Source organism: Juglans regia, chromosome 7, assembly GCF_001411555.2.
Source record: "Juglans regia cultivar Chandler chromosome 7, Walnut 2.0, whole genome shotgun sequence".
Classification (NCBI taxonomy): domain Eukaryota; kingdom Viridiplantae; phylum Streptophyta; class Magnoliopsida; order Fagales; family Juglandaceae; genus Juglans; species Juglans regia.
The window spans coordinates 17,529,163-17,647,155 of record NC_049907.1 but is presented as its reverse complement, the minus strand read 5'-3'; the positions used below and the strand labels follow the sequence as shown (position 1 = coordinate 17,647,155).

At 36.8% G+C, this 117,993-nt stretch overlaps 6 protein-coding genes across 14 annotated transcripts; 4 read left to right on the top strand and 2 right to left on the bottom strand.

Moving 5' to 3' along the window:
- Positions 1-33,857: 33,857 nt before the first annotated feature.
- On the bottom strand, positions 33,858-36,315 carry LOC109001162 (S-adenosylmethionine synthase 2). Its single transcript, XM_018978323.2, has 2 exons — positions 36,049-36,315; positions 33,858-35,261 (listed from the first exon to the last, which is right to left on the bottom strand). Exon 2 carries the CDS (start codon positions 35,249-35,251, stop codon positions 34,070-34,072), a length of 1,182 nt encoding a protein of 393 aa, XP_018833868.1. The 5' UTR covers positions 35,252-35,261; positions 36,049-36,315; the 3' UTR covers positions 33,858-34,069.
- A 3,831-nt stretch (positions 36,316-40,146) lies between these two features.
- On the top strand, positions 40,147-42,789 carry LOC109001163 (autophagy-related protein 8i-like). Its single transcript, XM_018978324.2, has 5 exons — positions 40,147-40,416; positions 40,514-40,569; positions 41,703-41,755; positions 42,343-42,461; positions 42,563-42,789. Exons 1-5 carry the CDS (start codon positions 40,377-40,379, stop codon positions 42,649-42,651), a joined length of 357 nt encoding a protein of 118 aa, XP_018833869.1. The 5' UTR covers positions 40,147-40,376; the 3' UTR covers positions 42,652-42,789.
- A 3,151-nt stretch (positions 42,790-45,940) lies between these two features.
- LOC109018317 (signal recognition particle 19 kDa protein) lies at positions 45,941-54,832 on the top strand. Of its 3 annotated transcripts, XM_035692252.1 has the most exons (5): positions 49,832-49,935; positions 50,125-50,272; positions 51,312-51,511; positions 51,614-51,713; positions 54,374-54,832. In XM_035692252.1, exons 2-5 carry the CDS (start codon positions 50,254-50,256, stop codon positions 54,502-54,504), a joined length of 450 nt encoding a protein of 149 aa, XP_035548145.1. In that variant the 5' UTR covers positions 49,832-49,935; positions 50,125-50,253; the 3' UTR covers positions 54,505-54,832. The 3 variants fall into 3 exon arrangements, with proteins under 3 accessions (XP_035548146.1, XP_018856019.1, XP_035548145.1); XM_035692253.1 differs by lacking the exons at positions 49,832-49,935; positions 50,125-50,272 and adding an exon at positions 45,941-46,072; XM_019000474.2 differs by lacking the exon at positions 50,125-50,272 and having other exon boundaries at positions 49,829-49,935.
- A 920-nt stretch (positions 54,833-55,752) lies between these two features.
- On the top strand, positions 55,753-58,516 carry LOC109018316 (EEF1A lysine methyltransferase 4-like). Its single transcript, XM_019000471.2, has 9 exons — positions 55,753-55,980; positions 56,066-56,179; positions 56,593-56,661; positions 56,813-56,832; positions 56,910-56,962; positions 57,058-57,088; positions 57,236-57,314; positions 57,842-57,981; positions 58,209-58,516. The coding sequence occupies exons 1-9, from the start codon at positions 55,800-55,802 to the stop codon at positions 58,263-58,265; spliced, it is 744 nt and encodes a 247-aa protein (XP_018856016.1). The 5' UTR covers positions 55,753-55,799; the 3' UTR covers positions 58,266-58,516.
- A 3,520-nt stretch (positions 58,517-62,036) lies between these two features.
- LOC109001161 (calmodulin-binding transcription activator 3-like) lies at positions 62,037-93,319 on the top strand. Of its 6 annotated transcripts, XM_018978319.2 has the most exons (14): positions 62,038-62,225; positions 62,326-62,477; positions 63,676-63,795; positions 67,917-68,032; positions 83,814-83,902; positions 84,310-84,355; positions 84,734-85,016; positions 85,437-85,550; positions 85,620-85,726; positions 89,705-90,115; positions 90,238-90,938; positions 91,191-91,767; positions 92,187-92,495; positions 92,970-93,319. In XM_018978319.2, exons 2-14 carry the CDS (start codon positions 62,438-62,440, stop codon positions 93,084-93,086), a joined length of 3,030 nt encoding a protein of 1,009 aa, XP_018833864.2. In that variant the 5' UTR covers positions 62,038-62,225; positions 62,326-62,437; the 3' UTR covers positions 93,087-93,319. The 6 variants fall into 6 exon arrangements, with proteins under 6 accessions (XP_018833863.2, XP_018833864.2, XP_035547952.1 ...); XM_018978318.2 differs by having other exon boundaries at positions 62,037-62,225; positions 85,437-85,726; XM_035692059.1 differs by lacking the exon at positions 62,326-62,477 and having other exon boundaries at positions 85,437-85,726.
- Positions 93,320-94,250: 931 nt separating this feature from the next.
- LOC109001160 (kinesin-like protein KIN-12C) lies at positions 94,251-108,926 on the bottom strand. 2 transcript variants are annotated; one of them, XM_018978315.2, is made up of 35 exons: positions 108,209-108,926; positions 107,761-107,916; positions 107,358-107,441; positions 107,162-107,281; positions 106,928-107,041; positions 106,744-106,836; positions 106,495-106,655; positions 106,340-106,414; positions 105,945-106,032; positions 105,775-105,833; positions 105,624-105,687; positions 105,435-105,500; positions 105,185-105,352; positions 104,985-105,089; positions 104,592-104,827; positions 104,430-104,499; positions 104,280-104,333; positions 104,133-104,191; positions 103,507-103,573; positions 103,357-103,416; positions 100,514-102,509; positions 100,350-100,423; positions 98,875-100,173; positions 98,672-98,779; positions 98,347-98,501; positions 98,179-98,266; positions 97,996-98,070; positions 97,195-97,434; positions 96,790-96,888; positions 96,632-96,706; positions 96,494-96,552; positions 95,604-95,715; positions 95,420-95,521; positions 95,116-95,342; positions 94,251-94,501 (listed from the first exon to the last, which is right to left on the bottom strand). In XM_018978315.2, the coding sequence occupies exons 1-34, from the start codon at positions 108,767-108,769 to the stop codon at positions 95,166-95,168; spliced, it is 7,119 nt and encodes a 2,372-aa protein (XP_018833860.1). In that variant the 5' UTR covers positions 108,770-108,926; the 3' UTR covers positions 94,251-94,501; positions 95,116-95,165. The 2 variants fall into 2 exon arrangements, with proteins under 2 accessions (XP_018833860.1, XP_018833861.1); XM_018978316.2 differs by having other exon boundaries at positions 104,997-105,089.
- Positions 108,927-117,993: the final 9,067 nt, after the last annotated feature.

Below are 117,993 nucleotides of genomic sequence, written 5' to 3'. Positions count from 1 at the left end.
CAACCCGCAAGGAAGTCCTCCATAAGGTTATTACAATCATCCAACTGAATAAAATAAAATAAGAGACCAATCAACTATGACGGGGATAAACCCCAGGTTATCACTCAAGTGGGGTCGGTCCTCCATGCTCATATCGGTTCTCTGCATCAAAGTCTACGGTTCCATGAAACGGAACCGCATGTGAGAACACCACAATGAGATTTTGCAATCTCAGCAAGTAAAAATATCCACAGATCAACAATTAGGAATTTCAAACATGGAAGCATACAAACAAACGCGCACAACAATCATAAGAGATTTTCCAAAAAAATACATTGTTTGTATCTTTTACCAAAAAGTGCTTCAATTATAGCCACTCATGCCAGAAAAATCACATTTATACATAAATTGTCAAAGGAAAACTAGGGTTTTCTTTAAGATACGACAGCTAGGCAGCTAAAGGAAAACTAGGGTTTTCTTTAAGATATGGCAGCTAGGCAGCTAATCTCCTATTTTACTGGGTTGCGGCTAGGGTTACATGGCAGCTAATCTCCTATTTTACTGGGATACAACAGAACTGAATTTCAACTAGATTAGGATTTATTTACTAATCTTATCTTATATTTAAATTAAACTTGTACATATTTAGATAGGATAAAGTCAGGTTAGTTTAGATAAGATAAAGATGTAGTTTGTTGAGATTCAAATTGAATTCTCAATCTTATCTTTGTAATTATTTCGAGAACTATTTTTTATATAATGAGAAGGAAGCACCTCAAAGATGCATTCGACCAAAATCTGACACATATAACATTCATTTATTACGGTGTGCACCATGGTCTCCCTTAGGGACCATCAGCACACTCTGGCTCCCTTCGTCACACCACGGGTAATGACCGTGTGTGTAACTTTGTAACGAACAATGGCCAACTCTACACCCGGTGCATACGTAACCAGACATCCTCTAACCCCTGCTAGTAGAGGGGCCACGGAGTCGTACCAAGAGCGTTACTGTCTTGGCTGAGCCTGCTATCACCCGACAACAACCTAGAGAATGTCACTCAGTTTTGCACACTCCCGAGTGACCAGAGGAGCTCCACCGAGATAATACCCTATCTCAGCTTTGGGGTCATGATATGCATGCACTTACAAAACTCCCATTTTAGTTATAACACTAAAAATCACAGTTTTCCAGTTTCACAGCACAAACAAAAAATAGAGCACAAATAATAATGGTAAGAAATATGCAGTTATTGGATGGCATGGAATAGTACAAATTAAACAACACACAATTCATCACGCAAAGATCACAGTTGTCACAGTTCCAACAATTTCACAATTTTCCAAACTACACGCGATTCTCAATGCTCCACCCGGCCTTAGGTCGACATTCATCACCAACTACAATATTATAACCCAACGCACCATAGGGCCCCCGACCAATTTTCATTCACAACCAGATTGCAACCAAAATCAGATAATAAATTATTCCACGTTAGTATTTCAAGGGTCAATTCGGGATTACTTACCGCGCGTAGGCAAACTTCTAGATGATCGAATGTGTCCCGTACTCAATAGTTGGACATAAGCTTTGCCCTCAATAGTGATGAGGTGGTCCTTCGAGGGGTCTTGTGGGTGGCGGCCAAGATATGAGAGGAACAGAGGGAGGGAAAAGGTGTTGGGGTGTCTAGCTAGGTCTATTAGCGAATAGGGAAATTGATGGTTGAGCTAGGCTTCCCTTGTAGTGCACGGTGGGGAGAGAGAGAGAGAGAGAGAGAGAGAGAGAGAGAGAGAGAGAGAGAGAGAGATCTATAGAGGGAGATTCTGTGGATGCCGCCACGCTGTTATGTACCTTCTTCCTCCAAGCACCCAGTGAAAGTGTAGAAAGTATAAAACGCCAATGAAACAAGACAAAAGAAGAAAGAACAGAAAGAACCAAGAATCTACTTCAATTCCTGGAAGAGATTTTCAAGCAATCTCCAAGCTTCTTACAATTCAGACTCAGTAAGTTCTTCGATGCCTTTCTACATACCCAAACCTTCCTTTTATAGAACAAGTTCATGATCTAACGAACTAACAAATTCTAACTGACTAACTAACTTCTGTTACAACAAAGAAAGAAAACGACATCGCCTTATTAACTAGAACGCACCGTTTAACTAAAGGCGTGTTCTTTAACATGAATTCAAAATGAATCGTTTCATTAATTCCTAAAAACGCTCCGTTTGATTTGGTAGTTAATTCTGTTGCTCGCACACTTTGATCCTCATAAATCTGTTTCTCATTTCTTCCACAATTATTTCTTCACCCAGAACACACTTCACATTCTCCCCCTCTTAAAGGACTTGACCATAAGGCCTTCAACCAGAACACACTTCACAGCACAGTTCCCACAAGGTGTGGGTAAAGTTGTCTCAACTTCCACAAGCTTTCCCAAGAAGAATCCTCCATTGCAGCCCCCACCCAACTTACAAGCACTTCTGTCATAGCATGATTACCCTTCTTTGAAACTCGTCTGTCCAAAATCTTTTGAGGCTCAGGTTGTAACTGACCACTCGAATAAGTGGGAGGTAATGTTGGCAAGGGTACAATAGTCTAGCCAATTTTCCTTTTTAAACAAGAAATATGGAAAACTTAGTGTATTTTAGATGAGCTAGGCAAGTTTAGTTTATAAGCAACAGATCCCAACTTCTTCACAATCTGTAAGGGCCATAAAATTTTGGGGCTAGCTCCATGTTATGCCTCATTGCCACTGACTTTTTCCTATAAGATTGGAGTCTTAAGAAGACCCAATCACCCTCTTCAAAAGATCTTTCACTTCTGTTTTTGTTAGCATAGAATTTCATCCTATGTTGTGCCTTCTTCATATTATCTCTCAATAAGCTCCACAATTCTTCCCTTGATTTAAGCTGCCTATCAACAGCATCATTAGAACAAGTACCTGATTCATAAGCCATCAGTTTAGGGGGTGCATACCCATAAAGAGCTTCAAATGGGGACATTTTGATGGAAGAATGCATAGTAGTGTTGTAACACCATTCAGCAAATGGTAACCATGAAGTCCATTCCTTTGGCTTTTGACTGCAATAACACCTTAAGTACCATTCCAAGCATTTATTCAAGGCTTCTGTTTGACCATCTAACTGAGAATGGTAAGAAGAACTAAAATCCAAAGAAACCCCTTGCATCTGAAATAACTGTTTCCAAAATGAACTAGTGAAAACTGCATCTCGATCAGAGACAATTGATCTTGGTAACCCATGCAATTTGAAGACCCCAGAAAAGAAAACTTGAGCAACCTTAACAGCTATATAAGGATGTGAAAGGGGAAAGAAATGGGCAGATTTGGTTAATCTGTCCACTACAGAAAAAACCACAAAGAAGCCATTAGAATTGGGCAAGCCGTCAATGAAGTCCATGGAAATATCCAACCATGGAGATTGAGGTATAGAAAGTGGTTGTAAAAGACCAGGGTACTGCACAGTTTCATACTTGCTGACTTGACAAACCTCACATTTTTTCACCAATCGTCTTACATCTTTCCTCATGCCTTCCCACCAAAAATCTCTCCTTGCCCATTCTAGAGTCTTATGATACCCCACATGACCTGCCTGTGGGTTATTATGGATCAACTGCAGAACCTTGGATTGGAATGAAGAAGAAGGAATGACAACCAACTTCCATTTCCTCAGCAACAAACCTTGCTGAATAGAAAAATGTTTAGGTGCCTCCTCACCTTGTTGCAACTTAGTCACAATTGCAGAAAATTTAGAACATGAGGAATAACTTCCTTTCAACTCTTCAATCCACAAGGGAGTTGGGAAAGAAATCATTGCAAACACTGCTTGTTCTTCCTCATTTCTTCTCGAAAGAGCATTAGCCACCAAGTTCTCTTTGCCTTTCTTGTAATCAACTGAAAAGTCATAACCAATCAGTTTAGACACCCACTTGTGCTGTGATTCAGTGCCAATCTTCTACTCCACCAAAAACTTCAATGCCTCTTGATCGGTTTTGATTTTAAAGGAATGGCCCAATAAGTAAGGTCTCCATCTCTGGACAGCAAACACTAGAGCTAAAAGCTCTTTCTCATATGTAGACAAAAGTAGTGCTTTTCCCTTCAAAGCTTTGCTATAAAAGGCAATGGGCTGAGAATCTTGCATCAAAATTGCCCAAAAGCCCACACCAGAAGCATCACACTCAATGGTGAACACTTTGGTGAAATATGGTAACCTCAACACAGGAGGATTGCTCACAGCTAGTTTCAACAACTCAAAGGCAGCAGCAGCTTTATTATTCCAACAAAAGGAATTTTTCTTCAATCAATCTGTTAAAGGTGCTGCTATGGATCCATAACTTCGTATGAATTTTCTATAATAACCTGTTAATCCTAAAAACCCTCATAAAGACTTCAAGGTTTTAGGAACAGGCCATTGAACCATGGCTGTTGTCTTGGCAGCATCAGTTTGTACCCCTTTCCCAGAAATAACGTGGCCCAAGTACTCTATTTCATGCACACCAAACTTTTTTTTTTTTTTTTTTAAAAAAGAGCCGGTAGCCATATGGAAGTGGCCCTTTCCCAAGTTTATTAATAAGCCCTCACTTATGGCGGAGGAATACCATGGTTACAAGCCAAGTATGAGGGAGTTTACAGAAAAGAAAACAAAAACCTCCCAAATACAAACCAACCTAAGAACCAAAAACGGCAAGACGGAAAAACAACAAAACAGAAACTAACAGGCCTAAAAAAATACGAAAATAAAACTAAAGAGGCCTATAACAAAACAAAAAAGCATCTAAACAAGCCTAACAAATAAAAACTAAATAACCAGAAACAACAAAAACAAACCTGGACCTCAGACTAACAACGCAAGTACGGAATGCCAAGAAAATCCAGCCGCACAATACCTTTTAAATACCTGGGAAAATCTTGATTGCCGTTATACGTGACATTCAAATCCATTTCACCTTCTCTAGCAAGAAAATCCGCTGCACTGTTACCTTCCCGCAATTGATGAACCACAACAAAATTAAGCCCCTCGAGTTCCTTGCGCAAAGCCTCCCAAAAATCCCAAAGATACCACATAGAGCATTTACCCTTACAAAGCCAATCAACAACAATATGAGAATCACTTTCAATAATCACATTAATCAAATGGAGCCGTTTACACAATCTAATACCATCCAGAATAGCTTTCATTTCAGCGCCATTATTCGTTCCCACCCCATAATGGACAGAAAAAGCCCCTTTAACCAGACCATTCCAATCTCTAATAATGCCACCCCCTCCCGAATTACCCGGATTACCTCTACAACTCCCATCGCAATTAAGCTTCACCCAGCCCGAAGGGGGCCTGGACCATTTAACAATTTTACTAGGACGCATAGAAATGTGAGGCCTCTCTAAATTAAAATCTTCCAAAATCTTCAAGTCGTGCATGGATAAAGGACTAACAGAATTAATATTATTCGCCAAAGATTGAATCCACACCCGAACACTTCTCCAAACAATCACTGCCGAATCATATTAGACATCGTTGCACACCAAACTTACATTTAGACATCGTTGCATAAAGCGTGTGCTGCCTCAAAATGCCCAACACAGTTTCTACATGCAACAAATGATAAACAACATTTCTGCTATACACCAAAATGTCATCGAAAAAGACCAAAACAAACCTTCTCAAAAAATGTTTGAAAATGTGGTTCATCAATCCTTGAAAGGTGGCAAGAGCATTGGTAAGCCCAAATGGCATTACCAAGAACTCATAATGGCTTTCATGAGTTCTAAATGTTGTCTTCTGAATATCCCCCTCCCTTACTCGAATCTGATGATATCCAGCCCTTAAATCCAACTTGGAAAAAATATGAGCTCCAAATAGTTCATCAAGAAGTTCATCAATGACAGGTATTAGGAATTTATCTTTGATGGTTTCTTGGTTAAGGGCTCTATAGTCTATACACAGACGCCAAGTCCCATCAGCTTTCTTAACCAATAACACTGGTGAAGAAAATGGACTTTGGCTTGGTCTTACTACACCAGCTTGCAACAAATCATGGACAATTTTCTCTATCTCAGATTTCTGATAATGAGGATACCTGTAAGGTCGAACTGAAACAGGAGAAGCCCCATCCTTCAGGTTGATTGGGTGATCAAAATCTCTTCTTGGTGGCAATCCAACAGGTTAGCAAAAACATTCTTAAATTCTTTAAGCAACTCAGCCATTGGTCCTTCAGAACAAACTTCAGGCTTCTATTGCTCCACAGGCATTAACTGCAACAACCATGCTTGCTGGCTTATAAAATCTGATTTAATTGCCATAGTTCCTGACATCATATGAACACTGGCAGAATTCAACCCTTGCAACTTCACCATTTGACCACCCCACTCAAAACTCATTGACATATCAATAAAGTTCCAAGTAATGGAGCCTAAGGTTTTTAACCACTAAACTCCAAGAACTATATCACATCCCCCCAAGGTTAACATATGAAAAGGCACAGAAAATTTTTGAACCTTGAATCTTGATTAATTCTTCACCCCTTCCCTGGCTCAAAATTTTATCACCATTGGCCACCCTCACTTGCAAACTGTAGTCTTTTATGACATTCAACTTAGCTTCTTGGCCCACCAAAGGATCCAATAAGTTATGTGTGCTTCTAGAATCAATAAGAATTTCGACAGAACAAGGGCCAATATTACCATGCAGCCTCATAGCATTGCCATTACTACACCCAAAAATGGCATTAATAGAAACTTCTAAAGTCCCATCACCATCACCACAGACCTCCACCTCCTCAATGATCACAGATTCTTCAAGAACAGGTTGGGAACCTTCACCATCAGCTTGGATCAAATAAACTTTGGGATTCTTGCACACATGACTAGGATTCCATTTTTCTTCACAGTGATAACATAGGCCTTTCTTCCTCTTTTCATCCATTTGTGAAGAAAAAAACTCTCTTTGTTGGCATTCCATTCTTCTGAAACTTGGAACTATCCTCCACAGTTTCCCCATGACTCTTAACAGGCAATGCTATATTATTTCTCCAAGATCTCCTTGATGCCAAAATATATTCCTCCTGGATCTTAGCAAGACCAAAGGCAGCATTAAGATTTATTGGATTTAGCATTCTTACATGAAGTCTAACCTCATCTTTAAGACCACTCATAAAACAGCTTAGTTTATGCTTTTCTGACAACCCTTTTAGTCTATTGGACAAGGCTTCAAACTGTGCTTTGTAGACAGCCACAGAAGACACTTGTCTCAATCGTGTTAAGGCCTCCATAGGATCATCATAGGCTGTAGTACCAAACTTGACTAGCAAAGCTTTTACAAAAGAGTCCCATGTTTTAAATATACCCCCATCCACGACATCTTCGTACCATACGAAGGCCTCACCCTCCATATGATATGAAGCCATTAAAAGTCTCTGATTCATTGAAACTTGATGATATTCAAAATATTGTGTTACTTTAAAGATCCATGCTCCTAGATTAGAGCCATCAAAATGAGGAAATTCAAGTCTAATTCCCCTTGGAAACCTCTCCTCTTGATTCACACGTCTACCAAAAGAACTTTCTTCATGATTCTCCTCCCTACGAGAATTTACTTGCTGAAACTCAACCAGCGACTTCAACATATCAGACAGTTGATCAAGCCTTCCCTGAATGCTATTAATAGCATAATTGTGGTCCTCTAACTGCTTCAAAACTCCTTCCTGTTGAGCCTTCGAAGCAGCTGCGAGCGTGCTTTCAGCCATGGATCGCCAAACTGATACCAATTGTTATGTACCTTCTTCCTCCAAGCACCCAATGAAAGTGAAAAAAGTATAAAATGCCAATGAAACAAGACAAAAGAAGAAAGAACAGAAAAACCAAGAATCTACTTCAATTCCTGGAAGAGATTTTCGAGCAATCTCCAAGCTCCTTACAATTTAGAATCAGTAAGTTCTTCGATGCCTTTCTGCATACCCAAACCTTCATTTTATAGAACAAGTTCATGATCTAACGAACTAACAGATTCTAACTGACTGACTAACTTATGTTACAACAAAGAAAGAAAACAACATCACCTTATTAACTAGAACGCACCGTTTAACTAAAGTCGTATTCTTTAACATGAATTCAAAACGCATCGTTTCATTAATTCCTAAAAACGCCCCGTTTGATCTGGTAGTTAATTTCGTTGCTCGCACACTTTGATCCTCATACATCTGCTTCTCATTTATTCCACAATCATTTCTTCACCCAGAACACACTTCACACACGCTGAGGAACTGTGAGGACACAGTGGAACGACGGCGACGACGAAGCCCAAGGAAAGAGAAACAGAGCAAGAGGAGGAGAGAGGAAAGAGAGATCAGAGGGATGGGGGTTGAGATCGAGGAGCCCACCACGGCTAACATTGGAAGGCGGGGAGAGCGGCAATGGAGGAGCTAAGAGAGAGAGATGGAGGGATAGTCGCTAGAAAGAGAGAAGCGAAATCGAAGGAGGGACCAAGGAACATAGATATAGATGGAAGATGACTTACCAGCAGCAATGAGCTTGTAGGGAAAATACTCACCATGGCCGGCATCGAATGGGCGTGACACGACGGGGTGGCGGCATGCAACTAGGGTTTTCATACTCATGTGGGTTTTTGTGTTTAGAGAGAGATTGAGAGATATGAATGAGAAGTGAGGGAGAGGGGGTCGGTAGATGCTTACCGACGAGGTGTGGGGTCAAGGCATGGTGGACAACAGCCACAGATTGCTGGATCGACGACTAATAGAGAGAGAGAGAGAGAGAGAGAGAGAGAGAGAGAGAGAAATCGAAGGGGCGACGAGGCTGCGGAGCTTGCCGACGGTGGAAGGACTAAGTTGGCCGCTCACGGTGTGACTCGATGTCCAGTTTGATTAAAGTTTCAAATATTCATACATTTTTGCATGCAAATGTATCACTGCATTATACTATATAGTAAATTCTCAACCTAGTTTCATCATGTCATGCTGATGTGACATTACTCATCAACTATTAGACTAGTTATTTTTTTTTTAAAATAAACCAAAGTGTCGATGGATATACCAAATAGGATAAGAGTAGTATAAGAATATAGTACTTAGTATTTTCATTATATCACATAGGGTCTAAAAGGCCACTCACCTTATGATCTAATGACTATTTTTTCAAAGATATTTGCAGCTATAAACATTATTATATTGATTACTTGTTCTAACTATAACAAAAAAGTAACTTTTAGCTCCTTTCAACCTGTGTTGGAAATTTAGTTTCCCTATGCAAAAGGCAAATAGGTGGGAAGCATAAACAAGTGGATAGGCAATGAGAACAAAAGCAACAAGGCCTAATCCATCACGTTGAAAGTAATTTTTAATCCATCACATGTAGAGGGATTAATGTTGGACAAGTGTAACGTTGTTATGGGGTCATTTTAAGTGCTAATTAATGTAAGACATTGAATATGAAGGTTCTAGGTTGGTGATTGAGCTAAATTATTGTATATTTTATACATCTAGAATCCATATATTTGAATTATTTCATTACATTATTATTGATTTTAGATGAAAAAATAGTTAAGATGCATAAATCCGAGTTGTGATTTAAATTGATTTATAGCATAGTTAATGTTTAATTTTATAACTTATAATTTAATTGGACAATATTTATTCACATGCACAACACATTTCTTATATTCTATTCTTTCTTTTTATTTTATTTTATTTTATTTTTTCTCATTTCTATTTTTTTATTTATTTTTCTTTCCAAGTCAAAAAATGCAAAAGCACGAGAAAAGTAAAAAAGGCACCGGATATTTTTTGGGTTCTCTAAGCACACGGGGCCAACATTTTTTTCTCTTAGTGTTTGGACTTTTGACGGAAGCAAAAAAAGACAACTTTTAGATTTCTCTAAGAAACGCACGATGCACGTACAAAAGGAAGGCCCAGGACGCAAGACACACAAAACTGGAAAAGAGATTTCTTTTGTGGGTTAGGATGCTACATGGCTCCTTCATGCCAAAACTCACGCACACACACTGAAGAACAAGAATAGATGGACGGGTTGAAAAATGGGATTTTTTTTCTTTTTGGCTTCTGGAGAGACGCACACAACAGCGCCGTTGAAGAACCTTGAAAGGTCCAACTGCCGTTGCCCAGCCTCCTCCACTACCTACCACCTCCATTTCCATTTATTTGGCTTACTCTTTCCACTCTCTACTATTTATTTAATTTTAGTTTAAAATTTATTATGTAGGTTTGAGATATTTGGCTTAGACCTTTGGGCATTTTATTTGCTGTTTATTTATTTGATGTTAGTTATTTTTCTTGCTACTTTAAGCTTCCATTAAATAGACATTACAATTATTATAGATTGATTTTGAGAATTTATGATTTAAATACAAGGATGAACCTTAAAATTTTGATTTTGAGACTTTTCAATTTTCAGCTCTTATTGCATTAATTATTTTCTAATCTAGTTTAGTTCTTAGTTTAGATTGCATTTTAGGTTAATTAGGACTTAATTAATCTTGATTTTATTAATTAATCTTCTGATTAATTGAGATTGTTTAATTAGCTTATTTGGTTTCTTGATTGTTAATTTCAATTTTTTAGTCTCTTATATTTTATTTCGACACTAAAAAAATCTAAAAATATGAATCTAGTCCATGACTAGTACCTTTTTTTTTTTCCCTTTGCACTCTTCCATTCATTGCACATATCATAACTTTTATTTTCTTTTTGTGTATATTTTCACCATTTTAAACGAGTTTGATTTTAATAAACTTTTCTTGAGGAGACAATCTATAAATTTAATCCTAATTATTATGTGACATCCTCCTACACTTAGGACAGCCTTCGTGCTACTCATTTTTAAGTGAGTCAAGTTTTTGGGGTTAGAGTGCGTGCACCGAATAGCACAATTTTATATTAATGTGATGTGCATTGATACACAAAGATTGACACATTTTATTTATAGCATTTTGTGAAATTTGAGTACCTTGGTGGAGTGGTTGAGCAAAATTCTTTTTGTGAAGATTTATTTTCAAGCTTGAGCATAGAGCATGATTTTTTATGCATCATATTTTTTTGATGTGTGGCTTGAAACACCTGGATGCTATACTTGTTGATATGAGATTTGATCAGATTTAGATAGAACGAATGGTAAATTTTGAAGGACATTTTGCACATGCTTACACTTGTAGTGTTCCTCATTTACTGTTCATTGGTTTAACACAGGAGAAGTAAACTCCAGGACTACCGAGCCATGCTGGAAAAAAAAAGATTTGAAAAGAATAGAAAAAAAAAAGATAAAGGCGGCTTAGTGAGTTTTTCTAAGTAAAGGGCTAGAAACAGTTACCCAAAACTTTGGGGGTTGAGTGTTCAACTTTTAAACAGAGTTAGCGTGAAAACTGCTAGTCCCTTGAACTTTGAGGTAGTTAGAATCAACAATGATTAATCTTAAGGTTGAAAAATTTTAGGACAAATCATGGTTAGTAATGAGAAACACACAGCCGTTTAGCTACACACACACATTTGAGTTCTAAAACATTTTCCCCAATTCTATATGAATGATTGTTGAGATAGTCTTGATAAGTATAGCTCCTGGGGTTGAAAAGTCATGGGTCACCTTTTGCGAGAATTCATAATTGTGTTTGATTGCTTTTGTTTGGGTTTCGATCTTTATGCAATATTCACCTCAATTAATTTTTACTATTTTGCTCAAGGATTAGCAAAACGCTAGTTGAGTGGTGTGATTGAGTTGAATTATTACATATTTTATACATCTAGAACCCATATATTTGAATTATTTTATTACATTATTATTGGTTTTAGATGAAAAATGGTTAAGATGCATAAATCTGAGTTGTGATTTAAATTGATTTATAGCATAGTTAATGCTTAATTTTATAACTTGTGATTTAATTGGACAATATTTATTCACATGCACAACACATTTTTTATATTCTATTCTATTCTTTCTTTTTATTTTATTTATATTTATTTTATTTAATTTTCTTTCCAAGCCAAGAAATGCAAAAGCATGAGAAAAGGCACCAGATTTTTTTTGGGTTCTCTAAGCACACGGGACCAACATTTTTTTTCTCTTAGTGTTTGGACTTTGGACAGAAGCAACAAAAGACAGCTTTTGGATTTCTCTAAGAAACGCATGACGCACGCACAAAAGGAAGGCCTAGGACACAAGACACACTAAAATGAAAAAGAGATTTCTTTTGTGGGTTAGGAGGCAACACGGCTCCTTGAGGCCGAAACTCATGCATCCACGCTGAAGAAAGCTAGAGGTGAGACCTACGAAATTCTTCTTCTTACTCTCCAAGAGTCTATGTTTTGGAGGTTTTTCCTTATTCTTTGAATCAGAGTGCATCTTCCATGTGTTAGACATAAATCTCTCTATCTCAATTCATATGCCAACATAGTAGTGCCAAGAGCAAGATTTGAATAAAAAATTGGTTGGGCGTGAAGATTTGTAGCTGGAAAACAAGCGCCAAAGAAGACAACAACATTGGCAAGTACAAGCAATCAAAATATGGGATCCCAACAATCATCATTTCCTCTTTTCAATGGAGAAAATTATGAGTTTTGGTATGTGAAGATGAGAACAGTTTTTCTTTCATACGATCTTTAGGAATATGTAGAAGATGGGTATGAGAAACCGGCAGATGCTTCAACTTTTATGGATGCTCAAAAGCAACAATTGAAGGAGCATATGAAGAAAAATGCAAAAGCCTTAACCTTGATTCAACAAAGTGTCGCCGACACAATTTTCTCAAGGAATATCAATGCAATCAAAGCAAAGAAGGCTTGAAAAATTCTTAAAAATGAGTATAGAGACACATTGAAGATAAGAACTATAAAACTTCAATCATTGAGAATAAATTTTGAAAATATGAAGATGAAAGAAATGGAGTTGATGAAGGACTATTTTTCTAGACTTATGGAAGTTGTGAATCAAATGAAGGCATATGGAGAAACTATTTCGGATCAAAGAATTGTTGATAAAATATTAATTAGTTTGCCGAAGAAATTTGACTCCATTGTTGTTGTTATTGAATAAACTAAAGAAATTGACAAGTTGAGTGTTGGAGAGTTGATGTGTTCAATTAAAACATTTGAGCAAAGGTTGAGTAGGCGCTCCAAAAAATCAATTGAAAGTGTCTTTCAATCTAAGCTCAATGTTAATTCAAAATGTCAAAAAAGAGATTTATTTAAAAGCAAGCCCGCTAGTGGTGGAAGACATGAAAGAGGAAGAGGAAGAAATCGAAGAGGAAGAGGAACAAGTAATTTTTAAAGAAGTGGAAATGAGTCCACTCAAATAAAAAATGTAGAATTTGTAAAAGAAGTAATCATGTTGATAAAAATTGTTGTTCCAAGGAAAACCTCAATGCCACAATTGTAAAAATTTTGGGCATATTAAAAAATATTATCGTTTAAAAAATAATGAGCAAGCAAATTTCTCAGAAGAGTAAGAAAGTGAAGTAAACTTGTTTTATGGTTGTCAAGTAGCATCGGAGCAAAAGAATGATGTGTGGTTTCTTTATAGTAGGTGTAGCAATTACATGGCTGTAGATGAAAGTATTTTTGTGGATATTGATACTTCTTCAAATTCTCAAGTTAAGATGGGAAATGGTTCCTTAGTTCAAGCATAGGCAAAATGTACAATTGCTATAGACACAAAGAAGAGCACAAAGTACATTTGAGATGTATTGCTAGTTCTGAATGTGGTGCAAAACTTATTAAGTGTTGGGCAACTTGTAGAGCATGGGTACTCTCTTAACTTTGAAGCAGGTTTTTTCTAGATTTATAACAAAAGAGGGAGAAGACAATTTGTGGCAACAACCAAGATGGAGAATAATAGAAAATTTCATTTCACTTTCCCATATTCAAATAATATGGTTTTAAAGATGGATGTGATTGATGAGTCATGGCTTTGGCATAGAAGACTTGGGCACTTAGATTTTCAAAGTTTGAAGACTCTCAAACAAAAGAACATGGTATGGGTTGCCAACTATACAAGAAGTGCAAGAGGTTTGTGAAGTTTGTGCACTTTGCAAGCATCACAGAGAGTCATTTCTCAAGGAGAAAGCATATAGAGCCAAAGCACCATTGGAGCTCGTCCATGCTGATGTGTGTAGGCCTATGTCAACAACAACTCATGGAGGTAACAAATATTTTATAATTTTCATTGTTGATTTTACAAGAATGACGTTGGTGTATTTCTTGAAGCAAAAGTCTGGTGTTTTCTCCATTTTCAAAAAATTTCAAAAATTTGTTGAGAGACAAAGTTGACATTTTACAAAAGTGTTGAGAAGTGATAGAGGTGGAGAGTACAACTCCCATGAATTTGAGAAGTTTTGTGAAGATATTGGCATGGAAAGACAATAAATGGTTGAATAGACTCCGCAATAAAATGGACTGGAGAAAAAAAGAATAGAACTATTGTTGAAATGACGAAGTGCTTAATGTGAAGGGGTTACCTAAGTTCTTTTGGGGTGGAGTAGTATATACGGCAGTATATTTGATGAATAGATGTCCAACAAAAGCGGTAGAAAATAAAACATTTGAGACTTGGTGTGGAAGAAAACCATCTTTGAATCACTTGAAGGTATTTGGTTGTATTTGCTTTGCTCATGTTCCAAAAGAAGTAAGGCACAAACTTGATGAAACTAGTGAAACTAGTGAAAATGCAACTTTGTGGATTATAGCTCAAAATCGAAGGGTTATAATCTCTTTAGTTTCAAGAAAAATAAATTGATTACTTGTAAATATGTGCTTTTTAATGACAATGCCTATTGGGATTGGAAAGAAAATAAAGTTCAAGATTAAGTTACTACCTTCAATGGAGAACTTGAGAATCAAGAGGGTGAAGTTGAAGATGTTCTTGAAGCTCCACAAGAGATATCTCCTATTGCTAGTTCACAATCATCTCCAATTTCTCCATCCAGCTTAAACTCCTCATTTCCAAGTTCAAGAAGAGTTTGGGGGGTGAGATGAGAATTTTTGGTTTTAGATGAAAGTTTAAAATATTATTTTTTAATATTATCATTGTTGTGGGATTTGAAAAAATTGAATTGTTTATTATATTTTGTATGGATATTTGAAAAATGTATAATGATGATATGAGATGAGATGAGAATTTTGTGTTTCGTCTCACCCCCCAAACCAGCTGTTAAGTTGTAATTTTTGTATTGTTGAACCAGAATTTTTTGAAGATGCAATTAAAGAAGAAGCATGGAAGAAGAGATTTATGTGATTGAGAAGAACAAAACCTGAGAGTTGTTAAAGAGGCCAAAAGACAAAGAAGTGAATGGTGTGAAGTGGATTTTCAAAACAAAGTTCAACCAGGATGGTTCCATTCAAAATAACAAATCAAGACTTGTAGCAAAAGGGTATAGTTAACAACTTGGAATTGAATTTGAAGAAATTTTTGCACTGGTGGCTTGGCTTGATACTACTAGAGTTCTTGTTGCTTTAGCGACCCAAAAATGTTGGTTTTTGCATCAACTTGATGTAAAATCAACGTTCCTAAATGGAGTTTTAAAAGAGAGTTTATGTAGAGCAACCACAAGACTTTGTAGTAAAAGAAAAAGAAAAAAATGTGTACAATTTGAAGAAGGCTTTGTATGTCCTAAAACAAGCACCCCAAGCATGATATAGAGAGATTGATGATTACCTTAATGAAAAAGGTTTTAAAAGAAACGAAAGTGAGCCAACCTTGTATGTCAAGACACAAGGTATAACTAGTATTATTATTGTCTTTCTTTATGTTGATGATTTGGTTTTTACCCGTAATGATAAAAAAATGATTAATGATTTTATATTGGAGATGATGAAAAAATATGAAATGAGTGATTTGAGTTTATTGCATTACTTTTTGGACATTGAAAGTTATCAAAAATAATTTGTTTTTATATGCCAAAAGAAGTATGCAAAAACTCTTATTGAAAAATTTAAAATGATGAGTTGCAAATTGATTCCAACTCCTTTGGTTATGAATAATAAATTGATAAAAGAATATGCAAGTAAAGAAGTGGATGCATCTATTTAGAGAAGTTTGGTTGGAAGCTTATTATATTTGACGATTATAAGACCAGATATTATGTATGTTACAAGCTTATTGTCTTGACTCATGCACAAGCCAAGCCAAATACATCTTGGGGCAACCAAGAGGGTTTTGAGATATGTTCAAGGTACACTTGGTTTTGGTATTTTTTATGAAAAGAATGTTGATGCAAAATTAATTGAATTTTGTGATAGTGATTGGGATGGGTGAGTTGATGATATGAGAAACACTTTTGAAGATGCATTTTCATTTGGTTTCAGTATATTTCATGGGCATCCAAGAACTTGTAAACTAACCAGCAGTACCCTATTGTTGGATACATAATGACCACATACAAAAATGTTTGTAGGGGAACATATTGTATTTCAATGGTCACCTACAACACAATAAACAAAATATTTATATATAGATACACATATCAAGACAATAAGAATAATTTTGTATCAATCACCCTCGGTGCTTTGTCAGGTTTAGATTTGGCATTTGTATTTTTCTTATTTTTTTAAAAAAAATAACTCTTCGTATTATGAAAAACTTTTAATCAGCCTCCTCCATTACAATTATGTTCATCCTAATTAATAGAAATTCCCATCGATGGAGCATCTGGTTCTGGTAAACCAAAACCGACCATAACTTACATCCAGTGGCGTAAATTCAACAGACTGCTATGGGGGTGGATTATTTGCACTCTCTTGGAAGAGGCCCTTGGTCTTGTCGTGGGCTTAGTCTCAGCCCACCAAGTTTGGGTGGCACTTAAGGCAGTGTACACACATGATTCTCAGGAGCGAGAGTTCCATCTCACCCAACAATTGACTTACCTAAGGACAAAACTCACAACCCCTATTGCAAATCACCTACAAACATTTAAGGGATTGTGCGACAACTTTGCTTCAATTGGACGACCCGTGCAAGACAAAATGAAAGTGTTCTCCTTGCTAAACGGTGCCAAATATGAGCTAACTCTTCATTTGCTTTCTATGGACAATGGAACAATGCGTCGGCCTCCAAGGACCACCATAGTGGCAACCGCTCACAACAACGGTCCTTCTCATCTCATGGTCAAAGGTTTCATTCTGCAAGTCACTCAGCCAAAGAAAATCACACAGGGCCCTCCTCCACCTTTTGTGAGCCTACTGGCAAGTCCAATACAAATAAACCCCATGACCCCCCTCATGCAGATATATGTTAAATTTGTGGCAAAAAGGGCCATGTTGCCCTCAAGTGTTGGAACAAATTTAATCATTCTTATCAGCCTGATGATATTTCTTAAACACTTGCTGCTATGACATTGGAAAATTTATCTCCTAATAAAAAATGGATTGCAGATACTGGAGCGTTTGCCCATATAATAGGTAATCCAAGTATCTTCGAAAATCTACGTCGCTATTTTGGTACTGATGCTACAATTATAGGTGATGGTAGCTCTCATGTTATTACCCATGTTGGTGACACTTACATAAATAATGGTACTATTAGAATTAAATTGTGAGATTTGCTTTTCATACCAACCCTGGTAAAAATTCTTTTATATATTGGGCAACTTACTAATTATTATTCCTATAACTGTGAATTTTATGGTATTCGTTTTGTTGTTAAGGATCCAGAGACAAATTGCATCCTAATGGCCGGACGATGAAAGGGTAATCTTTACACCTTATCTGTCCCTTATGAAACTTACTTCTCCACTCATTTTTGGATTGTCTTTGAAGACGTGCTGTAACGCCCGCCCTTGTGGTGGGACTTTTTACAAAATATTTTTATTAAAGGAAGACGAGAATTACAGTCCGATTAAAAACTTTTCACTTGCATACCCAGGGTGAGAGATTCCACGTTTATAAATTAAAATGTGCTTTAACAATAAAAGAGGTTTACAGTGGAAAACATAAATCTTATAATAAAAAGGCCTTTCGTACGTTTAAAACTCGTGCCTAGACTTCCGTGCTCTTCCCCATAGGCCGTGTCCGTCCTGATCATGCAGTTCCTGTGGGGGGAGGAACATGCATAAAAATTAAAATGAGTCGAAGACTCGTAAGCATTACTTCATACAGTTAAAATATAATAATATAGGTTTTCATTCATGCATTCATCATTCGTACATACTATTACGTGCATACATACGTGTCATACGTGCGTTCATTTGAAAACATCACTGGAAGGGATTTTTCTCTTTTAAACATGGGCATCCTTTTCGTAAAACGTTTCTCCCGTCAGTGCCTTCATTTCTTCAAGAGTTCGTGCATACGTGCTTATGTGCGTTCTTTTGAAAACTTCATTGGACGTGGTTTTTCCTTTCAAAAGGCTTTCCTTTCTTTAAAACGTGTCCCTCGTCAGTGCCTTCATTTTTTAAAGATTCGTGCATTCGTGTGTTCATACATACATGCATACATCCATTCGTTCTTATCACTTTCATAGGCCAGTACACACTGTTACGCCACGTGTGTTGGAGTTAGCGGTCTTCCTTTGGACCAGGATTCCGCCCGTGGCCACAGGTTGGGAATCCCTTTCATAGGGGGCAGCACTGGGTGCACTTCCAGTACTACTTACCCGGCATTGCAATATGCCCATTCATTGGTACCCTTTTCATTCAATCATGTGGTCGTTACGTATCTTCATACATTCATGCTTTCATTTCTTTCTTTCTTGCTTTTCATTCGTTCGTTCATGTCAGCTCTAGAGAGCTGGAGCTTTCATTCAGTTCATTCTTTCATTTAACAATCCTTTCATGAGAAAACATTTCTTTTCATGGATAAACATCGTTTGGGGCGTAAGCCCGAAAATCGTCTTTTCATTTTTCAGTTCATTTCAATCTATCATTTCTTTAACAGTTCGTTTGAGCATACATCATTTAAGAACATACATGGGCTTAAACGTCAGCTTTCATGGCATCCCATAAGCGTCACCTTGAACGTTGTCAATCATGGCGTCCACAAGCATCACCTCGTGGTGCACATGAAAGCGTCGGTTCGTAAGATCCATAAAAGCATATGTTGTCATGCCTTTCATGCATTTTCATCAATTTATGGATTTTCTTAAAAAATACATACAATAGATACAGCATATAGTCATCCATTCACATGCGTACAATTAATACTTTAGTTGCGTAAAAAGGGGCTGCCGAGGAGGGGCCGTACATACTTATACATTTGAACACTTGGCATTTTCTTTCTTAAAGCGTCTTTCGTTTCTTTTCGTGAGCATCTTAAAGGAAAAGCGTTTCTTGTATCTTGGAAAACTCTAGAAGAGTATGAACGTAACACTTACCTGGACTCCATGCTATTTGCATGTCATGCAGTCCATTCATGTGCTTGTTAGATGGCAACCTACATGCATACACATACCTTAGCGTCATTCTCTATCTAATGCATAAGCAACTTGAACTATAAATAGAACTACGCTATACTTAGAACACTCTCCTTCTATTCTATGCACTTACGTGCCCTTTACTATATTAAACCCTTCGGGGACCACTTACGGTCACCACATCTTCCAACTCAAAATCTTGCCTCGAGTGCTCATCCACTAAAGTGAGCCCATGATTCACTTTAGGATTAAGACACTAAGACATCCGTCTTACTCTTCTTACAACCACATTCCGACGCATGATTCCGACCGTTGGACTCACGCATCATAATCCTGACAATACGCCCATCATTACCTTCATGCATCTTAGCCCACACTAAATCCTCATTCCCATCCATACAAGTCACACGGCTCTAAGCCAACTCTGAAGCTCAAGCACCGTGTAATTGTATTGAGGACAGATTACTCATTACATATGGTGAATCCGTCCGGCACATGTGTCTCACCATGTTACACATGTACCTTACCCCTTTATCACCTAAGATCAACATATAACATGTTGATCACCTGCTTGTATAAACAAGCACCATACTCCGATACCAATCTTCTCTTAACCCGGCTAGCATGACTCTTCATGCTACCCGTCCCTTTTAACAGTTCATCCCAACACTTGACATGACAGAACTCCATTCACAACTACGCCTTATGTCATGTCATATAGCTCGAGATTGCTCCCAAGCTACATCATGACCTTGTCACATCACCTGATATCCTGTTACATCATTTCTATGCCAACTCCTAACCCATCACGAGTACAGTTCCTCACGTACTCCTGTCACATCGTGACATCTCGTCACGTTTCCATTACGCCATTTCTACACTTTAACACTTCACCCATCATAAGCATGACTTCCAATAACCACGTCACTTTGTGACGTTGACCAGTCATGCTTCCGCTCGTACTCTTACACTTGTTCCACTACTTCGCCCATCATAAGCACGACTGTCAGTAATCATGTCACTTCGTGACATTTCTCAATCATGCTTTCGTTGCGCACTCTTATACTTGTTCTACCACTTCACCTTCACGTATACTCCTAGCCATAAGTCCATCATGATGACACTCATCACCTTAGACTACAGACTTCGCCATAACTTCTTCGGGACACTGTTCCACAGTTCCTGACACTACCCATCACGTTCCACGCCCATCAATCACATAACCATCCTTATCTCTACGACACACCACACGGAGTGTCGCTGCCACGTGGAGTACATTCCACGTATACTCCCTCCACGTACGCCACATCACCACTATGGCGTACCAGCCATATGGTGCATTACTCCAACACATGGAGTACACTCCACGTGTACTCCCTTTACATACGCTACATCACCATTATGGCATATCCGCCACATGGTGTATCACTCCATCAAATGGAGTACATTCCACATATACTCCATTCATACACATCACGCTACATCATCATTATGGCGTACCCGCCATATGGTGCATCATCATACCACATGGAGTACATTCCACATGTACTCCATTCACATGCATTACGTCACATCACTATTATGGCATACACGTCATATGGTGCATCAATCCACCACATGGAGTACACTCCACGTGTACTCCTTTTACACGTACTACGCCACTGGGTACACTCCACTCGTACTCATCACGTTCCACAATACGCCAGGAGGGTATATTTTACATATACTCTCATTATCTCACATTACGCCACACACAAAGTACACCCAGCGTGTACTATTCCCATTCCATCTGCCACGTCGCCAATACAACACATACTCCACAACCACACTACACGGCACAGCCCACAACGCTTCCCATCTACACCTAACACATCACAACGCACTACACGACACAATGCACCTTCATACAACACAGATATGCCCAACACTTCACTACACAGAATGCTCAACACTTCGTTACATAGCACCACATTACAATACCACAACTCCACAATACTAACAGCACAATCCACAATCTAGTCAACTAATCAATATTTAACATAAATACGAGGGATAGAGAGTTATACCATCGACGGGATAACCCGTGCGTTGCTCATTGACCGTCACGATCGAAGACGTCGGAAGGGTCATACGTGGTGGCTAAACCGCGTATGGTGACTGTTTAGGCGTTTGGATAGCTAGATGTGGTCTTGGAAAGGCTCGTGGTGGCCTTGTGATGATGGCAAGGAGCATAACACGGCGGATCTAACCATGTATAGTGGCTGTCCATCACGTGCAGTGACTAACCACCACTCAAAGTAGTGGTTTGAACCTAGGGTTGGGCTGAGGGGTTGCTGGTGGAGCTCCTGGTGGCGCCACGGCGGCTCACGGGGGAGGAAGGGGAAATGGCCGTGTAAGGAAGAGGGAGGAGCCGTGGGAGAGTGAGAGAGTGTGTGCTTGCGTGGGATGATGGCCGGCGGAAGGAGGAGTTGCTGAAGCAGTGGTGGCGCCGGAGGACAGCGCATGATGGCGCAATGGACAATAAGCTCGTTCGGGCTTTGCACTTTCGAAAGGGAGAAAGGGAGAGCAAGAGAGAGAGAGAGAGAGAGAGAGAGAGGGGCTGAGCTAGGGAGGCTCGCAGGAGTGAGAGCAAGCCGTTGGTGGTGGAGGTGATGTTCACCAGCGCACGGCGGCACCGGGCTGGGGCATGGAGCAGTTCGGGCATGGAGAGCAGCTGTGTACTGCGTACGCTATGGAGAGGGAGGAGAGAGAGAGTTACGGGAAAAGTGAGGGAGAAAGAGAGGGGGTCTGGGTATTTAACCTAGTCCCTTCGTGTGGGGATCCACGTAACGATCTAACGATGGATCTCAAATACTGATTTGAAAATGCATAAATATTAACTTAATTAAAAGCGCTTAGAGGAATTAAGGTAGAATATTATTTTAAACTAACTTTAGTTTATAAAATAATATTCTTCATCATTAATAAAATGATGAAGTCTCACTTGATATATTAAAGAGAATAAAACCATTTAGTTGATAAAAGCTCTCAACATAATTTAAATTTCATAATATCTTAAATAATTGAAATCATATTAATAATTTCCGACGATTATAATATTTTTGGAGCTCTTCAAGAATATTATGATTGTCGTATTTAAGATCAATCTTAATTCAATAATACTGAAAATATTCCTTATAAATATTTCCAGCATATTTAAAACATTGGGCGTGCCCTAGAAGTCACAAGATATCTTTCGAGACACGCCATCATGGTTCAACACGCATAACGTGGCTCGCAATCACTAGTGAGAAGGGTAGATGATCACATAATCTCTGCCTTCGGAATTTGCTTACGTCATAAAGACGAAACATACGTCAGAAAGAATAAGTATACATAAGAAGGAAGGAGCAGGGTATTACACGTGCGGCATCAGCATTTAGGATATCCTTAGGCCTCTGCTCTCTGAGTCCTCAAATCAAATAACTTATTTAAATTCCTGGTTCAAATAAAACTCATTCTATTTGTGAAATTTGCCAGTTAGGCAAACTGAGCAAACTTCCTTTTTTATCTTCTTCTAGTTTAACTCATGTTGTCTTTGATATGGTTTATTGTGACTTGAAGATTCCTGCCCTGTTATTCCAGTCGGAAAATTTCTTTACTAGGCATGTTTGGTTGATGCTTTTTCCAAATACATGTGGTTTATTTCGCTCCAAAAAAAATCTGATTTTTTTTTCTGCCTTTTACTTTTTGAGAAATATGTTGAACGTCAATTCAATAAAAAAAAATTAAACTGATGGGGGTGGTAAATTTGCCAACACTCACTTACTTCTCATTTACAACAAGGTATTATTCACCAATTTTCTTGTCCTCATACCCTGAATAGAATGGCACTGTCGAACGTCATCATCGAACTATCCGTGAGGTATGACAATACTTTTCCACAGTAGTGTTCCAAAACGTTTTTGGGTTGAAGCATTTGCTATTGCTACCTTATTGATTAATCGGCTTTCCACTACCACTCTTGATTTCCAATCACATTTTTCTATAATTTATGGAACTTATCCTAAGTATCGTTTCTTGCGTATGTCTGGCTCCAAATGTTATCCCTACTCTTGGGACACCAAACAAAACAAATTTGACCCCAAAACCTTACCATGTGTCTTTTTGGGATATAGTGATAAGCATCGTGGGTACAATTGTTATTACCCTCTAATTTGTCGTACTTACATTTCTTGTCATGTTGTCTTTGATGAAAATACATTTCCTTACAAAAAAAACCTGGGAACCTTCATCTACCTCCACCCACTAAGCCGACTCTTTCCACCTTTGATATCTGGATTACCCCCCTTCAGCTCAACCTCTACACGCTGTTGTCATCCCTCTAGTCGCTGATTTATCCATCCCGTTGGCTGTTCCCTCCTCTTCTCCCATTCATGTCCATGATCCTCCCCCCACTACCTTGACTCACCACGATATCTCAAAACCTCCTACCCCATAGTATGCTTTTCCTCCCACGCCTCCTTCTAGGCCCATCAAACGCACCATGATTACCCGCTTTAAAGCCGAAATACACAAACTCAATCCAAAATATGCCAACCTTCGTGAACGCACTACCATTCCCAAAGTGCCTACAATCGTCCACTCTGCTCTCAATCACCCTGGTTGGTCCCAAGCCATGCTCGATAAGTTATAAGCCTTGTATGACAACAGCACGTGGACACTTGGTCCTCATGATCCATCGATCTCTATTTGCAAATGGATTTTTAAAACCAAACTCAATGCAAATGGTAGCCTTGATCGGTTGAAAACTTGTTTATTTGCCAAAGGCTTTCACCAAATAGATGGTATTAATTACCATGAAACCTTTTCACCGGTTATCCGATCGAGCACCATCTGGATTGTTATCACTATTGCCCTGATCAACCGCTAGAACATTCGCTAGTTGGACATCAAGAATGTCTTCCTTCATGGTAATCTCCACAAATCTGTCTACATGGAACAAGCTCCAAGTTTTATCCAACCAATTCACTCTTCTCATTTTTGTACGTTAAATAAAGCACTCTAGGGTTTAAAACAAGCGTCATGTGCATGGTTTGGTAAATTCAGTAGTTTCCCTCTCACTTATGGCTTTATTTGTAGCACTATTGTTTCATCTCTATTTATTTATCATTCATTTCATGGTTGTCTTATATTACTACTATATGTTGATGATATTTTACTCACTAGGTCCTCTTTTGATTTTTAAATGAGTTTATTTCAATACTTCGCAGTCAATTTGCCAAGAAAGATCTTGGCCCCCTTACACTATTTTCTGGGAATTCAAATTACCCCGACCCCTGATGGCCTGATATTGTTTCAAACCAAATATACCCTCGATATTTTAGAACGTGCGCAAATGACTGACTATAAGACCATGGGTACTCCCATGATGCCCAAGACCAAACGCTTTACCTCTACATACCCTTTTCCAAACCAAGCTCATTATCACAGTATCATGGGTACCCTTCAATACCTTACTCTTACCCGCCCTGATCTTTCCTATAGTGTTAAATTTGTTTCTCAATTTATGAACTTTCATACGTAAGCTCATTTTAAAATGGTCAAATGCATTCTTAGATATTTAAAAGGTATTGTGAAACTTGGCCTTCATTTTAGCTCCAATTCTCCAATTGATCTTTATGTTTTATCTGATGCAGATTGGGCAAGGTGTCCTCTCACCCGGCATTCCACCACCAGATATTGTGTATTTCTCGGTAGCAACTACATTTCTTGGTCTGCCAAAAAGCAACCCATTGTCTCCTGCTTTAGCTCTGAAGCCAAATACAGAGCGATGACTCAAACTACTGATGAGCTCACCTAGATCTCATTCCTCCTTCGTGACCTGGGCATTTAACTATTGACTTCCCCATTGTTACTTTTCGATAATCTCAGTGCTCTTTACATGACAGTCAACCTCATTTTTCATGCTCGCAACAAACATATTGAAATTGATTACCACTACGTCCGTGAACGTGTAGATATTGGTCTGCTTCATACGCACCATGTTCTGGCATCTATACAACTTGTTGATCTTCTTACCAAACTACTGTGTTGCCCTGCACTTTCTTATCTTCGCACCAAACTTGGCCTCATCCCTTGGCACAGTTTGTGGGGCATGTTGACAGTATCCACACACCAATGGACAAATTATTAAATTTAGAACACTTACCAAATGAAGCTTCCTCTACTATGGAAACTTCACACCCAACAGCTGCAACTCCATCAATGCCAGGAGACCAACTCGAGCACTCAAATGGAAGCAACGGCTGGCACCTACCTTTGTAAGTTGATTGTGTATATCTTAGTCCTAACAATTTCCATGTATAGATTATTCTCTCTCTAACGGTAATATACATCTTGTGTAATTGTGCGCCATGATATAAATATGAATATAGACTCTCAGTACTCTCATGGTCACTGAGAACATTCATCAAACAGCTTACATTCACTGTCTTCAGGATTTGTTTAGGTGATGCCGAAAAGGGTGATTAATCTCTTAGCTTTTTGGAAAGGTTTTTAGTGTAATTCTCATATTGCAGCAATATGAAAGATGTTCCTAATATGTCTTTATAGTGGTGTATTTGGAATGAGAGAAACAAAAGAAGTTTCGAAAATTGAGAGCGGTCTATGGATGAGGTTAGACATTTCTTTTTCAATAAATTTCAAAAATTGAAAGCGAAGCTCTTGCATATGTCCCGTATACTTGGGCTCTTATCTATTCTCGTGATTAATAAAATTTGTTTACCAATAAAAAAAAAAAGTTTCACTTCATCACAAAACTCTCTCTCTCGATTATTATTTATGTTTTAGGAGTTTGTTGATGATATGTGTGGTTTTTATTGAAAGAACTAGATCTAAATTTATTTATATAAACTTCTCAAGTCTATCATAGCCAGTCCTCAATAATTTGTAAATGTCTCCTAGATTGTGAAGTAATTATTAAGTCATCTTGGAATACGGATACATGGTACTCTCATCTTATCAAAAGATGTTGCATCATTAAAAATAGTGTTTATGTAATAAATTTTGGAAGTACCTAAGAGTATACTCATTGGCTTGGCCAAATGAGAAGGTTATCTAAAATTTACATAATTGATGTAAAAAACATCTCACATTGAATTGGGAAAATCTAAAATAATTTAGACTTCTGCTACAATGGTTGGCCAAAGATGGAGAACTATAATTGATTTATCAAACATTAAAATACTAATTTCTCACTCCAACTACACACACGGGAACGACAACAAACACGCGGGAGTCATTTCATCACCCGTAACTCTCTCTCCACTCTTTGTCTCTCTCTCACTCCCACTCCCACTCCCGATTCGCAGTCCCTCCACGACCCACGGATGTGCCCCTCCACGACCTCTCTCTCTCTCTCTCTCTCACTCCACTTTCGTTCTGTAAGTATTTTTTTGTTGTTCTCGATTTTTTTCTTATAGAATTTCTTCTCGATTTTTCTTACTCCACTCTCTCTCTCTCGATTTGTAATTTCATTCTTGCATATTTCTTTTAAGCTCTCAGTTTTTCTTACAAATGTGGAAGTGGGATTGACAGTTAGGGTTTTGATTTTGCTGAAGTGATTTTGGGATTGAAATCCTAGTGTGTTTTTGTAATGAACCTTATTTTGTCTTGTAATGAATCCTTGTGATTCTCCCGTGTTGTAAGTGGGCTGGTGTAAAATGGAAGTGGTGATGCGTGGAATGAATAACAGAATTCACGGGTAGTGTTTGTAGAAATAAGAAAGTACGCTAGTTGGGTTCATAAAAGTTTTAAAGAAGATTGAGATTCATAACAAAATGCACGGGTAGTGTTACTAGCCCTGAAATAATTCCCTTATATAACTTGGTTGAAGATTGAGATTCATATTGTTTCTCTGTGGGTGGTAATAGATTCCAAGGTTCTTCTATCACAAAGCTGTATTGATCTGTCCATAAATCATTAAATAATTTTTTTTTATTAATTTATATATGATTAATGAATATTAAATAATTTTATTGTGTACATAGATTATTCATATTTGCTTGCAACTTAGGTATCAAATAATTTTATATATGGTTAATGATTTTTTATTTATTATTAATTGGTAGCATATATTATTTTATATTTTATATGATCAATGATAATAAATTAGATAAAATATATATCTTTACAGTGAATTTTCGTTAAATTTGACGCTGCTGATAGACAAAATGGGGGATTAGTAAGTTTTGAAAGTTCGAGGGTCCACTTTGATGCAATTATTAGTTTTGAATGCACATTATGAATTGAGTGAAAGTTCAAGAAGACAAAATGTAATTAACCCAAAACCTAATTGGCCTGAACGTTCTGTGGGGTCGTTGACTAATTGATGGTCAACCATCCAAAAAGCCACAAAAAAATTTTGTGGTTGCTTGGCCCAAGTCGAATCAATGCATCCGAGCGGTACCGATGAACAAGATAAGGTATGTTTCTAATTATCATAAATTTGGATTGTAATATGTATTAATATTTTTATGATTGTTGTTTAGATTGAGAAGGCAAACGTAATGTACCGATCGACACAAAAAGACAACTACAATTTGGACCATTGTTGGAACCTATTGAGGCACCAACCAAAGTGGCTAGTGCATATGGATAATTTGCCAACAAAGAGAAAGAAAGGCTGCTCTACCGTTCCAGTTGCCAATGCCACGGATGTAGAGGTTTGTGAGAGCATGTCTATCAATTTGGAGAGGTCACTAGGCAAAAAAGCTGAGAAAGAAAGGGAAAGAAAAAGGAAACGTAAAGAATCTTCACCTACTGAGTTTGATGAAAGCTTGTCTCTCATGGAAAGTGATGGGAAGATAATAATGATTGAGCGACGGGAGGTGGTAAGCCAAGCTGATAAGGACATGACTAAGATGATAGAACTTAAGAAGAAGAATATGGAGATGGAAATCATGAGTATGAATGTTGATAACATGAATGCGGTGCAGCAAGAGTACTTCAAGTCACTTCAATTGGAAATCCTAGAGAAACACAGAAATGAATTGAATCAAATGTAGTAGTTGGTGGAGGGAGAAGTGAATCAAAGAGTTACTATTTTGTGTTGTAATCTGGGGGTTTCTGTAACTGTTTTGTGGCTGTTTTTGTAGTAGTTGTTATGTGTTGTAACCAGCAGAGGTCAAAAGTGTATCAAATGTAGTAGCTGTTTTTGTAACTGCTATGTTGTGACTGCATGTTTATGTAGATGTTTTTTGTAATTAAGATGGCGTTGGAAGTGTAGATTTCTTGTAGGCAGGAACAGAACTAGCTATTAATATAATATTTCTTTATATAATTAAAATTCCCATGCTCAGACTTTCAAAAATTTTATTAAAATTGTCCCTCCAAATCCCAATACTCACATAACTTCACCCTAACTTTTCACTTCATTTTACCTAACAACTGACGCACAAATATTTGCTACTTACCAATAAAGTATAAATCTCGAGAAGTGAACTCAAATTTTACAGACAGATAACATATAACGGAGAGAGGAGAGAGGAGAAAATACCAATGAGCAACTCAAGTCTTGGCCGTGCATGCATGATCATATCTTGGAAATATGGGACTTTCTCATCGAGGCTCATTTCCTGCAAGTTTCATTTTTTTTTTATTTGACCATCGAATATTAGTGAGCTTCACCTTTCCTCATCTGCATCTGCAGTGAGATTGGAAAGTTTCTTAAATCTCAACCTTTCTGCATCTGAGCTTCGCCTTCACTCTTTAGTGCTTCACCTTTCAGCTATTGTAACTTGTGGTCTACCTTTTGGCTTCTACTCTTCTAGTTCTTGACCTTTCAGTGATGAAGTAAGTTCAGACTGTTTAGTTTTGTTTGGTTTTTTTTTTTTTTTTTTTTTTTTTAGAAAAATGGGTTCTTAAATCTTAAGGTACAAAGCCTTTAGCCGATGGGTTTCGTTTTTAAAATTTTAATAGTCAATGCGAGTACGAGTCTGCGACTCAATGCCTTGGCCCTTCATAGTTCGTCCTTCAAGTTCGACTTTCTGAGCATTATTATATTAAGAGGCTAAGATCGTAAGACGAAAGAAGGAAGACCCCTTGCCTTGATGAACTGATAAAGTAAAATGTTAGAAGTTCTGATTGAAACAGAACACAAAAATCCAAAGGTGTATATTAATATATTTATATATATATATATTATTTGTTGCAATTCTTGTGAGTTGTGAACAATAATTAAACTGGTACTAGTAACTAGAAGTCTGGAAGGTTATCTTTTCTTTCAAATTGGAGAAAAGAAAAAAGTTGGGATGTGCCCTTTTTTAATCAATAAAAACAATAATTTTTCTTGTGAACAATAGTAACTCATGAGTGTTCTATGAACCTTTCTTTTTTTAAATAAGAAAAAAAAATTAGTTGGGATTTTTATTTTGATTCCTATGAAATGTTGAAAATTGAAAAAAAATAAGTTTGTTATTTTGTGTAGGTTACTCATAAACTTTTAAGTAGTGTTATCTAATTTGTCTGCATCTTTTCTATGAGTTTATTTCAGGGATCAAATGCTCATAAAAGGTACCTTAAGATCTTTGAGAGAGGGTCACCCCGCCAAAAGCTTCTAAAAGGTACTTCATGAGTTTTCCAATTCTACCAGCTTGATGATTATTCTGTTGCTGATAGCCTGATAGAACATTTGCATCTAGTTTTTTTTTGTGTTCACTTTAATAAATACAAACTAACAAAAAAATCTAACAGCTTTATATCATTACTTATTAGGTACTTCTCAAGTTTATTCTTGATCTATAAATTTTTTTTAAAGTATAGAAAAATATGAGCAAGCCAAAAATAATTGATTCTTTCTTTAAAAAGAAAGACGTAGATAATTCGGAGAGTAATATACATTTAGAGAGCTCAGTAACAACAGAACGTGATGCTTCTATCATTGATGAGCGTCCATCTAAAACTTCAAGAATTCAACCTGAAGATATGGATGCTATCTCTTTGGAACGTGATCCAGGATTACGTCCACAAATATGAGAATTTCCTACTAACCTACAAGATGAGATCCGACGTGCCTATCTTAAAGCTGGTCCATATCAACCTAAACTTTCAGAATATCCATTTTCAGAAATAGGTAATCAACATCGTCGATTTCAATTTTCTTGGTTTCAAAGATATTCAAATTGGTTAGAGTACTCACTATGGAAGAATGCTATATTTTGTCTTTCGTGCTATATTTTTACTAAGAAATCAACAGGTCGTCCAGAATCATATGCATTTACCAATAAAGGTTTTGACAATTAGAAAAAAGTGAATGATAGAATGAATTGTCCTTTAATAGGACATGTGGGGAGAGATCCAAATTCACCACATAAAAATGCTGTAAAATGTTGTGAGGATCTAATGAATCAGTCAAGACATATTGACAATTTAGTTAAAAAACAAATATCTCAAGAGATGGAGAATAATCGAGTGCGGCTCAAAACTTCAATAGAAAGTGTTCAATGGCTTACGTTCCAAGCTTGTGCCTTTAGAGGTCATGATGAAAGCTCTGACTCAAAAATTCAAGATAACTTCATTGAACTCATAAAACTTTTGGCAAGTTATAATGGTCAAGTTAATGGAGTTGTCATGGAAAATGCTCCACAGAATGCCAAATATACATCACCCAAAATTCAAAAGGAAATTTTGCATATATTTACAAATAAAGTGCAAAATGTGATTCGTGAAGAAATCAGGAATGCCAAATTTTATATTATTGTTGACGAAACTCGGGAATGAGTCTAAAAGATAACAAATAGCTCATTTTGAGGTTTGTTGATAAAGATGGTTTTATTAGAGAGCAATTTTTTCATATTGTGCATGTCAAAGATACTATGGCACTAACTCTAAAAAATGATATATGTGCTCTTCTTTCTCGTTACGACCTTCAAATTGAGGATATTCAAGGTCAAGGATATGATGGAGGAAGTAATATACGCGGTCAATGGAATGGATTACAAGCTATATTTCTTAAAGATTGTTCATATGCATATTATGTGCATTGTTAGGCTCATAAACTACAATTAGCTTTAGTTGCAGCCTCTAGAGAAGCCAAACATGATCATCAGTTCTTTGTCCATTTGACATTCATTATCAAGATTGTTGTTAGTTCTTCTAAACGTCATGATGAATTACAATCTGCTCAAATTGTTGAAATTGAAAGTTTGATCGTTTCCAATGAGATTGAGACTGGATAAGGGGAAAATCAAATTGGTACTCTACAACGAGCTAGAGATACTAGATGGGGATCTCATTTTCAATCTATTTGTAGTTTGATGAGGATGTTCAGTGCTACTTGCTCAGTTATCAATACTATCTCAAATGAGGAATCAAATTATTCTCAACATGGTGATATTGAAGCGGCTTACATGGTATTAACATCTTTTGAATTTATTCTAATATTATATATGATGAAAAAAAATCATGGGAATCACTAATGCACTTTGCCAATCTTTGCAACAAAATTTTCAAGATATTGTGAATGCCATGAGCCTAGTTTCAATCACAAAAGTACTCACTCAAAATCTGAGAGATGATGGTTGGGAGTCTTTACTTACTGATGTTATATCATTTTGTGAAAACCACTAAATTGATATTCCTGATATGAATGACCAATATACAAGAGCTAGAGGCAAATCTCATCATCAAGTTGACAAGTTAATGGAGCATCATTTTAGGATTGATATATTTACTTTTACAATAGACTTCCAGTTACAAGAATTGAATAATAGATTTAACGACCATACAATAGAACTTCTCATTCTTAGTGTTGTTTTAAACCCTAAAGGTGCATACAAATTTTTTAAAATTGATGATATATGCAAATTGGTTGAGAAGTTTTATTCATGGGATTTTATTCAACAAGAAAAATTCCTTTTGAGAATTCAATTGTAGCATTATGAGCTTGATGTGCTGACGCATCTAGATTTTCAAGATATGTCTACATTATCTGAGTTATGCAGAGGACTAGCAATTTTAGAAAAATCAAAGATTTATTATTTGATTGACAGGTTAATTCGTCTAGTATTAACTCTTTCTGTTTCTACTACTACTACTAAGCGAGCATTTTCTGCTATGAAACTTATAAAAACTAGATTGCGTACTCGAATGAAAGATGAGTTTCTTGAAGATCATTTGCGAGTTTATATTGAGAAAGAAATTGTCAAGATTTTCACTTCAGAGATGATAATGGATGAATTTTATTCCATGAAAGATCGTCGTCGAGCTTAATTTGAAAGGAAAATCCTAAGTTGATATTTCATTTTCCTTTCTTTTTGTAATAGTCTCCAGCAAACTATGAAAATTCTAAGGAAAATTATCTTATAAGATTATTTATATACATATATTTTTTGTATGCAATTTTATGACGCATGATTATTATGTTTTATATAGTCGCATGTAAAAAATACATATTACTTATACTCACACATATCACACTTTGTCAATCGCCCCCCGAACATCAAATCCTAATTTCACCCCTGCTTGTAGGTGTTTTGTAATTGAGTTTTGCTATTCATAAGCCCATACACCACACACCAAATTTTTTTTATTTTATTATTCTTAAAATAATTAAATTATTCTACTCATAATTCATATACCACACATTTAATAAGAGAATAAAATTAAAGAAATCATAAAAAAGATTGTGTATGGTGTATGAGGCTTAAGAATATAATTTTTCTTTGTAATTAAGAAGGTGTTTTGTTGTAGGTGTAGATTTTTTATTGACATGAAATAAGTATGTTGCTAGATATTTGATTAGTAATTAAGAAATTTAAATAGAAATTTAGATGAATTTAATCTCAAATTTTGGTTATTAGCATTAAATGACCTTTGAAAATATGAATTTTTTAATATTAATTTAATTAGAATATAATTATTATTAATATTAAATTAGTAGAATTATAAAATATGATACAAATAAATTAAATAAAAATTTATTAAATTAATAATATTTTATTATTATATACAGAGTGAATGACTAATTTAATGTGAGGATTGAATTTAAATAGAATAGGCAAATGTAAAAAAGGGTGATATTGGTTAAATTTTAAAGATGCATTTGGTCAAGCTAACGAGGATGCTCTAACAAGGCATTTAGTTATATTTTTTCCTTGGTTTTTCCTGACCAATCAGTTGCCAAAATGGCCCGAAATTTTGGTGTATATTCAGTTGAAGACTCCCCCGTGTACAGAAAATCGAAGGACAAGGAGAGCCATTTATTCACTCGACTGTTTGCATTCAACAACCACCATCTCGAACAGAGCTTGGTAACATTCACATCCGGCATATTGGCGTTTTATCAAGATTTAACCAAAAAATTAAAAAAAAAAAAAAAAAGAAAATACAGCCAGGATTAGCCTCCTTAAATACTAAATAGGGGGAGATTTTGGATTTGCTACATCTACTCATATTGAGCAATTGCAGTAAAACTAAACACTTTTTTATGTGTTTTTATCTCTCCAGCAGCGTTAAAAGACAATTCCGATCATATCTTTCCATTTGTTTATGATATCCATTGATCCTCGTAGAACAAATTAACATTATCTTCCGAAAGAAGAGGTGAAATAGGATGACAAATAAAAAGAACACACACTGTAAAGAGCGAAAAGGCAAAGCTCCTGCTTTCAATAGCAGAAGCAAATACAATACAACACTTCAATTATATCATGGTAATTCATGAAGAAACCTTAATCAAGCTTGGACCTTGTCCCACTTAAGGGGCTTCACCACCTCCCATGTGAAGTCAGCGTCATCCCTGCCAAAATGCCCATATGCAGCTGTCTTCAAGAACCTGCCATTGCCTCCCCTCTTGAGATCAAGATTAATGGAGATCATACCGGGCCTGAAATCGAAGCTCTCCTTGACAATCTTGAGGATCTCTTTGTCGGGGATCTTTCCTGTTCCATAAGTGTCAACAAAAACCGACAAAGGCTCAGGAACTCCAATGGCATAAGAGACTTGCACGATGCACCTCCTCGCAAGTCCATTGGCCACAATGCTCTTTGCAGCCTGCCTAACAATGTATGCACCACTCCTGTCCACCTTAGTCGGATCCTTTCCAGAAAATGCACCGCCGCCATGAGCACCCCATCCGCCATAAGTGTCAATGATGATCTTTCTACCGGTGAGGCCAGCGTCACCATGAGGGCCGCCAATGACAAAACGGCCAGATGGGTTAAGGTGGAAGATGGTCTTTTCGTCAAGATACTTCTCAGGAATCACAGGCTTGATCACATGCTGTTTAAGATCTGCCGCAATCTCATCGTTGGTGACAGTCTCATCGTGCTGAGTAGAGATGAGCACGGTGTGTACCCGAATCGGAACCATGGCACCCTTGTCATTGTAATACTCAACAGTGACTTGGGTTTTCCCATCTGGCCTTAGCCACGGGCATGTGCCGTTCTTACGGACCTCGGTCAGGCGAGCACCAAGCTTGGTGGCAAGCACATGGCTCAATGGCATCAATTCAGGGGTCTCGTCGGTGGCATAGCCAAACATGTGGCCCTGGTCACCAGCACCAATCTCTTCAGGCCTCTTGGTTAGGTGGCCATGGACACCCTGAGCAATATCAGGACTCTGCTGCTCAATGTTGACAAGGACCTTGCAGTTGTCCGCGTCAAGACCCACATCGTCTGAGACAAACCCAATAGCTCGGCAAGTGTCACGCACGATTTTCTCGTAGTCCACATTGGCTTTGGTTGTGATCTCTCCGAAGACCATGACCATGTTGGTCTTGGTGCAAGTCTCACAGGCCACCTTACTATCGGGGTCCTGTTCTAGGCATGCGTCAAGGACTGCATCAGAGATCTGGTCACAGAGTTTGTCTGGGTGACCCTCGTTCACTGATTCGGAGGTGAACAGGAAGGACTCCATTTCTTTCTAGCTGCAAAAGTACACAAAAGTCCTGATTAAAACCATGATCATACCGCATAAATAGATCAAGAAATAGAATCTATTCTGGGATTTTCCGTAGATTCGTTCAGTACAATTGCTAGTAAGTTAAAAACATCTTAGAAGTACTTGTAAATATTGAGACAATCTTGGCACTAGCACAAAGCTGTTTGGAGATTCAGATATGGGGGATTAGTAATATCAAATTCTCCAACAACCCATAGCCTCCCAAAATGTAATATCAATGACTCTCTTCATAAATTTCCAAACATTCATCTTCCGACAAAGACCAATGCACAATGGATCTAGCAGAATGCAGTTCAAAGAGTCCAGAAATTTTGGTAGATGGGGACATGGGCCACTAAAACAACAAACGACAACCCTTGTATTTAAGTTAGCCATAGGCAATCTTAAAAAAACACCACAAATAACTACAGCTACAGATGTTAAGAAAAATCCCTCATACAAAATGGATGATCCATTCATAGTTTCCTCAAAACGACCAATGCCCACCATATCATAATCCTTGATATTAGTGCGCACACATGCAAAGATGCGACCAGATCTGCAGCCAGAATTAGTGCACATTTGGAAAAAAGGCGACGAAATGCTAAGATAAGAACACCCTCGCACTATCGACCTGCGAAACACTTCTCAAATAACCAAAAACTCCAAGCACTGAAACCACAAATTGTGCAAATCGAGGCAAAACAAAGCAACAAATCCGAAACAAAAGAAAGAAAGGTAGCTCACAGCCTCACGCAACACGATATCCTTACCTCGGAAGGGAGGGAGAGATTGTATCTGTGTTTGCTTTGAAAGTGAAACGGACCTAAGACCTCCCCTCAAGCTTTGCGAGTGCGAACTTGAATTCATGGGTGCAGATTTATAAAGGGAAAATGTGGAGTCCAACAACCCCCCAAGCGGTGTATTTTGGGTCAGATTCATTCAGTGTTACGTGGGATCTACATCCACGGCTGTTGTTCACCCCACCCACTTGTGTAGATTTCATGGAGCGGTGGAAACGTGTCGGTAGGTGAGAATGTAAGGATTGAAAGGACACGACGCGTTTACTACGAGTTGAGCTGTACAGGCTACAGCACAGGTTGTATGGCCACCGGCCCACCAACCCCTTTGGTTGGCCCCTCGCTCTTGACCTTTAAAAAAAAGAGTCTCACTAATTTTGAAAAAGTAATTTTAAATATTGTTGTGTTAAATACGTTGAATTTATTTCATAATAAAAATAATATTATAATTTATATTAATTTATAAATTTTATTTTATACAATCTTTTTGCAAACTAAATATTTTCCTTTTGAAAATATATTTAGATTTAGGAACTCATTTGTGTATGTTTTTATTGAAGTTTTAAAAAATTATGGGATTCGTTAAAAATATGTTTTGGATGGAAATTTTCGTGAGAGATTTTTTTTTAATTTTGTTAGAGTTGTTGTTTTAGGCTGCGTTTGGATGTTAAATTGAGTTGAGTTGAGATAATAAAATATTGTTAGAATATTATTTTTTAATATTATTATTATTTTAAGATTTAAAAAAAATTGAATTGTTTATTATATTTTATGTTTAGATTTGAAAAATTTGTAATAATGAATTGAGATGAGTTGAGATAGGTTTAAGTTCCAAACTAAATTTCTTTGGAGAAGCAAAGACAATACGTGTTAATGAAAATTATTTTTGAGATTGTTGTAGTGCAAAGATGTTTGATTTGTGAGTAAGAAAATTCTTGAAAAAAATAATATTATACATCAGCTACTATTTACTCTCACATTTCATATTTATAATTTTTTTTTTCTTAGAATGTGAAAATATTTTTCATTAGGCGTGTAGATATTTTTCATAAAATGTAGGTAGTAAATAGTAAAAAAAAAATCTATTTCAAATATAAGATTGAATGTGGGATTCGATTTCCAGACATCCTTGACAAAAAGAATGCTGGCTAGGATTCAATCTCCAAACATTCTCTTTAATTCGAGGCTAGAGTGGGTTGGTGAGTCGTTGAGGTGGTGTTACATCCTCTTCTTCTACGTAATCTTGATGGCTGCCAAACTCCCAACCTCTCCCCCAAGTCAAAATCTGACTCTAACTTTATCGATCAAGAAATTTTCAGAATTATTAATTGTCCTTAAAAAAACAGGAAAGAAGAAAGCAACACATGAGGCCAACTTGCTAATTAAAGCCGAAGCCAAGCTTGGTGTCAGCCTAACCACGCGGCAACCTTACGATGATCACGAGTCGCTGTTAAGAGCTACTTTGAAACTTTTGGAGACAGCAATCAATTATTTTCCAGTGCAAGGTATGCACGGAAAGATGGCATTATGAATCCGAACGACGTCGTGACGGCTGGCTATCATGATCACATGATATTCCATGATGCCGTGATGTCGGACCAAACCGGTCACTATTCAAACCTAACCTTAAGCTCAAGGCTTATGATTTATATGACTCCTTCCAAGACCACCACGTCACGGCTCCTTATACGCTTATAAATATTTGCGTGCTTGCACACCTTGTACCCTAATAAGTATGGCTTAGCTTCGGTATGCTTCTTGCACTAGCTCTAGATAAATTATTGTGGTTGAAGAATGTCTTTGGTTGTGTTTGGATGTTGAAGTGAGTTGAGTTGAGTTGAGTTGAGATGATAAAATATTATTAGAATATTATTTTTTAATATTATTATTATTTTGAGATTTGAAAAAGTTGAATTATTTATTATATTTTGTGTTGAAATTTGAAAAAGTTGTAATGATGAGTTGAGATGAGTTGAGAGGAGTTTGACAACCAAACGAAGCTTTGTCTCTAACTTCTCAACCTTTGATAGTCAGGAGTATGTCGACTCAATCACAATCTCGCAACCGCCTGAGAAGCGCACGCGTGCACATACACACACATATATATATATATATGATTTTGTTATTCATCAAGTATTATTCATTTCCACACTCTATATTTAATAATTTTTTTTTTTATTTTTTTATAAAGTATAGAGTGTGTGTAATAAATAGTGATTGATGAGAATAATTATTCATATTTAATAATTTTTTTTTATTTTTTTATAAAGTATAGAGTGTGTGTAATAAATAGTGATTGATGAGAATAATTATTCATATATATATACCAAAGTTTGAGTCCCACACACTTGTTGTGGAGGCCGAGGCATCGATGATCAAATCTTGAAAATCTAAGACCCAAGATTTTGATGGAGTGGCGCATGTGGTGTTTGGAACTCTAACGCCCACCATCTTGCAGCACTACTTCTTGCACATTGTATATCGGCAACCAAGAAAGAAAGCTAGTTAAACAATTCATCTTGCTTGGAAGTGATCGAAAGGTGATAAATCAAACATTTTCCGTTCCAAAGGAAAAATTGCAGAAAAAGGAGAGGAGAAAGGAGTGAAGGGGAAAGGGATGGAAGAGCTCCTCCAACCAATTAGGTGGGAGTTTAAATACTGAGATGAGATGAGATACTTTTATATGATAGTTAAAAGTTGAATAAAATATTATTATAATATTATTATTATTATTTTGAGATTTGAAAAAGTTAAATTATTTATTATATTTTATGTAAAAATTATAATGATTAGATGAGATAAGTTTAGATAATTTTGGTATCCAAATTGACATATCAACACTTTTTTTTGAATTGAAAGTTTTGGGATTGAAAAAATATTCGCATCATCCCGAAGCCGCTGCACACTCAATGTATTGAGTGGAAAAAAAAAAATATATATATATATATATATACATGTGAGATGTGCTGCGGCTTCCAGCTGATGGATAGCATAGCTCTTTGGGATTAGAGAGAGGGAGGCTAGTTTTTAGGAGCTCATTTTACATTCTTAGTTATTTTTATTTATAATTTTTAAAAAAGACTCGCGTTGATTTCCTTGAGAACTATCTCAAGTAGGATCAATTCATCCTTAAAAAGTTATGAAAACAAGTTTATTTGTATTATTGTATACTTATTTAAAAAAAATAGCAATATATTCTGAATATGTACTGATTTTTCATAATTTCAATCATATTGGAGATATGCCATGTTTAAATTTTATAATAGCGTTAAGATTTTCCATATTATCATACTGTACTATTCATACCTGTACGATTAAATCCTTTTAAGGTTTTAAAGTTTATAAGGTGACGTACCAGATAATCATCAAGATAATATAGAGTAATTAAAAATTGGAAAGAAAGAAAAGTAACGCATTAATACTTCCAATCTGATACAGTATAAATTATAGTAAATAAATAAATAAATCACATTGAAATTTGTTCAATTTTTAGCTTCTAATAATTTTTTCACAATCTAAACTCAATTTCCTATAACTTCATTCCGTTTTGATTGTGTTTGGATAGTAAGGTGATCTCAGATATTCTGTAAATAGTAATAAAAAATTAATAAAAAAATTAATGATAAAATATTAAATAGTAGTAAATAATAATAAAAATATGTGAAAATTAATAATAAAATAATAAATATTATTGAAGTATGTATTCTCAGAATACCTGAAGAGATAAATGACAGTTATAGTTGTGAATGAGTAAGTGTCGTGCAATTATTTTAAAAAAAGTAAATATATATAGGATTCATATAAAAAAATTAATTTTTTAATAATAAACTCTACTATTACACTTACGTACGATATTTACATACTCTATAATTACATGTAACATTACTTGAGTACCCAAACTAACAATTTTCTTTCAAGAAAATAATCACATTTAACTGCCCGTCCGGCCCAAATCACATAGGGCCATACGGGCCCATACACTATTACTAATTGCTATTTAGCCTTTTTTCTTTTCTTTTTTTCTTTTGTTATTTATTTACTTTATTTTATTTTACGTTAGCAAACCGCTAAAGGCTTCATTGACTTTCATAATCGTTCAACAAAACTCACCGTCGAAGCAACGGAGTCCTATTTCGTAACCAAATCACAGAATTTCCAGCAATCTTTTCACCGGTCTGTTCCGGAATTCCCAACTTCCCTCGTTTTTCATATCCGTTCATTTCTCCCTGGGCTGAATTACCAAGACTTCAATTCCTTCCTCTGATTTAAACTCTCCCGGGCGAAGGGGGAAAACAAAAACGATGGGAAAGATCAAATCTTTCAAGGATCAACACACATTTGGTTCGATTTTTTTTCTTTACGAACTCCATAGTTTTTCTGTTCTTTTAGCTTAATATGACACCGTTAATATCTTACAGTGGTGGGTTTAATGGTGCAGAAGAACGCATTCAAGACTCGAAAAATATAATTTTGAAATACCCAGATCGAGTCCCTGTAAGTTTTCATGGTATTCTATGGCCTTGGTTTCGAGTCATATTTCCTTTACTTTCTGTTCTAATCTTTATTCTATATATAATTCTCTAAATGTTGCAATTCAGAATTAGAAATTGATAACTTGCGGTTGACCAATTCTTTTGAATGGGTAAAATGCATCTGTTAACAAATTTGCAGTGATCATTATTCTTTTTGCTTTGATCTTGTGCTTTTATTTTTTTTTATTTAAATTTCCCAGTATCTTAATTTTTTTAATGGGTGCCGGTTTTTTGTTCTCATGCATTTAGAAATATGGCTTGAACACTGTAGGATATTAAGAGAAAAATGTATTGTATTTGATGGAATGGCGAATATATTAATTTTTTATGGTATAGGATATTAAGAGAAACCCAGATGTAAAAAATTTCGACCATCAATATTCTGTTCCTATAAATTCGAAAAGCCTTTGAGCAGAAAGTTGCTTATGGCTTATGGCTTTCGATCATCGAAGTTTGAGATCAGTAGTAATAAAAAAATTTCAACCATCGATACTTGCTTATGGCTTTCTGCTATCCTCCTTAGTCAACATTGGGCAGAAAGTTTTTAGGTTTTCTTTATACGATTCTGATGCGGGATGTCTTAGCTGGTAAGAATGAATCTTCATCGAGTAAGACAAGTTTTAGTTTGCGAGTATGACTCATTTCTGAAAGTCAATTTGATTACTACTGACCTCAAACTTCCCAAAACTTCCTGGCCAAACTAAGTTCTATCCTCCTTAATAGACATTGGGCAGAAAGTTTGGATTTTTTTTATGCGATTCTGATGCGGGATGTCTTAGCTGGAACGTTTAGTTTTCCTCTTTACAAGCTGAGGCCTGAGGATCAAATGATGACTCAGTGATGAAAGGTATTATTTGGTTTGGATTTGGTCAGCTTCTTTCTCACGCTGAAGAACTAAAATTTGATGTTGATTTCGACTCAGGTTTTGTACTTCAAAAGTTGTTTAGTCTTTGTTATTCCTCTCATTAGATGGGCAGATATCAGGGATTAGGCTGGACTTTACGGTTCCAAAATATTTTTGTTTTAGCAAGGAAAGGCAGGAGCAACAGTTTAGCTGTTGCAACTTATTTGGGTTTTTCTGTGTTCTTCTTGCAGGTGATTATTGAAAGATATTCGAGAACAAATCTGCCAGAAATGGAAAAGAAAAAGTAGGCTCTAGCTGTCATAATTATCTCCTAATTCTTCAAGACAGTTTATTTTATTAAAATCAACCTTGCATGCCATAGAAATAAATGCCTTGGAGATTTGAACTCGAAGAATTTGAGCATTTTTGGAAATAATTTTGGTGATATTGAAATCCTAATGGTAGCCAAGGTTGCTGACTTGGCTATTTCCTGGTTTAGTGTAGTTGTACTGTAAATGCTATTGCCTTTTCATTATGCCATTCGTCTCATCATAGTCTGGCTGACTTAATAGAGAGCTATGCTTTTGGTCAGTTATGCTTTGTGTTTGGAGTATCTTTTCATGCTTTTAGCCTGTTGTTTTGCCTTGAGTGACTGAATTTCATTCCCAAACAACTTATAAAAAAAAATTTCATTCCCAAACAAAATTCCCTCTTCACCTGGTTTGATGAAATCAGACTGCATCAAAGCATATGAGTTCCAAATGCTGGTGAATTGCAGTCTAGATTACTGTTAGATAGTAGCGCCACACCCTTCTCCCGGCCAAACATTTTTAATCTTAGTTTCTCATAATAGGAGACTAATCTGTAGCTGTATATCCTTCTTTATTCTAGATATCTGGTTCCTGGAGACATGTCTGTTGGGCAATTTATCCACATCTTAACTAGCAGGCTGCAATTGACTCCTGGAAAAGCTCTGTTTGTTTTTGTAAAGAGCACATTACCTCAAACAGGTAAAACTAGCCTTATCATTTACTCTTGCTAAAGTTGGGTTAGCTCATGCCTTTGCTTTAGAAACCTGCTAAGACATTTTGTTAATGACTTTCATCTACAGCCAGTCGCATGGACTCCATATATGAATCTTACAAGGACGATGATGGATTTCTGTACATGTGTTACAGCAGTGAGAAAACCTTTGGTTGACATATTCCTCTGAACATATGGATGTTTATTTCTTCTTTGTTGTAAGTAATTGCAATCCACTGATTCTGAACCTTGAAGGCTTGAACCTGCCCTATGGGCTTTTCACAATAATCTCATTTACAAAGAATATTTATTTTACTATGTCTCCTGTAAAGTTAAAACGGTACCGTGTAGTTTCTCTAGTAACATATATGTATTTTTTTAACACTTGAATATTTTTTTAAAAAAATTCACAACATCATTAAAAAATACTTTCTTAATTTTTGAGTAAAAAAAAAATTAAAAAAAAATCTCAATGGGTGGACTAGCATTTTCCAACAAGAAGGGTAGCTCTAGTGCTCTATAGCCACCGCTGGGAGTTAGGTCTGAGCAAAAATTTAAAAATCCAACTTCGACTCCAACTTTGCTCTCTGACTCCGACACCGATATTATATATATTTTATAAATATATGTGTTTTTCTATATATTAATCATAATTTTTTTATATAATTATATTTTATATAGTTAGTTAAACTCCATACTATACTAGCATGAGCTCATTATTATTAAATAATATATTTATATTATAATATATATAAAAACTAAATTAACTAATAATAGTTTAGTATATGTAAACAACATGGTATTACAATATTACTAGCATGTAACAATAAATTACTAATATATAAATATAATAACATGTAATACTAATCACTAAAATGCATAATAATATGTCATACTAATCAACTAAGTTACTAATGTATATTAATATGTAATACAAATGGATAAACACTAATAACTAATATATAACTTTATAATAACATGTAATACTAATGTATAATAACTAAAGTATAAAAACATATAATAGTAATGTATAATAACCAATGTTTTGATATATTATATATAATCACTAGCTACTAGTATAATAAATTAAATATAGGACTCTAAGTCTAGTATATAATTCAGTTATAAACTACTATATAATAATATGTAATACTTTAGTAGAACAATATGTAACTAACTACTAATGTATAAACATGTAATACTATTATACTAATATATAATACTAATTATACTTTAGCTATTAATAGGAATAAGTTAGACACTAGTTATAGTAAAAGTATAATGAGTTAATAACATGTATAAACACTATTTATAAAAACCATAGTACAAGTCTATAGACTACAACATGTAATTAATCACTATAGTACAAGTCTATAGACTATAACATGTAATTGTTAATAACATGTAATACTATAGTATTTCAGGTGATGAAACTACTAATCCATTTTGTTTGATGATTTGAACGAAAATATTTAAATGTTTTCAATGTTGTTCAATAGATGAAGAAAATATTAATGTATCATCTATATAAACTATCAAAAAATGAGTAAAATGGGTAAATATCTCATTCATAATATTTTGAAATTCACTAGGAGCATTTTTTAATTCAAAGGGCATAACGTTCCATTCAAAATGTCCAAAAGGAATTGTAAATGTTGTTTTATAACGGTCTTTTTCAGCAATTTGAATTTGCCAAATCTACTTTTCATATCAAATTTTGAAAATACTGTAACGTAAACTTGCATGTACAAAAATATTTGTTGTTTTGCTGGACAATAATCTGTCATGAATAATAATCTTTTGGAGAGATAATATTCCTGACAACTTCCGTCTATCATGCTGACTAATCGAAAAAGTAATAATCTTTTGGAGTCATATTCTGAAGATCATAATTTGCTAATTCAAGTTGAAACGGGTCTTAAGAATCCATCAGATGTACTGGATGATAAGGTGAATAATCTTGAGAGGGAGAGGCGGCTGACCCTCTTATAATTCATTTTCACCATTAGTTTCTCCAAAGTTGCCAACCTATTCTAAAGCTGTTTCTCCCTCTTCCTTTTCTACTTCTCAAATTATTAATCCTCCATTATTATCTCAGTCTTCTTCATATCCTATTATCATCAGATCTCATTGGCACCCAGTTTTTTCTAGTAAATCTGAAATTCAACACCTGTCTGACCCCCTGAAATTACTCGATGCCTTTCTTTTACCAAACTGGTATTATGTTCTGCAAAATATTAAGAAAACTCAACATTTTTATGAATTCATATTAGTAGATACCGACTATCAATAATCAATCCTATAGTACAAGATAAATACTAACAATAATAACATTATAGACTTATAGTCTACATTTAATACCAATGTATAATAATACTAGTATAATAATTAGAGTAATATTATTCATCATTCCAATTCACATCATCGTCTCATCATCTTATGATGTGACATTAAATGATTGAAGACTATTATTATATTTCACTTGTGAACCTATTATTTAATACTACATCATATGATAATGAGATGATGATGATAAAAATGATGATAAATATATTTTTTCTAATAATTATATTTAAATTTTAGTCAATATAGTACAAGTCAATTTACATAATAATTTTTATTAATTAATAATAACAATTAAATTGAGTGATGGAAAAAATTATAAGAACCATAAGAGTTTTGCTAGGTACAAACGGTTTACCAACAGCTTTTTTATTGAAAAAAAAGAAAAAAAAAATTTGAGAGAAAAAGGTCTTATATATCACGAAAATTATTTTCATCTTTAATTTGCACCGTTTCATTAAATGGATATCTTACATATTAGTATCACGCGATTTGGTGTGCGAACTCATTTGCAAGAAGACTTTTCCAAACCGTAAATAAAATGATAAGTCGATAACATATAATTAGACACTATAATATGATAAAATGTTAAAAGTATTAATTATTATATAAATCTATGATAAGTGATAATATATAATTAATAATAATAATTAATACTAACAATTATAAAAAATATAAATAAAAAAGCAGGGTTAAAAGCCCAAACAAAGATTAAGATTAAGACATCATTTGGTTACGTAGTTCAGATGAGATGAGATGATATGTTTTGTTAAAAGTTGAATAAAATATTGTTAGAATATAATTTTTTAATATAATTTTTATTTTAAAATTTGAAAAAATTAAATTATTTATTATATTTTGTGTGAGAGAGTTTGAGAAGATTATAATGATGAGATATTTTGTAAATCCAAACCAAGCGTAAAATTAAATTTAGTGTATCCATAAAAATCAAATAAAACGGCACCGTTTTATGGTCCCCCCACCCCGGCGCGCGACTCACCCAATCACTCTCCTCTCTCTCCCTTTCCCCTTCGTTTCCATTTTCGTTCGGCTTCAGGCTTAAAAAATCCACGGGATCACTCTCGTCTCTCTTTCTCCCTGCGAGTCTCGATCTCCCCAACAACACCCGATCTCACCCTGACCCAGTCCCCCTGATCCTGATCCAGTCCCCCCCGACTCTCGTCTCTCTCTCGCCGAGTCGCCGCGCGACCTCACCCTGACCCAGTAACCACCCCCGCTGGCAGCGGTCGACACGGTAAGCCTCACTCTCTTCTCCCTTCGTCTTCTCTCTCTTTGTGTAAAATGTGAATCTGTGTAATTTTGCGATGAGATGGTTGTGTAAAATCTGTGTAATGTTGTGATGATATGGTTGTGTAAAAATCTGTGTAATGTTGTGATGATATAGTTATGTAAAATCTGTGTAATTTTGTGTTGATGAGTTTGTATAAAATCTGTGTAATTTTGTGATGATGAGTTTGTATAAAATGTGTAACTAAAATAGGAATGGATGTTGCAGACTTGCAGTTGATGAGTTTGAGTTAATATTGGGGCTGTTTTTGTTGGGATATTTTGAAGGAATAAACTGTGATTATACTTGTTTGGATGGATGTTGCAGTTGATGAGTTTGTGTAAAATCTGTGTAACTAAAATAGAATGAGTTTGGGGCTGTTTTTTTGTTGTTGCAAGGAATGATTGGATAAAACTGGGATTATACTGGGGCTGTTTTAATTTGAGTTAATATTGGGGCTGTTTTTGTTGGGATGTTTTGAATGAATAAACTGTGATTATACTTGTTTTTGGACCTGTTTTTGTTTGTGTGTTGTGGTTTGGGGCTGTTTATATATTAATATGATGCTAAAGTTGGGACTGTTTTAGTGAACACGTGGGCTGTTTTATTTTCTTTCTGTAATTGATGGTGTGGTTGGGAAGTTAATTTGTGTTCCACTAAGTTGAACATTTTTATAAGTACAAAGTTGAAGTTTTATCACCTTTAGGAATTCAGGCTTGACGAAATCACCTCTTTTTGATAAACTAAATTAGTGCATATACGACATAGGTTGTCATGTTATTCCCTGAAAGTCCTGTTGATGTCTGTTTTGTGGCTGACAATCTTGAAAATCTTGAAAAGAAAGATTGGATAACTTATATCACGTTCCTTGGTTGAATTGAGAGGAACATCAACAATGCTTGCATTGGATTTTTGGAGTTTGTAAGACCATTGAACTGTTTGTGGCTAGAGTTTGTTAGTGTCTTTGAACTGTTATATAGTTCTTGGAGTTCGGGAACTCCTAAATTTCATGGTATTAATGTTGATCTCTGTGAAATTCATGGAGGATAATGGATATTTACTACATAGCAAAATTCATAGTTAGCTTTGTTGTCATTATCATTTTTTGGTTGGCATAGCAAAATATTTTCTAACTAAAATCTTTTCATATTTTTTTTAAGCACAACTTAAAAGTTGGAATGTCAGTGTGACACTTGGAACTTTTAATTTGTTGCAATATGTTTGTTGTTGGGAACATTTAATTTGGTTGGCAAACCCTGAGGGGTAGCTCAGTTGGTCCGGCCTTGGGTTTGCTCCCCAATGGTCACCGGTTCGAGTCTCTTTAGGGCCAGTAGAGGTTTACTTGGTCATTAACTTCAGGGCCCCATGGGATTAGTCAAGGTGCGCGCAAGCTGGCCCCGGACACCCACGGTTATTAAAAAAAAACATTTAATTTGGTTGACACTTAGAAAATGTTGGGTTTTTTTTTTTTAAAAAAAAAATAGAATTTAAAAAATGTTTGTTGTAATCGTTGTAAGAACATATTGTTATGATTGATGTGGATGATGGGTGTGGATGATTTTGGATGTGGTTGATGGATGATGGGTGCAGATGTTTATTGTAGACTTGAAGTGATTAGTTGGATGATGGATGATGGATGATGCATTGATGGGAGTGGATGTTTATTGCAGTGATTAGTCATTTTAATTTTTTTTTTAAATTTTTTGAAGCATGTTAGTAACTTAGTATGTTACTTTTTTTTATTTAGTTTTATTTTTTGTTATATTTTTAGTAAAAAGTAAATTATTTACTTTAGATTGTGATTTTTGAAAAAAATTAAAACGCTCACACAAAAAATTCTTTTTTAAAAGTGTGCCAATTATGAAGTTGAAAACAATAATAAAAAAAAAAGCAAAAAACAAATCCGACTCCGCTCCGAGAAGTCAGAGTCGGAGCGGAGGATGGACATGTCGGAGTCGGAGCGGAGGATGAACATGTCGGAGTCGGAAGTCGGATTCGACCTCTGAAAAATTCAAAGTCGGAGTCAAAGGATGGCCATACTGATTCCGACTTGGTCGGTGCTCAGCCCTAGTTCTCACCCCACCCACTCTCTCCCTCGCTCTCCTCAAGCCGAAGTGAGGACTCTCACCCCTCAATCGATCTCCGTTGCTTTCCTCTCAAGCTGAAGTGAGGACTCTCACCCCTTAGATAATCTCCGTCTCTCTCCTCTCAAACCGAATTGATGACTCTCACCTCTCTCTCCCTCTCTCTCCTCAACCTGAAGCCGAAGTGTATTTATTGCTCTGTAAGTAGTTGATTGGGTGTATTTTAGAGGCTAGGTGGTTGAATCCGATTGGGTGTTTTTGGTTGAATCACTATGATGCTAATGGTTTCCGCTCGTCTTGCTCTTATACTTCGGTAGGATTGTCTCCGATTTTTCCGAATTCGGCCGTTGGTATTTACCCCACCGCCTCACACAAGATTGTGTCCTGTAACATTCTCTGTTTTTACCATTTATTTTCTTGTTTTTCTTTTTGTTCTGTTATGGTGTAGTTTCTCTTTATCATGATACTAATTTGGTTTTGTTTGTACAATTTAGCTATTAGATTTACTAATTTGGACTTTTGGATTATATTTACGTGTGAATCGATAACTGTGCCTGAGTTCATGAGTACTACTACAAAAATGATTGACTTCGAAAATTTTTAGAATTTAATTATCAACGCAAACATACTCGTAATGTTAAGCTTAATTGTGTTTGCATGTTAGATTTGGTATGGTTGAATTCGTTGGGTGTATTTGTTGCTTATAGGATCTCTCTTTTTGGGTGAATTTGTTAGGTGTATTTGTTGCTTAGAGGTTCTGATTGGGTGAATTTGTTTATCTGTAATTGTTGTTGTGTAAGTAGTTGCCTTGGAATACCAGTTGATGAGAAGTTGGTTGGAGAGTGATTGAATCTAGTTATTGGAACAAATTCTTCAAAATCAATATGTCCACAGCTTGCCATACAAAAAGCAAACCCACCTACAGATCGAGTAAAATAAACCACTTACAGAGCAAATCGAGTGAGTCAACAGAGATGGCTTCCAAATTGAGTTGAGCGACGACAAATGGTGGAGAGAGAGCGAGAGAGAGATTGATTGAACAAAATACGCTAGCCTTAACTCGAATCCACGGTAAAACACATAATCCCCTACGCGTCTATTTTTTATTGGAGGGTTTAAAATGCAAAATACACCATGTCCAGTTTGAAGCTTTTCTCATCGGAAAATGATACTATGCTGCTTGAATTTGCCGCCTCAATTTGACCGCTCATGCATTTTTATTTTATTTTTACTTAATGGTGGTTAAGAAAACAACCATTAAGGTATTGGTTTTTTTATTTTTTAAAAATGTTTAAAAAATATTTTAAAAAAATTAAAAAAAAAAGTTAAATTTGCCTTAAGAGTGTTCAAATTTGGACGGCAACACTACCCTTTCTATTATAAATAATTCTTCTCATCAGCCACTATTGACACCTACACTCCACACCCTATGAAGAAAAAAAAGAAAAAATTATCAGGTATGGGATGTGGGGGTGAATAGTAGCTGATGTATAACAAATATCTTCTATTATATTGGAAGAAAACTATAAGATATGCAAGGATCCCATGAAGGGATCCCACGTGGCACAGTGCTAGTGGTGCCACGTCAATTTAAGTTATGGGTTGAGATTTTTTTTTCTTTTTCGCCCTTTCCTCCCTCCCGCCTCCCTTTCCCAAACCCCCGCGACCCAAGCCCCCCGGATCCCCCATCCTTGCTGCCCAGCGCCGCCGCTAATCGCCGTTGACATCGACATCGCCGCACCGCCGGTATCTCTCGCTCTCGCTCTCTCTCTCTCTCTCTCTCTCTCTCTCTCAGTCTCTCTCTCCACTTCTAATCTTTTTGTGGATTTTTTTTTTTTTTTTTGGATTGTTCTGGGACTTGCGTTTTTTATTTTTTTGGGATGGACTGAGTCGATTTTTAGGTTTGGGTTTATGGATTTTTTTTTATGGAGTTAGGGTTTTGAATTTTTTTGGATGGGCTGATTTGTGGGGCGGGCGGTGAGGAACGATAATGGCAGCGACGATGTAGGGGATAGGAACGACGGCAAAGACGTCGCCCACAAAATCACTCTAGCTCCGACGGGAATGAATGTAGGGGGCGCAGGTTGGGGACGATGATCTCGCTCTCGCTCTCTCTCTCTCTCTCTTGTTGTGAATTTATTTTTTTGGATTGTTCTGGGACTTACGTTTTTTATTTTTTTAGATGGACTGAGTTGGTTCTTAGGTTTGGATTGATAGATTGTTTTGGATGGACTTGGGGTTTTGGATTTTTTTGGATGGCTTGTGTTGTGGGGCTGGCGGTGAGGGATGGTAGCATCGGTGATGATGTAGGAGATGGGAAAGACGTCTACCACGTTGCCCACAAACTCACTCTAGCTCCGATGGGAATGCAGGGGGGCACGGGTTGGGGACGGGGGAAGGCTTCTACGCCGGGAGTTTGTGGGCAAGGGAGAGCGAGATGTGGGGCTGGCGGTGAGGGATGGGAACGGCAGCGGTGACTGTCAAAATAAGGTGAAACACTGTATGAATGGCCGAATGCCTTGGCCTTGAGGGTTCTGTATATTATATAATCTGTACAAAGCAATTCTATACATGGAAATAAATCAGTATGCGCCTAATTCTAGCCCTATACATGGAAGTTACAATCTGTCAAATATTAACTAGAGAAATAAAGAAAGAGTTGTATAAGGAAAGAATAAAGAACAGTAATGGGCAGCGATGCTGTCCGTTGACAGTGACGTTGCCCACGAACTCATGCTAGCTCCGACAGGAATGCAGGGGATGCAGCTTGGGGATTGGGAAGGCTTGTACACCGGGAGAAAATCAAACACAATACATGAAAAAGAAATTAGTGGACAAAATTTAATTTGCTGATGTGGCATAGTGCCGCGTCAGTTTGTGGGATCCTTTGATGGATCCCTTTGTGTCTTAGGCACTATTGATAAAAAAAATTGTGGTAAAGGATTCAACATATTACAAATTGGCTTTTTTATGGAGGCCCATTTGTGTGAGTCTGGGCTTCGTTTCGCTTAATCGAGGTTCCATAATTCTATATGCAGGTTGAGTTGCATATTCAGGACTCTTTCTTACAAGGGTTTACAATTTTTTAGGATTTACCAGATCTGATATACATCTATTGTTAGGGTTATTGAATTGGAGCATGGACGGGGGAGGAGATGTACCGAATATAAAGAAGTGGACAGTGTTTTACCCAGTTTACATCAACTCAAAGAAGACAGTGGCTGAAGGGAGACGGATAAGCGTGAGCAACGCATGCGAAAATCCCACTTGTGCTGAGATTGCCGATTGCTGTGGCCATCTCAAGCTCCCTTTTGCTATTGAGGTTCGTTTTCTCTTCTTCTTTTATGATTTCAATTTTTGCGCTTTTCTATCTATGGACTAGTGCTTGTGTTTCTAATGGGTGTTTGGGGAGTGTTATTGGCAGATAGATAAGGCTTATCCGCGCGATTTCATGCAAAGAGGGAGAGTGAGGGTATTGCTGAAAAAAGAGGATGGGACTCTCTGTAATCCAGCCATATCTTCAAGTAAGGACAAATTTTGTTAATTACTAGTAGTTTTAATTGTGTAGTAATTTTTATATAGTTTTTGATGGATTGGGATTTTAGGACAAATGATCTGTGCGATACACAATGAAACGAGCTAAAAATTGTATCAAGATCTTCTAAAAGTCATGAATGTTGTAGTGGAAAAATGTGAACCATTTAGATAAAGTTAATATTAAGAATTTCAAAAGTGTTGGGAATATCATTTTATCTTTAACCTAATGACTGATTGATTTCCATCAAAGACCTATGAGTTTATAAAAGTTCTTCTCTTTCAGTTGGGCTGCTGTACATGAAAAGCCTTCCACTGATCTTTGTTATACTGTTGCCTGAACATTTGACATTCTTGTCTGACTAATTTGCAATTAATATATTAAATTAAGATGGAAAATTATTACCCATTCAGTTGCCTTTTTTATTTGAAATGTCTGTTTGGGTTGGAAATCTGATATTATTACTATTGCGGCCTTCCAGTTTGAAAATCACAATGTCTTTGAATGCCTTCTTTTAATAAGTACATTGTGTTTGAAAAACTAATCATATCTTTTTTTGTTTCCTTTTGGAGAAGTTATCCTTGTGGTGTAACTCAAATTTTCAGTGATAACCTGGTGTCTAGTTACCTTGAGCAGAGGTTTCTTCACCCCTTTGTGCTTGTTAATAAATATCTTCTTACATATATATAAAAAAAGAAAAAGAAAAAAAAAAGAACGGGGGTTTCTTAATCATGCAAACATGCATTAATACGTAGGAGACAGTGTTTTATGTAGCACCCCTGTTGAGGTGCAATAAACTTTCCTCTCTTGGGTTCTACAAGGGGTGCTTGCAGTTGTGAACTGATTGGATTTTCTATGTTATAGCTTATCTGCCCATATTATAAGCTGATTTGGAGAGGTTAGTAATGATTTTCTAGAATGCATTTCATAAGAGTAATGCTTTTTTTACAAGTAAGGTCCCGTTTGGATAGTGAGATGAGATGATATGGTTTTAGATGAAAGGTGAAAGTTGAATAAAATATTGTTAGAATATTATTTTTTAATATTATTATTGTTTTGAGATTTGAAAAGGTTGAATTGTTTATTATATTTTGTGTGGAAATGTGGGGAAGTTATAATGATGAGATGAAACTGTTTCTGTATCCAAACGGGGGCCTAAGAATTCATCCTTTATTAATAAGCACAAAAGGTGCAACTCAAGTATTTTCATTAGAAGAAAAAGTGCAGGGGTGACAAAATCTATTTTCCTTATTTGTGATGGTTCTAATACTGTTTTTATGTATTGCCCCAATAGAACGTCGAAGCCACATCTTGGCCATACTCCAAAGGAAGTAGTCAATGCTACAGTTGGAGCTCTGTTAGAATCATTATAAAGTGCAAGAGCTTCTCTCTCCTAAGCAATGTGGGGATCCCATACATCATTAGTTAGTACAGGGTATCACAATATCCTCTTTTTTTTATATGTCGGGGAATCTCTCCAAGGCAGGGCCCTTTGGACCCTCTTTTTAAATTCCCGACATCTTTGATGGGCAATTCCATCGTAGGTGGCACGATTCAAATCCTATTTTTCTGATTGGGATAGATTTTGATACCATTTGTAATGCCCCAATAGAAGGTCCAAACTATATATGGGCTTTACTCCAAAAGGACTAGTCAATAGTACAATTGGAGCCCCATTGGAATCATAATAAAGAGCATCTCAGTCCCAAGTAATGTAGAATCCCATACACCACTTACACTCATTAATTAGTATGGGTCATCTCATTTCTCCTCTAATTATTTATGGTGAGGGGGATGAGCAAGGGTGGATACTTGCTAAATGGAAGAGATGAAAATTTGTTGCAGTCTTGACTACTGGTTTTCCACGGTTCTTGTCATGTTGTGGATATGAGCCTTATTGGTGGATAAAGCATGATTTGATAATTTATATGACTTAATGAAGAGGCCATGAATGGTTGGCTTAATTCCATCTTTTATCATGCTCATAGCATTCATGTCAGTTTTGGGGACATGAATGGTACTATTAGCCCCTGGATAATAGTTCTTTCAGCTGTGAATATATTGACTCGTCTGGTTAATCTCATTTGGTTGTGCTTGTTATTTGCTTTATTTAGTTATTTATTTATTTTACCATTTCTGATATCATGCATTGCTTAGTGATATGAACTATCCATTTATGTGATATGTCCCTCTTGGAGGACACCTTTCTGGGAACTCTGGTGAGACTCCACCTTATATGGATGTTGAAGGGTCAATAAATCTTATAAAGCTCAACCTCTCTGTCTCTCTAAATGTCATTATGTACTTACGCTCAACCTGTTCAAGGCTGTAATCTGCATATAGATTATTAGAAGTCATCAACGCCATTTTTGGGGTTTCTGATTCACAAACTTTGTGCTTGAGTTGTCTAAGGAGAGGTTGATTCCTTGTGCCAATATTGTTGCTCCCGCAGGGGGTGGGGGGTTCATATACTTCATTTTATATTTCTTTGAAAGGAGCAGAGAACAAACTTAAAAGAAAACAGAGAATGGATAAACAATGTAACCATATTAGTCATTTCATTGAAATATCCATTTGCACAATTTAGAAGAAATGAATCTGCATTTTCTTTGTGTGTTCATCTTTGTTTTGATTTGATTGTTTTTGTAGGAAAACAGCTGATGCTTCGTGTCGCTGAGTTGGTACCTCGGCATCCTGGGAGGGTGAAGAAGCAGGAGCCTTCATCCACATCCACTGCTGGACCTTCCAAATCTGGAAAGGGTGGAAGAAAGAAGAGATAGATGCAGTGCTGTGAATGCTAATATGAGTTTTCCTTTCAACGTGGTGGCAAGCATAGGGGTTTGTCAGATATTTCTCCAAGCGTTAAAACGAAGCAGTTAACTGTATAACCTTCTAATGGGTTTGCTTGGAACGTTTTTGTTACTTGCTTGAAAGAAAACAAACGACAATGGACATTAGGTTTATATGAACACTAGTACATTAAAAATTGACAGGAATAACCTGAGAGTTTCAAAACCGTTGTGGATGTTATTGCTTTGGCTCTGGCCGACACTGGTCGAAAGCCCTACGTGGTGAGTTACTGAAAGCACTGGTTTGGTGCCATTTTGATCCTCCATATGAAGCATTTAGCCAATTAGAAATTGTGCATGCACACATTAGTTTTTACAGGTCCTACTAATTCAAGATGGTTTGTTATTAAATTCGAAGAAGCTAAGGCAACGAACCTGTGTGAACACATTACTTGTGGCCTGTGGGATCTAGTTATAAATAAAAATTAAAGTAACAGTATTTTTTATCTTACTTAATATGGAAGGTTTCTAAATAAACGAATAATGCTATATATTACACTCTTTAAGATATTTTTCATTGCTTGTGAATTATTTTTAATGCGACACTTGTCATCCTCATTGGATATTTCATTATGTAAATGTGGTACCTTTTATCACTTGTGAATTATTATTTTAAAGATAATTCAAAGATTGAGGATAAACTCGTCTTATCATAATGGAATACTAGTGAGATGAAGTTTAGTACGTCCCATTTTCCTTGTTGCTGGGGAAACAAATGTGTTTTTTGGTATGGTTTGGTTATATAGATGGAGATGAGAATACTGTTAATTGTAGTGAGAAAATTTGTGAATAATAGTGAAATAATTTGAGTTAAGATTTTTATGAGGTTTTGAGAATGAGAGAAAAAAAATTGAATAAAAAAATTATAAAATTATAAGAGGGTTAGAATATAATTATTTAATATTATTTTTATTTTAAAATTTGAAAAACTTGAATTATTTTTTATATTTTATTTGAGAGTTTTAAAAATTTATAATGATTAGATAATAATTGGTTTAAAATTTAAAAATTAAAAATTAAAAAATATTTATATTTAAATTTTAATAATATTTAAATGTTAAGAGAAAAAATGGGCTCTACAGTCTCCTCGCTTTTACGGGCAGGGGTACTAGAAACCCGAGCCCCGGCCCAAAAACTAGGTGGCCACCTTCCTGCCTACCACCGAACAAAAAATAAATTAAATGTGGGCAGCAAGAGAGCAGCGGCAGTTTTGGAATTAGACGACGATGGGGACTTGCTCGACGCAAGCATACGGGGAGGCATGGTACTGGGACAAGCGATACGCTCACGAATCGGGACCCTTTGATTGGTACCAGAAGTACTCTTCCTTAGCTCCTCTCATCAATCTCTACATCCCACGCTCTCACCGCCACCATCGCATCCTCGTCGTCGGATGCGGAAACTCCGGTCTCGCTCCCTGCCATCTGAGCACCTTCCGATCTCTCGAGATCTTCAATTTTCCATAACGTAATTTCCTTTTTTTTAATTGCAGCATTCAGCGAAGGCATGGTGGATGATGGCTATGCGGAAGTGGTCAACATTGATATATCCACTGTGGTGACTGAAGCTATGCAGAAGAAATACTCCAATCGACCACAACTCATATGTATCTTTTCCCTCTTTTAATTGCATAAGTGTGTATATACATACACATAATTGTGAGTGATGTACGTATCTGTTTACTATTATTGTGGATGGGGAGCACTGTATTTATGAATTCCTTCTTTTCAAATTGGGTTTATATCATTAGATGTTTTTAGAAAGTGTTGGTGTGAAAAAATCTGAGCCATTTAATTAAAAATAATGGTTATTGTTTTAAAAACTCCACTGTATACTTGGAATCTCTAGAGAATTGGTATCTGCTCAAGACTGATATTGCTATCTCGGATAGGAATTAGTGCTCCTATGTTCTAGCATGGGCCATTTTAACAAAATATTATAACTTTTGTTGTATCTTATTCTCCATGCGATGGAGAGGTTCAATGCTTTGAGCTGTAATTTTCCTTAATAACTAGACAGACATGAAAATGGATGTTCGAGATATGAGTGATTTTCAAACATGTTCTTTCGATGCCGTTATCGACAAAGGTACTTTACTTGCTTATTTATTTTGATTCGATTCCATTTGTTAGAGGGAGTTATTGTACTCGAGGTTTTTCTTATGACATCTCTGTTGCTTTGCCTGTTATTTTTGTAAATGGTTTGTCATGTCATTTTTATTTTTCATTTGGTGTTCCAGGGACTCTTGACTCTCTCTTGGTGAGTGCTGTATGTTTGTAATACTTTTATATTTGATTGAAATGGATTTCGGTTTTAGCAATTTTCTTTTTCCATAGTGTGGAAATAATTCACAGCAAAACGCTCTCAAGATGCTTAAGGAAGTCTGGAGGTAAACGGAAACAACACCGTACTATTTGTTTCAAACTTTTATTTTATTTTCTTGATCTTTTCACCATTATTGAAGCAGTTGATGACAAACTATAGGGTCCTCAAGGATAAAGGAGTTTATATTTTGGTAAAGCTACTATATACTCTACCTTCCCCTTTTTCTGTCAGGAACATTTCATGCATTTGCTTGAGCCATGCCAATTATTTAGTGGTAATATGCAAATGCAGTTTTTGTCCCCTTTTGTCTCATTAATCTCCACAATGCATGCTGCAGGTCACATATGGAGCTCCAATTTATCGCCTGCACTTGTTGAGAGATTCATGCTCATGGACAATAAAACTCCATGTGATAGGTTGGTTAAAGTCTTACTCCAGTGTTTAACGAATGAGATTTACATCTCAAGCTCAACTATTGGCTTCTCTCTCTCTCTCTCTCTCTCTCTCTCTCTCTCTCTCTCTCTCTCTCTCTCTCTCTCTCTCTCTCTCTCTCTCTCTCTCTCTCTGTTGGGCTTTCCTTGACGTGAAGTTTGGAATATTAGAAGTTGAGGCCAATGTTCTTGGTTTGGTTGCAAGTTCATTTTAAGAAGATGCAGTTATTGAATTTGCTAGAGTTGCATTGGGCATTTAAAAGGTGCTTAATTCCTAGAGTGATCCCACTAACAATGTTAGGCTCATGTTCTTGGTTTCTCCTGTGTTATGCATTTTATACATTTTTGTTACACCTGGGTCAGATTTACACGTCAATTTCTACCTTTCAATATAGAATCCTTTGTTTTTTGCTTTTCATTTTTTTAAGGGTCCGAAATCCACTATAATGCTCCTCTTGAGCTTCAGGGAGTCTCAATTAAATGTAACGTGCTGACTGTTGTCATATCTACAGAGAAACTTCTGCTGGGAGAAAGTTCCGAACATCCAAAATGGGAGCTGACTAATCCCCTTCCATTGGATGATGATGAAAGCTCTTTGGGAACACTGCTTGGAAAGAACCCTGACGTCCATTATATATACATTTGTACCAAGGTTGGTAGTTAAAACTTAAAACCCCTTCACCATAGCTCATTCACTATCCTTGTGTCCCGGGTCACAGATGTGAACACTTCTAGAAGAACTTATGTATAGTTATTTATACACACTAGCTGGGGAAAAGGTCGGCCATATATGACAGGAGTCCAAGATGTATGTTTTGATTATGTTTTAACAAGCTTTTCTCCCCCCCTTTTTTCCCTGTTCTTTCCTTTTTCTTCTAGGACGATTCTTTAAAGGCAGGTCTGAAGCCTGAAGTGGCAGTTGAGAGTGGAACATAAGCACGTCCAACCCATTACATAGAGATTCCTTCTGTTGTACTTTGAAGTTATAAAGCATGTTGCTACGGCACGTAGTATTAGCTCTTTGTACTGTTTGTTTCTCAGTTGATCATAGGGTATAATTCCATCGAATCTCTAATTCTGTCGAAGGGATTGTAATCAAACCAGTTACTATTTAACAGTTTGAATTTCACAGTGTTTCTAACATTTGGCAACAAAAGCATGCAAATAGACGTGGAATTTATTATTGACCATGTGAGTCCAGTGGTAGTTATAAGGCCTCGATTGGATAGTAAAAATGATTAATCTCATTATTATAATATTTTTAAATTTTCACACAAAATATAATAAGAGTAATATTATATGTAGTCGTGGAGTGAGCAAACGCAATGTAGTCACTTTGAAAGAGAGTGAGATTTATCATTAAAAAATTAATTAATTTTTTTATGTGGGTCTCGTATATATTCACTTTTTTCAAAATATTTACACGGCGCTTACGTATTTATGATTGCAACTATAATTTTTCATATAATAAATAATTTAATTTTTTTAAATTTTAAAATAATAATAATATTAAAAAATAATATTTTATTTAACTTCTAATTTTTATTTCAATTCACTATTCAAACGATACCTAAATGTTGGATAAATATTATAAATATTGTGAGATTTACTTTTTACATGTTCCTCTAAGTCGAAATCTTAAAATTTTTTAAAAAACCCAAATATGTGGAGACAGTTATGTTGCGATCTTACGTATCAAAGCTATTTTTGCCAAAATTCAAAGAAACAGTCGATACATCCTGAAAGTATCAGTCCAGGTCAACCAACAAAACATCAATGCTGTCAACCCTCTTTCTCGTGGCTTGAACTACAATGTCCTGTATAAGTAATGGTATATACATATAACACATTGTATAATATATTATATAATAATATTATAAAATAATAATATTTTTATAAAATAATATTAATTTTATAAAATATTTTATAAAAATATCCTTAATTTAAAATATAGTTGTATAAAATATTGTGAAAAATGTTATGTAAATCATTTTCCATCATGTATAGCCAACCAGATGAAACCTATGGAGAGCTGCCTATGTAAAAGATGAAGTTACGATTTAGATAGTGAGATAAGATGAGATGAAAATTAAAAATTGAATAAAATATTATTAGAATATTATTTTTTAATATTATTATTATTTTGATATTTGAAAAAATTGAATTATTTATTATATTTTATGTAAAAATTTGTAAAAATTATAATAATGAAATGAGATAAGATAAAATATTTTTAATATCCAAACTGGCTTGTACTCTAGTTATAAAATAAAAGTCTTTTTTTTCTTTTTTCTTTTTTTACTTAAAAGTGGTGTTTTTACGCTTTTTAATTTCATCATGGTCTCGATGATGAGAAGAAAGGTTATCATAATAACGTGTGTCATAGAAAATTCGCTTTTATCAAAAGGTTTTTTTTTTCAATTTTTTTAATTATTCGAGGTGTAAATAATTAAAAAAAAATGTATGCCAGTTTAAGAGGTAAAATGTATTTTTTTTCGATAAAGCTGTTATCCTAAAAAACATATGCAAGTTGCAAAACATATTCTAATTTTAATTATCTTAAAAATAATTCGGAATGAGTTCTGCATGCAGTACATTTAGTTCCGTTTGGATATTAAAACGGTTTTATCACATTTCATCATTATAATCTTTTTAAATTTTTATATATAATATAATAAATAATTCAAATTTTCAAATCTCTAAATAATAATAATATTAAAGAATAATATTCTAATAATATTTTATTTAATTTTTATTTATAATAATTTTAACTCATTTCATTGTCTAATCGAAACTTTTAACTTTCATATTAATTTAAAATAAAAAATAATTCTACTCATTTACTCTCCAACATGGCAAACTAGGTTTCTTGAAAACATGATCTAATGAATCTCTCTCTCTCTCTCTCTCTCTCCATTTCCTGCTGAATCCATCTTCTTCCCCCTCCCTCTACGAATCCTCTCTCCCCCCTCCCAAAACAACTACTCCGTCGACTCTGCTCTTCCCCCTCCCAAAATTGGAGTTCAATCACTCAAAAGATAGAGTAAACAAGTCCCAAGTTTTCATTACCCATAAAAGACATGGAAAAATCGATTGGTTCGAGCCTTATCCAAAAAAGAACACCAGTGAAACTATTAGCGTAAAGTTTTCATCTTTATCACGCTTAGAGTTTTTTACTTAAAATGAAGTGGTGGAACAGAGAAATAAGCATGTGTTTACTATTTGTGAGCCTCTGCTTATGGTAAATCTCAATTCAATGGCATTGAAAATAAAGAATTTCTCTGTATTTTGTAGCTTTTCTCTGTTTTTGGATTTCTGCATATGGATTACTTTCTTCGAAAGGTGTAAACCTTCTTTCCCAAATAGAAGTTTTTCTTTGCTCAATTTGACTTTATACTAAAGTAAGTTCAGCTATTGACAACTGAGTTTTACTTCTTTCGACTTTTTCTACTGTTCTTGATGACTGATGAGTGATGCATATTTCTTTTCTTTGGAAAAAGTATGAAAAAACTATCAAATAACAGGTTTGTATACTTTTAAGATAGAAGAGGTAGAGAACTCAAAGGGACTTGAAGCAAAGTAAATAAAAATCTTGCTATCTTCTAAAACAAATAGACATGCTCCACAGTGGGAGAGATAAAGGGATATGGAAGAGAGAGATGTGTTCTTAAGCAAAAGGAGGAAGATATTAAAACAAGAATAAAATTACTTTTGCCTCTTCATTTTGATCACTTCATTTGACTGTTGGTCAATTTTTTATTTATTTAGTGATTAAGAAAATAATTTTAAATGTATTAGTGTATTAGTATATATTTTTTTTATTTTTTAAAAATATTTGAATGTATTAAAAAATATATGAAAAAAAGGAAAAAAAATTGGGCGCAGAATAACCCCACTCTTAAAACAAAAACAAATCCAGAAAGATAGAGAATAGAAAAGGAGGATTAAGTCCAGAATTCTTCGAGGGAATAGAAAAGGAGGTAGTGATTCTTAACTAGTCACTTCAAAAAATAAAAAATAAAAATCAGCTCAGTCGAGATGTGTGATGTTGGAGACTTGGAAAAGTTAAAGTTAAAAAGTTGAATAAAATATTATTAAAATATATTTTTTAATATTATTATTATTTTAGGATTTGAAAAAGTTGAATTGTTTATTTTATTTTGTGTGGGAATTTGAAAAAGTTGTAATGATGAGGTGAGATGAGATGAGATGAGATGTTTTTGGAAAACAAACAAGGCCTTAAGTGATCTGAGAGTAAAATTATTAAAAAATAAAAAAAATCCACGTCAAACGAAATTTTTTGTATATAAAATTATTTCAACAATTTATTTTAATTATAAGAAATGTTCTAGGTTTCGTATTTGGGATCTAAAAAATATTTTAAATGAGATTTTTTTTATTAAATGATTAAAAAAATATTTTTTTAATGATGTTGTAAATTTTTTAATTTTTTTAAAAATATTTATAATAATTAAAAAAATATATAAAAACAAAATTACATTATTAAGACATTTTTTAAATTTTAAATTCGAACTCATACCAGTACTCTTTAATTATTAGTTTTATTACGACAAAGAATAAAGAAAGCGCGCAGATCATGTCTGATGTGACACTGGCACCGCTCGCTTTAATTCGGCGTGGGCCACCCAGAATCAAGACTTTTGAGCTGATCATGAACACCAGTCACGCCGAATTATTTTGGATCAATGTTTATTTTTCTAATAATAATAATATGATGTGAACACAGGCAGGAATCCATTTGACGTTTGAAAATCTGTCTTTCAGGCCATTTCACGCGCTTCCTCTCTTTCTCTTACAATGTACCGTCCCGTTTTCCTAAAGCCCAAGCCTCGCATTCATCTCCATTGTTGCTGCGGAGCTTCTTCATCGTTGCCTGTAATTTTCTCGGCGCTTCGCTTTCATTTTCGTTATTTGAGCTCTTGTTCTATATTGGTTCTCTTGGAAATAATTCTCTTTTTCTTTCTTTCCTTTGCAGGTTTCCGTATTGGTTTTCTTGCAAATTTTTTAACTTTTTTTTTTTTTTTTTTTTAAGTTTTGGTTTCTTTCGGATTCGTAATCAGAGCGATAGCTGATGAAATATAGGGTTTATGGCTGAGACTAGACTATATGCTCCCAATCAACCATTAGGTCTCTCTCTCTCTCGTTTGTTTCTTTGCTTCAATGCGTTCTTGTGGTTTTTTGGATTAGTATTTGGTTGGTATAATTATATAAAAGATTCATTTTTTTGTTTGTGGGATTTTGCTAGAAATGGTCGTTGCTTTGAAATAACAAGCTAACTTGCCTAACAAGTCTGGTGGTTCTCACTAATCCCAAAAAGGAAAAAAGGTTTTGGTGGTACTTATTTGCTTTGCATTTTCTGGGTCTTGTGAATGTTATGCAATATTTTTCAGGTCAGGTTTGGGGGATGAGATGAAAATTTTATCTTTTGTTTTGAAGTTTAAAATATTATATTTTAATATTATTATTGTTTTGGGATTTGAAAAAGGTGTATTGGAATTTGAAAAAGTTGAATTGTTTATTATATTTTATATGAAGATTTGAAAAATGTGTAATGATGAGATGAGATGATATAAAAATTTTGTATTTTGTCTTGTGTTCCAAACCTGCCTTAGTGTTTGTCATAGCTAAATGCTAGAGATCCCTCTTATTTTTCTTGTGCACACTTTTTGAGTGCTTTGCATGTATGGTGGGGGGATCAGGATTCTGAAGTACTTCATTGCCCATGTTCATGTTGATGTTGATGTGGATAGTTGAAGTACTTTATGGAAAAAGATCCTTGAACTTGGGACACTGGTGGGATAGAATAGACATCCTACAACATTTATTAAATTATTATTGTCTGTGTGGACTTTTTGGGAAGCATTAATTATTAAATGCTCACTAAAAATCGTAAGGTTCATTTAACGTGTCTATCTCTCTTCTATATGAGGCTCTTAAGCTCAATTGAGAACTTTAGGGGATCTTGATCCATACTAGTACTTCATTGTATTTTGATCTATGTGGGTGGTGAGCTTTATTGTTGTTATTGACTTGTTGTGCATGGCTCTGAAAGAGATATATTTTCAGTTCTGCTATTCTAGCTTTACATGTAATTCACGGGATATATATAATTCAGTGTTTTGGCTATCCGGGTGCATTGAGCGTTATTGTATCAAGTTTAGATTTTGAGAAAGTTATCTTGCGTGGGCTTTTGTGATTTCCACACAGATGGTTATTTTGCGTGTTTACTATATAAGTAGAATGGCTTTTGCTGATTCATTTGATTAAATCTTGAACGTGTTAGCTTAAGATGTATGACCGTCTATGAATTTCCTGGATTTTGCAGACCTTGACAGGATACTGATGGAAGCACGACACCGTTGGCTTCGGCCTAGTGAAATTTGTGAAATACTCCGCAACCATCACATGTTTTACTTAAAGACACATCCGCTTATCAGGCCTCGAGGTTAGCACTGGCATGCTTCTTAGTGTCTTATTTCAACCTATTGTCACAAATACATGCGTATTGATATTTCATTTCCATCATTGCTTGGGTATATTTTATGAGTTTTTTTGTTTATATTAAATCATAATTAATTCTATTACATGCTTTTGAGCCAACTATTTTGTGCCAGTTGTGTCCCATGTGCACAAATTTATAATTAGTTGTACGCATCTCAAACTTGGACAAGATTGAGATCTTGCAATATCCACTGAGAATATATGGCTATGTATGAGGGTGGAAAATTTCTCATTGGCCATGTATTATCAATAAAGAGTTTCTTTACTCACTTATCTAAAAGAAAGTTTTTTTACTCTAGTCGTTTTCATTTTCTAGAGTGTATGTAGATTTTTCCTCTTGTATACTTCCTGTGTAATTGGGCTATGCCTACATCTGGTAATAAAATCTCTTACTAATTATCAAAAAAAAGTTTTTTTGCTCAGTTATGCTGCCAAAGATTTCACTTGCAAGTTCAAGTTTTCATTTTTCATAGTTGAACTGGAACATTGATGAGCATGCGTGTCTATGTGTTTCCATTCATGTTTATTTATTTATATGAACATGGAGATAATAATTGTTGTGAAAGCACTTGGCAATTGTGGGCTTGGACAAGCCACATGTTGATCTATGGTAATTTCTTTTTTGTCCCCGCCTATCATTTGAATAATGGAAAATGGAGAAGAGCTTGTAAAATTCAAGGAAAATATAGTAACCCTTTTTCTTTTTCTTTTTCTGATAAGTAATAAGAAATTTTTATTGACAAGTTAAAAGACATAGCCAAGTACAAATGAAGTACACAAGAGAAAACACCAAAATACAAGCTAGGAACTAGAGTGGACTAAAAGCAAATCGTGAAGATTATCTCCACTCAATACAAGAGCTTTAGCCCAAATACACAAAGTACTAAAGAAAAACTTCCTAAGTGCTCTCATCGAACGTTCTTTATCTTCAAAGTATCGCCCATTCATTCCAACCATAAGCACCACATCAAACCTGATGGAATCATCTTCCATATGGCAACAATGCGATGACTCCAAATGTGTTGTTTTGAGAAACCAATTTTGTGCTTATACTAAGCAGTTTAGAGTAGAGAAAACCCTACGGAGAGAGAAAACTTGCCACCACCCTTCACCCACCCTAGACCGGCGAGTGACACCTCACCACCGGCACATACAAGGCCGATGGGCCCCGACGACTTCGTTGAGGGCCGTCAGGCGTAGGTCCTGGCTTCGGTGACCTAGATTTTTGCAAGATTCTCTCTCTATCTTTCTCGGAGGTGACTTCGACCATCGAACCTGTGTCTCAACCTCCGCCACAGACAAAGACCGACGGGCTCCGGCAACTCCTTTGAGGACCCTCCGACGTCGGTCCCCCTCCGGTGGCCGGGATTTTGATATCCATTTTCATTGGCGCAAATCTGGTGTTTCTGATCTGCTTTTTACTTTCGTATAATCCTTGAGATGACGAAGCGAGATTATCCTGGGAGATGATCTTGTGACTTAGGATCAAACGATGATGATGCGCGACGTGGATTCATCTCAAATGGAAGGTGGGAGGTGGTTGAAGGTGGAATAAAAAACTTTCGTTTTTACGAAAGAGGGAGGAAATAGCTTTCGCATCTCTGAGCGTAGTAAAAGGATGGCTAAGTTCATGTGTCTAGGTGGGACGACAACTTCGTGGGTGGCTAAGGAGATAGAGGATTGTTTAGAACTCAACTGTCATAAGGATTCTTCAGGGAGCTAAGGATGGGTAATGGAGTTCTCATCATTCAACATCATATCAATGCAAGGGGTAGCTTTCTGCAATTCCCAGAATTCCGAAATGGAAGGAGGAAATGGTTGTTGGTGATTTCGGAAGGCGCAAATGGCATTGGATGGAAATGTTTTCTGCAGTCCATTCGAAGAGTTACTGGGTCCAAAGCCGCTATTTTGAAGCATGCAAACAGAGGAGAATTTGTTGATGGAAAGACAATGGGAAGGCCTTCCTCAATCAAAGGTGCCTCGTACGCTTCGGTGTTGAGGTCACTGGCGGATAGTCCAGCCAAGAATAGCTCCGCGGTAGAAGGAAAGGGTAAGACACTTGTAGGAGACAAAGGTTGTCAGGTGACATTAGGAGAAGTAGAGGGGTCTTGTGGGCTGTCAAAGCTCAATTGACGAGAGTTATGGAGTATGTGAGTGATCTCATGATTAGTGGATAAGGGGTTGGACCTAGTCGTGGGTTTGGGTGGTGGGTCGAAACAGACAAGGGGGCGGGGGTAGGTCCTACAGGGTTTGAAGGCCTCAAGCGTGCCGACAAAGGGCTTTTTAACGCTGTCATAGATAAGGTAGTTGGACGCCGGCATCACTGTTCACACCGATGTCACTCAAGACATCAATAGTTTGTCGTTTGATTGCCCTCAGTCACCAGTTGCTAATGGGGTTGGTTATTTTTTCCAGGGTTCACTTTCAGTTGAAGATGGAGGTCCTTCCAGGGTCTTAAGTATTTTAGAAGAAACTGATAAGCCTATTTTAGAAGATGAAAATGGGGTGATAGAAGTTAGTGCTTCCCTTACTTGTTCCATGCTTCCTGAGGGAGTAGTAGAGTCTGGCAAAGTGGCACAAAAAGGATCGTCTGGGGGTGGAGCACATACAAGCAATGTCCTCGTCGATGGAGGGGAGGAACCTTTAGTAGTGACAACAACAATGGACAACAACCATATAGTTATTGAGGAGGTTCGGGATTTGAATGCTGGATATGGCGGGGAGGAAATTATGGGTTTGTCCTTGGTGCCTTGTGAGGAGGAATGTCTAGGGTCGTGAGTGTAATTGGGTACTGTGTCTAGGGATAATGTTGTTCCCCTGTTTTCTCTCCTTCCGATAAACAATATAGCGGGTTCACCATCGGATTGGGTTCTGCATAAGGTTAACGAGATTCAACATATCGTGGGGCTCTCACATGGAGGATGTGAAGACCAATTTAAAGTATCACTCACTGCAATTGAGGCGAGCCACTCGCTTGAAACCAAATCAAATTTTAAGAAAAGCAGGGAGTTAAAGCGTCTTTCTTGAGCAATCAACTACGACGCTAAGGGTGGTAGCTCAAGTCAAGGGAAGACTAAAGGGAGGGCATCATGAAGACGTTCTTGTAGAGGGAGTTTCGGGTGGAGTATTAGTCTTACGGGAAACAAGGGGTTGGGGTTGGGGAGGTGTGTTTTATTCCAATTCGGGCTTGGTGTATTTTGGGTAGTTTTTCACGGGCTTTTTGGGTCTTTAGGAGCTCTCTTGTATGGGCATGGTGTTTTCTTGTATACGTCCAGTGTACTTGGTTACTCCTATCGATGTATATAATATTTTTACTTATAAAAAAAAAACAATGCGATGACTCCCCTTAAAACCTTGCCAATGCTAGAGAACAATATTTTGGTGTTAGGATTGATATAAGCATATTATAGGGTCTCTAGATATAGGTGTTAAAGAAATTAGTTGCATGGAACATAGGGCTTGTAATTTGTTATGATAAGAATGCAGGTGAACATTGCCATAATGAGAATGCCTAATGTGTGGCTTATTAGTATGAGAAATGATCGAAGCACGAAATGCGTGAATATCTGAGAAATGAAATTTTGGGAATTTTTTATTAAGTAGAGAGAGAGAGAGCTGAACATTTTGAGAGAGAACTGTCTTGAAATGATGTTATTATTGGTTGCTAACATAGTCTCAGCAGGACGGTACAAGTTTAAGGTACAAGCACCTGGAAGTCAAGGAAAATGTTGGTTTAGCTTCCTAGTCATTGTGACGAGGCATTATGACTTCGAACTAAGCTGAAATGACTTGATGTGCTCTTATTTTAGTAAGAAACGGGTGCTTTGCTAGTTTCTTATTTTTTAATTGTATTTATGTACGCATGGACAGTTTCTATGGGGTGTAGGCCTCCCAAAAGGTAATGGAGGTGTGCAAGTGCTGCGCAATTATGTATATTTGTCTAGCTGTCTATCTGTCTATATACTTCTTTGATCAAACATTACTATGAACTCTTCCATATTCAGAGATGGTGACTGTGATTCCCTGTTGGTATTCAAAGGCAATTAAAGAGTTTTCCTTTTTCAGCTGGTTCTTTGTTCTTGTTTGATCGAAAAGCTATTCGCTACTTTCGTAAAGATGGTTACCAGTGGAGGAAGAAGAAAGATGGAAAAACTGTCAAAGAAGCTCATGAAAAGTTGAAGGTGTGCTGTTCAATTTATTATTTGTAAGTTCACATTTTTTTATGTTTTTTTCCCGGGGGAGGGGAGGGGAGTTGGGTTTTGTCTTGATCCTAATCAATGTAGTGAAAACTGTTGCCTAGGTATCACCTCCTGTAGTTGGACCTTCTGTCTCTAGTTAGTCATTGTTGCAGGAAACGCCAAGTAATATATCAATAGGCTTCATTGTGTTTAAATCGATCTGTTGCTTGGTTACCTTAGGAAAAAAAATGTTGTTTGTTTATATGGATGTTTAAGTATCCCAAAGGCACATTTGAGATATTGAAATATATCTCTAGCATCAACGCAAGGAAAAAAGCTTTTAGGTCATAAAATTTGCCAATAATGACTAAATACAATTTAAAACATATCCTATCAATAACTTCCATTAAAATGTCAATTATTTGAGCATCCTCATTTCCATCATGCAGATTTTTTATTTGGAAACTTTGGTTGTTGGCTGTGTTTTTTGTTTGCTCGTTGTAGAAGGTGGATAATATCATTTAAGTATATTTAGAGACTCACCTACTCCTAAAATCTGGTTGACCTTTATGCACTTACTGCTAGTTATTTTCATGTGTATTATTTCAAACAAACCTACAAACTAATCTAAAAAATTTATGCTTACTACTATTTTCTATTTATTATTGATTACGTGACTACAGGAGGGCTTGACGATTGAATATATGCGTCACACCTCATACTTGCGGGTGAACCCTTTAACCTGAAATCCACAGCATATAAAACCTAGATACAATAATCCTCCAAAATCAAATGTCTCAAAATTTCTTCCAAAGAGAATAAACTAAACACTAGCAAAATTTCTCTTGACCTAGACTAATCCACTTAATGCCACCGGGCACTTATCTCACATTTCTCTAATGTTGTTAGGTGCCATCTATTCCAACTGTCACAACCATCAAGTATCTAAAAACAAATGGTGGATAAACGGGTGAGTCCACTGACTTAGTAAGTAGCGAATCTATATTAGTGTGTAAACATGATACAGTTACAGAATGCAAAACAAAATAGAATCTCAAAATAAAAGATCGATATCTTAGAAACATTTCTTTACAATAATAATATAGACAAAAGACCTTTGGCATAATTATAACTGAAACAACATCATAACAGAACATAGTCCATGTTTAACCCCTGTGGGAGGGTTGTGCTATTCTCGACGGCTAGTTCGGGTAGAAACAGAAGTGAAATCTCTCCCTTTTAAATTCTGCGTGCCGAGTGTGCACACACGAAAGACCACGCAGAAAATCACTGTCTCCAAAGTGGGTGCATTTAGAAACAGAGATGTTGGTACCAACATAATAACAAAGGCCACAGTTTTACACCTGTGGTAAGGTCAAAATAGAAGCAGAAACGTAATGGCATGCATGAGGGTTTTCAGATGCAATGTCATATCAGAACAAGTATTGAGCAAACAAATATCATATAGTCATAGCAATTGAGAACAAAAGACCAAAAATTGTTCATGTTTACACCAGTAGTGATAAAAATATTTTATTTTCTTGTTCAAATACAAAGAATATTGTAGAAAATGACCGAGGTTGTTTTCCTAACAAAATATGCAAGTTTTTCATAAAGTCAACATCAATCAATTTTGAGGCAAAGTCTAGCATAGGAGCACTGCTTTCCCGAACTTTTTAACATTTATGAATGTCCTTATAACAGTGTCAAGCGAATATCAATTGTCACCTATAAAATAGGGATGTAACTTGCATCAATTTCCAATCGTACATAAATTTCTACTTAAGCATGTACTTGCAATTAAAACCTGAATTACGAAAGACCTATTTCTCATAAAGCCTAAAACTACATTAACTCTGAAATATTGACCTTAAAACCATAAATCCAACTTCGGTTTATCGACTTCCTGACAAGTACCCACACAATAGTCTAACCTTTTATGGGCCCGAACTCTCACAAATCCATATGCCCCCTGAAACCCACAACACATAAGTCCAAGCCCATGGCCCATTCACACCCATATCACCTAAAGGGCGACCCATGCATATAACCTCAATCCATATGTTCATCTGAGTGACCCATGAACAAACTTAGAGGCTAACTTCGCAAGAGAGAGAGTAGCCAAGAGAGAAAACTGATCATCGGGGAAGGAGTGGTTAACAGTGGCAAGGCTGAGTTGTTGGTTTTTTATGTGAGGTTGGGCGGTGGTGCAAAGGCGGAGCAGCTCATACTTGAAGCTCCTACTATGGTGTAATCTGGACGTGGTAGATGTTGTATGTGAGGAATAACAGAAATGCAAGTTGGGCTTTGGGACAAGTGATCGTGACTGCTATTGACGTGGTAAGAGGAAAATTTTATCTCAACTTGTGAGGGGCGATTAGGGTTACGTATGGCGCTAGCCATCGGCCCCTTGCCTCCGTTGGCAAGATAGGGCGCTGGTGTGGGGTTATTGAGTCAAGGTGCAGGGAAAACTGCAGGGGACAACCTCGCCCACGACATCTGCGTTTGTGGATGTGGTGGCTGCAAAACCATAGGTCCTGTCTGAGGTGGATATCCCTTTAAGGGAACCACGATTTCAGGATGGGGAGATGTTCTTCATGTTTTCGAAAATGGAAATTCACCAATCGGCTAGGCCGTTTCGGTTTTCCGTTGTTTTGAAATTCCTTTGTCAGCAACCTTCTCTGGACCATATTCGCAGATTTATCAAAAATCGTTGGGGTTTGAAATCTCTACCTGTGATTGGCCAATTGCGCAACCCTTGTAATATGCTAGTTCGAATGACAAAGGAGGAAGATTTTATTAGTGTGATGGCGAGAGGGAATTCTGAAATTCATGGCACTCATTTTTGGGTTTTTCACTGGACTCGGGATTTTGTGGAAGAGGAGGATTCCCCTCGCGTACCCGTATGGATCACTTTGCCAGGATTGCCTCCTAATTATTTTCAGGAGTCGATGTTGCAAAGTATTGGTAATGGGTTTGGCTGATATTTGAAGAGAGACAATGCGACGGCCTGCGTGACTCGTTCGGAGGTGGCCTGGATTTGTTTGGAATTGGATGTGTCACTGCCGCTGCGTAAATCCTTTTGGCTGGGCCCTCTGGGTCTTGCATTGAGCCACTTTCAAGAGGTGATCTTTGAATCCATTCCTTCTTTCTGTGCTTTCTGCAGAAAACAGGGGCATCTTGAGGACAATTGTTTACGGTGGAAGGAGAGAGGAAAAAAAGATAAGAAAATTGTTGGGGAGGTGGAAGGAAAAAAGAATGGTCTGAAAAATATTTGGAAGGTGGTCGGTAATCGGGAGAATGTGTCTAATATTCCAGATAAAGAAAATGATGTGGGGGAGTCTTCAAAGGCTCGACGTAATTCCATCTTGGAAGCCATACAGAAATGTAGAGAAACAAAAGATGGGGATCCTTCCCAAGTGTGGTTCGTATCGTTGGATGGAGGAATTCATGAATTGTGTATGGGTGCGTCTGGCAATGAGATTCCTAAGGAGGTTAACGTGCAGGAGTGAGTTGGCGTTGGTTTGGATCCGTGTGTTGCCCAGGGTGTGGAGGTTAATGTGCTACCTAAGGTGATAGTTTATAATCCGCATGAGAGTTGGTTTGAAGCCACAGAGGAAGAATCTGAGGGGGACGTACACAAAAATGTTGCTTTAGCTGAACCAAGAAGTTCTTTGAGACTGGTGGATGAGCCTCTCGAATTTGAACTAGGTGGATTGGGTGCTACAAAATTCTCTGCTGTGGAAGATGTGGATGAATTGGGTAGGCATGGGTCGTCTGGTGAGTCCGAGGAGGATTTGCATGAACTAGCAGCTAAGTCGTTTGACTCAGATCCTGACATGCATATCCCGTTGAAAAAAATGAAGGGGGTAAGAAGAGCAAAATCTGTCGTAGTGCTGGAGCATTGCACATGTTCCAAAAAATTACTTTAATGTTTGATGCAGATACTTACTTGGAATATTAGGGGCATTCTTTCGTCGAAGAGTAGACTTCGTCGCATTTTGAATAAAAATCGTCCCTCAATGGTGGCTATTTTAGAACCATTTTTAGTTTCGAATAAATGTAGTAAATGGGCGAGATGGATGAAGTTGCCGTCCTTTTTGAATAATGCGGCGGTGGGTGGGAAAATTTGGATTTTTTGGGATGGTTAAGCTTGAGTTTGAGTTGCTCGCCATGTCGGACCAAGCGATTAGCGGGTGGTTTGTACTTGGTAATTGCCTGGTGCTTACAACATTTGTTTATGCTAGTTGCTTTTGGGCTAAAAGTGTGGAACTTTGGGACTTTCTGAAAATGCAAAACTCTTGTGGACTTCCATGGTCCATTGGGGGGGATTTTAATATAATTTGGGATGATTAGTGAAAAGGTTGGTGGTCTCTTGCAGGCACCCCGAGCAAAAAGGGAATTTAATCAGTGTATCCATGATTGTGCTTTGGTGGATCTTCCATATGACTGGAATTGGTTATCGTGGTGTAATGGGCAGTTAGGGGGGAGGAGAATTTGGGCGTGGCTGGATCGTATACTTGTGAACTTGCAATTTACTAGTTACTTTGGCGCAATTAAGGTAACGTATTTGCCTCAGACTTCTTCGGCTCACGCACCAATGTTGGTGCAACTTATCAGAGAAAAGGAGCCAATTGTTCGGCCTTTAAGCTTTCTTGGAATGTGGGGAACTCAAGAGGGTTTTCTTCCATTAGTGCGGGCGGTTTGGAACACAAGTGTGGAAGGGTGTGCTATGGTGCGTATCAGTAGAAAATTAAAAAGACTCAAAAGTGCTCTTCAAACATGGAATAAGGAGTCTTTTGGCTGGGTGGAGGTAGAACTAAAGAAGTTGGAAACTCGTATTATTGAGCTGGAATTAGAACTGGCCAGCCAGTACTCGGTCCAGGTGGAAAAAGACTTGCTGAAATGTAAGCAAGATCACTTGCTTTGGGTTCATCGTCAGGAGGTTATGGCCTGCCAAAAATCTAGAATTAAATGGCTTGCTGAAGGGATTGCTAACACTAGTTTCTTTCATGCTTCTATGAGACTTAAGAAGAAAAATAAACAGATAGAGAGGATGCGGCTTGATGATGGGAGAGTGCTTGGTTCGAAAGAAGAGGTGCATGAGGGTGCAGTTGTTTTTTTCTAGTAGCTCCTTTCAGTTTTGCACGCTGAGAGGGAATTGGCAAATCTTGATTTAATCACGCCGATAGTTTCGAATGATGAGAATGAAGCTTTGTGTGCTGTCCCGTCTATGGAGGAGGTTAAAAGTTCTTTATGGTTTATTCCTGCAGATAGTAGCTCGGGCCCAGATGGTTTTTTGGCTAGTTTTTTCGTGATGGCTTGGGTTGTTGTGAAAGATGACCTTGTGGAGATGGCTCAAGATTTTTTCTTTGGCCAACCGGTTTCTATGTTCTTTGGGGTTACAAATTTGATTTTGATTCCAAAGGTAGATGATCCTCTGGGTTTTGGCCAATTTCGCCCTATTCGGTAGTATATAAAATTATGTCGAAGATTATGGTGTCTCGTTTGGCTCCTATTTTGGACAAAATTATCTCTCCTGAACAGGCAGTGTTTATTCAGGGAAGAAGTATATTTGAAAATATTTCGTTGGCCCAAGAATTGGTTCAAGGCATTAATAGGAAAGGAGGGGGGGGGGGGGAACGTAATGTTGAAAATCAATATGGCTAAAGCATATGATCGAGTTAACTGGAGCTTTCTTCTTGAGATTCTACGACGGTTGGGATTTTCTGATAATTGGAGAAATCTTGTATTTAATGTTGTTTCGTCTCCTTTTTACTTGGTGATGCTTAATGGGTCCTCTAAAGGTTTTTTCAAGGCCTTGTGTGGGTTACGACAATGTGATCCTATTTCTCCTTATTTATTTATTTTGTCCGAGGAGGTGCTTTCTCGAATGCTTCAAAAAGAGTTCAGTTTGGGTCGAATTAAGCCTTTCCATCCTAGTGGAGGAGCTATGATTTCTCATTTGTTTTATACGGATGATATTTTGATTTTTGCCATTGGGGGAAGTCTTTTATTCGAAGGCTTATGGAAGTTTTGCACCGTTATGAAAGGATTTCTGCTTAGATGATGAACCCGAGTAAGTCCTCCATGTTTTTTTCCTCCTCTATTTCAGTTGAATAGAAGAGTGGTTTAAAGTTGATTACTGGTTTTGAGAAAGGTCGATGGGCCATGCACGTAATTGGGTGTTCCTTTATTTGTGGGCCGTTTATCTATCCGCATGTTTGATTCGTTCTTGGTTAAAATTCAAAAGAAGCTAGTTGGGTGGAAAAGTAAGACTCTCCTTTGGAGGTAAAATCGTGCTACTCAAACATGTGTTAAATAGGATGCCTATTCATTTGCTCTTGGTATTGAATCTTCCTAAAGGTGTGTTATCAGCGTTGAAGAAAATTTTTTCAGACTTTCTTTGGGGTTCCTCGATGGAGTTTCGAAGAAGGAAGTGGATTTTTTGGAGGAAAATTTGTTTGCCGATGGAAGAGGGTGGGCTTGGAATTCGGGATCTTCATGAGGTCCAAGAAGCCTTGCTTATGAAATTTGCCTGGAAATTAATTCAGGGGAAGTCGATGTGGTCGAATTTTTTTACTACAAAATACATTGGAAATTCTCATCTTTTTCCTGTGATGTAGTTAAGGAAAGGATCTCAATTTTGGAAGGGTATAATGGATCTAATGCCGAAGGTGCTAGACAATTTGAAGTGGATTATTCAAGAAGGACAAACTTTGTTTTTGCTGGACAACTGGATTGGGGATGGGGCGCTGATTGCCTTTATACCAGTAGTAGGAGATGTGCAGTTGAGGCTGGTGGACGTGTTTACGGAAAATGGTCCGAATATTGATGTGCTGCGGGATTTGGTTCCGTCTGAGATGTTCAGAACAATTTGTGCAGCGGGTATAAAGTGACGGATGGGAATGGATACGTGCATATCGAAGCCCAGAATCAATGGAGAGTTCTCCACCAAATTTGTGTGGCGAGTAATCCGGCAACATGGTGATATATGCTCATGGAAGGCTTGGCTGTGGAAGAATTGGATTCCAAAGAAGATGTCATTTTTTGTTTGGCGTGCGAAGAGGAGAGCAATTCTGTTGGATGGTATTATTCAGTTTTTAGGAATTCCTATACTTTCTAAATGTGATTGTTGTGCTCAACCTAATCCTTCCATCATATTTTATGTGAGGGCGAAGGAGATCAAAAAGTGTGGAAGTATTTTGCGGAAGCCTGTCGCATTAGAACTGCTCATATTCGGAATTGGGAGGGGATGATGAATTTTTTATGGCAAAGAGCTTCAATGTCTTCACAGGTTGGGTGGCTTCGGGGGGTTCTTCCCATTATCATCTCATGGTTGTTATGGTGAGCAAGGTGTGCAACTCAAATGGAAGGTACAAAATTTAATTCTGATGGTATCATTCGTTCGGTTAAAATTTTAGTCAATCATATCTCGAGTATGACCAAGAAATTTCGGTGCTTGGGAGAACATGATTGGATAGTTATAGAGAGGTTAGGTTGATCGATTATTCCTATTGTTAAGAGGAGGATAAAATTAATTGCATGGAAACCACCGGAGAGAGGGAGGGCTAAATTAAATGTGGATGGTGGCTCTTGCGGTAATCCGGGTGAGTCCGGTGGGGGTGGTATTATTCGGGATTCTAAAGGTGATGTTATGGCGGGTTTTGCTCACTACTATGGGCAGGCTACGAATACTATCGCTGAGTGTAGAGCTCTACTGGATGGGCTTCGAATGTGCAAGCAGTTGGGTTTGAGGGATATTTTGGTAGAATCAGATTCAAGGGGGATAGTTGGCTGGTTGGCATCGGGAGTGTGCAAATATTGGCTTCTTTGGGATTTTTGGGAGCAAGTGAAAGGGATTGTTGGTGAGCTAAACATTTGTTTTCGACATATTTTTAGAGAAGCTAATATGGTGGCCGATTTTTTGGCAAAGCAAGGAACCCAAGGCGTTAATTTTGATGACGTTATCTTCTCACAAGGCAATATTCGGGGTCTCATTCGCATGGACAAGCTTGGCATTCCATATATTAGGCGATGATAGTTGTTTTCTTTTTCTGGGATTTGTTGGCACTTGAGTTTTGTTTATTTTGCAATATCTCAGGTGCTTTATATTATTACCACGGTATTCCTCCGTCATAAGTGAGGGTATTTTAATAAAATTGGGAATTGGTCACTATTGGACAGGTGACCTCAACTCTTTAAAAAAAAAAAAAATCTGGACGTGGTAGTGGTGGTTTCCAGCATTGGCTCTCGTTCGGCTTCTTGACAATTTGGTTTCCTCAAGTGGCATCTAAGGTGGAGTCGAGTAGTGGTTCACGGTGGCTGCACGGTGAAGATGGGTGGCTAGTGCAACTAGGTGCTGTATTGTGAAGTTGCTATGTTTTTAGTGGGGAAAACAGAGGAGGTTGTGGCTTACAATGGTGGTCAAAGTGGAGGTCCTGAGCGGTGCTAGCGTGGTTGCTTTTGGCAGTGGGTGGCTAGTGATGGTCTAGGTGTGAGGTGGTGTCGTGTGGTGGTTCACTATTGGATCAATGTGAATATCGTGCGGTGTTTTGGGCTTCGGTGGCTGAACATGGAGGAGCTTCGCGATTGGATGTGGCCCTTAGTTGGTGGATGGCTAGCTTGTGTTGTGGTTGAGGGAGGTGGCTCTATCGGTCCTTGCTTCTTGGTTTGCTGGGGAGTGCAACCAAACAGGTGCTGCTGGGGTGCACACGAGCTGGCTCACGATGGCATCACTCGGTGGTGCATGATGACAGAGGGAGGAGATGGGGAGGAGTTGTTGTACATTAGGTTGCTCTACGTGGGTGCTTGGCTTACTTGATGATCCGTTGTTGTGGCTTGGCTGTGGCTCTTCGTGACTGCTGCAACGTGGAGGTACAACTTGTTTCTCGGTTTGGACGTGGTTGGGATGTTTTTTGGACTGAGTGGTGTATGGTTCAGCGGGAGTAGCATGCGGTGGAGGGTTGAGAAGGAAGGAAGGAAGGTTGAGCAGCAACCCTAGGTTGAAGATGATGTCCTACATGCATGAGGGAGGCTTGTATACATGCGGGTCTGAGGGGTGTTATGTGTTCGGGTCTATTGTTTTCCAGTTGTTGGGTCATGGTCTTTGGGCCCCTTTTTATGGGTTTTGGGTCTTGAATTGGTCCATGGGCTTGACTCATGGGTCCTAGGGTTTTCTCTTGGATCCTAAGGCTCTAATAAATGGGTTAGGCCATTTTTGGGATTCAACAAAATTTTAGTCATTTTTTTTTATAAGTAAAAGTAAAATTTTATTGATAGAAAAAGGCATAGCAAGTACATAGGGAGTATACATCGAATATGCCTAAATACCACTAAGCACTAGTGAGAGATACAAGCAAATTATGAAAATTGTTTTCATTACAAGTAATGGCCGAAGCCCAAGAGAAACTAAATATTAGGGTGATGAAATTAAGCTAGGCAACGGTTTTTAATAGAGAGAAAGAGAAACGGTGCATTTGGGACTAAAACTAAAGTGATACGGTGAGTTTTTGGGGAATTAAATGGAGCTATGCGTTTTGATGGTAAGCAACAGTTTTAACAGAATGAAGGTGGAGACAGTGCATTTCGGACTTAAGTAAAGTTGTGCATTTTGAAATTAGTAGGAGTTGTGTGAGAAAGAAGGTTATACGCTGCGTTTTGATTGTAAAAGTGTAATAAAACGACTATGTTTAGTTTGTGACTGTGTTGAGTATGCAAAGCCTCAAAATGGCCTCCCTGACACCACGGGGTGGTGTTTCACCGTCGAAGGAGGGACAGAAAGTGCCGATATGCAACATGGGTGATGGTCTCACTCCAGCGAACCCACCAGCACAACTTCTTGGGGATTTTTGAGATGGACGAAGAGGATGGGGTGTCTTCTGATGGCTATTCGCATCCCGATAGTGAACTACTGATTTCTAATGAAGAAAATTCTAAGAGTTTTGCTCAGGCACTAAGTGGGCATTTTGGTTTGGAGGATATTTCTTTGATAGAAGAGACCCTAGGCTTGCCGATGGACTGCAGAGGGGGTGATCCAATCCACTTGAGCTACATGCTGCCAGTGCATTGTAATGTCTCAGATTGGGTATTGCATAAAGTAAAAGAAATAAAAAAATGTGTGGGGATGGAGTGTGAAGGCTTTGAGGAACATTTTATGGCTTTGTTTACAGCCATAGAAGTGGGGCACCAAAGTTACAGAAAAGCTGGATAAAAAAAACAGCGTGAGAAAAGGTGAGGGCAGCTCTAACAGGAGCAGATCAAAAGGGAAGGGGCTGGCCTTCCCTCAATGAAACCAAAAATAGTCTCGTGGAATGTAATAGAGGCGTCAGGAGGTGTCTTGATGATGTGGGATAGACGGGTGGTGGAGAAAATAGAAGAGTGTATCAGATAACTTTTTGTGGGCTTTTGTAGGTGTATATGGTCCAAACTTAGACAACAACAGAAGATATTTGTGGGAAGAATTAGCTGGAGTACATGGCTAGCGGGACCTCCTTTGGTGTATTGGGGGAGACTTTAATGTTATAAGATTTCCAAATGAGTGTTCGGGTAATAGAAGAGTGCGGCCAGCAATGACAAAGTTTTCGGAATGCAGCTTTGATTCAAACTTGGTGGATTTGCCATTAGCAGGAGGTTCTGCCACGTGGTCTAATAATCAAACATGGTATCGACTAGATCGTTTCTTAATATCACCAGAATAGGAAAGTCATTTTCCGGATGTTTGGCAAAAGCGAATGCCTCGTCTTTGTTCGGATCATTGGTCTATAATGCTTGATTGTGGTGGTCTCCAAAGAAGTCGACAGTATTTCAAATTTGAAAACATGTGGCTGAAATCGAAGGTTTTGTGGACAGGGTGAGACAATGTGGTCCTCGTATCAGATTCAAGGTACCCCTAGCTTCGTCTTTGCTGGTAAATTGAAAGCACTAAAAGAAGATCTGAAACTTTGGAATACACAGTCTTTTGGTGATATAGGGGAGCTCAAGAAAAGCAAGGTGATGAAAATCCAAGAGTTAGGCTACAAGAGACTCGGTCTCTTACACAGGAAGAACTAGCATGAAGGACTTTGTTGGTTGCGGATCTTGAAAAGATTATATTATTAGAAGAGACGTCTTGGCGTAAAAAATCAAGAGCCTTGTGGTTAAGGGAGGGAGATCGAAGTACAAAGTTGTTCTATAAAATTGCAAACTCTCACAGGAGAAACAACAACATTGAGATGTTGAAAATTGATGGTGTTGAATGTAGGGAAGAGCAGGTAATCCACAATCGTGTAGTTGATTTCTTTGAGTAGCTACCAACTGAGTAGGCGGGATGGCAGCCTACACTTGATGGTCTTGCTTTTGACTCCATTGGGCCAAATGATGTATCTCAGATGGAGAAGGCCTTTGAGGAGATGGAGGTTTACGATGTAGTGAGGAAAATGGTTAAAGACAAGATACCGGGCCTCTATGGGATTCTTTCAATCATGTTGGGAAGTGTTAAAAGAAGATCTTATGAGGGTGTTTTAGGAGCTATTCATGGTTGGAAAATTTGAGAAAAGCCATAACACCACTTTTCTTACATTGATACTGAAGAAGGTGGAGGCTACGGAGGTTATGGAGTTTCGGCCCATTAGCTTAGTGAATGGGGTATATAAGATAATATCCAAAGTGCTTGCGAATCGACTAAGTGACGTATTGGGGAAGATCATTACAGAACCCCAAAATGCTTTTGTAAAAGGGAGACATATTCTAGATGCGGCTCTTATTGCCAATAAATGTCTGGATAGTAGATTGAAGGTTGGCACAATAGGGATCATTTGCAAGCTGGACATGGAGAAGGCGTTCGATCACGTTAACTAAGATTTTCTCCTCTACCTTCTTGGAAGGTGTGGTTTTGGGGAGAGGTGGCGATCGTGGATCCATTGGTGCATATCAACGGTGAAATTCTCAATGTTCATAAATGACAGTCCAACTGGTTTTTTTCATAGCACATGAGGCTTAAGACAAAGAGACCCGTTGTCGCCATTGTTGTTTGTTATTGTGATGGAGGCACTAAGCCAAATGACCTCGGCACTAGTTAATAATGGTTTTGTGGATGGCTTCTCGATTGGAACCCTAGAGAGGGGAATCATTAACATTTCTCATTTGTTGTTTGTAGATGATACTTTTATCTTTTGTGAGGCTGATCAAAACCAGATTCAAGTACTGAAGGCCCTGCTCCTTTGTTTTGAAGCAACATCCAGGTTGAAAGTGAACTTTGAAAAATCAGAGATGGTGCCAATTGGAGGTGTTCGCGGTATATGACAGCTGGCCAACACGCTGGGGTGTAAGATAGTCTCTCTTCCTATGACTTACCTGGGCCTTCCATTGGGGGCTCATTCGAGAGTGTCCTCTTTATGGGATTAAGTGATTGAGAAAGTTGAGCAGAGATTAGCGGGATGGAAAATGATGTATTTGTCTAAAGGTGGTAGGATTACCTTGATCAAGAATACTTTATTTAATTTACCAACTTATTTTTTATCCTTATTCCTTATTCCTGCAAGTGTGGGGTTCCGAATTGAGAAACTCCAACGTGATTTCTTGTGGAGTGGAGTAGGGGAGGAGTTCCAGTTTCACTTAGTCAAGTGGGAGACGGTATGCCGCCCCATCTCTAATGGGGGGTTGGGCATTAGAAATATGAGGATCTTTAACTGTGCTTTACTTGGAAAATGGTTGTGGAGATATAATAAGGAACCATAAGCCTTGTGGAAGTTGGTGATTGAGAGCAAATATGAAGATTTAAGGGGAGGATGGTGCACTAAAGAAGTAAGAAGGGCTTATGGAGTGGGGTTGTGGAAACACATTAAAAGAGGATGAGAGGTCTTTTCTCGACACACTAGACTTCATTTGGATGAGGGTTCCAAGATTAAATTCTGAAGAGATATTTGGTGCAATAATAGTACTCTATAAGAGGTATTTCATTCTCTTTTCCAAATTGCTAGTGCTAAAGATGTTTCAGTGGCGGAAGTCATGGGGATATCCGGGGGGCAAATCCAATGGAACTTCAATTTTAGTCGGGTGGCACAAGACTAGAAAATGAGCAGCTTTGCATATTTTTACAGCCTTTTGTACTCTATAAAACCGAGCAATCAGCAAGAAGATGTGTTGTGGTGGATGCTCGCAGGTAAAGGTGTATTCTCGGTTCGCTCTTTTTGTAAGGCTCTCACACAAGAGCCCAATATTCAGTTTCCGTGGAGAAGGTTTGGAGACATAAGGCACCCCCAAAGCCGCATTCTTCATGTGCACAGTTTCATTTGGTAAGATTCTCACAATCAACAACTTCAGGAAACGAAGGGTAATTATTGTAGACTGGTGTTGCATATGTAGAGAAGGGGGCAAGTCTGTGAACCATCTCCTACTACATTGCGAGACAGCTAGGGTATTATGGAAAGAGGTGTTCAGTAGATTAGACTTGGCTTGGGTTATGCTGGAGACAGCGGTAGCAGTGCTGGCCAGTTGGACAAATCTAAAAGGCATGCGACAGATTAAAATTGTTTGGAAGATGATCCCTATTTGCATCATGTGGTGTTTGTGGCAGGAGCGCAATGACCGGACGTTTAAAGACAAGGAGAGATCGCTGGAGGAGCTTAAAGTTTTATTTTTTAGAACTATGTACTTGGGCCATTACTATTGACTTCAATGGCATGGACATACATTATTTTCTTGTCTATAATGCGCCTACTTAGTTTAGGGCTTACTTTTTTTTTTTTTTTTTTTTTATAACCGTGAGTGTCCGGGCGAGCTTGCGAGCACTTCAACTAATACTTTTTTTTTTTTATAGTTTAGGGCTTACTTTTGTTTTCTATTAGAGTTTGTACATGGCTATGCCTATTCATTGATCAATAAAATTTGTTTACTTATAAAAAAAAATGTTTAGTTTGTAGCCTTTAACGTGTATAAAAGCTGTAAACAAGTGTAGCAGAGTTGTGTTCAGACTTGTTGATAATTGAATTCTTTTTGGAGGTTGGAGGTTCCTCAAAAGCCTCTTCCAAGAATCAAGAATTGGATTCTTGGGTTTCTCTTCTCATTCTTGTTCCAATTTTTACTTGTTCTCTATGTTGTTCTTGTTATTCTGTGTTCTTGTTTGTTCTGTATTGGGAATTGAAGGGCATCCGTAACAGCTTATCTGTAATTCCATGATCAAGTCACTTAACAACCCTAATGGCCGATCTTAAATTCCAAAAATGAGCCCAACTTATCTAATAAATATTTTTGGGCTTATAAATAAATTATTGAGCCTATTACCAATTAAAATAGGAGTCCACTTGGTCCATTATTTTTCCTTTTTTTTTTTTTTGATCGATGAACAAAATTTTATTAAGCATAAAATAGACAAAGGCCCAAGTATATGGGACATATACAAGAGCATCACCTATGCATGCGAGTATAGCGATACAAAGAAGTCATGAAAAGACATGCCATTAAAATCAATTACAATCGACTAATGAAGTAAAGTATTGAAAAATAAACTTCTAAGCTCATCCATTGACCGATCTCAATATTCAAAACTTCTTTCATTTCTCTCCCTCCAAATATACCACCATAGACAAATTAGGACCATCTTCCTCATTGCTGCAATATGAGGGTTGCCTCGGATACCTTGCCAAGAAGCTAGGAGGTCAATTACCCTTTTCGGCATCACCCAAGTTAATCCCATTTGAGCGAAGAAGTCATTGCACATGGTTGTAGCAATCTCACAATGTAGTAATAGAAGATCTACTTTTTGCACATACAACCCAAATCCATGATTATGATGTGGCGTTTCCGTAAGTTGTCTATTGTGAGGATCTTCCCTAATGAGGCCATCCATCCATACAAAAAAATTGCCTTCAATGGTGCGTTTGTCTTCCAAATACTCTTCCATGGAAATGGATTTATATTATAGGTCCATAAATATTAAAAGCTTTATCCTAATTATTGAGCCCAATAAAAACTATCAATCCATCATAAGACATTTCTTGGCCCGTGACCTATTCAGAATTATCTAATAAATCTCAATTGGGCTTCTAAAAATATTGGTCCATTAATACCATCCAAAATCATACCCTAAACCTTAACAAGCCTTAAAATAAACTATTGGGCCTATGGGCTATAATCAGTCCCGGTCACTACAATATGATTTGGTTTGACATCGTGCTTTGTTATTGAGGCTAAGGTCTTGTTGGATGTAAAAAATTTCTCAAAAAAAAAAAAAGCTCACTTTTTTTTGGGAAAAAATAAAAAATCTCACCTTCAATCCAAACATCTTTTACAAACCAAAGAAAAATTCATCTAATCATTTACATTGTCAAAAAATTACATAAACAAAAGGAAAAAAAAAAAAACCTTCTCTATGTAAACATCATTTTGATAGACACCACCACCTTTTCAAACTCCAATAAAAACATATCTTGAAAACCTTCTCAATGCAAACATAGTTTCTAACTTTCTATGGGTCCCACCACTTTCAAAAAACCCCCCCACAAAAATTTATCTCTAAAAATTTTCATCTTGGTTTAAAAAATTTTCAAGAAAATCTTACATCCTAGAGGGCCCCAATCAGGGCTCCTACTGTTTTAGTCATTTTTTAGATGTCAAGTAATGCGGACTCTATATTTCTCATATCTGAAGTCTAATACTTCTATGGTGTTAATTTTTTTATGTATGTTAATGTTGACATTTTTTAATGCTTTAGCAGATCTCTTAAATGGATTATAGTTGATTGTGCTGGTATATTAATTTGATATGGGCTGCCTAGTTAATTAGTTGTTTTCTGGTTTTTCTGTAGGCCAACAGTGTGGATGTTCTCCATTGTTACTATGCCCATGGCGAGGATAATGAAAACTTTCAGCGACGTAGTTATTGGATGCTTGATGTGTAAGTGATGCTTATAGTTAAGATTTTGACACCTTAGAAGTTCCAAATTATGTTTTTGGTTGACAGTTTTTGATTGCATAGTAAGACATTACTTATTTTCTGAATATTGAGTAGGATGGTATGTGTTAGATTTAACAGTGTGGGATTCATTGCACCCTTTGCATCCCAACACAAAAAGATGAACTTTTTGTATTGAAGTTTAGTCCTCAAATGTTTAATATTAATAATTTTTATGGAAATTTTAGAGTTTTTTTTTTAATGTAATAATACTTCATTAAAGGCACAATCCAAGTGCACATGATGTATACAAGAAAGACAGTAAATTTGAGTTTTCATTGATAATGACACGTGCATATTTTCTGTTGCATTTTGGTAACATTCTTGACATATATTTCCCTTCTTTTCAGGCACTTAGAGCACATTGTTCTTGTACATTACAGAGAAGTAAAAGAGGTATTCCATTGTGTTCGTGTATCCTTTTTTTTTTTAAATTTTCTCGAGTATTCGTTTGATTAAAATTTTGAAAACTTCTAGCTTTGTGTATCTTAAATACGTGTGTAAATGAGTTTGCTTTTATACTGGTACTTTACACACACACCCATTGGGTTTCTAAACCGATGACCTCATGCTTCACCCCCTTTCTTATATGAAAAGGAGGTGGTATTTAAGTTAGAGCACAGAATTTTTGGGTTAAATGAGTTTGTTTGTTGCTATCCAGGATCCTATCCCTGATCAAAGTTGAATGTAGATTACTGGACATAACTAGACATACTTTATTTTGCTTTCCTTTATGTGCTTAGGTTTTCTGTTATGCCCTGTGATGATATGTAGGGGTACAAGTCAGGCATCTCCCGCTTAGTAGTAGATCCTGGATCACAGGCTGGAAGCTCTCAAAGTAGTCCTGTTTCATGCTTTGCACAGGAAAACTCACCTGCCCCTACTATTCAGACATCTTATGCATCAAGTCTGAACAGAGTTGACAGAAATGGGCTAATGTTCTCGTCAGAATTTGAGAATGTGGATTCTGGGAATGATCCACGATCATCTTCTCTCACTCGACCTATTTTTGGTTCTATTTTGCATAACACTTCTTTACTTGAACATAAAGTTACAGGTAAAACTCCTGCAATGAACGTGTGCTTGATTTATATCAACGTGGTTGAATTGTAGACATAACATAAAAACTTATTGGTTTTTTTTAAGTTTCTTCTTCTTGCATCTTTGAACTTCCTAGGATAAATTTTAACTTGTGTGATTAAATGAACCATGAGGACTTTTAAACATAAGATTATGCTAAAATGCTCTGTGAGTTATAGATTTATCGAATTTATTAATCGGTAAGGTTAAATTCTGCTGTGTAGTCGTTGAACAGAATTTTCTGCCTTGTGGATCGTTCTATTTGGTCCTCGTAGAGATTTTTGTGGGGGAAATTTTTATATTTCTATGCATATTCATTATAATTCTTTGTTTATCTTTTTGGATAATATGTTGTGGGAGTTTACAAGATGTGACCAGGTGGCTGTACTGCTTTCAGGATTTCCAGAGTTATCAATGAATCCCCCTGGTTTATGGTTGGCTGGACCTAAATATTGTGAAACTTCTGGATTATCTAACTGGGCTGAAGTTAACAGCTTGAGCAATGCAGATGGTTCGTCTGACCAGAAATTCTTTATTGAGCATCGATCTGAAGCTGACTTTATAACTGATAAGTTAACAGATGCTAGGTTGGATGCTGATAGCATAGTCCAAGATGGTGTAACTCGTGGAGATATCAATGACAAAGGCAACCAGACATATATGGCAGCTTCTCTGGAAGTAGTTCAGGTTCCTTTTTTGTGGTTAACCATATACTTTTAACTTTCTCATACTTTCTATTGTTTCTTATTCCTTCTTTTTATGAGCATCTATATTTTTCTTATTTGATTATTGATTGACTGCATCTTGATACCAAATTTCTTACCAACGGTATTTTTCTGCCTTACAACTGGAGGACGAAGTCATGGTTCAATCCTATATGGGTTCATGAGTTTTATTCACCGCCGTTGAAAAACAAAATGCCAATTGTTTTCTAAGTTTTACTGCATTTGGAAAATGGTCCTTCTGTCAGTTTTCCGGGCAAAACCCTAAAATGACCAATGTCATAGATTTAGACATGACTTACCTCATACTTTAAAAGCCAAGAATTAAAATATAAAAATAATATTCAGCAAAGAGTAATGATACTCATCCCAATTCTCATCATCCCATGATGTGGCATTAGATGATTGGAGACTATTTATTATATTTCACTTGTGAACCTATCATCTAATGCAACATCATGGGATGATAAGAGGATGATAAAAAAATAGATGATGAATAGATTTTTTTTCAGAAAATATTAAACAAATATAAAACCTCTTAGAATATGAAAAGACAAAAAGACAACTTTCTAGAAACTATAGACAACAAAAAGCATGGAATCTTTAAAAATGATAAAAAGGAAAACATAGAACATGAAATATAAAACATAGAATAAAAAAATTAAAAAGAAAGGGGTGGGGAGGGTCCCAAAAAAAGTGATCGTCCTCTCCAAGCCCCACTTCCTGTTGTCTAACCTGAACCCAAACTGGAGTTGAAGACCTAGCTCATGGCTTCAAACGTGAATCTGCTTTCTTTTCCTCTCTCCTCCAAACCCATTGTGACCTCTACATTCCTGAAACCCAATAGCTTGTCTGATTTATTTCGTCTTGTTCAGAACCATCCTACTTGGTCTTTCTCCAATTCTCGTTTCTTTCCCTATCACGTTGGGGTGGGGGGTAGAAACGCTGGCCACCCAAGTTCATTTATTGATTTTTTGTTCTTCAATTCTTATTTTATCTTATTTTGTTCTATATTTTCTATATTTTTCGGTTTTTTTCTAATGTTTTTATTTGTTTCTATTTTCTTTAGTATATTTGACTTTTATGTTTTTTGGCTTCTTTTGTTATTTTAGGTTTTCTTGGACATGTGGCATGCCAACAACATCTATATGTGGCATTCCACGTGTGATGTTGCTTCATAGATGTACTATTAGGGACCTCGGTCAAGTCCCTAAACATTATGTTCTCCACGCCAATAGTAGTGTTGTGGTGACCGAAATCTTGTTCCTCTCTTGCTTGGTTCTCGATCGATGGTGGTCACAATGACCAATGTGGTAAGGTGAGGTTAAGTGTTTAGGCTAGAATGAGTGTATGGAGTGGTGGGAATGGTTGGGAAAGTGTATGGTTTCTTTGGTGGAAAGTGGTGCACGACAATGGGGTGAGTATGGTTGGCGCCACTTGAGATTAGGGTTAGGGTTGGATGATGATGATGGGCGGCTAGGGTTGGCCGAACAAGGCTAAGGAGTGATTCTAGGAAGTTGTTCCTAGAATCTAGGAACTCAATTTGGAAAGAGTTGGCCAACTATGGAAGTGAGGCTTGGTCAATTAAGGTTCCTAAATTATAGGAATCTTAATTAGGCAAGTGGAGTGTTCGGCTTGGACTATTCAAATTAGGCAAGGAGTGCCGAAATTTGAATTCAAATTCAAATGGATGGAGGGTTCGGCTAGGGCAACAAAGATGAAGCACACAACTTATGGAAAGTTGACTAACACAAGTGTTGGTCGACTTCTAGGGTTAAATGGATTTGGAAGAGCAAAATATATGAAGAACCTCAAGAACAATGATGAACATTCAAGAACAAAAGCAAAACACTTTATGAACTTAAATAATCAAAAGCATAAACAATAACAATCCAATACTTGGTTCATGAATTGCACAAGAATTGAATAAACCTCATGTATTGATAAACACAACTTGAATCCACGAATTTCACCAAGTTGTAAAGAAACAAGATAAATAGATTACACATATTCAATGAATTGTAAGGTGTAATCCTCTCTTTAGGGTTCACGAATTTCACCCAAAAAGCTCAAGTGTAAAGGCACCGAAAATGATCTCTCAAACAATAGTTCCATCACTAAGAGTTTTGCCAAAAGATTCTAAGGCAAATGCATAAGGTTCTATTTATAAGCAAAACAATTTGGAAATCCCCAATAGGTCCCTTGAAATTAAATAAATAAATAAAATAAAATAAATAACATGATAGTAGTCATAGACCAAGCTAGTCGTGGCATGCATGGCCCATGATGGGCTAGGATGGTGCATGGTGGTCTCTGGCTGGTCCATGGTCAAGTGGTGCGGCGTGGCTTGCTGATGGTGAGTCATGGTGGTGCCCTACATGGCCTAGGCTGGTGGCCTAGGCGCTGGCTGCAAGGCATGGGCTGGAGCCATGCGTTGAATGGCATGCCTGGTGGGCATGCCACTGGCCTGCTCTACAAGGCACGGGTTGGAGCCGTGCGCTGGATGGCATGCCGTGAGGCATGCCACTAACCTCGCTGGTGTGTGGCAGGATGGTGGGCATGAGCATGTGCTAGCGTGCAGCAGGCTAGTGGCTTGGGCATGCGCGCGTGCTGGCTGGGCTAGCCGTGCGGCACAAGGCTGTGCGCATGGCCTTGCGACACTTGGGCGCGCGTAGGGCCACGCGGCCCATTAGCGTGCGTACGGGCCTGTGCACTGGAATGTGCATGGGCGTGCGGCGCGCTGCTGCGCCCCATGCCAAGCGCATGGGCTGTGCTGCGCGCATTGCCGCACGCATGGGCATGCGGTTCTTGGCTGTACGCCTGGGCAGGCCCTCGGTAGCCCGCATGCTGGGTGCCCCGTGAGTGCCATCGCGCGGGCCAAGGCATGCATGCATGTTGGGCGCCCCGTGCATGGTCTCCCACGAGCTAAGGCATGGTTGTGGGCTAGCCAAGGTGTATGTCCCCACCATGATTAGGGCATGTGCGGCATCTCTAGAGGCAACTCGACGTGGGGGTCCAACATGTACCCACTTGGCGACCTCGCTGTTAGGATTTTAGTCAGAAAGCTAGCAGAATGACCATTTTTTTTAAGAGAAATGACAGTTGCAGTCGTGAGTGCGCAAGCGCCACACAGTCATTTTAAAAAAAAATGAATAAATATGAGACCCTCATGAAAAAAAATATATATTTTTAATGGTAGACCTCATTCTTTTTCAAAGCGACTGCACGACACTTGCGCACTACACGACTGTATGTAGCATTACTCTTTTCTTAAACCCCTAGGGGTTGGCTCAAATGGTAAAGGCCTTGGTCTTGGAGGTATGCTCCCTTCAGATCTAAGGTTCGAATCCCACTGGGTGCAAACAATCTCTAGAGGTCATCGGACTGGAGAATTTTTCTCTTGAATTACCCGAGGTGCACTTGCGGGAAACTCCTTGCCGAGGGCTTGTGCACCCTCGGGATTAGTCGGGACATTGTTCCCGAACACAGGTGCCAATCAAAAAAAAGAATTGACCATTTTTTATAGTGGGGCAAAACCTAAGGATCAATTAGTTTCGTTTTTTTTTACCCAGTGATCATTTTTTGGGAGGACCAAAACCCCAGGCTATTTTTTATTTCCTAAAGGAGGAGAGACAGGCCGAGAGAACCCCTACAATGTCATTTCATGCAATTTCACATATGTATTACACTTAAAGATTACTTTTCAAAAAAAAGATGTATGACACTTAAAGATAATTGAAAAAAAATATGAGACTTAGGGATGAGCGTGTTTGTTAGAGTTGTGTTTCTGTGCATTGAATTAACCGATGAGCATATGTTGTTATATCTCTTGGAACTTCTATTTTTAGTATGTTGTGTTTCTGCGTTGCATGTTCTTTTCATGGATTAGGTGAATGTTTCCTATTATCGAAGTTTCCCAAGTGAGATCCGCGCCTTGTTGCAGGTTCCAGAAGAGTCTGGTTTCAATTTACCTCATCCGCGGTTTCACAGTAATTCAGATCCTCATGTGGAAGTAACTTCAACCGTTCATGCTGAAGAGAAAGGGGCAGATGGCGTAAATAATGAAGCTGGAGAGCTGAAGAAACTTGACAGCTTTGGAAGATGGATGGATAAAGAAATTGGTCGAGATTGTGATAATTCCTTGATGGCTTCAGACTCTGGCAACTATTGGAATACCCTTGATGACGAAAATGACAAGAAGGAAGTATCCAGTTTATCACGCCATATGCAGCTGGATGCTGATCTACTGGGCCCTCATCTTTGCCAAGAACAGCTATTTACTATCCATGAGTTTTCACCAGATTGGGCTTATTCTGAGGATACAACAGAGTTTTCACCAAAGGATTCAACAAAGGTGTGCATGGACAATATTTTTCCTGCATATTCTAAAACTCAAGCCGACATTGCCTTTAGTTGTTGATGCTGAAGAATTGAATATATAAAATCATGCCAGTTTTTGTTCTTGTTGTGTTTCAGGTGTTAATTGTCGGTACATTTTTGGTACGCAAGGAACTATCTAGCAAGATTAAGTGGGGATGTATGTTTGGTGAAATTGAGGTTTCTGCTGAAGTTCTGACTGATACCGTCATCAGATGTCAAACTCCTCCTCATGCTCCTGGGCGTGTCCCATTCTATGTCACCCGCAGTAATAGATTAGCCTGCAGTGAGGTGAGGGAGTTTGAATATCGTGAAAAACCATCAGGAACTGTGTTTCCGTTGGCTGTAAAATGTGCACCAGAAGATGAAGTGTGTTTTCAGATGCGCCTAGTAAAACTTTTAAATCTAGGTCGGGTGAGGAATAGGTTTGATTGCTCAATTCAGGATTGTGATAAATGCAAGCTTAAGAGTACTATATATTCAATGAGAAGTGAAAGTGGAAATGATATGGGAAGGGTTGAAGAGATTTCTTTGACCTTCAATAGCAATCGCATGAACCCTAGGGAGGAATTGATTCAATGTCTGTTGAAGGATAGACTTCATGAGTGGCTGATCTGTAAAATTCATGAAGAAGGTAAAGGACCACATGTGTTGGACGGTGAAGGCCAAGGAGTAGTACATTTGGCAGCTGCTCTTGGTTATGAGTGGGCCATGGGCCCCATAGTTGCCGCCGGTGTCAGTCCCAATTTCAGAGATGTGCGTGGAAGAACTGGGCTTCACTGGGCATCGTATTTTGGGAGGTCAGATTGCTTTTCTTAGATTCTCTTTGGATTATATAATAAACTTTCACCTTCTGATGGATTAAGTTTTTATTTCAGATGCTGCCATGTGGTTTATTTCCTTTTCTTCATCCAGCTGTCTACTATGATGCCTGATTTTGAGGGTTTTACTAAAGCATGAGAAAAGAATCATTTGTGTTTGTACTTAATCTTATACATACAGCTTCTATGTCTGTTTATTGGCAGCGATTGATCTTTTTATCCTTTCTGTAGAGAGGAAACGGTTATTGCACTACTTAGATTGGGTGCTGCTCCGGGTGTTGTTGAGGATCCAACACCAGCATCTCCGGGGGGAAAAACAGCTGCTGATCTAGCATCAAGCAGAGGGCATAAAGGGATAGCTGGATATCTGGCAGAAGCTGATCTAATCTGTCACCTTTCTACACTGACTGTCAATGAAAACGTAATGGACTGCGTTGCTGCACGTATTGCTGCCGAAAAGGCTATTGAGAATGCCACACAAGTTGTCCCGTCAGATGTGGCAATAAATGAGAGCCTTTCTCTGAAAGGATCTCTTGCTGCGGTTAGGAAATCAGCTCATGCTGCTGCACTAATACAAGCTGCATTCCGGGCTCGTTCATTCAATCACAGACAATTAAATAAGAAAAGCAACGATATTTCTGAAGTTGCACTTGACCTAGTTACACTAGGCTCTTTGAACAAGGTCCGAAAACGGGGCCACTTCAAGGAATATTTGCATTCTGCAGCTGCCAAGATACAGCAGAGATATCGTGGTTGGAAGGGAAGAAAAGAGTTTTTGAAAATACGGAGCCGTATTGTGAAAATTCAGGTACTCTTGGATGTAATGGTGCTTTCTTGGTTTTTGCATCAAATCATCGTGTTAGCTTACCATACAATTTCTCGAAAATTTGAATCTGCCATATAAGTTACTGCTCCACCATCTATTCACAGCTACAGAATTACAAATTTGAATATCATGTTCTAGGAAGGAGATATATATGTTGGTCAATGTATGTTGGGTTTCTGGTAATGCTTTGGAATTTTAATTTCTAAGGAACGAGACAAGCTTGCCCGCTGCTAGGTTTTTGTCACGCTATTTCATTCCTGTTTGTGTTCACTGGTTGGAATTTGCGCTTTCAAGAAACTGTTCTTCGAGTGTTCTTTTGGCTACATCTGTTGAAAGTGCCAGGTTTGCTTTTCATTTTTGGCTGATGCTTAATTTTCATTCATTCCACTTATCGCTCTCAGGCTCATGTGAGGGGACATCAAGCTCGGAAACAGTATAGAAAGATTATTTGGTCTGTTAGTGTTGTTGAAAAGGCAATACTGCGCTGGAGGCGGAAACGAACTGGTTTACGGGGATTTCGAGTGGAAGAAGTTATGGGAGATGTGGCATCAGAGACTCAGAAAACTGATGAGTATGAATTCTTGAGAATTAGCAGGAAACAAAAATTCGCTGGAGTTGAAAACGCTCTGGCAAGAGTCAGGTCCATGGTTCGTTATCAAGAAGCACGTGATCAATATATGAGGCTAATTACGAAGTTTGAGAATATAAAGGTAATTTTGCTTTTTTTTTTAATTGTTTCTCCAAATATTAGCTGCCATGAATTGCGGTGTTCGTTAATTATCTGATCAATCATCTTAAGGCTCTGGTTATTGCAACTGGATTCAATTTCTTAAAAGGATATAGAAAAGGCCATGTTTCAGTGAATTGCAGCAGCAACTATTTACCTTTACGTTAGTTATCACATATCTTTCTTAGTTATTTTCTTATCTTCTTGTTGAGTTTTTAATCTGATGGTTTATTTTAAGAGAAATGATAGTTGCAATTATGAGTGTGCAAGCGTCATACAATCACTTAGAAAAAAGTAAATAAATAAGGGATTTACATGAAAAAAAAATAATTTTTTAATAGTGGATCTCACACTTTTTTAAAATGATTGCACGACGCTTATACACTCCATTACTGTATGCAGCATTACTCTTATTTTAAATTGGTGTGTTGTATTCTACATCTCTGTAACTCAATAGGTGCGTGATGAAGGGAGCAGTACAATTCTGCAAGGAGAAATTTCACAAAAGAGCATAACAAGGGAAGATTTGCCTGCATGCTCAGAGGAAGTTGCACTTACAGTTGTTGATCAGTGATCTACTTGGTATCAAGTAGTGAGTGTAAATTGAACTGTTTGAGCAGCCAGGCAGTTTGTCGTACTGCTCATGCCTTTTTTTTTTTAACCTGTAAGTAGTGTCTTAACATGTTTTACCCAGGAGGAGAAAAGGGGATTGCAGGGGTTGAAGGTTGTACATATATTTTTTTGGGTGGCTCTACAGCCACCGCTCTCAGTCCCGCTGGAAGCTACCGATAGTATAAAATGTTGTGTTTTCTTATTTTACTTTTTTATACATATATTTTTTTTAACACTGTAAAATATTTTTTAAAAAAATAAAAAAATTAGAATATCATTAAAAAACACTTAATCACTAAGTAAAAAAAATATTAAAAAAATATAGCGAAATCGGGAGCAGTGAGAGTAGCTGTACTCTATTTTTTTTCTCCATCTCTCACGCCATTCCTTTTTCTCCCCCTTTGAAAGTAGTGGTAGAATTTTGAGGAAATATTCTCAATTTAAAAAAAAAAAAAAAGTTGTAAAATGACTTTATCTCTATCATTTTCTTATAAGAAGCACTGCTTATAAGAAAATGGGAATAGCTGCAGTGAAAATTAGTTTTCGTGTATGTAAATTCTATTTGAAGTCAAAATTGGTATTGTTGCTGATTTATACCCAATACATGGCAGACGTCCGTATTTAAAGCTTTTTTATGAAAACAATTTGATATAATTCTTTGATATTATTTTTTGCTTTAATGATGAATAATAGCGGGACAGGTTAGCTTAATTATGACAAACTTAATTTAGTTCAGTTTAATTTTAAGCTCAATTTATCATTCAAACATCAAATTTTCAAATTACTAAACTCATTTTAACTTAAAATCTCTTTACACTTGAGATTTATAATTATTTTCAACTCAACACATCTTTATATATAGGATTTATAATTTTTTTTAATTTTTTATAAATAATATTAAATTCATCTTAATTCAAACATATCTAAACTCATTTTAGATAAATTTTACATACTCAAATCACTATTATTCATAAAAAAATTCAATTTAATTCAATTCAACATCTAAACAAAGACTTCCTGGGATTCTTGCGTGTGCGTTAGTATTATTATTTTTTGCACAAAATGATAAACTCAGAACTGAGATGAATAAACTATATTTTGGTTTTGGACTCGAAATTCAATTGCAGGCACCAAAAAGAGGAAACTTGTTTCCGGACTTTGAATTGCCAACCAAAAATATACAAATATAATATGTACATTGAATGGAACGTGATTTATGTAGTCCAAAGCCAACTTATTCTGCACCTCAAATAGACCAAAACAATTGAATCACAAACTGAGGCTCACCAAAAATATCGAAGATAAAGATAAAACTAATTTACAACTTTAGATTAGTCTGCCTCGGAGTTCGCGTGGAAATGTGATGTTCGCTTGTATCTGCACAGAAACAACGATGAAATTATTGATCATTTCAACCTAAATAGAAACCTGCACAACATCTGGCTGGTACCAGCATCTGGTCATAATGAGAACAGATTCCTCATTCTTGTGATATCAGTTATCGGATAAACTTGTTCATATTTCATAGAGAATCCAACATAGCATTCGATTGTACCCAGGTTAATAAAACGTGCCACATACAGTACTTACTTTTAAGTTAACCCCAAAGCCCTGGTTATCCGGTTAGAGGACTTGTTTGAATAGTGAAATGAAATAAGATGATTTTAAATGAATTGAATAAAATATTTTTATAATATTATTTTTTAATATTATTTTTATTTTGAGATTTGAAAAAATTAAATTATTTATTATATTTTATATGAGAATTTGAGAAAGTTATAATGATGAAATAGATTAAGAGTTTTTCTTTATCCAAACAGTGCCATTGATAGCAAAAAAAAAAAATGTAAATGCGTGTAACTAACATGGACCCTCACGATTCCTGGTTGACGTCATACGTGTGTTAAATTGAAAGGACCGCCATAGTTTTCCGTCCTAAAAGAAGGATGCAATTTTATTTTATCATGTCGAACTCAACTAAAAGGTCTTACCATGGCAACTGGGCTTTGCTTTCAGACACCATCCTCAAGAGATGACTCGCCTATCGCCTATTTTTTGTTTCCGAGCCATGTCCATAAGTCCTGTCATTTGGATGACTGCCACTAGATCGCCGATACTGAGCAAGTTCATCATTCACGTGGGAAAGACGTCTTTCAGAATGTGCCAGCCTCTTAGTGAAATCAGCATCACTCAGTCCCAGTTTCGATGAGCTGTTGTCCTGTTTGTTTAAAAAGATCTTTGGCGTATAAGTTGAAAGTCCATTATGGTGGTAACATCGGTAAGATGGAAACATACCTTGGTTTTTTGAGTTTGTTGTTTCATACTCGGTGCTCCAAGAAGTGCTTTTACCATGTCATCCAGTTCGGTGACCCTCCTCTTTAGGTTGGTCTTATCCATCTACCAGAAAAAAGAAACTTAATTATCAGCTAAATCTATTGATGCAAGGTTACAAGTGCAAAGAGATTCTTAAGTATCCTACCTTCAGCATCTCATTCTGTGCAGAGAGCAATTGATCCCGCTCTAGGAGTTGCTCTACAGTCATCTGAACTGCAAGTACATCTGCTTCCTTCCTATTTACTTCCGATATGCAACTACAGAAACAAGACATACATTGAATCCACAAAGAAGATGGTGCAAGATCATGAAGTCACAAAGATGTTTACTGAACAAGATATGCCAGCTTTGGTGTCTAGTAGATAGCATAAAATGATAAGAGCAACGTCAGGAACAAGGCCACTATAGAGATAGCAGTATCAGCTGTGTTTCATAGACACCTCATGCAAGTTAAAGCATCCCCATCCCAAAAGCAGGTGTAACTGCAAATTATGCCCAGCATGACAATTTTTGGACTCATAAACAGGTGCCAGCACGAAATGCACCACTTTCTTCATTGATGCTGCATGGAAACATGTCTTTGTATCTTAACGTTGAAAAACAGAGTAACCTAACACCTTGATACATGTCCACCAAGTTCCTGAGGGATAGAGCAACACATAGGGTACCTTCCAGCAAATTGAGGATTTATAAATGGACGAGATATCACTGGCTATAAAGGTAAAGTTTCTTGGTCATTCTGTGTCGATAAAAAACATGGGGGAATTTAGTTTATGATCTCCGACCCCACATGGACACCTCTACAATGAACAAGATTTCAGCTACAATAATTCATAATTTTAAGAAACCCAAAAGGTGTACTTATAAGGTTCGTAAACATGAAATTGATCAAACGTAATTCCTTGTCATCTGCCTTTTTCCTCCTGGGATGAACTTTGACATATTGGATAATCTGCTTCTGGATTCTGAATCTTATATTATATACACAGATTACAAGGGAGAAAATAATTGGCCTCTCAGCATGCAGGATCTAACCTTTCTCTTTCCTCAAGTAAATCATTAATTTGCTTTCTCAACTTGAGAACTTCTTGCTCCTGATACAGTAAAAAATAACGCGTTAGGACTGTAACTAAACGAAATTAGTGATAGGTTGAAGGCCTTTCTGATAACCACCTTTGCCACAAACTCTTCTGTTTTCTGTTGAGCCTCCACCACTAACTTTTGGACCTGATACTGGTCTATTAAGTTCTACAAATGCACCAAAGAAAATGCAAACAAATGAGATCAAGCTATTAACGCTTTACACCTACAAAGGGCTAGTCTAAACTTACTGCATAGTTAGTCATGTCCAATTTCACCCCAAGTAAATCTCGGATGACATCATGTGTCATGCTTTCTGCTGCAGCAAGCCTTGTATTCAACATGCATACCTGCTCCAGCACAGACAGAGTGAACTACTGTTTCATTGGTTACTCTGCTAAAGGAAGCATCCACACATACATACATGTATATTGTGGTTAAGTGCACTGTACCTGCCCCAGCAAAGGGGGAGGAGTATGTGTGTGTGTTGTGAGAGAGAGAGAGAGAGAGAGAGAGAGAGATACTAAAACCACCAAGAAAAATTGCCGAGTCCTTTTTTATCTTTTCTGGGACAGCAATGAAGTGAGCGACATTGGCAATAGAATAGGTTATTGCAGTGGTGTTTATGAAAATATACACAAGAACGATTACTTAACCTCTTTTTGCCGACTTGCCGCCAATGCTTTAAGCTCCTCTATACGAATCCTGGCCACTGACAATTCCTGATCCTTCTCCAAATTCATTTGCTGAACCAAATTTGAAATGCATCTGAATGGTGAGCTGGAGCCCCTTGTCCTCGTTGAGATTCTCTCAGTTTTATCTAATGTAAGAGCACTTGATGTTGAATATGATAAATCGGTTTTTACTTCATTAACCATCGCCTCCAGAGTCTTGTACTGTAAAAGGTGTGGATGGAGATAGCAAGTCAAGATAGAGTAAAAAGAGAGGGTGGAAAGAAAAAAACTTATGAAAAAAAATTTGAAAATCAATATCTAACTCAAACACTAAATTTATTTCATGGACTGTCCCACAGTCCCAGTTAGTGCATGCCCCAACACTAAGAAGGTACATAAAAGCTAGTGAAACAAAAATACATTTGGAATTTGAAATAACTTTCTGGCTACCAAGTAAATCAGATATGGTCCTATTGAGTGCTGGCACTATATGCTGGATGATATAAATCAAGCTGATATCATGTATTAGAAATTTAGTAACCCAGAGGGGGTGGCTCAAGTATAAAAAATTTGGTCTTGGCAGTACGCTCCCTTCAGGTCTAAGGTTCAAACCCTTGGATTCAAACAATTTCTAGGGTCGCACCCATCAGTGAAAAGCCAATAATTTACCTGATCCATGTGATGTAGACACATTACATGGGTGCAGGGTTTAACCAGGTAAAAAGACATTGCATTTCGGTTGTCCTCATTTAAAAAATTTAATGTGCATGTCAAGTATGGTACCTTTTGTTGGTATTGTGATGCCTGGGCTTCAGCGTGCAGGACAAGCTCGGAGATGTACTCTTTGCATTGTTTGATCTTCACAATGTCAGATTTTAGTTGTTATAACAGGGGAAAATAAATGGCCTGATGTTCTAAGATTCAAAAGACCAAGTGAGAAACTTTTGTAGCAAGTGAGAACAAAACCTCTTTATCCTGTTCTAGTTTTTCCTCTTCAAGAAGTTTTATTCGATTCTGCGCCTCATGAAATTCCAGTAATCTACCTTGCAGGTGCCTGCATCAGAACAATTTCTTTGAATATCAGTAAAATGGAAAGAAAAAAATTCATTCAAGGAAGAAAGCAGCAATACTGACATAGATTCAGGTTGTTGAGTAACAGAGTTTCCAGAATCCGCATTCTCAGTGAAATTTTCAACTGAAGACAACATCTGTCTCAAAACTTGGAGTTCCAGTTCTAGAGAATCTCGGATCACTCGATGCCTTTCTACCTCTTCATTCATTTCATCCACCTGAGCTAGGAAAGATTCTATGTCAGTTGTCTTCATTGTGGTACATAATGTATACAACATATCCTAAGCCACTTTACAAAATGCCCATAAAAAATATAGCTCAAATTCCGACCCTTTTTACAATTGTCAGTAAATCTTAGATGAAAAGAAGGTACTGCATGGGAACTAACCTTTTTCTCCAATACATTTATGGTGCACTCAAGCTCCTCTACAGAATGTTCTAAAATCTTCACCTCCTCTTCCTTTTGTTCAGCATACATTTTACTTGCCTCTGTCTCCTACAAAATTATATTCCAAGTTCAATCCAAGAGACAATCCAAAAGTCATATCCTGGATATATGTAAAAGAACAAGTAAAATGCTTAGATACATACCTGTTGACATTCAACAGCGACAGCTTCCTTTTCATCAACCAAAGCATAAGCCATCTCTAGTGTAGCGTTCAAGGATTGAACTTCTTCATGGAGTTGGTCTCTTTCACTGGCAACCCTCCTCAATTCATCTTCAATGCCTTTACATAAAGAAACTGAAGATGTTAAATGAAGAATTTCTTTCTCCAAACCTTTGACCACCTCCTTCTGTTCATCCAATAGCTCTTCTGTTTCAGATTTTTGGAGATAGATATCTTTTAATAGAACCTTCAACTCAGTGTTTTGGTCCGAGTAACTGGCTATTGTTTCTTTAGCCTGCTCAAGATCAGAATTTGAAATAACCAAAGCCTTTTCGGTATCAGCTAAATGACCTTCAAGTTTTCTATATTGAACCAACACGTCATCAAGCTGACTTGTTTTCATCTCTAGCTCATGTCGAACTTGGCGTAATGAAAATATTAGCTTTTCAGTTTCATCTTTGATGTCCTTTGTATTGGAGGCGGATTCCTGCAACAAGCTGAAATCAAAAAGCAAACCTTCTAATAAAACTTCTTTTCGTTCCAATTCTTTCTTAAGTGCCATGTTTTCATAGATTAGGTTATCACTGGATAACCCCAGTTGTCCCCCCCCAACCTTTCTCACTAATTCACATTGATCTCCTTCCCCCATGACTTTCTTACAAGGAACAATGACATCATCCTCATCACTTGAGCACATATTTTCTAACTTTATTACCGGACGGTATTCTTGATGTCTGAATGCACACAAACCAGGTTGTCCAAGCAAGCATGGGAGTTTCCTGATAAACTCCACTGTGTGGCACTGATATAGCACAAAGAAAGCGAATCCTTTCTCCATTATCTCAGTGCAAATATCTTCTACTGATGATCTGGAGTTGCTCACTAAGCAAAGCATCTCCTGTCCCAGAGATAAGGCATCAGAATATATTACGCTGAAGCTCTCATCTACAACCTTTTGCATTTGCACAAAGCACCCTTCAAGCAATGATAATGAGTTTGCCATCTCTGCCAGACCATACTGGATTTGATCCTGCAGTGATTTGTTCTCCTCTTCTTTCAAACGTATTGATGACTTAAGTTGTTTGACTTCTTCAATCAAGCTTGCTCTCTCTACCATCAAATCCTCACCAGCTTGCTTCCACATACCAGTCAACTGTTTTGCACTTTCATTTGCTTTCAGCAAAGCATTTAACATCAAATCAGCTTCTCTCATTGTTGCACCGGCTTCCTCAAACTTGGTTAAGAGGCTACTAGCATGATTAATTTTCTCATCAGCAACTACCTGCACAACACCAAACATTGCAGAAAATATAAGGCCGGTGATATTGTTAAGGAGAAGCTTGATGATTGTAAGGGTCACAGCAATTTTGTTATTGGCCCCTTTGAACTGTTGCTTTGACCTTATTTATATAAAGAAAAAAAATCTACATAAAATCAGAGTTTGAATTTGACCTATACCTCTCTTATATTATAGCAGCCTGCTTCAGCTTTCTCAATTCCATACTCAATAGATGGAACAACTTGCTTCAATTCTGCCATTGATCAGAGTTAATTATGTCCCTTTCATAAATGTTTTTTTTCATATAACTTTATGAATGCAAGTAGTTCAAGTAAACACATACCTTCTGAGCAAGAAAAATCTCCAACATCTGACTTGCTGAGCAGTGTGCTTAACTGAACATATAGTTTACTGAAAATATGGAATGCCATTTCTAATTCCTTTCTCAGGCATAATCTTGTTGCTTCACTCTGTATTTTCGAACCTTTTAGAAGCTTAATTGACTTTTCTGATTCTTGATCATCAGACTGAACTACCAAGCCTCCTTCAACTTGAAGGTCCATCATGTTTACCCCTGCAGGAAACCTGGGCTGGAAAGTATATGAGCTGCCATCCGATTTAATTACTGAAGCAACACTTTCACTTGAAACATCAGAGTCAATCATGGAACAATCAGAAATCCATGTATCCGCTTCCATTAAGTCTTCCTCCTCAGAGAGGCACTCAAACTCATTTACTTTTGTTTTGATGCAATCTTTAATGAGTTTCAGTATGTCATTTGTTTCAGCAAGTTTGTCTCTTATCTGATTCAGCATTGGATTCTCATTTCCAAATTTCATAAATTTTGGAGGTTCCATTGACAGTAATTCAACATTGCAGAACTGAGAATTCTTATGATTCTCTCTCAATTCCATACATATTTTCTTCATCTCATGACTCTCTTTCATTAACTCCTGAACCAACTCTTTGTATGCAGAACAAACTTCACAGACATCAAATTGGAGGGCTTTTAAATGGGTTTCTACATCTGTATAGAGTTCATTAATAGCATTTTCAGACTCCAAAACCCCAAATCTGGTCAACTTCACTTGATATTTCAAACACTCCAGTGCCAAAACATCAGCATCAGTCGTCATCTCAGAAATCTTATGGTTGCCCACATCGATGAGCTTTGGGATTATAATGTCTTTCTCAACATTATTTACCTGAGCAACCTTGTGACAATCACAAATCCTTTTTACTGCTACAAAACCAGAATTAACACATTTTTCTGCTTCAGTAAGCTGATCAATTTTTATTTTGCATTTACAATCTTCCGTCTTTACCATGTTGGTGTTCCCATTCATGAGCTTGCTTAATTGTGTTGCCTCTTCAGTACTTTTGTCAATATCTAGTTGCTGGAATTCTTTTAAAGCTATTGTTGCTTCCTTCAAGGAACTTAATTTCAGCTCCATTTCCATCACCATCGTCTGTGCATCTTCCAAGCTCTTTTCTAAGAGTAGAATACTTTCTTCCTTATCCACGCAAACTCTGGCAGCCCTCTCTATGTGTTCACTAATACAACTAGCCTTTGGAAATGAGCAAGCAATACCTTCGATCTGGCCAGACGCATCTTTGAGGGATTTAGAACCATCTACAAGGAAGCTTGTTAGTTCCAGAGTTGCCCTTTCCCATTCCATACAAAGTACCTTTATTTCCTCCTCCTTGGCTGCTATTATGTTTCTTAGTCTTGTATTTTCTTGAGTCATGTCACATAGCTTTTGATTGAGTTCTAACTGAATAGCAGCAACATCTTCCTGTAAATGAATAATTGTTCTGCTCGTCTCCATTTCAACCTGTTCACATACCAGTTGAATTTGGTGTTGCTGAGATAACTGGGACACCTGATCCTCTTGATACTGGTTATTAAGCAATCTGACCTCCTCAAGATCCTTACTCATTTTGTCCAACTTGTATTGCAAAGCCTTCTGGTCAATTTCTTCATTTCCCTCCGCCAGCAAGCCCATGTTTTGAGTTTCCAGATTACCTAATTTCAGGAAACGACTCTGAGGTTCCAGTACTGTTTGTTTATCTACCTTGTCCTTCTTGCTTACCATTCCCATGAGTCTTTGATTCTCCTCCTGTATATGCTGCAGCTCGGTAATTAGATGGACCTGCTCCAACTCCATTGCTTCAACCAACAATCTAGCATCCATCAACTCTTTTTGAGGATCATTGGAGTGTGACAATGAAGAATCATCAATATTCTGGTCAATTCTATTCTTTCGAACCTCATCATCTGCCTGGGTACTAGATGCCACCTCATCACCAGATTCACTATGGCTATATATGCTTTCTACCTGTAAATGTGGTGATTAATCATAAACTAAAACAATGAAGAGAGAAGTGACACATAGCATTTATGCAAGTCATTCTGCTGAATACATCCAAAACACGTATGATTTCTTGCTTGTCTATATATCTTCTGATAAATGAACAAAAAGCTTTATTTTGATAAACACCAGAACAATGCATACATGGATTTTTTTTTTTTTTTTTATAAGTAAGAGTAATTATATTAATACGAATGAAATAGACATAGCCCGTGTACACAGGAAGTATACAACAAAACACCTAAATACATTCTAAGATCAAGAGAATAAAGAGAAGAAGTCATGCACATTGTTTCCATTTAGCACAATGGCCGAAAACCAAAACATTAAAGTGTGTAAGAAAAAATTATGTAGTTCCGCCATTGTGCGCTCCCTATCTTCAAAACACCGCTCGTTTCTTTCTGACCAAATACACCACATGATGCACAACGGAATCATTTTCCACACTGCTGCCACTTGTGCATACATGGATTTTTTAAGTAGGTTTTTTTAAAGCTTTTTCTAGTTAGTTTAGAAAACAATAAAATTTTATTATCAGGAAGATAAAACATATGTGGTTAGGCATTTTCAACACAATAAACAAAAAAGAAGGTTGAAAATTTACCATGATTCTTGTGTTTGCCAATTGACAAGCCAATTTTATGTTTCGTAACAGATCACAGTATGAGATTTAAAGGCACAGGAAATGCAATGGCACATGCAGCACAGGTCAGCAAAGATCAGGTATTGTTCCAAAAGTTACCAGTTTCTGCATGTGTAATCTATAAAAATCAATCAAACATCACACAAAAATCAAATTGGTATCAGTTCTCACCAATAAATAATTATCCGTTTGCCTAAACTCCTCAGAATTCTTGGAGAAAGAATCTGTAGCCTGCAAAGAAATGAAAAAAGTTGTAAATCACCAAATTGAAAAGATTAAGCCATCAAAATTACCCCAACTTTGACTATATGCTATCCATACAGAGGTAGACGCAGCTTGACTGCAGTTCAAATATTTTCTCAGTTCTGTTCGTAATTCATCTACTTCCCTGCAGATATGAGGCATAAACAGCATATTAGGAAAGTAGCAATGAAGAATATTTGTCAAAACCTTGTTATCGTTATGCTTAGGCAAGAAAAAAGACAAACAGAATGACCTTTAAAATTGCTCAAATTATTAAAAGGGAGACTAAAATATGTAAATAATGGAACTAAATGGCCAGATGACAAAAGGGTAGTTATTGCCCAAGTAAATTACATCAATATAATTCCATGCTTAATGCCCATAGAAAGGGCCATGCTAAGCAGATTTGATAGTTAAAGACAAAATTGACACGATGTCACAAATAGTTTATCACATGCAGAGAACAAGGCCAAAGAAATTCTTGTGGACTGGCCACTCAATTTGAATACTAAACCCATTTTCAATAAAATGATTAGGTAGGAAGAAATACAAAAATTAATTAGTTGACAAAAAAAAACAGGGCAACATTAGTGCATTGGTAGGGACCTGATTTCCTAGCCCAGTAGAACCAAATCAGAAACTGGCAGCAATGTGTTGCAGCAACTATTGAAATATGCCTAAAATGAAGTGTATTGGCCAAGTACCTAATCAGTTTGAAATTCATATTCCTGGAATCTTCCAACTCTTTTATGGTGTCATTATCCTGCACTTGAAGATGATGTGTATTAAGAACTGGAAAACATTAAGAACAGAACAAATACAATATAATTAATTAGAAAGTGTGTGTCAACCTGATTGTCATTTCTTGCAGGGAATGTGAGCTTTCCTTCAAGTGTTTCCAGAAGCTGCACGTTAAAAATGTTAGATAGCAGTGAAAGTATCAATGAAGGATGTTATTGTAGTAAGAAAGACAGAAAAGGGGGAATAAGATCTTCATGTACCTGATTGCGCAATTCTGAAACTTCAGCCAGCAATGTTTCTCGCTCTCCTTGTTCATGAAAATTTTGGAACCTGAATTGAGGAATGATGCAAAGTGAGTCCCTAACCTCCAGAAAGAAGACAGAGAATCATATAAAGTACTAGTTAATATCCATGGAAACTACAGCTGGAGTTGCTCTTGTAGTCTGATATTCTCCAGAGCAAATTGGGTCAATTCTGGATTTTTATCAATCCTTGCCCGAAGCATCTGAATCTCTTCCAGTAGAGCCTTATTTTCTTCCATGAGATACTTCTCGGAAGACAGACTGTCATTCACAAGCAGTTCAAGTTGTTTAATTTTCTCTTCACGAAACCGTAGCATCATTTTAGTGTTCTGAGCATCCTCTTCCCTTTGGCAAGCCTGCAAAAGATGCCACGATGGAAAACAAACCACGTCATTTACAAAATAGTTTGTGATTAAGCATGTGACAAACCTGAGAAATAGCAAGAAATAATGGGGCCCCGTTTTTTTTTTCCAGAAATAGGAAATTATGGGACTGGTTTAATAACAGATATACCAAGAGGTTCACATGTTCAATTTCAGCCTCTAGCTTCCGAACTGCTATCTCTGCCATTTTTTCTCTCCTCATAGCACCAACTAAATTAGCTTCCATGTGATTTATCTGCCACATAGATGCAAGCTAATTGTCCATAACTATATAAAACAAATCTTAAGATGGAGAGAGAAAGCTTCAAATTTAGATGACGGCATGGTTACCTTCGTGCTTGGGAGTCTACGTATCTTATGATTACCAGTTGGCTTTCTCTCTCCTGAAGAGTCATATCCCTCAGACAAGTCATTCAGTCCAGATTCTTCAGCAGCTGGAATATAACTTGAGATAGACCTTGTAAGGTTATTATACTTCATCAAAATGGATAACTGGCCCTGTTTGAGTTCAGAAATGCCTCAGCCCTAGTACCTAAAAGTGGCATAAGTAAACATCTCACAAATTTGTAACTATCCATACCTTCAACTGTTGGATTTGCCGCTGCAGTGCAGTTACATCACCTGAAGCATCTTCATTCACTTTAGCCTAGAAAAGAAGCACGCCTCAAGTTGAAAACAAAAAAAAATTACGTAGAAAGATAGAAAAAACTCTAAGCCTCCTAGTTTGATTGGAGAATGTACACAAACACGTGTGCATTTAACTTAGTACATTGTTCTGAATAAGTTTGGCACGCTGTGCAAACTTCAGAGTGCTAAGTGTTTCATTTGCAGAGCTGCAGGGAAATCAAAACCAATGTTAACAAATAAACATTACTATAGGTAATCAAGAAAACACCTAAAACTCGAGGAAAAATCCAGACCAAATAGATGGGCTGACATTTGCAATGATCGTTGTCTTTGAGTTTCCTCCCAAAGAATCCTGCATTCACATTTCACAGTTGTAGACATTAGGAGCTCTTTAATAAAAGGCAGCAACATAAATATCTGACAAAACTAGATCATCTTCAGTTTTAGAGCTTTAGAATCTAACCTGAAGTAGAAATGTGAGCCTTGAGTCTCTGTAGGGCACATGTCTATGTTTCCCATGTGCTAAATCCACTAAAGACATTATCACTAAGCTAAAAGTACAAAGTGAAATGTAATTTAGTTTAAACAATAATAATATGAAACTCTTGTTAACAGCATTAAAACTAAATGCAACCATATGAAAAAAAAAATCAAATTAAGCTTCCAATGCCCCCAATGGCTTTTATTTAATTTGATTACTCACAAGGTTAGTTTTTCAAAGTTATCAAGACGAGTATTTCAGCCAAAATTCATAGCAAGCATCACAACCAGAGGAATTCCATCAAATATGAAGACACAGCATTTGATACAATGCTACGATTTAAAGCATATTAATAGAGAAACTGATTTTTTCAGTACCCAAGAGTTGACAAAGATTTGTTTATATTTGCTGCTTCTTTCAAACGATCTCCCTCTGCACCAGAGCTTTTCTGCCTGAATCAGTGAGCAAGGTGGTGTAGTTTTGTAGAGGAAGATGAAAAGACAATGCTGATTTGTATGAGAACAATAGTTACCTTTCAGAACCAGCTAGATCTACTAAGTTTAACCTTGCAAATCTGAAGTGAGTCATGGAATCTTTCTCCCAGCTGCTTTCAACGATACAGGTAAAAACACTGTGGGAGCGGCTGCTCTCACTGTTCATATGAGTTGCCGCCATTTTCCTGTTTGCAGCACCCTGGTATGATAGAATTACACAACCCATACTTATGACCAAGGATGCAGTGAATTATATTAAAGTTAAAAGTTTCACCTGAAACTCCCACCTGTAACAGAAGTTTGACAACATCATTGACTGTCCTCACATTATGCTCCGTGAGGTTTTCAACATATACCCCTTTCTTCAAGTCTTCTCTCAGCTGCAACAGGATAAATAGATTGACAACACCCATTTTATGAAAAATTAACGGGAAGCATCCCATGTGTATAATATGAACACAAATACATTACCTGTAGATTAGTTGATGAGGGCTCCAAAAGATCTGTTATCTGCTCATTGTAAATCTCTAGAAAGGAACATTTGCAGCTATACTTCAGCTTTTCATCCTTCCTGCTCTCTTCCTCCTACATAAATTATTTCTAATTAGATATCCAGTAATAGGTAAAAGAAGAACCTAGAATCACAAGTCAAATAAATGTGAATGATCAAATCGTTGTAAAATAATACAAATTCAGATATCCCACCACCCTAATTCTTGTAAATAAATATTCAAAAATGCGTGGAGTTATCCCACTATCTTCATTGAGCCTTCCTTCCATCTCATATATCTCACCCATCATAGTATATGTTTTGCCACTTCCTGTCTGCAGAAACATACTGAGCTTCAACATCTTGTTCAGAGGTATATAACAAACAATCATGAACCACAGAATCACATACCTGACCATATGCAAACATGCAGCTATTATAACCAGACATGCAATTCTCCACCATGGGCAATCCAGCAACCCTGAACAGGGTTTCCTACACCAAATCCATGCAAGACACCACATAAAAATCCAAACAAGCCTGCCTTACCCCTCAAGGCCCTTTTAGTTGTTATGATTGTAAAGAAAATTATACGAACTGAAAAACAAAAATCTTCCACTTAATTGATCTTAAGACAGATATTTGGCATATTTGAGATGAATTTTCATTATTTTAGAACTCAAAACCAAATAACTAAAACATTGCCTTTCCACTTCCTACATTGGTATTGTAATACTTACCTGACAACTAGCACAGGTACATGTGGAAACAATATTCACATTGTGAATTATTATAAACGGGATTGTAACAGCACCTGTGATATGGTCTCGCATGCGATATGATCAAAGGTAAATCTGGTTTCAGGATGACCAAGCCACACCAAGGTCCGTGCACTATCCTGCCTCAGGCATCGACCATAACCTTGAGAAACCCTCTCTGGAGCACTCAATGGCCGAATTCTTATCAGCACCTGAATTCAACAATCACATATCATATCCACCAACAAAGTCTAAGTTGATAGGAAGTTTATAGAAAATGGTGAATGAAAATGACTTAACCGTTATCCTAACACTATCGCAGATTCGGGTGATAAAGGACCGCTTGTTATAAATTATAAGTGAAAATAAACCCTAGTACAGTCTTCTAACACGAAATCGCTTAATTGACAAAAGTAATCTGATGAAACAGTTTGTATAAGTAAAATCCTTGTTGAAACGATGGACAAAAAAGAAAGATTCAGAAAGACAATTTATTCCACAAACCTGTACATTGTGATCCGCCCAGAACGACGGATCTTCTACCAGCTCAAAATCCTGAACGTCCCCTGGAAGTTCAGAATTCGCGACCGAAATCCCTCTGGAAACCCTAGAGAAACTTCCTCCTTTCCCCCCAGCGTACAATGGAGGAGCTCTGATTGAAGTAGGTGCTCCTGTTGCACCACCAATTGAAGCCCTTGAAACACTCTTCACCGGAGTGGTCTGCGCCGAGTTCGGCTCCGACTGCGCCTTCGTCCCTGCGCGACCTGACACCCTGGGAGTCCCGTAACTGAGGCCCGCATTGCCAAACTTCTCTACACCTTCAAGCTTCCTGTCCGATGATCGACCTCCTCGACTGGCTTCGAACTTGTGATGAGTATCAAAATCGGGACCTTGTGGATCCGTTTGGTACTGAGATGGATCATGAATTGTATTCAGAGGAGTTCTGGGGGGTGGAAAATGAACCGGATTCAGCAAGGTTTCGAATCCGTTTTCGTTTGTTTCGGATTGCGTTCCCTTCGAAACGTTTCGAGCCGCAAGTCGAGAGGTAGAGGTTTCCTTCGACATGTCAAGGCTAGGCTATATTTTGGAAGAAATTAAAGAAGCTGGCACTTCAATCAAACATCCAAAACCCTAATTAGATCCATGAAGAAGAAAGGAAGAAACCAGGGAGTATTGGAGTTTGAAATCGGCTTCGGTATTTGAAGATGGGATAGTGTCAGACTTGAAAGCTGAAGCTCAGTGACATACATGAAAGTAGTGGACGACGATGAAATAGACCAGACGCGCCCGTTTTTTCAAATTTGACTTTTTATTTTGATAGAAGAGACCCCTCAACTCTTTTAGAATATCAAAAAGACCCCAAAACGAATTCCAGCATTTATGATGAATTCCAGCATTTATTTTGATAGTTAATTCCGTTTCCCCACTTGTAATTTAGGCCTAGTTTGTTTTTAAAAAACATCTTATATTATCTTATTTCATCTAATTATTATAATTTTTTTAATTTTTAATATAAAATAAAATAAAAAATTTAACTTTTTCAAATCTCAAAATAAAAGTAACATTAAAAAATATAATAATTTATTCAACTTTTTAACTTTAATTTCATCTCATCTCTTTCTGAAAACAAACGAGCCCTATCATTAAATCGAAATAAAACAATTCGTGTAATTTAAGCTAACATCCAACAAAAAATAATTAATTATTAATTCAGTTTTCCTAAAACCTTTTTTTTCTTCAACTCACATATTTTTTTAGTCTTGTAAAAATTAATAAAAGTTATTGAATTTTAAAGGTTTTATTTATTTTTATAAAAATATATTTTCTTTATTATTGTATTATAACTCGATGTATACCAACTGCTATATGGTTAATTAAAATTACCATATAGTTATTTGCATGCATCCTACGACTAGGTGTAAATAATAGTTGTGTCAAAACTTGATTTTATTCTGACGAGTGAATGTTTAGATACAAACATCATTTAAATATAAAATATATTTTAATTTTAAATTTTTTCATCTAATTATTATCTAATCATTATCTAAACACAACAGTAATATAATTTTTATAAATTTTAAAACAAAAATTATATTCAAATAATTTTTTAATTATATAATATTTTTATTCAATTTTTTCTACTTTATTTTTTCAAAACCCACACAAACATCTTTAACTCAAGTAATTCTAAAATATTTGAAGGATCTAATCAAGCCCTTACAGTTATTTATTATTCAGTGGTAAGGATATTGGTGGGCAATTTGAAGAAGGAAAAGTAGTAAACCATGATTACAATGATGTTGTTATCCGTTAAAAATGTCCCTACACTGATTTTAAAGGAAAAATCACGTTACCAGTGAAAAGGAAAAAGGAGAAAGGAATATTGGGATTTGAATTCAAACGTTTGCTAGAGCTAATGAGTCCAACTCCACCAAAATCATGGCAAGCAAAATAAGAACAAGCAATCATGGGTATATAATTAAAGCACAAAAACGGAGCCAATGAGACTTTTTGAAAAGTTTGTAAAGTCTCCACGTCTAAAAAGAAAATAATTTGTTCTCAAAAGTGTGGACAGTTTTCTAAAAAGTTTTTCTACTTCATAGCAGTGAGGAGCGTATACTCTTTATTAGAGGGGTAAAAATTAGGGGTATAAATTCAAATCGGAAAACCAAAAAATCGGACCGGACCGGACCGAACAGGACCGGTTATCGGTTTTGAACCGGATCGGAACCGGCCGGTTTTTACATTTTCCGGAACCGGACCGAACCGGTTGATTAAAAAAAAATAAAAAATAATATTTTTATATATAAGTTTTATATAAAATATTTTATATATATTAAATATTAATATATATAAGTTTTATATATAATGTATAATTATAAATTTTTATGTGAAATTTTATATATAACATATATATTCATATATGAAATAATTTCTTATTATAATTTATAAATTATTACATAAAATGTTAATACTAAATCACTAAAAGTTTATAACTAATACTAATATATAACTTATAACTATACCAATAGTCTAATATTAATACTATTATATAGTCTAATATATTAATAAAAGTATAAAACAGTTTTTTTAAAATCAATTTTTTAATGAAAAATTGTGAAATTTACATTTTAAAAAAACCGGAAAACCGGACCGGACCGGATCGGAAACCGGTAAAACCGGAAGTACCGGTTTAGGAGGGTAACCGGTGCGTAATCGGTTTTGAAAAATACAAAACCGGTACATACCGGTTCGGTCCTAAATTTTATCCAAAACCGGACCGGACCGGACCGGTTACACCCCTAAATGAAGTTGAGATGTTTTAGTTATACTGGCATATTTTTCACCTTAACATTTTATTTCCACTGCGATTATTACATACTGCTAGTTGCATAGTAGGATGCATTGCATATTAACTGTCATGAACAGAGGTATGTAACATTGTGTTGCATGTCCCGACGCTCTAAGTCTCTTTTTCATTCCAAGCGGGAATTGGGGGCATCACATGTTCCTACAAGATGGAACTCAACATTCTTGATGTTGGAGGTGATCCAAGAATATAAGGTAGCTTTTGAATTATTGGGTGATGAAGACATTCAATATGTCAAATATTTTGATGAGCACGAGAGATTAGAAAAGCCTATTGATGATGATTGAGGTGGTTGCTATTTTTGTAGATTTTTTTAGTCTTTTCTATGAGGTCACATTGAGACTATCTAGTTTTTTGTACCCTACATACAATGATTTATGTCAACAAGTATGTAAGGTGAAATAAGAATTGGATAAAATGTGTATAGGTGACCATATTAGGATGTGAGAGATGACAGTGATAATGAGGGTCAAATATGTCAAGTATTAGGAAGATTTCAGTAGACTAAATATTTTGTTATATGTAGTTGTTGCTCTTGACCCCCAAATCAAGATTGATGGCATGATATATGGTTTGGGACTTGAGCACGGAGTCACATGGGCTGAGCTTATTGGGACAATGGTTAGAAAAATCCTCGGTAAATTATTTGATGAGTTTACTATGATTATGGGTAGTAATGCATCTACACCTATACCTACCACACCGCCTCCTCCAGAAGCCAGGGCGGGGAAAAATTGTAGGTTAATGTGGGATGAAAGCCTCTCATATAACCCTCTACTAGTCCATCAATCTATAGAGGTGAAGTCCGAAGTAGACCGATATTTGGTAGGGAATCTTCTCTCATATACGACAGAACTTGATATATTAGCATGGTAGAAGACCAATGCTGTGAAATATCTCATCCTTAGAGAGATAGCACGCAATATTTTGGTCATCCCTATTAGTATCGTTGCTTTAGTACTGGGGGCACATATTGGATTCATTTCGGAATTCTTTGTCTGCTACCATTATGGAGGCATTGATTTACACATAAAATTAGATCAAATGGACAAAAATTCATGTTCCGGATCTTCTTGACTTTAGGGAGGCCAACGAAGAGGAGAGTAGTGATCAACCTGGATCTGGTAATCGTTAATTTCATTTTATTATTTTGATTTATTTTATTTATATTCATTTCAACGATATTAATTTCAAATTTATATGTTGTAAAAATACATGAGACAACGTCTACCTCTGCTGCAGTATGACTTCACTATATTAGACTCCGACCCACTATTGGCATTTGTCATGGGTTTGTACAATTTGTATTATCACTTAATTATTTTTTGTATTTATATAATTTTCAGTATCTAATTGTTTTTATAATCTTACTGTCATATGTGCATCTCAAGCCACAATCCTAATCTCAGGCCTAAGGACCAAAATTCAAATGATATATCCTCAATGTCTCATCTTGATCCCCATCTTATCTTGGTTTAATCAGATTTTAGTTTCTAATTTTTTTCATTTCTATTGGTTTTTTGTAATTTTAATTTTTGTTTCTTGTTTATAATTCTAAAATTATATGATTAAATCTAAATTATAAAATGCCACCTTGAATATAGTTTGTTAATTCCGTTTCCCCACTTGTAATTTATATCATTAAATCTAAATAAAACAATTCGTGTAATTTAAGCTAAGATCCAACAAAAAATCATTAATTATTAATTCAGTCTTCCTAAAACCTTTTTTTTCTTCATCTCACATATTTTTAGTCTTGTAAGAATTAATAAAAGTTATTGAATTTTAAAGGTTTTATTTATTTTTATAAAAATATATTTTCTTTATTATTGTATTATAACTCGACGTATACTAACTGCTATATGGTTAATTAAAATTACCATATAGTTTTGCATGCATCCTACGACCAGGTGTAAATAATAATTGTGCCAAAACTTGATTTTATTATGATGAGTGAATAGTTAGATATAAACATTGCTTAAGCATAAAATACATTTTAATTTCAAATTTTTTATTTTTTTTAATTAATATCTAATTATTATTTAAATACAAAATCAATACAACTTTTACAAATTTTAAAATAAAATACAAAACTCAATACAAATCTAACAAATTTCAAAACAAAAATTATATTCAAATAGTTTTTTAATTGCATAATATTTTTATTCAATTTTTTTTCTCTATTTTTTTAAAACTCATATAAACATCTTAACTCAAATTATTTTACTAATTTTAAAATATTTCAAGGATCTAATCAAGCCCTTACAGTTCTTAATTATTAAGTCGCAAGGATATTGGTAGGCAATTTGAGGAAGGAAAAGTAGTGAACCATGATTACAATGCTGTTGCTATCGGTTAAAATGGTACGTACCTGCACTGATTTTAAAGGAAAAAACACGTAACCAGAGAGAATGAAAAAAGAGAGGAATATTGGGATTTGAATTCAAACGTTTGGTAGAGCCTATAGCTATTGAATCCAACTCCACCAAAATCGCAAGCAAATTAAGAACAAGCAATCATGGGTATATGATTCATAAAAACGGAGCCAATGAAACTTTTTGAAAAGTTTGTAAAGTCTCCTCGTCTTAAAAGAAACAGCTCTACTAGGTATAAGCAATCTTGTGTACCGATTGCTGATATGGCCTATTATATTAAGGAAAAAAAATAGGAAAAATAAAATACGAAGGAAGAAGAAGACATACAATCAGAAGCTTAAGGCCAGACCAGAGATGCTCGCAGAAGAAATCTAAGGTCACGGCCAAGTCTTTTGAACCTGAAGACATACTCGGAAGGCTAGACCAAATTGGAGCGGCTTGCAGCCAACAAATACCGATGAATATACAATGGCAATGTTAAATAAATTGAATTCATCACTCAACTTCATCTTGGATATTGTTTTAAAATATTGGTAAATATTATCTAGATAGGGGAAAGGGAAAGAGCATGCATCTCCTATAACACCTCATATCACAGATCCATCAACAATTCCATCAATTCAGGTATTCAACACCTCTTAGCACATGTGGGTTCATTTGTAACTTTTCTAATTGTGTTCACAGATGCAACTTAGGGTGGATGGAACCCAGCTAGATAGCTTGCCTGGAGGACAAACACCGCTACAAGTCAATGGAATTGGGGAAAATTCGGTTGATGAGTAGAAGTAGAGCGCAGTGGCTACCATCTTTTAATTCCATGTTTAATGTCTACCTTACATTCCACTTTGTAAGCATGCGTCTGTATTTTAATAGCAGTTTACTTGCAGTTGGAGGAACAATTTCATATTTCTATCACTTTATAGACCTCATATGTATAACCATGTTAACATGGCTGATGGAGAGCTTGAAAAAGCTAATATATATTGTTCTTATGAGTGTAAATAAGAGTCAATGGGAAGCATCCGTTTATCAGTATTTTCATCTGAGTGCAGATTTTGTGAGGAAACAAATGGTCCTGCTTATGGGATTCAACCCCAGTTCAAACCCCCCCGCGTGCTCTTATATCCAAGTTGTGAATGGAAGTTTCTTTTTACAGTATTATTTTTTTGATAAGTAAGACATGAATATTTATATGAAGATTGACAGAATGCAGGTAAACAAGAAAAAAGCTTTTAGGATCATTTCCAAGAGAAGCTGAAAATTATCCAAACATTGAAATCTATATATACAACAACTCAAAATAGTTGTGACTACGTTCATTACAACAACGTGAGCAATAAGTTGGTTGAGATTACAAAGTTCCAGTCAAGGGGTATTCACTATGATTGTATTAAGTACAATGAAATTAATATCGAAATGAACCAATAGATACAAAAAAGTGTGCATTCATGCCGGATGTCTGCTTGGTCGTTGCAAATTACAAAGTTGCCTTTGAATATCAACTTGGTTGTTGTGGACTCTCAACTCCCTCTTTGCAACCTCTTCTTCTATTTTTCAAAGCTCTTACTCCTTCCTTAACAACTCAATTTCTATCTTCAAAAATTTTTTTTCACTTTCCTCACTGTTATCTGGTGGGAATTCTGATCTCTCATTTGTTGTGAAGGTAACGGGCCAAATGCAAATTCTGGTGGGAATTGCCAAAACTTGACAAGAATAGGCTGAACACAGTCTGGAATGCAAGGCAAAACATAATGAGATTTATTGTACTAGTTACTGCACCACTCAATGAAAAATTTCAGCCAAAATAACCACAAAAAAAAAAAAAAAAAAGATTGCAATGCTCAGCTTGACGGGGCCCCAATCCAAGGCAACAAAGTCTCGTTGATACAATTGACTCATTGTCAAACAGTACAAGTGAACTACTAAACTCAGTCCTATTGAAATAATCTGAATGTAGCTTTAGACAGATAGACATTCCAAAGAGAGAACATAACAAAAAGAAAAAATAGATAAAGCTTCACATGTGAGTCCACAACAATTGAAACTATAGCAAACCAGCTTGCATTTCTTAATGTGACAAACAAAATAAGAAATAGAGAAAACTTAGTCCTAATCCATCTAATTGAAACTATAGCAGTTCACATGTGAGTCCACAACATTGCAGCGACAATCCAATTCCAAAATTAGATAAAACTTCCCAACCTATGATCATTACACAATAGCTTTCAGATATACCAAGGCTCACCATTTCCTAGTTACTCATTCAAACCCCTAGTGAGCATACACAAATAAATTAGCAACAATAAAAATACCAAATATAATATTTTCTATTAATTGTCATCATAATTAAGTTCAAAACTAAAAGTACCATCCAATCTTCTGTCACATTAAGAAATGCAAAAGCAAAAGCAAATGAGTCACTGGAAGGAGTGCAACCAAATGTGCAACCAAAAGGCCAAGCAAACACATCTCAAATTCAGGAGTAAAAAGAAAAGGCAAGAGGACAACTAATATTATCTTTAGTGTGTATATTAGGTAACTAAATGAGTCACTGGAAGGCAACCAAATGTGCAGGAGCATTCAATTTCTAGTCATGACTTATTTCTAATCATAAAACTAGAAAATCTAAAAGATACTCAACATGTCTTCAAATCCAGATCAATGTGAGATCAACAATCCCTCAAGCCTATTTTGAATGCACAATGAAGATAATAGTAGAGAAATAATCGATGTCAAAGGGCTGTATATTGGGAGATTTTTAGTGAAAATCTCTAAACAAATCAACTCAACAAATAAACCTAAATTTACTGAAAATCACAGAGAGAGAGAGAGAGAGCGATATACCGGTGATTGAGAAAAATAAAGTTGGCTTCAAAAACAAATCACAGAGAAAATGGGGTTAGGGTTCGGAAGCTTTAATGAGGGTTAAACGCATATGGGGGTTCCGAAACTTTAATGGAGATGACGGGGAGAAGAGGAGAATGGAGGAGAGAACGTCATCGTCTGAGAATGGAGGAGGGAAGTCTGAGAATGGAGGAGAGAATGGGTTTCAAGTTGCAGAGAATGGAGTGAGAGAGAGAGACAACAAAAAGGACTCAGAAAACACAATGTTTCAAGTTTCAGAAGTGTACATCCGAATGAAACACAGTTTCATTAAAGCCTTCTAAATTACATTCATCTTCATTTAAGTTTCATTCCTTCCCGCATGCAACACAACCCGCGTTTCATTTAATTAAAACTCACCGTTTTACTAACTGACGTGGATCTTGGTGCACGATCGGCACACGAAGTTTGTTGCATTCAGTGTTTTCCTAAAAGAAAATAATTTGTTCTCAAAAGTGTGGATAGTAGGTTTTCAAAAAGAGTCGGGCTACACTGCTGCTAGCCCACTCAAGTTGACCGCTTGTTAGTTTTTGTTATTTGTTATTTTTCTTTTTCTTTTCACATTTTTTAATATTTTTTAAAAAATAAAAAAAAATATCACAATACACATAAAATCACTTCCTTAATCACTAAATAAAAAAAAATTGTTAAGATGTCAAATTGAATGGTACAACTTGGGAGACAAAGTAGTTTTTTCCTTCCAGAAAAGTTTTTCTACTTAAGAGCAGTGTAGAGAGTATACTCTTAATGCTATTAACATGACATGGTTTAATTTATAAAAAAAATTTAAAATGATATTTTTTCACATCAAATATTATCATATCAGCAATGTAAAGGATATATCCTCCATATTAGTTGGCATAGTAAGATTTAATTTACAAAATAATTTAAGTTTTGATTTACATATGGAGAATGAAGGTACATTCTCTCCATCCGCATAAGGAGTTAAACTCTTATATTCATTCATGAATCTATGAATCGATGATAGAACCTGGTAGGCTATTTATAAGGGTTGAGGTGACCTACTATGGCAAAATCTCTCCATAACCCGACTCTCAATATCCAGTCTGGTGTATTATCTTTTGGAGCATAGTACAACCATTGATAGAGCCCAACCGATGCGGATATCTATCTGGCTTGGACTTATCCTTGTATCTTGCCAAGATACAATTGGTTAGGTTTCCATCTTGGTAACACCTTTATAGGGTTTATCTTTGACTTATACCAGTATTAGAGGGATACGAGTAGTTGACTTTATCCTTGAATCCAAACAGTGAGTTTGATGTAGCTTACTTTTTCAATCGCCCTTTGTTAATCGAGTCCCAAGTGACTGTGCCCTTTAGTCACCTAGAAAACATATTTATAACCTACAGTTACCTCAAAAATTATTGTCACACGTGTGTCGGCAAGAATTTCCTTTCTTTTTTTAACTCCTTTATTCTCTCTCTCTAATTTTATCTTTTCTTCCTAAATCATTCATTTCAACTATGATCACTTTCTTCTGGACACATGTCCTTTACTTGTTGCATCGCAATTCGTGCATTCAATATGTCTAATGGTTCACCTGCCACTCCACGAATCACCTCATTCACCTCATTGTGCAGTGTAAAATCAATTGGCCCGGCTCATTTGACACACCTCACACTCCTCGTGCAGGGTAA

What these genes read in the sequence shown, in the direction of transcription:
- LOC109001162 (XM_018978323.2), bottom strand. Translation starts at nt 35,251, where the DNA reads ATGGAGTCCTTCCTGTTCACCTCCGAATCAGTGAACGAGGGTCACCCA.
- LOC109001163 (XM_018978324.2), top strand. Translation starts at nt 40,377, where the DNA reads ATGGGAAAGATCAAATCTTTCAAGGATCAACACACATTTG. An exon ending in CCAGAAATGGAAAAGAAAAA is followed by an intron (nt 41,756 to 42,342) that starts GTAGGCTCTAGC and finishes TCTTTATTCTAG; the next exon opens with ATATCTGGTTCCTGGAGACA. An exon ending in GAGCACATTACCTCAAACAG is followed by an intron (nt 42,462 to 42,562) that starts GTAAAACTAGCC and finishes TTTCATCTACAG; the next exon opens with CCAGTCGCATGGACTCCATA.
- LOC109018317 (XM_035692252.1), top strand. An exon ending in AGCTCCCTTTTGCTATTGAG is followed by an intron (nt 51,512 to 51,613) that starts GTTCGTTTTCTC and finishes TGTTATTGGCAG; the next exon opens with ATAGATAAGGCTTATCCGCG. An exon ending in TAATCCAGCCATATCTTCAA is followed by an intron (nt 51,714 to 54,373) that starts GTAAGGACAAAT and finishes TTGTTTTTGTAG; the next exon opens with GAAAACAGCTGATGCTTCGT.
- LOC109018316 (XM_019000471.2), top strand. Translation starts at nt 55,800, where the DNA reads ATGGGGACTTGCTCGACGCAAGCATACGGGGAGGCATGGTACTGGGAC. An exon ending in CAATCGACCACAACTCATAT is followed by an intron (nt 56,180 to 56,592) that starts GTATCTTTTCCC and finishes ATAACTAGACAG; the next exon opens with ACATGAAAATGGATGTTCGA. An exon ending in CGATGCCGTTATCGACAAAG is followed by an intron (nt 56,662 to 56,812) that starts GTACTTTACTTG and finishes TTGGTGTTCCAG; the next exon opens with GGACTCTTGACTCTCTCTTG.
- LOC109001161 (XM_018978318.2), top strand. Translation starts at nt 62,438, where the DNA reads ATGGCTGAGACTAGACTATATGCTCCCAATCAACCATTAG. An exon ending in TCCGCTTATCAGGCCTCGAG is followed by an intron (nt 63,796 to 67,916) that starts GTTAGCACTGGC and finishes TTCCTTTTTCAG; the next exon opens with CTGGTTCTTTGTTCTTGTTT. An exon ending in GCCGTATTGTGAAAATTCAG is followed by an intron (nt 91,768 to 92,186) that starts GTACTCTTGGAT and finishes TATCGCTCTCAG; the next exon opens with GCTCATGTGAGGGGACATCA.
- LOC109001160 (XM_018978315.2), bottom strand. Translation starts at nt 108,769, where the DNA reads ATGTCGAAGGAAACCTCTACCTCTCGACTTGCGGCTCGAAACGTTTCG. An exon ending in AACTAGAACAGGATAAAGAG is followed by an intron (nt 98,071 to 98,178) that starts GTTTTGTTCTCA and finishes GACATTGTGAAG; the next exon opens with ATCAAACAATGCAAAGAGTA. An exon ending in CGGCAAGTCGGCAAAAAGAG is followed by an intron (nt 96,889 to 97,194) that starts GTTAAGTAATCG and finishes GTGCTGGAGCAG; the next exon opens with GTATGCATGTTGAATACAAG.